The 144,179-nt window shown below is 40.0% G+C and overlaps 3 protein-coding genes across 6 annotated transcripts in view; 2 read left to right on the forward strand and 1 right to left on the reverse strand.

Annotated features, from left to right (window-relative positions):
• Positions 1 to 850: 850 nt before the first annotated feature.
• On the reverse strand, positions 851 to 67,291 carry GRK4 (G protein-coupled receptor kinase 4). Its single transcript, XM_067558892.1, has 16 exons — positions 67,115 to 67,291; positions 50,230 to 50,325; positions 48,692 to 48,804; positions 36,710 to 36,787; positions 32,867 to 32,967; positions 28,255 to 28,347; positions 27,055 to 27,118; positions 26,534 to 26,674; positions 17,593 to 17,783; positions 12,548 to 12,585; positions 8,376 to 8,465; positions 6,517 to 6,725; positions 5,361 to 5,498; positions 4,464 to 4,601; positions 2,974 to 3,105; positions 851 to 1,262 (listed from the first exon to the last, which is right to left on the reverse strand). Exons 1-16 carry the CDS (start codon positions 67,164 to 67,166, stop codon positions 1,209 to 1,211), a joined length of 1,728 nt encoding a protein of 575 aa, XP_067414993.1. The 5' UTR covers positions 67,167 to 67,291; the 3' UTR covers positions 851 to 1,208.
• A 406-nt stretch (positions 67,292 to 67,697) lies between these two features.
• NOP14 (NOP14 nucleolar protein) lies at positions 67,698 to 101,977 on the forward strand. Its single transcript, XM_067558893.1, has 18 exons — positions 67,698 to 68,159; positions 73,024 to 73,158; positions 74,387 to 74,528; positions 76,703 to 76,848; positions 77,391 to 77,528; positions 78,900 to 79,022; positions 80,315 to 80,446; positions 83,232 to 83,496; positions 86,261 to 86,391; positions 86,664 to 86,749; positions 88,073 to 88,208; positions 89,932 to 90,033; positions 93,886 to 94,039; positions 95,068 to 95,227; positions 97,992 to 98,139; positions 100,463 to 100,581; positions 101,028 to 101,183; positions 101,654 to 101,977. The coding sequence occupies exons 1-18, from the start codon at positions 67,962 to 67,964 to the stop codon at positions 101,751 to 101,753; spliced, it is 2,571 nt and encodes an 856-aa protein (XP_067414994.1). The 5' UTR covers positions 67,698 to 67,961; the 3' UTR covers positions 101,754 to 101,977.
• A 17,685-nt stretch (positions 101,978 to 119,662) lies between these two features.
• Positions 119,663 to 144,179, forward strand: part of MFSD10 (major facilitator superfamily domain containing 10) — a 37,116-nt gene continuing 12,599 nt past the window's right edge. Inside the window, exons 1-10 of one of the 4 annotated variants that reach the window (XM_067558894.1) lie at positions 119,663 to 119,972; positions 123,925 to 123,966; positions 124,768 to 124,960; positions 128,344 to 128,440; positions 130,469 to 130,572; positions 132,642 to 132,800; positions 134,366 to 134,554; positions 139,304 to 139,412; positions 140,548 to 140,659; positions 142,332 to 142,440. In XM_067558894.1, coding sequence (XP_067414995.1) covers positions 124,787 to 124,960; positions 128,344 to 128,440; positions 130,469 to 130,572; positions 132,642 to 132,800; positions 134,366 to 134,554; positions 139,304 to 139,412; positions 140,548 to 140,659; positions 142,332 to 142,440 — 1,053 coding nt within the window. In that variant the 5' untranslated portion in view covers positions 119,663 to 119,972; positions 123,925 to 123,966; positions 124,768 to 124,786. Of the gene's footprint in view, positions 119,973 to 123,905; positions 123,967 to 124,767; positions 124,961 to 128,343; positions 128,441 to 130,468; positions 130,573 to 132,641; positions 132,801 to 134,365; positions 134,555 to 139,303; positions 139,413 to 140,547; positions 140,660 to 142,331; positions 142,441 to 144,179 lie in introns of those variants that run through there. The other 3 variants (XM_067558895.1, XM_067558896.1, XM_067558897.1) reach the window with 3 other exon arrangements.

The raw sequence follows: 144,179 nt of genomic DNA on the forward strand, positions 1-144,179 counted from the left end.
TTAATATTAGTTACTTATGTGAACATTTTATTCTTACTTAGCAGTGATAATCACTGTCAATGCTGTAACCAAAATGTAAGACTCTACAATAGCAATTAGCAAGGAGATATTGTGTAGTAGATCATATCATACTACTTTCATGATTTCACGTTATTAACCGATGCTACAAATGAGAACCTATATCATGGAGTTGTTAATCTCAGGGGAAGACGTTCTGTCTGCAGTGGTAGGGAAACTCTGTAGCAATAACCATGAAATATTCAAAACACAGTCAAGTTGTATAGCTGGCATGGTTCTGATTCCAGTGTAGACAATGGCTTTACTCAGATAAGCTATAGCTATAGTAGGGAGGGAGAAAGCTATATACCAAAAGCATAAATTACCACTTCTAAAAAAAATCTGGAATTCCTGTTATGTTCACTCCTGCCTCAAATATATTAATAGAAAGGCAATCATTCTATAAAGCTACAGAGAAGCCATTTATCTTTGTGACAAATGGAGGGGAAATATATACTTAATCAGAAAGCTATTACTGTCTCCTGATATCAACACTTGGATAAATTAAGTCTGTTGCGAGAACAGGGCAAAACATATTATACACAATATACAAAACAAGAACAACTTGAGACAAACAAATATAGTCTTAAACTTGTATAAAGTATTTCACAAAAACTGGTCACAGTGCACTGAACTCACTCCTTTTCCTAGCAATTTCATTTTAAAATGACTGGGGAACTACATTAGAGTGCAAATGACAGCAAACAGTAATGAAGTGTTATTAACACCAGAAATATTAAAGCTAATCAGTATAACAAGTCTACTGTTGAGAACAAACCTAAATAATATTCTGAGGAATAAGAAACATAGTGCCTTTTGTAGAGTTGCTAAGAACAACAAAAAACCCAAAGCCAAGTAACATCCATACCACAGACAGCATAAATTTCTGTACCTTAAAACCCTTAAGTATTTCCAAACTTATTCCAGTTAAAATACATAATATATCACACACACAAGCTTACTCTTAAGTGGTATTCATGGCTTTTATACAATAAAGATTTAGTGAAAATATATATCTTAACACAAAATTAAGTACAAATATACATCTGTAAGCCCATACATAATTTTTTAAATTTATAATACACTTTACAGAGATAAAAAAACCTTCAGAGTTCATTCATCATTTTATTTTTTCACTATAATTCAGTGATTTAGAGTCTAGAGGACTCCTCTTCATCATCAATGTAACCAGATTTAAAACAGACCTGAGAAAGAGATGGGACAAAATGGCTGCATTTAGTCAATTAAGTAGTTAAATAAGAATCCATATAGTTTTTCTACTTAGTAAGTAGCTTTGTGGATATCAAAAGGAAGCAGCAAATATCCTCAAAGCAAAGCTCAGCCTTTTTCACTTCATCTAACTTTATTTTCATTCTTTCCTCGTGAAGTCAGTAATGGAAGACAAGATTTATAAACAGTATTTCACAGCCAACTGAAGGACCTCAAACCATAAAATATTTGCAAAGATTCTTCATCAATACAAAGCCCAATTTTTGACAACAGCTTAAGCAAAACAAAAATTATGATCAGCAAAGCAAAACTGTGGTCAAAAGATCAACATTTTGACTGCAGCCATGCTAGTTAAGAAACTATTGGTATATTTTCCAGTTATCTTGCAACTACCAGATGGGATAGCACAGTGCCTGCAGAAGCTGAAAACAGTATTTTGTTATGTAGTCTCCTGTACATCAGCCAGAGATAACTGTACTAGGTGAATCAGTAATAAATGTTATATTACTGTATAAATTAACCTACATATTTTGGCTCTATGTTTCAAGGCCTTAGTGAATTTTCTGATACTCCAACAGCATAGGGATTAAAATATTTCTTGTTTTATATTTTTCATATGAATAGCTGAATGTCCACAGTCAATGCAGACCGTTTAAAAATCAAAATAATGCAGATGTTTAGTCTTCCCTCAGTGTAGATATTCAGCTCCCAATAACTTGAATGGGAACCATGCACAGGCATACAAAGAAAACTAGATCCCTGAATAAAGCATAGGCTGGTAACACACCATTCCTATGTTATAAACAAACTGGCGACTTTCTTACAGGTACAAATCAAATACATTTTGTAAAAGTGGTACTCAGCTGTTTCTCCTTGTTTAAAGAGAGTCTTTTTATCATAACCAAAAGGTCAGTTCACACCAACATTCAAATGCCCAATTGATGACAGAAGTGTTCCATGTGCTACTATAATGTTCAATTTTATTGTGCGTGCTTCATGATTTGTTCCTACCAATTAAAAATAATTTAAATCTCTGTTGAAAGCTAATGTTATTTCGATGGTTCTTTACTGGAATGCGCTCATGCTTCCCAAAACAATTCTATTCTGAATTTGTATGTGCAGAGCAAACAGAATTGTATATGCAGGTCTGTGTGTGGAACACACTAAAAAACAGCCTATTTCTCTCAGATCTATATGCAAGTAGGCTATATTAAGACAAACTAGGTTTCTCGTGTCTTATGGTAAACACTTTGGGATGATATTTCTAAAGATTGCTCAATTTTAAGGTATTTTAAAATATTAAACATTAGGTCTTAGAAGTGGAGTCAATTTGTTCACTGGGGAACCCATGTACATCTACACCATCTCCCAACAACAATTTATCAGCTCAGTCTACATGAGCTCACAGATATACAAACACCCCTGCAATATCCTAATGTTTGTCTCCCACCATTTCTTTTTTTGGAGTCACTATTCATTCAGTGATTATATCAGACATCTACATTTAGTCCAATCTACTGTTACGATGAATTGTTTTTCCATTATAAGCCTTTTTTATAAACAGTGAGACTGTCTTTTGATAAACATTTTAAAGTAATTTAAAAAGCAAAGGCAAAAAAGTATTAAAAATGTGTATTATACAACAAAATAAAATAAAATAAATGAAAACATAGGCAGTACTCTTACCCCTCTGCTGAAGAGTCTGTGAAAGAAGCCTCTCTTTGGTCTAGGAGTATCTTTGCTCATATCTAGGTCTGGTGACAAGGTGCTATCAGTTTCATATATATTGATATCTTGAAAGCATTCCGTTTCAATCATCTACGTGGAAAGAAGAGATACAAATAAAAAACTCAGTCATATAAAGACCATGTTTAGTGTGGCCTGTGGACTAATGGCGAGCTGCCAAAGTAGCAATTGGATTTTTTGTTGAACCCTAACCAGGGCCACACAGGAAGACACAAAAGTAGCTTTAACCACCCTTGGGCAACTCGAAACCTAAAAAGGTATTTTACTTTTATAATTAGCTACCCTCAGCCCCCCAAAAGCCAACACAGCTGCCAAGGATCAGTAGGACACAGCTCCTTTTTTGCTGCACAGGCAGATCACTAGATCTTTATGGCTGCTTTGTAACAGTGATCAGGCAAAAAGCAGCCACACCATGGCCATAAATTTGGGCCCTTATGTAAAGAAATTAAGACCAGCTTTCTTCAATTCTTGCATGAACTGTAACATAAAAGCATGTGTGCCCTGTTCTCAGAACTTTATCAGCACTGCTATGAAATGGCAGTGAACTAACAGTCTGGATTGCCATGAAAATGAATAATGTACATCACCCACATCTCCTCTCCAACCCCCGCACACACTTTGCTGTTGAATTTCCATTACCCAAACTGCAACAAGTACATCTTTTAAAACTGGAATTGGATTTAATCCATGCCAGATACATAAACATGGATATCTGTTCCTCCCCTCATCTGTTGCAGGGCAGCCTAACCTGGAGTAGGTGAAGCTAGAGACACAATCTCATTAATTACAATAAATCCAGGGTGCCCACCACATTGGTAGGGGGAATGAACACTACACATGGACCTAAATGAGTTCATCATTAGTTAGTTTGCAATATTTATTTAGGAGGCACTATCAAGTAATGTTTGACTTAAGTAATAATTGCTTGTTCTTAAAACTTAGAGTAAGGAGGGTCCACAGAGTTCTTCAATGTGGCTGCTGGCTGCCCTCAATATGAATACACAGGTATGATCCATTGAGACCACCGTAACTATGGCTAACACTGAGTAAATTTATTTTTTGATGCTTTAAATAGCACTCTGAGATCCCACTGCTTTGAATGTTAATATTATAAATCTTTCAGAGACAAGGCAAAAATCAAGAAGTGTGTTCACTGTAACGGATACTACTATTTTCTGGGCAGCACCCACTAAAGCATAGGATGGTGCAGCTACCATCTGTTCAACTTTATGCAAGTTAAGTGTGCCTCTTGGGCTCCTGTCAAATCGTCAATGGGGCTGTTATTGTTGGGAACATTTTGGAGCAAATGCTTGAAGCAAAAAGGTGGTTTCATCACAAAGCCTTATTAAGGAAGTTAAAGTTTTGCAATTTTCAATATTCATTACTGTTACACAATAATACACAAACAGGACTTGTTTAAAGTACAGTACCTCATTTTGCCAAGGGATTGAGACACAACCTGTAACAAATTTGGAATAGAAGTCATCATCTGTAGTATCCAGGTTCACTCCTTTTACTGTGGAGAATTGCTCTATATCCAAGACATCCTTACAATACACCGCACGTGGCTGCAATGTGAAATGTTTGCTTCATTGAGATCATTTTTATTTTCAGAGAAAATTGGGCAATTTAAAAGAAATATTTCGGTTCACATTGTTGCCTATTCACTATTGACCTGACCACTGAAAGGATTCCACTGAACCCTCTACATTAATACTGCTTAATCAATCGTGTGAGACCTGAAGAGGGTTACGAAAGGACACCAGTGGATTGCATGCAACCAAGAGCAGCACGTTTCATGGTCACTAGGACCCAAAGGGAGCTCTGACAGAAAATGGAAGTTGCAGCTTGCTCCCTCTTACCTCGTGAGGGTGTTGCAGTTGACTCCTGCTCTGCTCTGCTCCGCTCCCTCCCTCCCAATCCCAGAGCAGTTTCTCGGTGCCCAACCTTTCTTTGTTCAGGGCAGGGGAAGGAGTGATTTAAAGAGCTGGGAAGCCAATTTCACAGCCCCTTGAAGCTGTACTTCATTCCATGGATCTCAAAACTCTTTACAAAAGGAAGTGCCATATAAGCAACTAAACATCATCATTAGACAACACTGAATTACATTTGAATTGTGTTGCCTATTTAACTCATTTTGTTAGGGCTCTCTGAAGTTTTTAAGTCTGTGCACAAAATTCAGGTCAATCACCTACAAATATTGCCACCTTTTGCAGATAATAGCTAGCTTCTGCGCCCTTCCTATTTTCCAGTGTGAACTGATTTAATTAGCAGAGAAGCATATTGTGTCTATTTAAGTACTAGACACATCTGTCTCATCTACTTACATCTGGTAAAAATGGAGGTTCCAACATGTTTGCTTCCAGTCTCTTGAAGTTAATATTCTTGAAAATGGGATTCTGCTTTACAGCAGCAGCTCCACCTCCAGTGCACCCCAATCGTTCCTTTGGATCTTTAGCAAGTAACTGCACAGAAACAGTAACTATATCATTTAATTAGTCTTTTATAAATGCCCATTTACAAATTATCTTTACAGCCTTTTTACAATAGAAAAAAATATATAGTTTTATTTGGCTCCTTTGCTTATTGAAATGTGCAACTGAATGCTCTACCAAAATGTTAACTTTTAAAGAACTGGAAATCTGAAATACTCTAGGTGGCTTAAGAGCATTCAAGTATTTTTTGTTAGACTAGTTTAATTTACAAATATTTTGCTTTTCAATTATTATAGGTTCTACCCATAGAGATAATTTAGCAGCTTATTAAACTATTTACTTATGTTTATATAATTGGTGATCACATATGCTTTGCCACATATCTTGCTTTTCCCAAATGCAGATCTAAAATTGTTTCAGTACCTTAGTAACTCTAGGCAAGATATTTTTGTAAATCAACCATAACAAATAGATAAATATTTTTCTAAAAAATTCTTCTGTGTAAATGTATGTTATCTACCATGCTTAACTGGATTTTGCTTCAGTCAATAAAGGTTAAAAAAAAAAAAAAAAAAAAAAAAATCAAGCTGCCAAATGATATGGTCTTTTTCTTTACGCAAGAGAAAGAATATGCTACTTTTCTGCCACATCTTCCGCATATTAAACCCCATTTTTTGTGTTTAGAAAGCTTAGCTTTGCCCTTGGTTTCCCTAAGTTCATACTGTGGCTTAGCTTGAGGATATGGACTACCACACTTATGAAGTACAACCATTTTGTAAGTTACAAAGCAATGAACATGATCTTCAAGCATGAAGAGAAGTCCTCAGTTCCTAAATCTAACACCACCAGCGTGGAACTGTTTATGGACTTCTATCATATCAATAGTTGAATCAAAAAAAGAGATGAGAGAGACCTATGCAGGTCACATAAGCCATGACACCCGAATTATGAAAATTTCCAACAAAATAAAGACACTAAAATTTAAAATTTCAGCTCTTTAAAAAGTGTTAGAAATTTAATTTCCAAACCTCTACATCTCTTCACCCACCATCCTGCAGATGGATTTTGCCTCCTCTGAGAACTTGTCTGAATACACTTCCTGGTCTTCCCTCACTCTTCGGTCTATCTCATCCAGTTTGACCTTCTCCTTACGCTTCCTGAATGGTGATTGTCCTTGAATCATTTCATAAATTAGGCAGCCAAGACCCCACCAGTCAGGACTGAATGTATAGCTTTCGTTGTTCAGGACTTCTGGAGCTATCAACAATAAAAAGATTCAGGTGTTTTAGGTTTTTTTCCCCCCATTATTTGGCCAGTAACACAAATCCACTAAGCTAACATTGCATTCTGCCTAAAAGCAGACTCTACAGTAACTAGTGGATGTCCAGAGTTACAGCATATTCCCATATTTTGCTCTGCCAATAGTAAGTCCTTACTTGCTTTTTTCTAGATCAATATGATCCTTAAATCATTTTTCAAATGAAGGTAAAATTTTCCGGAAGCTAAGCACCTAAGTGACTTAGAAATTTAAGCCATATTTTCAAAAGCGATTTGTACACTTAGGAGCCTAGAGTCTAACAATGTCAATGAGGTTTAGGTGTTTTTGAAAATTTTACTCAGAATGATTAATTTTTTGAGATAGCTATATATATTTAATTTTGAAATTTTACCAAACAATCACTTGTGACACTGGCAGATAAGGTGCCAGCTCATGCCAATGTCCCTATGCCTCACTTAACACTTACAAATGCACAGCTGGAAACCAGTCTTGCTTACTTGTGTATTAGCATTATCAAAATAGATTTTAGATTTGTAGCAATGTGTTTAGACTTTATGGAATGCTTGTAGGATGCTACATGTATTGATCCTACTTATAATATCTGTATCCCACGTTATAAGGTAATGTTTAAACGTTTGCTCTGTAACTATAAAAATGTTTGTTAAAATTGTAAATTCCCCACAGGGGAGAAGCATTACCATGTGTGAAATATTAGTTTACCCCAAAAGGTGATATCTCCTGCCTACCTGGAAGGATTACTGAATCCAAATGGCCCATTGTGGAACAAAGACTTGGTCAACTGCCCACCCCTGATGAGGTTACATGCAGGAGCGCTCATCCCATCAGCTTGGTTTCTGTGGTGAGGGGGCATAAAAATCCCTCAAAAGGAGAAATTGGATCTTTTATGCTGTCTGGACTCAGAAACAAAGATTCCTAAACATAAACAAGAGATCCCTATTCTGCTTAGAATGGGTCAGCCCTAAAGGACATATGCAGCTGCTTATTATTATAGAAGCTTATATTACTTCTTGAAATCTAAGACTGTAACTCATTTGTGTATGTATGTTTCCTGTTTTAACCTTGTAAAAAAAAAAAAAAACCAAACACCTCATTTCTTTTCTTCCTTAAAAAATATTTAGTTAGTTTATTACAGGATTAGCTACAGGCATTTTACTCAGATCTCAACCCAAAGACAATTGATCTGATGTAAATTACTAGTCCATTGGGACTGGGAGTAACCTGAATATTGTTTGTCACTTTATACCAAAAATAACATCTATCACACAATCCAGCTTTCCAGGATGGCAAGATAGACTGGAATACCCAAAGGGACTGTCTGTGACTGCATGGTAAGACTGGTATAGTGCTTTAGGAGTTCACACTTGTTACTGGGTAGTGAAATCTAATTATAGAATATACAACTAGTCTGGTGTTTCTGCCTTGCTTTTTGACAGTCTGTCCTGAGGTTGGCACTCACAATCAACAGCCACTCCAGACAGCATGACACTAATAATGTCCCAAAACCAAGTTAAACCCAATATGATTCTGTATTCTACTGTCACCCAAAGTTATGAAAGTGTAATAGATCTCATTAGTATGGTTTAGCTAGTTAAAAGCATTTTACATACCCATGTATCCAACTGTTCCAACCCGTCCTCGGACAGTTTCTCCTTCTGGGATTTGCACAGCTAATCCAAGATCTGAAATCCTGATGTGTCCTATTTACAGTTAAATTAATTACACAAATTCAACAAGGAATGAAGTACTAGCATTTTCAAAATACGGGATTTCCATAGTAACCTTCACCCTCCCCACATCACTCCCAAAAAAGTAATCACTTACTTAGGCCTAAAACATTACCTATGCCCATGGGCAGGCTTCTCCCAGAGGAGTAGGTAATCTGCCTCCTCAAGAGCCAGTAGCTAGGTCAACAGACGAATTCTTCAGTATGGATTTTTCACACCCCGAGAGATGTAGTCATATAGTCTTTAATCAAAAAACCTCCCTTGTGAGCTATTATCCTTCCATTTTACAAACTGAAAAAAGTGAGGCACAGAACTGATCTGCTCAAGCTCACACAAGAAGTCTGTGGCTAAGCCTGGAACAGAATACTTCACATGAAAGCATGACTGTAGCCTGAATGGGATTTAGGAGTGTCCATTTCAACTCCTGTGTTTATTCAGCAACCACAGGAACAGCAATATAGTAACAAGTTTAAGTCTATTATACTATATTAAGCTTCTTGACTTCTTAGCAGAACATTGGAGCTTGCTCCATTTATTCCTTACATCAGAAAATAGAAGGTTATTCAAAATTATCAGTTTCCTGTGAAAACATTGTAATAAGTAGAACAAAATGAAAACCAGAGTTTCTATCCCACAGGAGATTCTGATATTTCAACAATCAGTTTTCATGCTGAATCAGAACAAAAAAGTTAATATCAAAAATTTTCACAGAACAAGCTCCACATCAAAAAGATTTGGAAGGGTAAAATAAAATTAAATTAAATTTTAAAATGTCAAGTCAGTTTAACACTAAACTGCATCAGCCAATGGTTTTGCAATGCCTCAAGGAATTGTAATTCAGATACGTCATGCCCTTATTCCTCTACATAGGTCAGGCTCCCTGATCAAACTACTTCTCCTATGATTAAGGGTGCAAGTCTGTCACAGAGGTCGCAGAAATCACCAATTCTGTGGCTTCCACAGATATCCGTGAAATTATCCTCTTTAGCTTTCGCCTCGTGCCCTGGGGCAGCAGGGCTGAAGCTGTCAGCTTCTAAGAGTTGCAGTGGGCCCACAGCTCCGAGCTATTACCGGCAGAGACCCTTCAGCTCCCAGCACTGCAGATCCCGCTATGGGGAACCCTGCAGCCTAGACCTACCACCAATGGAGGGGGATCCCGCAGCCTCCAGCCTCAGCTGGTGGACCCCGGAGCCTCCAGCCATGAATAGGGGTGGACCCCAGAGCCCCGAGCCACCAAGGGGGAGCTCTGAGCTCCAGCACTGGGGGAACCAGGCTGGTGGCAATTGCTAGACCCTCCCACTCCCACAGTGGGGCTAAGGCTCTCATCCCCCCTTCCGACTTCAGTAATATCCTCAGCGCGTCCCCCTCTCCCTCTGCCATTATTTTTTTTTACTAAAAGTCATAGACAAGTCACAGGCTTCCATGCATTTTATGTGTTGCCTGTGACTTGTCCGGTTATTTTTAGTAAAAAAATGGGACGCAGGCAATACACAAAAATGCACGGAAGCCTATGACCGGTCTGTGAGGTTTACTAAAAACAACCATGACAAAATCTTAGCCTTACCTATGATGCACTATACTCATTTAACACCTATAATGCAGAATGTTGCTTGGTGGGAGGGGAGACCACTGTGTCCCAAGGGAGAGAGTCTAGCCAAGGGAGTCCATTCCATACAGAAAAATGGAAGCAAAATATTTTGATTTGGGTTGGATTGACTCCAAACAAACTCATAAATTTTCCTGCTGGGGGGGGGGGGAGGAGAGAGAAGGGGGGAGAAATCTAAAAAATTGGGCAAAAATCTAAATTATCCCACAAAAAATTTCAGTTTCGTAGGAACTGCATTTTCCATTGGAAAGTAATTTAAATGGAAAATTTCCCAACCAGTTTTTGTAATAAGAAAGAAAAACACATTTTGATAGCTTTTAGGACAAGAGAAGTGTCTTTCATACATGTTTGTATCTAAAACAGCAGGGCAATCTCATTAAGGGTCTCTAAGTTAACTATAGTACGAATATTACATAATTTTGCACAGAGCATTTAGAAGCAATTGATTAGATTTGATATTCTTTAATTTTAATTAGCACACAAGTGGAAGATGCCAGACAATCTAGATGCTCACAAAAAAATCCTTGTAAATTGGAAAACTGATAAAAATAGATTCTCCATCAGTGAAGATGCTCCATTTTTAGGTGTCTCAGACTAAGTCTCTATTCAACATCAAATGGCAAAAGGCAAAAAAGTTTTAGAAGCAACCTAATTAGACTGAGTTCACTACTAAGTCAAATAAGTCCAAGGAGCTATACTCATCATTGCTGATGCAATTTAATGAACTTTGGAAAGCAATTAGAATATATTTTTGTATCCGGAAGAGCTAAATCGGGGTGCACATTGTACTACACTTCCTCATTAATCAATTACTCTGAAAGAGACTCAGATACACAAAAATTATAATGGAATTAAAAGTCATAATTGCAGTGGATTCCAAATGCAAGGAAACAAAGTCATGTAGGTCAGAAGTTGCTGTCAGACTTATATCCTTTGACCATATTTACAAGTCAGAAAAATCCAGTTCTACATGCATGTATATAAAGTTGACAGTGTTTACCAAAGTCCATGAGGAATAACCAACTATTTAGAAGTATATTTCAAAAGATCACATCCTCCTATTCTTTCATTATTAACACATAAAATGGAAATACATCATGCCTAGATTTACTGCACACAGCTCTGATCTCTTTTAGATATAATAATTTAAGGTGTTATTTGACACACTAGTGGATAAAGGATTTTCAGACAAAGGCAATTAAGTCATTAGGGTCCTTTTAATGAGACATTTATTTTCTCTTTTTCAATGTAAAGCTAGATTTTTTTTTTACTCGTGATTGGTAAGTAATTTCTGAAGAAAGTCTAAAAAGTTGACTGCCTCTCAATACACAGAGAGAAATAACTTAAGCTCTTGGCCATTTCAGGAGTTATTTCAAATACATTAGGATGTCCTTTTACTCACTGACATCTGGTGAAGCCATCAAATGCAGGATCTGATCTTTCTAATTAGTCCCTTTTGCTCTCTGAAATAAGAATGCCTTCCCTCTGCCAGATATATTATTCTATAGAGAAGTCATGGGAGGCCATATACCTCCAGTTAGGTACTCACTTTTTGTAGGAGTTTACTAGAGGAAAAAGTTAATGATAAACTTGCTGTCTATCAAAGCATAAATCATCCCCATGCACCACTTTGGAAATCTACTTAGCACACCTTGAGGTTTGATTTTAAGATTTTGATTGACCTTGAGGTTTGATTTGATTTTGCCCAAGTGATGTAATGAAACCATTTGGCCTCAGACCTACAGTATTAACAGTTATAAGCTCAAACCAGGCTCATATTTGGTTGTACATAGCTGAGAACAAACGCAGCAATTACCACTTCCTGCAAAAGAGAGAGTCACAAGCTCCTTCTAATTTCAACATTATAAAGGGGATAGAAGAGAGGATGGCAGTTTGTATGAATTCTTATTTGCACAGAAACTTTTATTTCTGCTTGGTGCAGTCTGTTTCTTTGATTTATTTCCATTCAACCAGGATATCAGACTTTGTTTTAATTGAAGTGTTAAAATAAATCATTAAAAAGGCAAAGGGTTCAAATTGCTTCTGCTCATTCTTTTTTCTTATTGCCAAGAACTGTAACTAATGAGGTTTTACTGATGAATTTACTGAATAAGCAGTATTCTGCTTTTTAACTATAAGGCAGAAGACAGTGGAAGGTAAAATTCTCTTCCAGCCTATCCAGTGAAGACCTCAATTAGCTACATTAGATCCAGTGAAAAAACCTGTTTTAAAGAATCAAGGAATGAAAGCGAAGTGTTTTCTCTGTTACTCTCAGTAAAGGAAGAACAGCCAATCTATTTTCCACTCACATAAACACACTTGCATGCTAATATTTTGTGAATCAGGTCCTTGGTATTTTAGAGAAATTGCTAATTCCCCTTAAATTTCTTTGCATTGCACTAAGGAGTATACATTTAGTGTACATGCCAAGAAGTTTATGTTTACTTACCACAGTCATCAAGGAGAATATTTTCAGGCTTCAAGTCTCTAACAAAGCAAATGAAACAAAAAGCCAATTATAGCCACTATCAAGTGTAGTTTTTGCAGAAACTACAGAATTGCTTTCCTTAGAAAAGTGGGACTTAAGCAAGAAGAAACTATAAAATCTCAAGTTTTCAAATTTATCTTTTATAATACATACTTTAACAACTTGATGAATTATAGATTAAGAAGATTCACAGTGGAGATGGTCAGAAACAGTTCCTTCCCTGAAGAAGGCTGAGGAATCCAAATAAAAATTTCCTTGGAAAATGGTCTCTTCAAGTGCAGGGGAAATCAAAACCCATACACATCAAAAACAAAAAAAAGTTTTCAGGCAAAACCCAGGTGTTCAATGCTTTGACAAAAAAGGTGACTTCTTCTCAGAAAGCAGATATTTGTCATAAAAAAAATTAATGTAGCTGAAAACCCAATATTATATTGGAAAACAGTTTAGAAAGGAAGTTTTCAGCCAGCTCTAGTTAAGAGACCTCTCTACCTATACTGATATTGGATATTTGCCAGTTACTACCATTTTAAAATACATTTGTTGCAAATAGCATTCTAGAATAGCTTCCCTAACCTGCATGGACAGGAATTTTTCTCCTTAAACCTTGCTACCATCTCAGGGATTTAGGCTTCCCTACTTACATTTTTTAAGAAGAAACTACTGGTTCAGACAAAAGATTCCCAATCTATGCTGTTCGTGGAAACAGAGCTAGAATCTGGATAGCAACAATCATATATTCCCAAACAGTTCTTATGAAGTACCAAAAAATCCTTTTATAGTTTTATATAAGGAGCCACTTATCCCATGTGAAACTGAACACCTGTTCATATGTAATTACTAAAGATTACATCGCAAAAATCATGTAAGAGATTGTAATTATACACAAATTTTAATTTTGACTATGACATGTGGATTCACAATCTGACTACTCAAGGTATGTCTACACTGCAATTAGACACCCACAGCTGGCCGGTGCTAACTGACTCAGGCTCGTGGGGCTCGGGTTAAAGGGCTGTTTAACTGCATTGTAGACATTTGGATTCTAGCTGGAGCCTGGGCTTTAGGACCCTGCAAACCTGAGCCCAAAACATCAACAATGCAATTAAACAGCCCTTTAGCCAGAGCCTGAGTCAGTTGCTCTGGGCCAGCTGTGGCTGTCTAACTTCTGTGTAGACCCGCCCCTAAACTCCCCCTGCAGTTTCACCTGGATTAGCTGTGTTTGTCTTAATGCTGTCATGAAGTGTTGCTTTATAATGTTGAGTTGTTGCTATTCAAGGTGTCTGAATTTCATTAGTGGAGGAAGAGATTCCAGAGACTTTATGTCTAAGCACATGCTGATGGCAACCATCATCTGAACCCCACTTCCTGCCTATTATGTAGAATGAGGACAGAGAAAATACACTTCAAAAGCCTGCTCAGTGATTCCTGTTATGTTGAATTTAATCTGCATTCAGTTTCTACTCCACACACAAATATCTGAAGGATATTTTCTGCTGAAAGTATTAGCAAGTTTTTCATTAAATGTACCTCAATTTGTTTAATTGTTAAGACATATGTACACAGTATTCTAAAATAGCAGCAAGAATTTCTGTTGCACTTCTGTACTTAATCATAGTGTCTTGCACTTGCCTTAAATACCATTGTTAAACTGTATTTAAAGATCTTCCCAATTTAAAAAAGTTTATAAAAAGGGATAAAGTGTTACATTATATTTTAAATTGATTCCAGTTTTCACAGCACAAAGACAACATATAGACAAACAAAACAGGAAACAGGTATAATTCTCATTAAAAATAATATCAAACCATATTAATATCACAATTTTTGTTCTCTAAGAATAATTGTAATAAATAAGAACAATTCTGAATAAAAGCACAAAATGCACTGAACAATTTAGATCAAATTAAATCTAGTAACACTTCAGGATTCATATGCACCAATTAACCATTTCTTGGCAACTCATCTTCATTTTATTATCCGTAGAATAATGGTGATATGCATTTGTTTACATTTAAGTTTTACTGGGCATTTAACCAGTGAGATCAGCTAGATCAGAACTATTTAGGAGATCAACAAAACAGTATTTTTCTCCAAGCAAAAGAAGATTGTTTTTAATCACATGGAAAAGGATTTCTCACACTGCATCAAATGGTGTGCCAAGCACATGCAACATTTAGAGTTTAATTCTGTTCAGTCCGTTTTCTGTCTATATGGTAAGGGCCCACAGACCACAGGTTGAATTTCCAAAGGAGTCCACACCTCTATTCAAAATTTTTTAGGGGTCCACAAATGAAAAAAAAGGTTGAACACCACTGATTTACAAGACTACAAGGTAATGGTGGTCAGAGGACGATGGTAGAAAGGCATTTCTGTTTCAAATAGAGAAGCTAAGAATATTTTTAAAAGACTGCCTACATTTTAGGCTGAAAAAATCTACTCTACTTTAAGAATTTAAATAATCTGTTTGGGCAAACTATGGCATGTAAATTCTAAACACAACTGGGACAACATCCAGGGGACTGATTAAAATCTAACCATATTTAATAGCAAGGACTGTTGCTTAATGGGGACAGTACTCAACTTCTAACATGATTTTGACAGTCATTAGCTCAAGAGCTACAATCCCCGCTGTTGAATGGTGCCCAGGATTAGTTTCTAGGCCTGGTGGTTTGTGAGATATTGGACTTCGGAGCTGTCAGTGGTGCTTTTTCTTTCTGGGCTGCTGTTATATGAGGCAGCAGCCTTTTCTTTCTGCAGTGGCAACAGTCAGCATCATTGCTGGAAACACAAGGATCACAATGCAAGACTGTGGCCTAAGTATGCAACACTGCACTTGAATGGATCACAATACACAACCGGGGCCACAGTGTGCAACTTTAATCTTGGGAATGGAGGCACCACGGTAGGGCTTTTTCCTGGAGCCAGAAGATTGAAAGAAGCATAGAACTAAAACTGAATTTAAATATATATATTAGACAAAGGCTGGTTCCGTTTTACATGGAAGCATAGGTGTAAAAAACAAACCATCATAAGAATACACAGAAACCCAGCTGCACCTTAATGTCTGATAAGTGTATTACAATCCCTGAATAAAACATGCTATAAGTACAGAATATTGTTAATATTCCTGCTTGATGGGGGCACATTCCAGTGATTTAGTGATATGCAGAGGACAGACAGAACTAGCACGAGACACATGGTGAGAATATAAGCATCACTAAAAGCAGCTTCCCCACAAGCGGCAGGGAGGCATGGAGCCCAGCATGGGGGCGAGCTGCAGCTGGCCTCTGCTCCCCACGAGCAGGAGGGAGACATGGAGGCGGGGAGCTGCAGCTGGGCTTGGCTCAGCTCCCCACAAATGAGAGTGACCAGCTACCACAGCAGCTAGGCAGCTCTCACTTGGCAGTGAGGAGCTGAGCCCAACATGGCTTCCCCCCCCCCCCCAGTGTTTAACCTTTCTATATTTAGAATAATTAAAAATCCGTTTAATAGAACAAATTTTTACATCCCTAGTTTTAGCCTTATCTTTTAATCAGTTACTGATCTATGAGAGAACCGTTCCTCTTATCCATGATAACTTACTTTGCTTAAGAGGCTTTGGAATAGGACCTGGTCAAAGGCATTCTGAAAGTCCAAGTATGCTATATCAACTGGGTCACCTTTGTCCACTTGTTCATTGATACCTTCAAAGAATCCTAGTAAACTGGTGAGGTATGATTTATTTTTACCTGCCTCTTCCCCAACATATCGTGTTCATCTGTGTGTCTGATAATTCTGTTCTTTACCATCATTTCAACCAATTTGCCTGGCAATGAAGTTAGCAATAGCTTGCACTAGTTGCTGAGCTATTAGTCATCCATTCCATAAATGTTCATTTCACACAAACCATTTAAAAAACGGAAAAGGAATAAAATGGTGTTTATGTAGTATTGGCATATTGTTTCTTAATTAATTAACACTAGTACAGATAGACAGTAGAATAGGCTATTGGTTATTGCTATAATAAACTACTAACCTAGCATGGAAGAAACATCAGTAGTTATATACTATTAAAGAAAGTAAGTTGAAGTACTTTCAAATTAAAAGTGATATTAAGGGAAGAAGGATGATTTTGTAGTGAAGCCACAGGTCTGAAAGATCTGGATTTTATCCCCGACTCTGTCATTGACTTCCTGTAATACCCTGGGCAAGCCATTTGACCTCTGCATGTCTCAATGTCTTCCCCTTTCCTAATATTTTATCTATGGAGGAAAAAAGAACAAAGCCCCCTTTATTTTTAAATTTTATACACTCACGCACGTGCATGCACGTCCAGGCATGGTAGGTGCTTACACAAGTAAGATCCTTGACCCAAAAAACATTTACAACTGAGTTTATCCTCACTTATTGCAGCACATCTAATATACATTAGGGGTTAATGACAGACACAGAGAATAGAAAAAATGTCACATAGTTACTCAGTTATGGTATGATGGTTCAGTTAGTTTAAAACTTTTTTTGTGGGAGACAGAGGCTAGGTTAGGGAGGGTGTCATTGATTATGAGAGATATATTTTAGGTGGGTGCCATGGCCAGGACATTCCCTAGTTGTATGTCATACCCCACCACTGAATTTGTATCTGCAGGGACCTTCTCCCTCTACATCTGAATATTGCAATGTCCCTGATGCCCATCGTTTTCCTTCATTGGCACTGCATTAGCTCAGCTTAGTGAGAATTCTTCTATTTTAGAATAGTCAACCATGAACTGATTCTAATTTTAAGCGTATACACATTTTTTGGATAAGAATTTTTAACAGACGAGGGACTGGGAAACAGCATTTCCAATTTACACAAGTCGGGGGGGAAAAACAATCACAATTCAATGGGACTAATCGATCATTAACACACAGAAATAGGTATACAAAATAACCTAGTATCATGGAAGCATGAAAAGTCCATTTAATCCTATATGCAACATGCAGAGTTGACAAGTTTCAAGGTATGTGTTATTGCCGTTAACACTTACCTGTAAACAATTCTCTCTTTTTGCAAGTCCTCCAAGCCGCAGCAGAGCTCTGCAGCATAGAAGACAGCCCTTTCTTCATCAAAGCCAGGATTTCCCATGTTGTAAATGTGAAACTTCAAATCCCCTCCATTCATAATGGTTAATACTAAACATAGGGCATCTTTAGTCTCATAGGTGTAGGATAAATTAACCTAAAGACAAAAAATACTTGCTGGTTCATTCATGACCCCCAATTTCATCCCTTCTTCTTTCTAATTCAGTCAGTAGATACTACTTTTATCATCAGCCAGATAGGCAATGGGTAAACTGCTGTTATATTTTTGACAACCAACCATTTTCATTTTCCAGAGAGTTCAGGGGGAACCCACAAACAATCACCATTGTTAACTTTGGGGCAAAAGAGTCCAAGCTGATCATCAGCCAGGATACCACAGTATGATGAAAACTTGTACAGGAGAATGACTTATGCACCCTGAAACACCATCCAGACTTTGGATCTCTTATTGGCTGTGCCCTTCAGTTGTCAGTCTACATGGATGAAGATAGTAACTTGCACACAGAGCATCTTTTCATTAAACACTTAGAAATGAGTAATCACTGTTTCTAAAAAGTGAGCCTTAGAGAAGCAGAGAGAGGCTGTAAGTTGCCCAATGTCAGAAAGAGTCAATGGCAGACCAAGTTATATAACCCAGAATACACAACTTCTAGTCCCTTCCTCTAGCCACTAGAGTAGTCATTTCCTTTCTTGATAACAGCACCTGCTAACAGTGAAGTGAAGAGCTGCATTAAACCAAACTTAGTATCTAATTTCATCGGTTGGCTGGATGCACTGTATCCAGAATGAGGCATCAGCAGGGCAGGCAGAGAGATGAAAAAGCCATAGGAGAGAGAGGAGACAAAATAAAAATACAAAGTGGAAAATACCTACAGCAGAACAGCCGCAGGAATCTTTATAACATCCTGCATACAAGATACATGGCAAAATGTTTTACTAAATTCAATTCAAACAGAAACAAAGATCATATATTGTCCAAGAAGAGAAGTAAGGACAGGATGGTGAATAAAAGTGAAACACTCAGTACCCAATCCCCAGACACTTAGGGTATTTCTGCACTGCAATGAAAACCCTGCGGCTAGCCTGTGCCAGCTTACTGAGGCTCATGGGGTTCGGGCTGCAGGACTGTCTCATTGAAAGCCGGGAGATTCCTAGAGCTCAGGATCCAGCCTGAACCCAGAAATCTACACTGCAATGAAACAGCCCCATAGTCTGTGCCCTGCAAGCCTGAGTTAGCTAGCACAGGCCAGCTGCAGATGTCTAACTGCCACTTATACACACCCTAAGAACCACAAACAAGAAGAGAATGTACTTTAAGAGATCTTTCAAGAGATAAAAATTTGATGAGATGAAGAAATACAGGGATGCTGTTCCAGGACACAGAACTGAAGGAAGTCTAGTACCAGTGGCAAGATCGTGTGAAAAGAGGTAAGACTAGAGAGATACCCTGTAGCTATTTCTTGACTAGAATTCTTGCGGAGGCGTTACTCAAGTTAATTAACTGGCAATTAAATTAACACCTTGGCAAATGCTCCACAAACAATTGTTTCAATAAACAGAACATTGTGGCTTACAGTAGAACTCAGCAGATCTTGATTAGCATTTATAAAGGTGTTAAGCAATTCAAATTTCCTGGCAGTTGATTAATTTGCATTATTAGGCTAAGGCCTGGTCTACCCTAGATTTTTGTAGACCAAAGTCAGCTTTTTGCGCCAAAACAGTGGTGTACACACTGCAATCCCTCCCGCCAACCCAACACCCCTGATTTTGCGACAAAATAAAACCACCTCAGACGAAAGGCATAGAGCTTTTTGCACCAAACTTTTAACAATGCATGAGTGTAGACACTGCACTTAGTTATGTCGTGGTAAATGGCCTTCAGGAAGTGTCCTACCATGCCCATCCTGACCGCTCTGGCCATCAGTTTGAACTCCACTGACCTGCAGCCATCCACGCTTACCCCTTTAAAGTCCCAGGAATTTTTGAAAGTCCACTTCCTGCTTGGTCAGTGTGGAACACTCACATAGCATCTTCCCAGCTGACGATGGCAGCTCCACGCACCAAACACTCCCCCACTTGGAGCACACTGGAGCTTTCTGGATCTCACTGGCATTTGGGGAGAATCGCCTGTGCAGTCTCAGCTCCACTCCAGCCGAAGGAGCTTGGATAAGTACAGTCAAATTTCTCATTTAATGGTGGAGAAAGGCTATGAACTGGACACGCTGCAGTGCTGTGTGAAAAATCAAGGCGCTGCAACGGGGTACCAAAAGGCTAGGGAGTCAAACCGTCACTGTTGCAGAGCCAAAAACCTGCCACTTCTATAAAGGAGCTGGAAGCCATCCTTAGCAGTGATCCTCACCTCCACCACCAAGAGATCCATGGATACCTCCACAGGCCCAGAGGCAGCAGACTCCGGACTCAATCCCAACGAAGTAGTCGCAGTCAAGGAGGTCAAGTTGAAAGACAACGTGGAACAGGGCACCATGCTGTTTGCTGACCTGGGTAGCCAGGACCTCTTCTAAACTGCAGAGGGTTCAAGCCTGTCCCAGCCCTCTAGCTCTGGCATGCAGGATGCAGGAGAGGGGAGCTCAGGTGATTTTTTTTGTGCTGATGCTGTTTGTTACGTGAGGTACAGCTGTCCCTTGCTTTGTTGCATTATACAGCTGGTTGAAGGGATAGAAATGCACAAGGGTAGCTGTATTTATATGTGCTTCCCATTCCCTTGTTCAGCTAAGCAGTGCAGTGGAAAAGTGTGTTAATGCACACTGAGATTTCATGGGAATCCTCCAGAGAGATATCTAGGAAACTTTCCTGGAGGTACTTGCCAAACCTTTGCTGGAGATTCCTTGGCAAAGCTGCTTTGTTTCTTTCCCCATTTTAGGAGACTTTCCTGCACCAATTGGCAATCACTTGTGCAAGGACCAAAGCAGCACCCAGGCAAGCAGCACAGGGACCTGTTTTGAAGCTGTTTACATGGAGGCGATGCACCCTAGCATTCCTGCTTACTCTCAGAAGCAAGAAATCAGCTTCCATGGCCTCCACATGTGGAAAATGGTGGCACAATTTTAAATTTTGTCCTTATCTACCTGAATCAATACCCCAAACAGCCACCCAGAACCTTTTCCCCAGCTTGAATGCCCTCTCCCCAGAGGCACAACTCACCATGCTCTGGTTGATCATTGCGCTGTGCGCTTGCCAGGGGACAGTGAGAAAGAGGTATATTTTACAGAAATGCATCAATGCTATTATTGCATTCACATTCGTGCTTCTGTTTATTGTGCTACTACAGATGTGCCCTTAAGGGAAAACCCCTCCACACCTGCAGAGCGCCCGCAATTGATAAGAAAATGACCATGGAAAAGTGAAGAGGAGATGTTCCAAGAACTCCTCCAGTCCTCTGAGGTGGAAGAAAAAAAGTGTCCAAAAAGTCAGAAAACTGATGGACAGGAGAGAAGGGAAAACCAGGAGTAAGTGATAGCAGGTCATGAGCGTGTGATAAAAAGCTTTGGAGGAGCAAATGGAGCTGCTAAAGTCACTCATAACGCTGCAGACTGAATTCATGCATGCTCACCTCCCCCTCCCCCGTGCAGCAATACAGAACTGCTTTCCATGCCCTCCCCAAACTCCACCCATACATTCCACATACCAAACTCTCAGCCCATCTCGGTACCCCGTTTGCTCCACCCTTTCAGACAGCTTCCAGAACGATAGCCGAACTCACAACCAGCTGTCATAGCTCACATTGCCCCTCACTTTTTTTCTCCCCTCCAGCCCACCTTTTCATGTGTGTTGTGAATAATTGTTATTTAATAAAGACATACTCTGTGAAGAATAAGCAATCTTTATTTATCTCTTGCACACAATGGTTGCACCTCACACTGATATACAGTGCAAGCTGGATAGCAGTCATAGCATGGCACAGCGCTGTTTACAAAGACACCTTATTGGTGCTCATTGTCAAAATAGTTCCTTAAGGCCTCCCTGATTCGAATGCCGTCCCCCAACCCCCACCATTGTGCCCCTCTAAAAGCTCTGACATCTGGCTGTTCATATTCAGCCACAAGGCAATCTGCCTCTGTGCTCCACCTAGGGGGAAATTTTTCACTTTTAGCTTCACAAATATTGTGGAGCACACAGCAGACAGCTGTAACCATGGAAATATTTTCCTCGTTTAGGTCTAACTTGCCATAAAGGCATCACCAGCAAGCTTTTAATCTGCCAAATGCAGATTCAACCATCATTTGGCACCTGCTTAACATGTTACTGAAGCACTCCCTGCTGCTTGGTTCCTGAATAAGGCTTCAAGAGCCATAGCAGGAGGGAGTCAGCCTACCCCTAAGATCACTACGGGGATCTCAACATCCCCCCTTGGATCTTTTGGTCTGAAAAGAAAGTCCCTGCTTGCAGCTTTCTGCACAGGCCAGTATTCCTGAAGATGCGTGTGTCATGCACCTTCCCCAACCAACCCATGTTGATGTCAGTGAAATATCCATGGTGATTCACAAGCAGCTGAAGTACCATTTCTATTGATGTACTCCATAGCAAAATGGTCCATGGTCAAAATTGGGATATGCATGCCATCTCTCGCCCCACAACGTTAGGGAATCCCATTGCTGCAAAGCCATCCACTATTTCACGCACATTTCCAAGACTCACAGTCCTTTGTAGCGGAATGCAATTAATGGCCCTGCACACTTGCAATAACACAGCTCCAAAGGAGGACTTCCCGACTTCAAACTGATTAGCGACCAACAGGTAGCAATCTTGAGTTGCCAGTTTCCACATGGCAATCTCCATGTACTTATCACAGAGAGGGCATCTCTCATTCCAGTGTCCTTGCACTGCAGGGCAAGGGTGAGCTCCGCACAGTTTCCATGAAGGAGGCTTTGCACATTTGAAAGTTCTGAAGCCACTGCTCATCCTCCCAGACCTGCATAATGATACAATCCCACCACTCAGTGCTTGTCTCACGCACACAAAAGCAGTGGTGCATCGTATGCAGATGCTCCATGAATGCAAATAGTGATTCAGCATTGTTTGTTTGCATTGAACACAGCAGATCAGGCGCCTCAGATTCCAGTACCAATTGGGAGCTGATGATATACTGCAGGAGCAGCTGCAATGTGTTCAGAATGCTGACAACAACAGTGGAGAGCACTGCATGATCCATCCTTTCAGAAAAAGATGGTGGGTGCTCAGGAAACTAGGGGCTGTTGAAAAATGCTGCAGAACACTGTCAGAAACCCATGGAATGATGGGATAGAAATCACTGCATCATAGGACATTGAGCACATACCTATGATGCACTGTGATCCTCTCCGTTTCCCCACAACTCCTCGCAGCACATGGTGGCAAGTTGCACAGTGGGATAGCTGCCCACAGTGCATTGCTCTCACTGTCAATGCTAGAGCACAAACTGTGGATGCCTTCAGCAACACAATGAGTTCTCTGCGGACAGGCACAAGTGTTGTAATTGCAGCACTTTTTGATCATCACTGTAACTTGCATCGACAAAACTTTCTAGTGTAGACAAGGCCTACGTCTATACTACCACTTAGGTTAGCAAAATGTGTGTCACTCAGGAGTGTGAATATCCACCTCCCCCAGGCAACATAAATTACACAGACATAAGCACCAGTGTGGACAGCACTATGTCGTCAGGAGAGCCTCTCCCACTAACATAGCTACCAATGCTCTTTGGGGGTGGATTAATTATGTCAACAGGAGAGTTCTTTCCCGTTGGCTCAAAGTGGCTACACTGGAGATCTTACGACAGCGCACCTACATCAGTACAGCTGTAGCCTTAGAGTAAAATCTCTAGCCCAGACATATGCTGTGTGATGTATGCTGAAACAAGTCTGTGGAAATATTTTAAAATACAGAAGGCAGTTTTAAACCAGATCCTATTCAGTGTACCTGTGAAGTGGCAATTTTCTTACCAAAACTGTGTCTCATTCATATTGTCTAGTCCATAGAATCATAGAAAATTAGGGTTGGAAGGGACTTCAGGAGGTCATCTAATCCAACCCCCTGCTCAAAGCAGGGCCAACCCCAACTAAATCTTCCAGCCAGTGCTTTGTCAAGCTGCACCTTAAAAACCTCTAAGGATGGAGATTACACCACCTCCCTAGGTAACCCATTCCAGTGCATCCCCACCCTCCCAGTGAAAAAGTTTTTCCTAATATCCAACCTAAAACTCCCACACTGCAACTTGAGACCACTGCTCTTAGTTTGTCTTCTACTACCACTGAGAACAGACTAGCTCCATCCTTCCTATAGCCCCCTTTCAGGTAGCTAAAGGCTGCTATCAAACCCCCCTCATTCTTTTCTTCTGAAGACTAAACAAGCCTAGTTCCCTCAGCTTCTCCTCATAAGTCATGTGCCCCATCCCCCTAATAATTTTTGTTGTCCTCCGCTGGACTCTCTCCAACTTCTCCACATCCTATGGGCATACTATGCTAATAACGTTTTTTCTTTCTGGGGCTGGGAAGGAATTTTTCCTCTCACTGCCAGATTGGCCCAGGTGGGTTGGGTTTTTTTCACCTTCTCCACAGCTGATTAGGGACCCAGTGGGATAGGTAATGAGATTAGGTCAAGATGTCACAGTTTATTAGGTAGCAGGTGTCCAGTGCAGGTAGTCATGCCATAGGGGATTCAATTAGCTGATAAACTAGAGATGGAAGGGGATTTAAGGGACAGTCTCCCCTAAGGAAATCTGGGAATAGGGATTGGAGCTCCTTAAAGTCTGATATAGTGGGGAAACAACCCCCCTTTTTCCCAGCCTCTCTTAACCTTCACATGAGGGGCAGGAAGCAGGGTCCCAGCAATAGCCTGGGACCAGGCTGGGAAAGGGGATGGCCAGCAGGAGAGAATGAAGACCTGAACTGCATGATTTATTGCTTGATAATCCCAGATAAATTAAAGTTGCCACCTAATTAAGCTACATCCATTGCATCCTCATCCTGAGTGGCCAGGATAATAAGAAAGTTATTTTCCTAAAGAAAAGTTCAAAGTAGTACACCAGCACAACAGGATTTAAATCAATTAATTAAATCAAGATTTCTTGCTTGCTAATTAAAATTATGATTATAATTGGAGATTTAAAATCAAAGTGATTTAAAAAAATCCACCCTGCCAGTAATAGTCTCATTCATGCCACAAAACATGATAATATTGCTTCCCTATTTCAACTTGATATATCCCTAACTAGAGATCCAAGGATTACATCTGCTCTTTTAGCAACCACATCACACAGGGAAGCTAGAGGAAGATTACATTTATTCCTTTGAAGTGATGTTGCATAATTAATAAAGATTCAGTTTTAATATCCAGTGCATCCCTATAACCTATACTTGTGGCAGAATAATTGTGGATCATGAGCCTTGTCTTCACAGGCAGAAAAGTGTTATCCTTTATACAAGAATCTATTTATTCATAGCTTAAGATGCTAATGAGATTTCTCTGGCCAGCACAGTCATTCTTTAGCTACCTGAATTCTATGTTTGTTTAAAATAAATTTTGCTTAAGCAGAATCTATAAAAGCAAAAACTCAGATGCTTAAATGCTTTAGAACTCTCTGAAACATAAAAGAGAATACATCTATTGATGGATTTTAACTAGGCATTTACCTATAGCTAATCTTTAAATAACAGTATTTCAATTATAAAGATCGATGATACTAGCAGGGAAAACAGTTTTCTTAACATATATATTCCTAGAGTACTTTAGGCCACCGCATAATTATTTAGTGATTAGGGCTGTGAGTTGCTCATAATTTATTGGGAAATGTCATGGTTAAAGAGTTGAGACATGGAAATGCTGTTGAGTTAAAAACTATCAGAACTCATACTTTTGATTTTATACCCAACAAAGCTTTTCAATCCACCACCCTTTCAACTTCATTGCATAGGCAAATGAGAACTTTCTGACATAGAAATTGCTATACAGCAGCTACTTTTCATGTTTCTTTTAGCATGTATATGGCATCATGATGCGTGTGATTGAAATATCTACAGAGATAAGAAACAAATGTATACATTTAAAAACCTATCAGAGAAAAGAAGGCTCTTTTAGCTAGTCAGGGAATTATAGTTCTCACTAGTTTAGTATATTGTACCACTACTGCGTTGTCACTGACCTCCTGGTTCCCACTTAGTCTGTGGTTGAACTCTTAAACTCTCCATGATAGCATGATGACTTCTCAGTATTCACCTATGTACCATACTATTCACCCACAGCATTCAAGAGAGTCTCAAGAAGTTAAAAGTTGTGTATTTTTGTTGGGAAAAAGATGGTATCACAGAATCCATGATTCCCATGAAAGTCAAAATAAAGGTCCAACCTTCCTAGTGGCTGATATGCATTGAAGTTAGCTCTACTGTAAATATACTTGAATTCAAGAGAATATTTCCCCTCAAGAAGTAGGGCTCAGAATAAACAAGTATAAATTTGGGGAGAGGCGTAGGGCAATAAGACTAAGAAGAATATTACTAAAATTGAGTGACTATATTAACAACCATTGACTGAAATAAAACTAGGATCACATTCATCATTCAGATCAAAGTCTGGCCCTCTTTTAAACAGAGGGCAATTTACCAGAATTACATATGTTAAAGTAAGAAAGCACCTTGGCCGTAGATTAGACAAAACGGATAGGCTAGAGATAGATATATAGATATATATAGAGCTCTCTCTCTCTCTCTCTCTCTCTCTAATGTACAGGGTAACATTGCAAAGATAATTGTATAACTGAACTGTTAAGCACAGTTGAGCTGATTTTAATTATGAAAGAGTACTGCTGCCCAGCTGCCACTGGAAGACAGGAATATAGAAAGGCCTACGAGAGACAAACTTGTATATTTCAGAAGGCCAGAAATAGATACTTACTACAAATCTACTATTCACTTTTTCTAAAATTCTTTTTTCATTTAATGCCATCGATTCTCCTTTTCTCTTCTTTATTCTCTTTTTTTCTAGCTTTTTACAAGCATACAATTTTCCTGTTGCCCGTACTTGGCAAGCACATACCTAATGGAAAGAGGAAAGATGCGTCAGATGTATCAGGTTTTACACTGGAACAAAGTCAGTTCTCTCATTTCTAACCCTTTGGGTGCCCTGGGGACAAGTAAAACACGGGAAAGCCAATTAAACTGTTTCGTGGTGAACACAGTGGAGGGTTGTTCCTTATTTTGGAAACAACAATGGAAAAGAATTGTTACAGGAACAGTCTCGTTAGGTGCAAATGTTTAAAAGTAAAAAATTCTGCCTTTTCAGTTCGGTAAATTGGTGAATTACAATTGATCCAGTCAAATCTGCTATTTATTCACGAAATGAAGAATGTAAGTTACCTTTTCCCCATATTCCCTTCAAAAAGTTGCAAACACAAATAGAGGTTTCACAGTACTCACCTCTCCAAATCCTCCTTTGCCTAATACTCGATAATGTCTAAATGTGTTCTTGGTTACTGGTTGCCTAATTGACAGAATGAAATAATTACTGGTCTCATTTCCAATTGTGTACACACACGCACTTTGTTTTTCTTTCAGAGCCTTAACAACAAGAGATCTGTGGCACTTTAAAGACTAACAAATTTATTATTGTTAGTCTTTAAAGTGCCACAGATCTCTTGTTGTTTTTGCTGTATACAGACTAATACGGCTACCCCTCTGGAACTTTTCAGAGCCTTGTTTGTCTGTATTTCTTCTCTCATCCCAACTAACTTCCATGACCACCAGACTCCCCAATGCCTTTCCTTCAGCTGAGTGGGTAAAAGGATTAGAATACAAACTGAATACCAAAGGGAAGGGTGCTTTTGCTCATGGACACTGGCTCCCCCTTATGGGCAACAGGCATTCACTACAAGGAGAATGAACAAAAATTTAGGGTCTATGCCACCACCTTGCACATCGTTGGTTCTCCTCATGCATGGTTTGTGAACAGACACTATTTCAAGGTGGAATTTTCAAGTTTTCACCATTGACTCAACTCTGTTCCCACTTAAGCCAATACAAATTTTACCACCTTGTTTGTTCTTATTTCAGAGGTATTTAGTCTAGTGGTCTGAATAAGTTTCCTAGTTTTCCTTCTGCATCTACCTCTACCTTGCTTAAATGAAGATTTTCCAATAATAGAAGCCTAAAGTGAAAGTCATATAGAGGCGTGTAGGAGCCAAAAGGAGCAGGCTTGGTTGTCAAAAGTACTGAACACCCAGCAACTGCCACCAACCTCCATGGAGCTTCTAGGTGGCAGCAATTCTGAAAAATCAGGCCATTTATTTAATGGTTTAAAATATGGATTTAGGACCCTATACATAAGCTCCTATTTTAAAATTCTTGGTTGCGATGGTTGGGCAAGTCACCTAACTTTTGACTCAATTAACCCACTGGTAAGACCAGTTAATTACCTTATCATACAATGGGCTGTAAAGATGGATTAATATAATTGCATCATGATATCACGCAAATCAAGATCAGGACCCCAAAGGGGGCTAGGCACTATACAAACACAGAATGATTTTTAAAAGTTTAGAGTTGTTAAATGTAAAATGCTTTGAGGTCATTAAACAGATGCTACTGCAATAAGTGTTATTAAATACAAAAATATCTTACCTTTCCAACCATTTCCACTGTAAAAAACGGGAGAAATAGATGCTTTGTTGATAAGTCTCAAATGGTCCTCCACTTAAATAATCATGGACAACCCTGCAAAAACAATCCAGAGTTTATGTTGGTAGACTGGCACTCACAGGGATGAGAAGCTAACCATTTCATTAGACATCAAATTAGATACATCAATTTACCTGTAGGGAGGTGGAGGGAACATATTACTGCACAACACCATGGTAAACTCATTGTATTACTGTGCTTGCCTCAGATAGAGAAAGCAGCTAGTAGAATACCATTGAGGACTACGCCTGTAGGGTCACTAGTGAGTGCAGAAATAACAGAGCTTGTTTATTTTAACAGGTTGGAAGATTGAAAATAATTCTTGAGGAATTAGAGATCAAAATGACTGACCCACCAGCTGAGCTAATTTTAAGGTGGTGTCGGAGGTGAGATGTCCCCCCATAAGCATGGCCTGTTTGGGGAGTGTGTGTAGAGGCCTGCACTCCATTCCCTGTCAACCATAAGAGTCAATTTTGGGAAAAGAGGAGAGAGCGTCAGGTGTGGAGACAAAAACAGAAGCACTTCTCAGCAGCTTTCCAAGGCAAGCCTGATCAGAGGATGAGGCTCACCTTGGGAGCTGGTATCACTGTCCTATCATGACTATAAAGGCAGCCATTTTAAAAGGTGTCTGTACATCAACAGCATGATACTATTGAAAGAGGGATGAGATTGCATTTTGGCTAGATCACTAGCTTCTTATGACCCAGGGTTTCCAAAAAAAGCCTTGAAGTGCTCCCACTGTGTTTCTATTTTTTACCCATACACATTCATTTCTCAGAAAGTCTCATCACCTATAACTTACCCAGAGACTGCAGTTTGGCTCCAGTTGCTAACCTCTGCCCATAAATTGCTTTTAGAAGCATCACTTAACAGTGCAATAGCTGGCTTCCCACCTACTCCGAAAATCTAGGTATTTGTGCAGTCGGTAGAATGAGTTATCTGACCTAGCTCAGCAAGATATTATGTATCAGCTATTATTTTACAACTGCTATAATTGATTGTTACAGTTTCACTTACATCCAAACATCCCAACCAACTGGGACACAGTCTATCAAGTTACATTACAACCGCCAAAAAATTTCATACCTAAGTTAAACCTATGAAGACAACTGACAAACACATTTTAAAATTAGAGCTATAAGCATCACAGTTCACGAGGCAACTGAATTCCCAGATGCAGGTGAATGATACAAATAGAACAGAAGTATTTTTTGCATGGAGATGAAAAACTCTTAAAGCACAAACTCTGATTTGACACAGTTAACCTGTTCAATACAAGTACACAGACTAATTTTTAAAAATTTAAACATGGATTTAGGGCATAATTCTGCTTTCAAGATCAGTTTGGCATATCACAGACAGGAAATGTCTTTAAAATGTGAGAGTACTCAATGATCTTTCCTGAATTCTTTTAAGCATAATCCCGCTAGGCAGTGGGTATATTGAGAATGTTACTTATACCTAGACAATCATTTCAGATGGGTTTTTTCAAAAGTGTTTAAGTGACTTCAGAGCACAAATTCCATTGCTAAAGAGGACACGGTGCAATGCACAATTTTGCATCCACAGCTTTCGTTTACAGAATTATGTAAATTGTACCCACCCAAATAGATATGGAGGAAAAAATAAAAGCCTCTCAGTATCTATGCAGAGCAGACAAGACCTCTGCTTTTAAAGACCAATACAAAGTAATTGCCTGGCATACAAATTATCTGCCTCAGAAGAATATAAAACTGAGTGAACCATGACCCTTTTTCTGGGATTTGAACTTGAATCACTAAAACCACCCTTCCAAACTTGATGGTTAAGCCTCTACATCATTTCTCTCAAACTAAGCAACAAGATGCATAAAGAGACAAAAGGTGGGAAAGCTTCATCTTTTTTGCTGAACACAGACATTCACTGGAAGCTCAAAAAAAAAAAAAAAAGACATTAGATATTTAACTTCTTAGTAGTGTGCAATTTGTTTGACTTTTGATCTTTTATTCTCATATTATGCAATGTATTAAGTTTTTATTTGTTGGGAGGTGATCCAACCTGTGACACACATGTTGCAGGCTTTCAGGCAGACATGATCAAGCATGTCTAGAAGAACCAGTAATATTAGAAGTGTAAAGACTCTTAACATTTTTAAATATGTAAAAATCCTTTAAAGAAGAGTCCTTTGCCTGCTGTAGGTATCGGAAGTATCCTTGCATTATTTGAGAACAAAGCAAGTTGTGATCATGATTAACATTACTGACTATTTAGCACTTCTTTAAAACTAATTTTCAACCACAATGATGAAATACTGTTGTTGGCCACAGTCACATGGATTCTAAAGAGGTATCCCTTTGTTTATCCCTGGACACTGCCAACCTGATGTCTAGACAGTTTCAAAAAAAAAAAAAATTAATTAATAGAAGTTTGGGGCATTACAACAGCCTTGATTTATGATTTTATCCTCTCCTTAAAACTTAATCCTTTCCTTAAAGAAAAATAGTTTCTCTTTACTGAAGTTTAAAAAAAAAGTTCTCTACAAATAAGACTGGAAAAACAACAATACTGACTGTATACAAAGTAAAACTGGAATAAAGAGGAGCTATAAAATCTTAGTTGTTACCACTAATAATGCGTAGAAACCTTTCAGACACTAGTGAAATTTTTTCTTAATCTGATGCTCTCCTTTAAATGTAGTAAATCAGGACATTTTCCTCTCAACCTGATTGGTTCACAAGAACAAAAGTAGTAAGAAAAATAGAAAGGCTATCTGTGTACAGTGTGATAAAGTCAGGCCAGAGAGCCACAAAAGGCATACAAGGGCCAGTATGTAAGCCCAAGAATGCCAAAAGCCCTTTTTCCTATAAGCAAAGGGGAGATGATTGCAGGGCAATTAGAGACACCTGGACCCAATGAAGGGCTAGTCCAGGTGTACTTAAACCCTGCCTTCCCTAGCAGGGGGTGGGGGAGTACAGGAGAAGGAAGCTGCCAGAAGGCTTGTGGCAGTTGGAGCAGAAGCTTCCCCTGGGCTAGGAGATGGTGCTTCTCTGCCGCCTGAGGAGCAGAGAGGGAGAAACCCTTGGCCCTAGCTGGCAGAAGAAGCCCCAGCAAGGTACATCCCTGGGGAGACGGGGTGACCGGTGACTCCCTGGCCCACTACAAGGGGCAGAAGTGTGGGACCCACTAGGGGGAAGCTGGCTGTTTGCCACAACAGCATGTTAACAAAATCATGCAGGCAGACTCTGCTGCCCATGAACAGCCCCAAAGACTTCAGTTGGACATCGTGCAATCAGAAGGATCTGCTTGCATAGATCACTTTGAAGGACAGGTGCCCTTATCCCTTCCCACTTTTTACACAAACCAGCTAAATTCCAGAAAGTTAGCGATTCCTCCTCTGAAGTTCAAAGAAATTTGTCCTAAACCACATTTAGATGGTTAAGGTTTTTTTATTTTAAATGATAAACTCTCCATCCTCTCCAGACTCCCCTTCCACCAGCAACCCAGAGATTCCCCAGTCAGGATGCACAGTGAGGAGGCCCTCAACCCTCCTCATCTAGGCAAATGTTCATTCTGCAGACACAGCTGAAGGTCTTCTAGCTTCCACCAACCAATTTATTCTGACATGCTGCTTTGTTTCAGTAGAGGGGCAAGTTGCCATCATCACCCAGAGCCAGCCACCAGTAGGTTCTTAAGCAGCAATAGTTTTTGCTGACCTTGAAGTGACAGTCTCAGCTTTCAGTAATTCATACCTTGTCCTATTTGTCAGTTGACTTAAGATGAGAAAGCTTCAAGGACAACCTAATGGCTCTTAAGCTAGCAATGTAATTAGCATTGCCATCTGTCCTGAAAACTGTATGACCGTCCTGCTGTGTAAGCATTGGGCCTGCATTCCTTTTATAAACAAGCTACTACAATAAACAATTTCCTACCACATTCTAAAAACAAGACAAGGAAACTGCCTTCAACACATCTCTGTACATCTAAAATCCTGACTTGTAAGAGGAAAAATATACGGCTCTCTCATACTCAGTTTTTTGAGCACACAGAAAATTCTTTCCTGGTAGTGTAGTGTGCTATCCACCAAGTCATTATGGAAGCTCCAAAAAAGGCATTTAAAATGAAAGAGGGGTTTAACTCTGTTTTTAAGTACAAATCTCATCAGTTTTAAAAGTGGAATCATTACTGAATCCTCAATAAATATCATAAGGGGAATGCAAACGATAACAGTTGCAGAACTTTCAGAAGTCAAAAAAAATTGTTAGTCTGATAAGCATGTTTTTGGTCTATATGTATTCTGCTCTTGCATTATATTAGTGTTTCAGATTCTGTCCTTAGTGGAAGTTGTGCAAATATGTCTAAAGTCAAAGACACAATAATATCTCATCTGTTACAGCACAGAAGCAACTCTAAAACCCATGAGTGCTGAACACACTACACAGGAAAACAAAGCACTGGATTCCTGGCTGTATCCACACCAGGGACTGAATTTCATCTGATAGTAAACTTTAAAATTTCCCCGTGGCCTCCTTGAAAACACAAATTTGCAGTATACTTTTAGCCAACATTCATCACGTACCTCGTGCAGTCATTAAAAAGATCTTTGCAAGGGTTCTGCTCCAGTCTTCTTTTACATTCATTCACTGTATCCTGAGGTATTTCTGGTAAGTGGGCTGCAGACTTTACAGGATACAAACCAAAATCAATAAGTAATCTAACAAAAGATAAAGAACCATAGAAATGTAGGGCTGGAAGGGACATAAGAGGTCATCTAGTCCATCCCCCTAAGTTAGGAAGGATCAAGTATACATAGACGATCCCCCGACAGATGTTTGTCCAACCTGTTCTTGAAGGTTTTTAAATGATGGGGATTCCACAACCTCACTTGGTATTACAGTACTTACTTAGCCTTAATAGTTAGAACGCTTTTCCTAATATCTAACCAAATATCTCACTTGCTGCAGATTAAGCCCATTACTTCTTGGCCTACCTCCAGTGGACATGGAGAACAACTGATCACCACCCTCTTTATGACAGGCCTTAACATACTTGGAAGATTTATCAGGGCCCATGCCCCGCACACCCTTCAGTCTTTTTCCTCAAGACTAAAACATGCCCAGTTTTTTTTGTTTTTTGTTTTTTTGTTTTTTGTTTTTGTTTTTTTTTAAAAACCTTTCCTGATAAGTCCGCTTTTTTTTAGAGACCAATTGTTTTTGTTGTTCTGGACTCCCCAATTTGTCCACATCTTTCCTAAAGTGTGTGACCCAAAACTGGACACAGTACTCCAGCTAAGGTCTCACTAGCACAGAGGACAGCAGGACAGTTACCTCCCATATCTTACATATGACATTCCCATTAATACATGGTATTAGCCTTTTTTGCAGCTGCATCACATTGTTGGCTCATCCACTATATCCCCCAGATCTTTTTCAGTAGTACTACCACCTAGCTAGTTATTCTCATTTTCTATTCGTGCATTTGTTTTCTGTTTCCTAAGGATATGTCTCCATTTACAGCAGCCTGTAGAGTACACACACTGCATGCCTCCTAGCACAGCTACAAATACCAACGTAGACAGCAAGGCACTGCTTAGATGAGTTGAATACAGACAGTCAGACATTAGGGTACATGCCCTATATTGCTCTCCACATGCCTGAGCAGTGCCTTCTTTGACCATACTGCTATTTTTAGCTGAATTGTGTCCCAGTGCTGGAGCCTTTCACTTCAGCAGCAGAGAGGCACTGGGGAAAGGCTCAGGCACCTCCCCGCTGCTGGAGCCTTTCACTGCCACACGTAGCACCACAGTGTGAACACAAACTGCTTTTCACTGAAGTTTGCAGCTAAACATACTCTACATGCCACAGCCAATGTCGACAAGGCCACAGTGTAGTATCTTGCACTTACCTTTATTGAATTTCATCTTCTTGATTTCAGAACAATTTTCCAATGTATCAAGGTAATTTTGAATGCTAATCCTATTCTCCAAAGAGCTAGCAATCTCTTCCAGTCCGGTGTCAGCCCAAAATTTTATAAGCACACTTTCCACTCCATTATCCAATCATTAATGAAAATATTGACCAATATCAGACACAGGGCTGACCCCAGTGGGACCCCACTTGATATATTCTCACTGTCTGACAGCGAAATCATTGATAACTACTTTTTTAGTATGGTCTTTCAAGCAGTTTTTCACTCACCTTAAAGTGATTTAATCTAGACCTCATTTCCCTCATTTGCTTATGAATAGGTCATGTTGTACTGTGTTAAAGTCCTTCCTAAAAAATTATATATATCTCATGTCTGCTGCTCCCCCCCTCTACCCCCATCAACTAGGCCAGTCACCCTGTCGGGCTGCTTTGGCATGATTTGTTCTTGATAAATTCATGTTGGCTATTACTTATTACCCTCTAGGTGCCTACAAAATGATCATTTAATAATTTGTTCCACTATCTTTCCCGGAATTGAAGTTAAGCTGACTGGCCTAGAATTCCCCGAGTTCTCTTGTTCCCCTTTTTAAAGATATGTACTACATTTGCCTTTCTCCAGTCCTTAGGACCTCAACCATCCTCCAGGAGTTCTCAAAGATAATCACTAACAGTTACAAGACTGCTGCAGCTAGTTCCCTAAGTACTCTGGGGTGAATTTCATCAGGCCCTGCCAATTTGAATAACTCTAACTTATCTAAATATTCTTTAACCTTATCTTTCCCTAATCTAGCTGTGTTTCTTCCCCTTTGTTGTCAATATTAATATTGTTATGCATTTGGTCACAATTAACTTTTTAGTGAAGACTGAAGCAAAACAGGCATTAAACACCTCCGCCTTCTTGATGTCATCTGTAACTCTCCTTTCCTACTAAGGAGAGGATCTACAGTTTCCTGCATACTTCTCTCACTCCTAATGTATTTAAATAACCTCTTCTTATTGCCTTTTATGTCCCTTGCTAAGCACAACTCATTTTGTGCTTTAGCTTTTCTAATTTTGTTCCTTCATACTTGTGCTATTTTTTCTGTACTCCTTAGCAATTCACCAATGTTTCTACTTTTGTAGGATTCATTTTTCACTTTCAGATCATTAAAAAGCTCCTGATGAAGCCATATTGGCTTCTTACTAGTCTTCCTATCTTTGCTTCACATCAAGATAGACAATATTAAAGGTACAACTGAAAACTGAGAAACTGACATTCTCCTGATCTCCTTTATCCCTTAGATTTTCTTTCCATGGGACCTTACCAACCAATGCTGAGTTTATTACAGTACGGGGTTGTTGTTTTTTTAAGTCCATTGTCCTTATTCTGCTGCTCTAACTCTTTCCTCTCCTTGGAATTGATGAAATCTATCATTTCATGATCACTTTCACCCAAGTTGTCTTCCACCTTCAGATTTGCAACCAATTACTCTCTTGGTCAGAAGAAGATTTTCTAATTGGTCTTTAAAAAAATCACTTCAACTAAACAGATTTTAAAACCAGTTAGGGGCATGGCATTAGGTGGCTTATGAGGCCTGAACTAGTTTCACTGATCTGGTTTAAAGACTGTGCCATCTGTGAAATAAGCTTCCAGAGAAGATGAGACTAATCCAGAGCCTAACCATTTTTAGGACACCTGCAAGGTCCATCTCTCAAAATAAAGGTTCCTCAACATAACCAAAATAATTGGAGGGAATGGGGAGAAAAGAGGACGGAAGTTATATTCCCTGCAGAGCTTCCAATAGCCAGAAAAGGGAGAAGAACAAAGACTCTTTGAATTTCACCAGCGACATCTCTAGGCAGATGTAATTGACCAGTGCAATGATCAGATATTAATGAACTCAGTGCGAGCTCTGGATGCCCAGAATCTTCTGGAAAAAAAAAAATCAACCACTATGTTTCTCAAGCTGGGCTGCCAAAACCTGAAACTCTTGAAATTTTAGACCTAATTTCTCAAGACCACCCAACAAGTCAGCTGCAAAGCCAGATCTAGAACTCAAGAGCTCCTTATATTCAGATGATTCTCATATCTCTAGACCACACTATTTTGAAGCAATATGCTGAAACAGCAATTTAGCTTTTTGACATTTAGATGTCAGCAGGTTTTAGTCCAGTCTCACAAAATTCTGCTTTTAAATTAAATTTAAATTCTGCTTTTAAAAAGATTACCATACATAGAGAAAAGTCAAATACTAGAGTGATAATGAAAAAATGCTGGAGGGCAGTCATGCTTTGTGCTTGAATTAATGAAGTTTCACAATATCTTGAACAGAAGGGCTAGTCCACATTCCAGCATGACTTGCAAAGTTTTATTAGAGTTTCTCATTTTGAGAACGATTTATTTCTCAGTGTACTGAAAACTAAAAAAAATCTGAATTTGTTGAAGTTTTTAGCTCGAATTTGGTCAGCTCTTACACTGCAGTTTGACAAAGTATTTTGCAAAAGGATATATTTACCCCATTAGTGAAGTATGTGTCTAAAACTTTCAGACCACAGTCTTTACGCTTTTCATCTGAAGACACTTCATACTTGGCCTAAGGAAAAGGAATGAAAATTAAGTTAGATCCATAGTTATCTAGTACTGCAATAGTAACTGTGATGCCATGTGATTTCTATCGCAAATATTGGGAGGCATCTCAGCTATGGATTATAGACTCTTCTCATCTATGGAGTTCAAGAATTTAGGCATTTTTAGGAAGCATAATGAAACAGATAAATTATCCAACTTTTTTTTTTTAAATGATAAAACTGAACCCTTCCTAACACATATTGAAATTGGAGATTGATTCGTAAAATCCTAGAAAATATACCTTAGAAGTATGCATAATTATACTGAGATTATATTTCACATGATAGGAAGCCTTATACGGCAGGATGATCTAGATAATCTTGGGCGGGTTAGCCTGACATCACTTCTGAGCAAAATAATTGAAAAGCTGATATGGGATTCAATTAAGAAAGAATTAGAGGATGGGACTATAATCAACACCAGTCAACATTGTTTTATGGATAATAGGTTTTCAACCTGATTTCACTTTTTGAGATTACAAATTTGGTTGATAAAAGGTAACTGCATGCAAATGATAGACTATGTAAGGCATTTGACATAATACTGCACAAAACATTCTGATTAAAAATGAGCACAATATCAACTAAGCATACATTAAATGGAATAAAAGCTGGCTAAATGATACCTCTGAAAAGGTAGTTGTCAATGGGGAAATCATTATGGAATGGAGCTGTGTCTAGTGCAGGCATGGCCAAACCATAGCTCTTTTTACAGTTGAAATGAAATTCGGAGCTCCCCCACCCCCTCAAGCCTCCCCCCATTCTCCACCTACCAGACTGGGGGGGGATGGGAGCTCAGGGCTTCTGCCCTGCACTGGGGTGGTGAGGCTAAGTGTTTCTGCCCTGTTGGGAGGTTGATCTTGGGACTTCAGCCTCGCGGGAGGTGTCAAAGCCCCAAGCCCCGATACCACCACCACCTGTGGGGTGGGAACCCCGAGCCCAAAGACCACCCTCCCAGCTAAAGCCCCGAGATCCCACTCCCCACAGGGCACAAGCCCCTAGCCACACCACCCCGCTGCAGGGCAGAAGCCCCGAGCTCCCCCCCAAACCCACAGAATGGTAGGCGGAGAATGCGGGGTGGGGAGGGTGGCTCCATGAAATACTTCATGAGAAATTTAAGCCCTGGTGAACCCATTACTGTGAGAGTGAGACCAAGAGAAGTTCGCACATGCGCATTATATATCAGGAAATTGCATCATTCTGTATTCTGATGTGCTCTGTGTGGACTTGAGATCTCCCTGCATTCCACAGAATACAGGCTGTGTTTACTGTTCATAAGTCGCATTTGAATAATTTTAGATTTAAGAGTTAACCCTACATTAACTTCATGGAAGATAATGACATCTCCAAATCATAAGAAACTTAAGTATGAAGAAGAAAACCAAAGTTTTAAGCCAGAATGGGAGGAAGATTTTGCATTCACTGTTAAAGGTGGCAAATTCCTGTGCCTTATCTACAATGCATCGCTTACTCACTACAAAGTGAGTAACTTGAAATATCACTATGAAACGAATCACAACTTTTCATCTACATACCATCCTGAATCAGAAATAAAGAAAAACCAGCTAACTGCATTAAAATTATGCCTAAAACAGACACTACTTTTAGCGTTCAGTAAGGAAGCTGAAACAATGACCGAAGCTAGTTATGCTATGTCATGAATTATTGTTCATGCTAAAATGTTCATATTGTTATGGAAAATTTGTTAAGAAGAATACTGCAGAAGTGGTTGCAATTTTAGTTCCAAGTAACACAAAACAATTAATCAAGCAAATTCCAATTTCACGCCCCACTATGGAGAAGTACATCTCCTAGATCAGTACTGATGTTGCAAGCAACATGCAAAACAATCTATAGAATTCTCTAGCATTCAGCCTAGATGTCGATGAATCTAGAGATATACAAGATAAACCATAACTAGCAATATTTGTTCGCTATGTTTCCACAGCTGTAATTGTGAAAGAAGAAATGTTGGACTTAGTGGCACTAAAAAAAAAAACCAACCGTGGTGTTGATTTAAAGAACGCACTTGACAAAGCATTGACAAATGCTGATGTACCAGTGGATAAACTTGTTGGTGTTGCAAAGGATGGAGCACCTGGTAGGGGGAAAAATAGGCTTTAACGGATTATTGAAAAGCGATTCCAAATTTCAGGGGTTCCTCCTTGTTCATCATTGCATCCTGAACATCTCACAGGCAGATATTTAAAGTACAAAAATGTTATGAAAACAGTCCTAGAAATTGTCAATTTTATCTGCTCGAATGGAAAGACTCATCGACAGTTCAAAAATTTCATCAAAGAGCTGGATCTTGAAGACAAACCGCACGACGGAGGTCTACTGTATTGTGAGGTGGTTATCAATCAGTAATGTCTTAAATAGTTTTGTAGAACTGTTGGAGCCTATCAATGCTTTCCTTGAAGAAAAGGAAAAAGTCCTATCCACAAATGGAAGATGATCAATGGATGCAGGACCTGATATTTTTCACTGACATTATGCAGCATCTTCAAACTCTCAACTTGGCACTCTGAGGGAATTATAAGATTATTTCTGATCTTCCTCAGACAGTCTTCAGCTTTCAGAAGTTAAAGCTTCGGCAAGGAGACAGTGTCAAGAGACTTCAAGCACTTTCCCCATCTCAAGAGTAGGGTAAACACATTCCCTGAAATCAAAGTAGAAGATCACAAGCTCAAGGATTATAGAAGTAAATTACAAGGACTGCTTGATGACTTTTGGGCCAGGTTTAAAGACTTACAGAAATTGAGATCCTGCTTCGCCTTTCTTGTAAGCCCATTCATGATTGATGTGATCAATGACGGCTGTCCAATTCCCAAAACCATGATTACAGAAACATCAACTGTAGAAATGGAACTACTGGAACTACAGGAGGACCAAGCTCTGAAGATGATGTATAAATCACAGTCTACAATCGAGTTCTGGAAAATAGTGCCAGGAATGAAGTATACTCAACTCAAGAAGACTAGTGTGTGACTTATTTCAATTTTTGGCACAACACACTGCTATGAATCACATGATGAAGTTGGTAAAATCGAAACATCATGCAGTCCTTAAAAATCATCATTTGACTGAGCTCCTCCATACCGCCTTGACAATGTATTAACAGGATTTCCAAAGATTTATGATCCAGATAGAGACTCACAAGGCCTCTAGCTTTAGCAGTAATTAGCCGTAATACAGTAAGTATGATAATTTTTAAAAAATGCATGTTTAAATGTCTGTTTAAAAATGCAAGTTGTGCATGTCTTACACCTCTCGAACTTCTGAAGATTGTTGAATGAGACTCAGAGGATCAGTAAGTTTGGCCATCCCTGGCTAGTGAGATTCTGCCAGATTGGTCCTAGGTCCACAATTTTTATCAGCAATCAAGAAGTAAACATAAGAATCACTGCTGATAAAATTGGTGTCTGACACAAAGATTGGCAGAGTTGTAAGTATTAGCTAAGACAGGGCAGTCATACAGAGTGATTTGGATTGCATGGAAAACTAGGTCCATTCAAACAAAGTGTGTTTTAATATAAACAAATGCAAGATCACATGTAGGAACAAAAAATATAGGCCATATCTACAGAATGGTTGACTATTCTGGAAAACAGTAACTCTGAAAAAAATTTAGGGGTCACAGTGGACAAGCAACTGAACATGAACTCCCAGAGTGATGCTGCAGCAAAAAAAGGGCTAAGGCAATCCTTGGATGTATAAACAGGAGAGTAATGAGTAGGTGTAGAGAGGTGACTTTACCTCTGTATATAGCACTGAGGACACATACTGGAATAATGCATGCAGTTCTTGTGTCCACATTTTTAAAAGGATGTGGAAAAATTGGAGAGACTGCAAAAAAGAGCCACAAAATTGATTCAAGGGCTAAAAAAAGAATCCTACGCAGTTAGAGATTTAAAAGCTCTCAATCTGTTTATCAAAAAAATGGAGAGGTGACTTCATTACAGTACCTTCAGGAGGTGAAAATATTAAAGGAGTCTTTAATCTAGCAGAGAAAGGCCTAACAAGAACCAATAGCTTAAAGTTGATGCCAGATACAATTTTTTAAACAATGAGAATAATTAATCATTGGAGTCAACTACCAAGGGAAGTTTTAGATTCTCCTTCTTTTGAATATTCAAATTTAGACTGGATATCTTTTTGGAAGGTATGCTTTAGTCAAACAAGTTACTGAAGTAATTTGGTGAAATGTAATGACGTGATATACAGGAGATCAGATTAGAGGAGCCAATAGTTCCTTTTGGTCTTTAAAAAAAACAAACAAACCAAAACACACCCTATGAATACAGAGCTTCATCAGTTCAAAATACTGTACAAACATAATTATCACTCCCTTGTGAGATGAGAAGATATTATCAGTCTATATATAGAGACAGACTAATCAAGATAAAAATTAAAGGGACACAACAGGAATCCTGTTAAACTAACCAATGATAGAGAAGTAACGTGGATGAGGTAATATCTTATTAGACGCAAAAGCTAATAAATATTTGACTCGAAAGCTTGTCTCTCTCACCATCAAAAGGTGGTCTAATAAAAGATGTTACCTCACCCACCTTGTCTCTAATATCCTGGGACCAACACAGCTACAACAATACAGAATTCAGATTTTTGATACAGCACTCACTAAATAGCAGATCTTGAATTTAAAAACAAAAATTAATATTTAAATGAATGGTTTTTTAAAATACATTTTCTATAGTTAAAAGCACAAGGTAAATATGGAAAGAACCAAATTGCTATCAATATGGTTACTGAAAACTTAGGTGTTAACTATAGTAGGTACATTTTCAAATAACTTATTTCATGTTCAGTAGTATCTCTAAGTATCTCACATCTTCAAAGGGCGTTTGAATTGTGTGCACTTAACCTGAAATATCTACGGGGCTCGTTTTCAGAAGTGCTGATACTTATAACTTCAAATGAAGTCAGATGTTCAGGTGCTACACTTCTCTGGAATGAATAACAGGGTCTTAAGTGTCTCAAGCTGAGCACCCCAATATAAAGACACCCAAAATTAGAAACCATTTTTTTAAATTTGGCTCTAAATGACTTGTCTAAAGTCACAGTTAGTGGCACAGCTGGGAATGAAAATCCAGACTCCCTGGAATCCAGTCCCATGATCAGTCTACTAATCCACACTATTTCACTAGTAAGTTATCCTCAAGACATACCTTTTCTGCTTGAACATTTTGATCTTGACCACTTCTGACAAAATTCAAGCCATTAAACAATTAAGTCATTACTTTTGCTGTCATGAAATTAAAGCAATACCTACAGTGGAAATACAAATCCTGTAGCCATGATTGATCAACTGCAGCAGTACAATGCGTGTCTTAACATTTTTAAATTATGCCAAAGAAGTCAGTTGCCTAATATAAACATTTAGGCTTATGGTTTTATTTCCACTAATCAGCACCAAGCATTTAATCTGATTCAGAGGAAGTTAAATAAAGCTTGCATCAGTGTCATCTAATTTCAAATATTCAGCATAACTAAAGTTGAGAAGAAAGTTTGAGTCACTATCCCAAAGTGCAATTTCTTCACACTTTAGAAATCCCCATTCCCAATAATGGAACAGATTATGGTAAGGGGAGGACTACTTTTGAGGTGACTAAAGCCTATTTGATCATTTTCTCAACTCTTCTTTTTGTAATGCCACACAACTGCCTGAAGATTTTTCAGACTTCATCTTCATGTGAGTGTAAGATTATCCAACTTAAAACTAACAGTACATAAACTATGTGGCATGGCTCAACACTACCTTGTACTTGCCATTTTAGCCTCCCAAAACATTTAATGTTATAGAAGTCAATTTGTCCATAGGATAACAGAAAATGCATCTCACGATTTAGTGTATTACGCTCTTAGATTTTATGTGTTTTTTGTTTTAAAAACACTGATCCACCTTCTCTGGCTCTGAACTGTATTTCAATGTCTGAAATGCAGTTTCTGCTTGAATGAGGAAAAATTAAAATCCCATGCTGGAGAGCATATGCTGAACAACTTTGAAACAGCTTGTTTTCTCAGGACTCTGTGTAATTATGTTATGCCAAAAGAGAACATTTATAGAAAATTAGGTCATTATTTGATTACAAGAAAACTGGCTTGTCTACTTCACACCATTAAGTTCTTAAAACAGATAAAAGTGAGTTAGCTGGCTGAAGCTCAGTCCAGAAGAGAGAGAGGGGATTCTGGTTAGCTGAGAACCCATTTGGAAGAGATGACAGATATTATACCTGACACCTTTTGACTGAGAGGGTATGCCAGCTTTTAAAATAGTAAGAGTCACAACTGGGGGTTGTGTTAGATCCTGAGATGCTTCTGGTTTCATCTGGCAACAGCGATTCTCAAGAATGTTTCTGTTCCTTTCCACCACTGTTCAGTTGGAAAAAAAATCTCCCGTCAGATCTGGGCCTCATGAGCTATCCATGACATTGTGAGATCCAGACTAGGTTAATAGGAACAATATACACAAAGCTATACAAATATACTTGGAGGCCATTCAGAAGATCTAGCTAGTGCTGAATGTGGCTGGTGCTTAGTCAGTACCTTGGGTCTCTCATGAAGGATTACATTGGTGGGCCAAAGACAGCATTACCTTATTGTTAGTTTGTTAGGAATTGGTTTTGTTCCTGTTATCTTAGGCCTGGTCTACACTACAAAGTTAAATCAACATACGCTACCTTGCATCGACCTAGCTGGGCATGTGTCTACACTTAAATTATCTCCCATCAACGTAAGCTCTCTATTACACTGACATAATAAACACCACCTCCCCAAACAGCAGTGAGCCATGGTCAAGCTACTGAGTCAATACAGCCCAAATGTAGACACTGTATTACCTATCAACCCTAACAGTCCTCCAGTAGCTGTTCTAAAACGCCCAACACTGACCGCTCTAGTCACAGTTGTGAATGTGACGCTGGCTGGATTGGGGGGTGGAGGGGTGGCATTTATTATATTGTTTAACATCAATATATCAAAATCATAATAATTCATATGAGATATGCAGTGTCAGGTACTGTTAGAAAGGCTATAATCTGCTAAGATGATGTTTACATTCATGTGTTATATGTGTAATGGAAGTTATGGATGTTTGATATATCTGTATTTCAAATTGTGCTGTGTCTGGACGACATTCCAGACAGGATGGCTGCAGCACTAGCCTGCTTAATGGCCCATTAAGAAATTCACAGGTACAAGGGGCCCAGGGAGAAAAGCCAGGGATATAGCTGATGAGTCACCAGGACTTATTCATATGAATCTGGACTCCATCTTATTCCTGTAAATTTCCACAAGCAGCATGGCAAAGGCCAAAGGACAAAAAAGGCAGCTGCACCACATCCATTTTGTCTTCAGTCTTCACCTACCTCTGGATCAACTCATCTACAACTGAACTGAACTGAAGCTGTGAAACAAAAGGACTGATACCCATCCAGGTACTGGATGCATACCAGAGGGACTATACAAGCCTGTAAACGCCACAATTCTATTAGAAACCTGATATATATGGACTTTCAAATCATGTGTATGTATCTGATTGCTTTAATTCTTTAACATTTCTCTTATAGTTTCTTTCCTTTTATAATAAATCTTTAGTTTTAGTTACTAAAGGATTGGCTGGCAGCGGGTATTTTGGGTAAGCCCCAAACCTATATTGATCTGGTACTGTGGCTGACCCTTTGGGGTCATGAGAAACCTTTCTGGTAAAGAACATAGAGTTTTAAACGACTGGTCTCTTTACTGGACCTAGTGGCTGACTGGGAGCCAGAGACTGAAATGCAGTAAAGGAGGCTGTGTATATTTTTGTTTTGGCTTCTTGATAACCAGTGTGGGGAATCAGAAGCACTGTTTGTGGCTGGTTGGGAAGTCTGACTTCAGTGTCACCCACCAGGGCTGGGGGAATCTGCTCTCTTTTTGCAGCCTGCCCTGATCTTGGCATTTTCAGGTGGCTACCCTAGGCACGGACGGGTCACAGTGAACTCCATCACCCATGGGGCATGGAGACTGGAAGCCTGCCCTCCCTTAAAAGCTTGCAAAATTTTGTAAATGCTTCTTCCTGATTGTTCATCTTAGTGAGCCCCTCTCTCCACAGCTCTCCATTGTTCTATGTAACCACCCAGTTGACTATACCAGCTACGTGCTCCAGCATGGAGTAGACAGGAGATATTGAATTTCAGCCTGTGGGGAGAAGAGACTGTTGCAAGCACAACTAGCCATAAAAACAGATATCTATGAGCAGATTGCACAAGAAATGTAGGAGAAGAGGTATGACAGTGATCAGCGGTAGTGCCATGTGAAAGCAAAGGAACCGTGGCAGGTATTTCAGAATGCCAGGGAGGCCAACAGTCGATCTGGTGCCAAGCTGCAGACCTGTCACTTTTACAAAGAGCTGCATGCCACACTTAGCAGAGACCTCACCGCCACCCCACACACTGGGGATACCTTCAAGGAGTCTGAGTCACAGGCCTCTGGCATGAACAGCAAGGAGGAGGTAGAGAAGGAGGATGGGAGAAATGCAACTAAGGGTCCAGCTGTGCCGGGACCTGTTTGAGACTCCACCACAGTCCAGTCAGTCGAGCATGGGTGAACCCAATGCAGGGAAAGAAATCTCAGGGAAACATTGGAAATAAATTTACATGATGGTAGTGGTGCCCCCAACTTAGCAGGACACAGCTACTGATTTTTTGTTAATTTACTCATACTAGAAGATGTAGCAGTACAACAAAGAGGTAGAGTAGCTATCTGCTTTTCACTCCCTTGTAGAGAGTAGTTTATGTACAGTGGGGTGGCCATTGAATCTTTGAGATATCTTGATGAAATTTTCATGGAGGTTCCCTGCAATTCTCTCCCGAAGGTTTTTAGGGGTAGCAGCCTGTCTTCTCTTCTCCTCGGTAGGACACTTTCCCACGCAAGTCAGATAACTGTGGAAGGCACCATTGCAGTAAGCAGGTAGCACCATATAGGTCCAGAAGGTTCCAGGATGTGAGCAGCAGCTGTGCTTTCTCTGCCATTGTTACCCTCAAGAGTGAGATATCAGCTAAAATCACCACTGCCTATGGAAAATGGTGCCAGTTTTCAATGCCATTGCCCTATACTCATGGTTTCATGCAACTGAGCAATTCCATCTCATTTTCCCTCATCCCTGGCAGGAATACTCACCATAGCTGATGCTATGAGTGGTACCGTGCACAAGCACTCCAAAGCAAAAAAGTGTCAAGCATGTCTTGTTTAAAACTTTGGGGGAGCAAGGGAAAGGAGTTGAAAAATTAAGATTCACATTTCCATTGTGACTATACTGACAGTGATACTTCTGTGTATTTTACCTACAGGTATTATTGCCAATAAGGTCTTGAGGAGTTTCTCCTCTGCACTTACTTGCTGTTGTACAATGTGACAACTCATAATATCAGGTGACAAAGTGTCAATCATAAATGTACACCAAGCACCACAAAATAGGTGCATTGTCAGTGCTACATTCTTAGATGTAATCCAAGCACCACACAATTCATAACAGGCCCCCAAACTGTAGGGCCATGTAGAGTACAGTACACCACAACACATTACCGTGGCTCTCTGTTAAAGTACTCTTACAAAGCCTCCCTGAGGCATATTGCTCTGCGTTGGGCTTGTCTGACAGCCCTTCATATCTGGCTGTTCAAACTCAGCAGACAGCTACTCCAACTCCATCCTGGCGGCAAATTTTCCCCTCTTTGCTTCACAGATATTATACAGGACACAACAGGCAGCTATACCATTGGGATATTTTTTTTACTCTAAGCCAATCTTGTGAGTAAATAACGCCAATGCTCCTTCAATCTACCAAAAGCATGTATATCTGTCATTCTGCATCTGCTAAGCCAGCAATTGATTCTTTCCTTGGTGCTGTCGAGGTGCTGGTATACAGCTTCATGAGCCAAAGGAATAAGGGTTAGGTTGGGTCTCCCAGGATCACTACTGGCATTTCAACATTGTAAGTGGTAATCCACTGGTTGGGAAAGAAAGTCCCTGCTTGTAGCTTTCTGAACTGTCCTTTCTTAAAGATATGAGCATCATGCACTTTCTCTGACCAGCCAACTTTGATGTTGGTGAAGCATCCCTGGTGAGCCACCAGTGCTTGCATAACCATAGAAAAGTAGCCCTTTTTGTTGATGTACTTTGTGGCCAGGAGGTCTGGTGCCAAAATAGGAATATGCATACCATCTATTGCTTCCCTGTAGTTCAGGAATCCCATTGCTGCAAATCCATCCATTACATCCCACATATTGCCAAGCGTCACAGTCTTACATAGCAGGAGATGATTTCTTGCATGACAATGTCCCCCACAGTGGATTTTCCAGTTCCAAAATGACTTCCTATTGACTAGTGGCAATCCAGCATTGCAAGTTTCCATAGTGGTGAAGTGAGTGGCAATAGCTCCATCAGTGCAGCACTTTTTCTGGCATTCCAGCTCTGGAGCACACGCAACATACAGATCCAGGAATGTGGCCTTGCACATCTGAAAGTTCTGCAGCCACTGCTCATCATCACAAACTCACATTACAATACAATCTCATCAGTCAGTGCTTGTTTCTCGGGCCCAGAAGTGGCACTCCACCATTTGCAGCTGCTCCATGAATGCCTCCAACAATCTTGAGTTGATTCTTGCTATGTCTCACAGCAATCTGCTCTTCAGGAAATCGTCATGTTCCCTTGGCTCTTCTTGCAGTTCTGCAAATACCACAGGATTGCATGTCCTGTGCTTGCAATGCTCATGGCAATAGTACAGAGCTCTGCAGGTTCCATGCTTCTATCAGAGATGGTGGAAGGTGACAAGTCCCACACAGGTTCAAGGGATTTTCAAAATAGGTGTGAAAATTACAGGATAGAGATGGCATTATGGGATGCAGAAAGTTGCCTGATAGAACTTGACCCCATAGTCCCAGTCACTCCTGCGTGACTCATTTCTGCCCCACCATGCATCGCCAAAACTTCCTGAAAGACAGGATCCTGGAGAGTGGTGAGATGGACACTGGATTACTTAACCATCATGCACTGCACTGTGCATCGACATAATCACTTCTGCTCCGATGCAAGAAGCCAAGCACACATGCACAAGCGATATACTAACTGCAGAAGCTTTATGTCAAAGTAACCTGTGTCGGCAAAAGTTTGTAATATGCACTTAGGCTATGTCTACACTGAAAATGCTACAGCAGCTCAGCTGCAGCAGTGCCATTGTAGTACTTCACTGTAGACATGACAGCGATGAGAAGGGTTCTCCCATCATGGTCGTTAATCCACCTCCCTAAGAGGAAGGAGCTAGGTCACCAGAAAAATTCTTCCGTCTACCTAGTGCTGCTCATGCCAGGAGGTAGGTCAGCAAACTTATGTTTCTCAGGGGTGTGGATTTTTCACACCCCTGAGAGACACATAGCTATGCCAATGTAAGTTTTCAGTGTAGACCAGCTTTTAGAGAGCACCTACCTTAACTGAGATCAAGGGAGATACTGAAACCTAGATCTGTATCTAAGCAGGAAGAGCATTTTAAGTGACCTTAAGGTTTCCTCCAATAGAACCCAAATTTATTGGCCTCTACAGCACACCGCAAGATGCAAAAATTTACTCCAGCTTTTGTCAGAAGTTGTAGTCCTTAATAGCATTGAGTTTCTTTTGCTGAGCTCTCTTTAGTTGACACAATCAGTTTTGCTACATGTTAATGGCTGTGGTATTGGTATACATTTGGATCTAGAAAGAATGTGACAGGCACGTTTTATAAACTTAAAAATAGGCTATTCTCTACTTCCTTTAGCTCCTAACTCCTCAGAAAAACAAGGCTAGGAACCTTGTAAGCAGACTCTATTGCTTACCACAGCATCCAGGAATTCAATGCATGTCTTCAAATCTGGCCTGGTGTCACAGAATTGTCTGAAGAGAAGTCTCCCTATTGGCTGCTTGTCACAGAGCTGGTTATAGTTTTTTTCTGGGTAAAAGAAGAGATTAAACAAATCACATCACTACAAGCCTAAGTGCTCTTCTTCACACCCGATACTTATCCCGATTTGAGACTGCAAGAGAAAAAGCACAATTTAGAGAATTTATATTGCAGATTCCCATTCAGATAGGATCACCAAGATTTAATGCAATCATTAACATGTCAAATGAGATGGGCTAAACCAGCTGTAAAGGTCAAAGGAAAGTGACAGATTTGTTTATGAGCACACCGCCTCCAACATCCCATCTCTCTCTCTCTCTCTCTCTCTCTCTCTCTCTCACACACACACACACACACACACACACACACGTTTAACACTTTTAGATTAAGTTAGCTGCTAATTGCCAATATAAGGAAAAATACCTATAAAGGTCCTGCATATTACATAGTGGAGTGCCACCCCCAATGCAAACAAAAGCAACCTGACTCTGTAGACCTCGCTCACATGAAGAGTCATTACAATGAACAGGACCTCTGCCCTTCCTTCAGGTACACATTAAGGAAAAAAAGTGTGTGTTTTTTTTTAAAATAGGCTTGTCCAAGATATGGATTTTAAAATTTAGGAGCCTGTCAAGGTGAGTTGGGATGTTTTGGTGGTGGACGAGGGAATAAAGGCCAAAAAGAGGGGGAAGGGGAAGGGCAGAGAGAGAGAGAGAGAGAGAGAGAGAGAAAACAAAAAAACAAAAAACACAAAAGCAGAACAAGAGAAAAAAAAAATTATGGATTAAGATATTAAACAACACAATCAAATGTTGGGGGTGGGGAAAGAAAGCTGATTGTTCCTGTTTGTCTTACAGATGTCAAAGCTGATTAAGAAGTTTCATCTTAGTAGTTTTATTTGCAACATCTTTGTCCCAAGTAAAAATTAATGCACTTTCATGCTAGCTTGGTGCTTATGCAGAAGCTTTCCAGTTCAAAAGATTTCTGACTGAATGGGTTTATATTTTGGGTTTCAGTTCTCCAGAGGTAATTTAAAGAGGCTTTAAAAACTAAGAAAAGAACTATCCAATTTGAGGCAATTATACGTCGTTGCGTCAGAAAGGCATGTTGTCATATTCACAGCAGTATACCCGGATTTCCTTGAACAGGCCACTAACAGTGTTAGTAGTAACTCATTAGCATCTGCAATTTTAACATTCTGGTGAAGATGCTTCGTTATGGAGACTCCAACCAGAACATAAATTACATCTTTAAATCACAAGTTAATGAGTTTTCAGGAGCAGTTTTCTTAGGCACAATCAGCAGTAGCTCTGACTTTTGCTTTCCCCTGAGGAATTCTCAATTAAATTAGAGGACTTGTCTGATTACAAACTAGCAAACTAGCTTTTCAGAAGCAAAAAGAAACACCTTCACTGGATAATGGCATACTCCCACAAGAAATTAGACTTGCATATTACACAAACACACCCCTACCAATTGAACGTCGAAGATCTTCACAATAACTGAGGTGTGGTAACTTTAGCATCTCCTTCCATTTCCTACTGCGTCCATTCCGTTTGCCGCACCCTCCTAAAAGGAGAACAGAGCCTTATGTAAACAAGAGTAGTCTACAAATCTACCCAATGCTCCAATATGCTCTCTCCTCTGCAGAGCGGAGTCTTGGGTCATTTCTACAGAGAAGTGCTAGATATTTTGCAAGTGGACTGGACTATTTTTTCCCTGCAAGCAAGAGTATCTAAACAAGCAAATGTGAGTCTCATAACAATTCCCCCATTGTCTTTAATATCTATTGTATATTCCAATTTTCTGCCATGTGCAAAATGTCAAATTAACTCTTAAAATTAAACATAGTATTGTGACCCATCAACAAGAAACAAAACTTCCACTTGTCTAGATGCACATATTTAATAAGAAAATTCACAGCTTTGGAGAATCTCAAAATATGTAGGTATATCCAGCAGGTTTAGGACAGGTCAGAAATCTATAGTGAATTTCCTTCCTTTATTACATCACAATTTCAATATCAAATTAACAAGTGTGTTTCTATCATTACTTTTTACAGAAAGTAAATACAATCCCATAAGTATATTGTGATGCCATACAGAGTTCAAACATCTTGAAAGTGCAATTTCAAAGGATTCTCAAATGCAACTGGCTCCCTTTACCTCCCAAATGGTTTTTCTTTTAAAAAGGAAGCAAAAAAGTGACAGAACAAGGAAACAATGCAAGACTGAAGTCAAGAAATTATTACCATTAAAGTTAAGGAATTAAACACTCAAAACCCAGGTTTTACTGCATTAAAAAAAAAACAAGTTGCACATAAATAGCCTTTTCTATTCCATTTTCCTTGTAAGAGTAAGCATTAATTCTACCACTATTATGGCACACCTAAGGACTTAAGTCATGGACCAGGGCCTTGTACAGGGCTGGGCACTGTACAAATACATACTATATAGTATGGACCATAAAACATACAACATACAGAGTAACCAACGTGACAGAATTAAACCCTGTAGAAACAACCTTCTGAAGGCTCTCTCTCAATGATGTTATATCAAAAGTAGTTTTCCCCATTTCATAAATACAAACAGGATTTCTTTATTAATATAATCTCATAAAGGTATAGTTAAGCCACCTATTGTAAGATGAAGGTAAGAAAACAAGAGATTTTGAACTCTCTACACTTATTAGACCTTAATATCGCTCTACTTTCTTAACACAATGAAGACGTTTATGCACATATTTTGTGGAGAGGCTAAGTGATCAAAAGATATGATCATTTTTAAAAAAGATTATTATGAAACGTATCAGTTTAGGCATATCAAAAATATTTCAGTGTTATATAAACGTCATGCTTCACATAAGTTTTTTAAAAACATTTTATTTTACACACTGAACCAATACAAACGTGTATCTGCATGACAAAGCAGATATAGCCAGGGAGAAATTTTCAAAGCCATACCCTGTGGGGATGAAATGACCACAAGATACTGTTAACCACACTTGGGAGGGGACAGGAAGGGTAGCTGTGCACAACACACAGTTACAGGATGCATTAAATTTACTTCAGTTTTCTGTTTTTTCTCTAGCACTACCCAGCCTCAAAATTAATCAAAGATGCAGTATTACAAATCTCTTCACAATCAACCATCCAAGTTTAGGAGGATATTTTCAATGCTCCAGTAAAAAAATTTAACATTTATCTCCCCTGTGTAGTCTGATCTTTCAAAAGAGACCATCTATGATGGGAGAAGTGGGAGGCCTGTGAATCCAGGGGATGTCAACTTCAAAGAAAAGAATGCCAAGTAGGGGCAAGACTATGGGTATGGGAACATCTCTAAGAACGTTAACAGGCATGCACTAGGTTCCCAAATGCCCAGTTGGTCTTGGATCATGCTGAACTAGTTCTCTGTATGCATTCTCTTGCTTTTCTAAAGTGGGGCTGATGAGACAAAGACACTGCAATTACAGCTTTGAATAGAAAATGTTGTATAAGGTGTCAAACAACTCAGTGTGTTTGATGGCGCACTGTCCAATTATAGCAGATGGGAAGGAGACATGCTTTGTGACTGCAACATTTTGTCACAGAAAACTTCTGATCTATGATGTAAACTAAATAAACGAGCTTCTAAAAGGCACAGAAAAAGAAACACCAATAAGATCACTGCACCAATCACCATAGTTCAGGCCTCAATATTGGTACATACTCAAGAATGCCTGTTGGTACTTGCCCCCAAATATTGTGAGAAGTTTACAAGTAGAAACTCCTTTGTTCCTCAGTTTACAAAAAAAGTGCATTTTTAAAAGATCATAAATCAGTCACATTCATCCTCTTATATAAATTGAACTCTTGCTCATCTTCTTGTTGATGATATACTTCAGTCAACAGCTTTTTTAATCCACTGCCACCAGCCTGGTTCCTTCTATGTGCTCTGGTTCCTATTATAATTAGGAATATAGCTACAATAACGTGCAAAGAACAGGTCAGGCTATCCAATATTGTGAAGACTGAATGCATTAGAAGATAGAGGAAGGCTTTTTGGGTTTTATTCTTTTAAAACCACACTCTTAAATATGCTATTTCTGTTAAAAATTGTGCGGGAGGGCAATTTGCTTTTCAGCTAATGACTCATCTTATTGAGCATTTTGTTACATTTCTGTAGCAATTCAAAACAAGCCATAACTGAAGCTGTAATTATTATGGTTTGTGACAATATCTTTGTATTGATTCCAGAGCTCCTGCCCTGAAATCTCTCTGAGAGGTGCTTCAGATAAATTCTTATAGAAAGGCCAATGCTGTGCTTTGCCAAACAGCAATGATGAAACTGACAGGTTCTGAACTCTCTGCTTTATGGCTGAGCAACATGCTTCAAATGTGAGAGTCCTAGTTAAATATAATACATGAAGGCAAGCAACTGAATATTGACAAAATGTACGAGTGCTTATCTGCAAAGTCTAAATACTAAGATGGGAGAACTAGAGTGCCTGGCATTAAATGAGAATATGGATATAAAACTAGGTGGAATGAGGATAATCAAAAAGGCACAATAATACCAGGATACAAAATATACAGGAATGACAGAGTGGGGAGTAGCACCATATGTGAAAGAAAGCAGAGTCAAATAAGTAAAAAAATCTTTAATGAATCCAACAGTACCATAGAATATCTGTGGATAGAAATTTCATGCTTGAACATAAGAGTATAGCAGTAAGAATACCTATTGAACACCTGACCAGGATGGTGACAGTGACTGGAAATGCTCAAGATTATTGCATTTTCTGCCTTTGTAGCCACTTTAACAGAGGATTTCAAAATATCCCCATATTGACTGGATGTGTCATCTCAGGATGGAATGTAGAAATAAAGTTTCTAGACACCATAAATGACTGCTTCTTGGAGCAGCTACGTCTGCAATCCACCAGGGAAAAGCCCGTTCTTGATCTAACCCCTAGTGTGGCACAGGATCTGATCCAAGCGGTGACTATGATCGCTATTACCGAGCAGTTTGCCTGTAATGTAATTAAATTTAACATCTTTGTAGGGGCAAAAACTGCTGAAGAAACCCACCACAGAAGCATTTAACTTCAAAAAGGGGAACTATGCACATATGAAGAAGCTAGTTAGATGGAAATTAAAAAGGAAGAGTCACAAGGGTGAAAATCTCCATACAGTTTGCAGGCAATTTAAAAATACCATAGAGACTCAAACTAAATGTATGCCCCAACAAAACAAAAAACAAACACCATAAAAAACCCCAAATCACACACACATGGAGAACCAAAAAAAATGTAAAAGCCATCATGGCAAAACAGAGTAAAGAGGTGATTAGAGGAAAAAAGGCATCCTCAAAAAACTGGAATTCAGATCCTACTGAGGAAAACAGAGATCATACTTTTTACACTTGACTTGCCAGAGTTTAGTATGGCAGGCAAAAAAGAATTTTAAGACCAACTAGCTGAGGACACAAAAGATAACAACAAATTTTTTTAAAGTACATCAGAAGTAGGAAGCCTGCCAAATAGCCAGTAGGGCCACTGGACAGTTGAGATGCTAACACAGCATTCAAGGAAGAAAAGACCATTTCAGAGAAACTAAATCAATTTTTTCCATTGTTCTTCACTGCAGAGGATATGGGGAAAAAGATCACACTTGTGGCATCCTTTTAGGAGACAATTTTGAGGAACTTCCCCAGATTGAGGCATCAATAGAGGTGTTGGAACAAATTAATGAATGAAACATTAATAAGCCACCAGGATTACATAGTATTCACCTAAGAGTTCTGAAGCAATTCAAATATGAGATTGCAGAATTACTAACTGTGGGATATAATCTATCATTTAAATCACCTTCTGTATGAGATGACTAGAGGCTAGCTATTGTAATGCTGCGACGTTCCCCTCTGCAATCTACACTGGTATATATACCTGTGTCACCCAAATCTCTCACTTCTGGAGCCCGTCTTGCACTTGCTCCGTCGTATGAGCCCCCACTCCTGGGTCAGCCCACGTATAGCCTTCTGTAAGCAAACAACCCTTAGTTGCTTTTGGCCAGCCACTCATGGGATTATGCAAACACCCCCCAGTCCCAGATGCAACCCTAGGAACTTCCATCTTGCAATGTTCAGTGCTGTCCACTGAACAATGCAAGCTCATGATTAGTTCATCAATTTATCAAAGCAATTGATATGCACCAGCTCTGTCACTTTAAATGAAATCTCTAACACATACTAAGCCACATGCCCTGCTTTAGACAAAAACAAACAGATGTATTAAGTACAGAAAGATTTTAAGTGATTATAAATCAGAGGAATATAAATCAGATTTGACCACGATAAAATAATAGCAAATAATATTCTAAACTAAGCTTAACAATTTCAGTAACTCTACAAAGTCAGATAATGCTTACCACGGGCTGGCTGACTCCTTCAGCCAGGCCCTCACCCTGTGGACAGTCTTTTAGTTGCTTGATATTGTTTTGTAGATGGAAGTGGAAGAGAGCACTAAAATCTCTCTTCTTTCAACACGCTCCTTCGCTCACTTCTGTGCTCAGGTGACAGACAATGTCCAGCATGGCTTCCTCCACTTGAGTCAATGAGCATCCCCTTATCGATGCTTTGGCTAGTCCATTGTTCTCAGAAGAGCTGGTTAGTTTTATGAATGCCTTAGTGAGGCGTCAACGACCTCCCTGCTTTTAGTGTTTGCCTAGACCTGCCTCCAACCATGAGAAATATTTGGGAATATTACATAGCAGAGCTTCATAATCATACATATGACATTACAAAAACCATACTACTATAATAATAATGTTCAGTATGTCATGAGCATTCCAGAAATACCTCACGACATGCTTTGCATTAAACAATACATAATTACACTATAATGGTGAACATGAATGATACACAATCACAACGCAAGGGAGTACATGGGGTGCAGTGTGACAGAAATGCTGATTTTTAAAAAGGCTCTAAAGGCAATCCTGGCAATTACAAGCCGGTAACCCTAACTTCAGTATCAGGCAAATTGGCTGAAATTATAGTAAAGAACAGAATTATAAAGGGAAGCCATGCCTCACCAATGTATTAGAGCTTGTTGACACCTTCAAAGAACATCAAGACAAGGGTGATCCAGTCGATAGAGTGTACTTGGACTTTAAAAAGACTGTGATAAGGTCCTTCATCAAAGGCTCTTAAGCAAAGTAAGCAGTCATGGGATAAGAGGGAAGATCCTTTCATAGATCAGTAACTAGTTAAAAGATAGGAAACAAACAGGTAGGAATAAATGGTCAGTTTTCACAATGGCAAAGTAAATAGAGGGGTCCCTCAAGGATCTGTACTGAGACCTGTGCTATTCAACATATTCAAAAATGAGCTGGAAAAAGGAGTAAACAGTGAGGTGGCAATGTTTGCAGACAATACACAATTACTGAAGATCACAATCAGCTTTGGACTTAACTAAGAGTTACAAAGGGATCTCAGAAAATTGGGTGACTGGGCAACCAAATGGCTAATGAAATTCAATGTTGATAAATGCAAAGCAATGCACATTGGAAAACAATCCCAACAATACATACAAAATGATTGGGTCTAAATTAGCTGCGTCCCTCAAGAAAGATCTTGCAGTCATTATGGGTAGTTTTCTGAAAAACATCTGCTCAATGTATACCAGTAGTCAAAAAGCTAACAGTGTTAGTAACTGTTAGGAAAGGAATAGATATTAAGATAGCAAATATCATAATGCCACTATATGAATCCATAATACACCCACACCTTGAAAATTGCATGGAGTTCTGGCCTATTTGAAAAAGTACAGAGAAGGGTAGTGACAATTATTAGGGGTATGGAACAGCTTTCAGACAAGGAGAGATTAAAGAGACTGAGTCAGCTCAGTTTAGAAAAGAGACAACTAAGGGGGGATATGATAGAGGCGTATGAAATCATGAATAGTGTGGTGAAAGTGTTATTAAGGAATATTAACAACAACAAAACGTTATTCACCCCTTCACACAAACCAGGGGCCACCCAATGAAATAGATAGGCAGCAAATTTAACACATAAGGAAGTATTTCACACATTACACCACCAACCTGTGGAACTCATTGACAGGGATGTTGTGAAGGCCAAGAGTATAACTAGTTTCAAGGAAGAATGAGATATTGATTGACCTATTCTCCATGAACTTGACTATTAACCAAGATTGTCAGGGACACAACCCCACACTCTGAGCGTCCTTAAACCTCTGACTGCTAAAAGCTGGGATTGGATGACATGGGAATCATTCACTCAATAGTTTCCCTGTTCTTTTCATTCTCTCTGAAGCATCTGGCATTTGCACTGTCAGAAGACAGGACACTGGGCTAGATGGATCACTGGTTTGACCCAGGATATCCATTCTTATGTGCTGACAAGCCACTAATTTAGCCTCCTTCAGATGTTTCTTTGGGCTAGATAGGTCTCCAACAGCAAGTGACACATCTTCACATGAAGGGGGGAAAAAACTGTTGTGATAATTACATTATGGTTATGATTGAGGAGGCACTTTAATAAAAACATGTTTTCAAACACTCACAAAGACTTTCCCAACAAATATTAACCTTTGGGATGAAATTTCTCATGTTTACTTTCATTGTAAAAAGGCAGATTTTTTCCTTATAGGAAAGTTCAGTGAGATTCCATTAGATCATTTTTGAGTTATCAGGGCATGATACATGAATGTTTGTTTAAAAAAGCAGCTGGAAACATTTAAACTAATAATTTTTTGAAAAAACAAAAAACAAACTAAACAGCTTACCTTACGTGAGACCTCACTGAAGACAAAGATGTTTGTTACAAAAGTCTTACATTGTGGCAATGAGGAAATTTTGTTTGAAAATAAAGTTTAGGAATCTGAGAATATTTTTCAAAGCAGCAGATTACTTTCCACATAATCAGCCAGCAAGTGGTCATTGTTATTCAGATTAATGTGCATTTATTTCAGTGATTACACGACGCCTGGTCTTTCTGGCAATAGGCAGTAGTAGAGAAATTGGACTCCATCCTATGTTATCAAAGTCTTTATTAGCAAAGTAATGGTAAGATGCTCTTAAGCAGATCCATAAGCTCTATGCCAGGGGTGTCAAACTCGCTGATGGTGACGAGCCAAATTCACAAACTGCACTTCACAGGGGTCATGCAATACCCTCAGCCGAAAACTTCGGGCCATCTTCCCCTTTTCGGCAGCGTGGCATCAGCCTTTTTCGGTGGCGGGATTTCGTGGGGGACCCTGTTGCCAGACTGACTGCATTGCCGCTTTAAGGGATTTCTAGGAGCAATACCCTCCGCCGAAAAATTCAGGACGTCTTCCGCTTTTCGGCGGCTGGGTTCTGCGGAGGAAGGTATTACCGCTTTAAGACTCTCTTAAAGTGGCAATGCCCTCTGCCGACAAATCTCTTAAATCTCATACGCAGAGAAATGTATTAAAGCGGCACTTTCGGCGGCAGCACAACTCACTTAAACTGGCTGAACGCGGGCCGGATCAAAAAGGTTCGCGGGCTGGATGTTTGACACCCCTGCTCTATGCAATAAGATCCAGTGGCTAGAGCAAGTGGTTCTCAATCTTTTCAGACTATTATACCCCTTTTCAAGCATCTGATTTATCTTGCGTACCCCAAATTTCACCTCACTTAAAAACTACTTACTTACAAAATTGGACACAAAAATGCCGCAGCACACTATTGCTGAAAAATTGCTTACTTTCTCATTTTTACCATACAGTTATAAAATAAATTGATTAGAATATAAATACTGTACTTGCGTTTCAGTGAATTATATAGAGCAGTATAAACAAGACATTTTGTTTGTATGAAATTTTAGTTTGTACCGACTTTACTAGTGCTTTTTATATAGCCTGTTGTAAAACTAGGCAAATATCTAAATGAGCTGATGTACCCGCAGAAGACTTCTGCATAGTATGCGTACCCCTGGTTGAGAACCAGTGCCCTAGATGACTTTGGGGAAAGTCACAACATCTTTTTGTGCCTTAGTTTATCCACCTGCAAATTGCTGATAAAAGGTCTTTTCTAAAATGCTTTGAACTCTATGGTTGAAGAACACTCAGGAAGTACAAGTAATACTGTGGGTTCGTGTTTGCTTCCAAACAAACACTTGCACAACTAATAAAAGGCAAACAATCAGATAACATTAGATGAGAAAGCTAAATCAGCCCCACCCAGCAGAACTCTGTAAGCACACAGCTGTATCAAAGAGACATAAATGCACTGCATGCCTTTATCTGAATATGAGATCAAAGGGTTGGTCTTCATTTTGGTTTTACTTTTGGGGAAAAAAAAGTGCAGTGACAAGATACATGGAGAACACAGATACAGAGTTACAAATCCTCTCCATCAGCCATAACCTTGCATAGTACATGATGTACAGGCACAAACCCAACAGTATACAGTAATATACCAATTTATGCACAAGGGGGTCTAAATAAAGCTGAAGAGGGAATCACACATTTTAACTTTTTTTCAATTGTGTTTACATTTTTAACCATAACATATCAATATAAGTGGACTTCTTCCTTTATTATTTCTATTGTTTAATTGAGTTGGTGCAAAGAATCAGATTATGTTAGAGGAGCATGTACAATAACTCAATAGTCTTAAAATTGTTAGACATTTTCTGCAGAAGCAGAATACAATATACAGGGCTTAGTTTAAATATTTTGAGTCCAAAGCTGGGTGAGGGGGGAGACAAACAGCTATTTCTTACCCTGGCCCCACAATTCTTTGCAGCCCAGCTTGCCCCAATTATATCATGTTGCTTGGAAGCAAAAGCAACCAGGATTTCTACCAGGATCCTGTTGCTGCACCCTTCTTGGAGGCTTTTATAGTAACCTTTGGTTTGTAGGCATCTAATAAATTTGAAGCTCTACAGCCCTGCTAGTTGCTAAATGAAAGATTTTCCTTACTATATCACATCACACAAGCCTCCTCCTAACAGGCTGTATGGAATAGTAGAGTAGGGAAGACATCGCTCTAGAAGCTCCTTAGAAGTTCTAAATAAAAGGGGGAGAAAGAACAAGAAGAGACAGAAAATTCCTTCTCGCTTCCAATAGCTGGGGAACGGGTGGAACTTCACATTGATCAGACACCCATAAACTAGCAGCTGAAAGGGAAGGATACCCCAAAAGAGTCTGGGGCAGTATCCTCACAGAAATAACAGCAACTCTCCTCATCTTTCATGTCCACACTGGTTAGTAGGATTGGTCTTCTGACCAGATGGTATCTTGTAAATTTTTCCATTCCTGTATATTTATTTTTTCAAGCACTTTGTCTTTCAGAATTAAGTGATCTGAATACATTTACAAAATATAAGATCCAGGGGACAAGTTTTAGGGGTTATGCAGACCTATAAGCATCCACCACTTCCAACTTACTATCAAATGTTCTGCTGCATCCAGCATTGTGCTACCTTAGATAATCACCTGCCCTGCCTGTGATACAACTGCTCATCTAGATTAACATTAGTTTACTAATCTCACACACGTCACTTCCCTATTATACCCTCAGAATGGAGAAATAGCTACTTCTAACAATCCCTCACAAGGACAGAAAGAAAAAGAGTGAAATTGCTTTTTCAAACTGACAGACTGATCTTTCAACTTAGAATATTCAGCAGATATTCACCTGCCTTGATCAGAACATTTTTCTAGGCTGTGAAGTTACAGAGATAATCCACCAAGTGGTCTGACCAAGACCACGGTTCAAGATAGACAAACTAGTCACAGTAGAATAATTCTGTTTGTAGATGTCAAGTTAGAGACTAATTGAACATTAAGAACAGCAAGAAACTGGCAGATGTACCTTATTTTATAAGCAGAATGCATGCTAGACGCAGAATATATTAAAAACAATAATAAGCAATACCGAAGAAACAGATACATCAGAGAAGGCAAATTAATTTCTCTCTTCCTATTTCACATTACACAGTTCTAATATGGTCCTTTACTGAACCCACAGGATGGAATAGTTGTGTGAATTGGATACTTCCTTACAAAAGCCAGAAGGAAAATCAAGTGAGCCTTTTAGGCTCAAACTATTTGGGACAGCCTTTAGAAAAGCTGCTGTATTTGATTTCTTTTTTTAAAAAAAAAAAAGAACCAAAGAAGATCTAGAAAGAATTTGTCCCATCTTAGATCTGGATTTTAGAGACGTAGCGCATTAAATTTTACATGAATTTTTTTGAAAACCATGTGCACATTTGCGCAGCTATTTTGTATCCACAATCATTCTCAGCACCCATGGAGGCCACTAGAGCAAGTAAGTGGATGTGCAATTGATGTAAAGAATCAATTTCAGTAATCCTGTGAACAGTTAGGAATGCTAATGCATAAACATTTTAGTTTGTGCACCCAATGTCCATAACCTATGACTCTCCCATATTCCTTCAAACTTGCTCACCCAGTAAATTTACCTAGGCTGAAACTAGATTTAACTAATCTGATCTAGAATTTAGTATTGTTATTTTACAATAAGAATGTGGTCCACAGCTACATTCATTTATATCTATTTTAACTAAGTCTCTCTACTGGATGCATTAACAGGATGAAGTGGAGCAAAATAGAGATAACTTCACGTAGATAATATCTCACCCTCCCAATTATTCTTTGAAAAGTGCTTTAAAATCCAACATCCCCTTCTATATGCTCTCAGGCATTTATAAGAATTTATATTATGGTAGCATTGCAGGCCCCAAGCAGGTTCACAGACACGAATACACAGAATAAGGCAGTGTCTCTTTAAATAGATTAGGAGACCTCTAGCGGTGCTCACTGTGCTATAGGTTTCAGAAAACAGCCAGAGCATCAATATGCATAGGTCTTGCATATTGTGTATATTTAGTAAACACGTTTATTTGGACCCCACTGTGCCCACGTCATTCTTCTTGTTCTTTTTGTCACGTAAAGGGCAAAAGTCAAGACAGCTCCATTGTGCATAGTGCTGTACAAATACAGAAAGACATTCTCTACAAAGAGCTTACAGTCTATTTTAAAATAAGATGCAATAAGTGAGTGTAACAAGCTATTATTATTAGATGCTCTTATGCCGTGTGACACACGGCAACCCAGTCTTTCCACCTCCATCTGTCTAATGCCGAGTTTCTGACTCAGTTATAGTCGGTTTCCATGACAGCTGCATCTTTCTCAATGGTTTTCTTATAAGTGATCTATTGTCCTCTTCCTCCTCCCAACCTCACCATCTTCCACCAGGTGATGGTCAATCAAGTGCTTGTCTAGGAATACAGTTTTCTGACATCCATACATAACCAAACCACTTCAGCTTTCTTTCTTGAATCATTGTCTCTGCAGTGTGCTGGCCAGTCCTTTATAACATATCAGCATTGTTTACTTCATCCCACCAGTTGACACCAAGTTTTATTCACAAGCAGCTCTGATGGAACGAATTAAGTTTTCTTTTATGGGTTTCCTAGCATTTGACAAGTTTCAGAAAGATAACACAATTTGGGTATCATAATATCTTATTCTTATAAGTTTGAGTCAACTCATTTCTAATCTTGTAGAGCTTGTGTTGCCTTTTTGTTGAGGAGTACAAGTGTGTGTCTATGCTTCAGTCTCACTTGCCCATATGCTCTCTAGCAATAATTTAAAAGGTTTTGTTCATTTTCCTGTCAGTTACTGGGGCTCAGGAGTATTTTTATATTGGATTGCTTTAAGCAATGAATAAAGGAAGGCTCTTAAGCAAGATAAAGATATACATTAGTGTTATGAAGGAAAGCAATTTATCACAAGCTACACTACATATTTCTTCTTATTTGCCTTAAAGAAGAAGACTGAAATGAATGAGGCCTACATATTCATAGTAAAAGATTTAGCAAGCTAGTGAATGACACATAAAACTAACAAATTATTGATACAAAAGCAGTAACAGAACAAGAACTAGATGGCTTTTCTGAATTTTTACATAATTCTTTCAGAAAAATCAGTTTATATTTGATGAATGATTTTTCCCCCCCATGTATTCCCTCTTCATGTCTTCCAGAAAACCTAATATTACATTAAATATTTTTGCTAGAAAAAGGAAGTTAGTGTAAGTATTCATTTCCCCCACTTTATTGTAAAAATAGAAGTAATCCAACTATTTTTCTTTTAAATATAAAAATCCCTGCACAGGAAAGTTATGTATAAAAATGTACAGATCTCATGAAATTACAAGTATTCTAGTTTTACTCTCACAGCTCCTGTCACCATAATTGCTTTAATATTTGTATAGCTTTTTACCTCAGTAGCTTATATATTACATAATGTAGTGCTTCACTATACTCAGTATTGTTTTCCAGCTTTCTTTATAATCCTTGTCTTTTCAACAGCTCATCAATTCCAGAAAACAAGAGGTTTTTTCATCTGAAATTTTCTATACCTAGGCTATCCTGAATTCTTCTCTCCCTACCCCCATCTACCTTTAAAAAAAAAACAAAAAACCCAAACCCTAAAATAGCTTAAGTGTTATTTCTATTTCTTCTGATGATCATTTGAGTATTCTTAAGGTAATTTTAGGAGGAAAACATATCTCCTTACCTCCCACATGTGTATAAAACCATGCCACCCAGTCTGATTTTTAAAATAAATAAATAGAAGTATCACTGACCCAGATGTAAGCCAGGCAGATTTATATAAGAATGTGATGTAGGACCAAGGAGTAATAGGAAGTCCTTTTTTTGGACATAATGGCCAGGCATACAAAGATGAGCTATTGACTAATTGCTAAATTATGTTAAAAGAAGTTAAAAACTACAGTTAATATTTCCCTAGTATTACTTCCCCATGCAAGGAATTGATGTAGTTGCCATAGGGATGTTATGTGATCATGAATGCAGAAGAGGTGGGCCACATGACCATATTTTATTAAAATGTGGTTCATGCTGCTCCATGGTAGCAGTCCTCAAAGGGGACAAACATACAGGACAAATTTGGAGTTTCTGGATTCAGCTGGTTTTGGACATAATATGAAAACATGAAGATACTAGAGGAAAAATTGGACAAATGGGTTGATAAAGACTGGCATCATTGTCAAGCAGATTGAATAAGTTTAACACCACAAGTAAAGCATATTATGCAAAAATACTGGTAGACATTCAAAGTCTTCAGACATTCAGGGACTGGAATAATTGAGAATTTAATTAAAATTCAATTAATTGGATTTTATATTTTAAATTATTTTAATTAATTAAAACAAACCATATTTTAGCCAGCAAGTATTTCCATACCCACACATCTCTTCTAGATTGTCAGCATAATAGCAGAAACACTTTACACTTCTTTTGGCAAATGGGTGGTCCATAGAAACAACTGGCAGTACTTTTTGTACTATCAACTGCCAACATCATTAGAATCAGCCCTACAAAAGAGGAAAGAATTTGGAAGTTATTTTGCTTGAAGTCATTCCTAAAAGTCACAAGGCCTAATAGTTTCAAGCCAGCATTTCCTAATCAAATGCCAAGACCTTAGCTACCATTCTATTAATGGCACAAGACATCACCCAAAACTAAAGGGATCTCATCATTGTTAAGACACCTTCCAAAACCATCAAGGTTCTCCCCACACATTCTTAGAGGCATGGTCTATTAATCTGATTTTGAGTCTAGGAGCCAGGAATTCCTGAATTCTAACCAAGGCTTTGAAGTAGACCTTTTCTATGGATGTGAGCAAGGCATGCAACACCTCTGCTTCAATTTCCTTATCTGTGAAATGCAGATAATAACCATCTACCTCACAGGATTAGTGAAGGATTGATGTTCGTAAAGTGATTTCAAGATTAATATTTTGCCTACCCCATCCGTGTCATGAGAAAGCGTCAAGTTAGACAGCTATGTACTACATAGCTAAGAACATAGTCCTTTTTCCTCTAGCCTGGCTTTGAGAAATGGAAATGGATTTAACTTTTTACAGGAACATAGTAGAGTCGGAAAAATAATTAGCAAATTCAAGTGAAATATTTATGCTATAATAAAAGTATGTAACTTGCTCCCATCCAACCTTATGCAATTTCCCCATTTCATAAGATGAATTATTGATGTAGTCCAACATTAACTGCAAGATCCTCGGAGCTATGCTGCTTTAGACCTGCTGAGGATATGACCTTTATGTAAGAAGCAGCAACTATGCACTTTCCTAGTCTCTTCTGCCCCTGCACACTACGCAATGAGAGATGAAAAAACGACAGCTGGAAAGGAAGAGATGCCTCAGAGAACTGGGTGGTTTTTGACCCACCCGTCCAGCTCTCTCTAAGTGAACATTTACTCTATTTCTTATGCATCCATCACCACAGTATTTGAGTCAGTTTCATGCACCCACAGCCCTCACACCAGCTCAGGATAGAGGGGACAGCAACTAAGCTGATGTGGGGTGTTCCTGTTGAAAGTAGGGAAGCAAACCTTCCCAGGACCAGTAAGTGCACTCCATATATGGCAAATACATTTTTCAAAGTGTTACTCAAACAGTAATGTAAGACACATCAAGATGCCCCCAAGACAGAAACCTAAAAGACCGAAGACAGGACATTCACTACTGATAAAGTGATTAGGATTCAAAGCCAAAATCTATTGTACTTGCTCATAACTATATAAAGGGAAAAGGGAGAAAGAATAGAAACATAATGTTTACTCACTGTCATTACTCCTCACAATAAATTTAATCTTGGGTAGGATTGGTCACATTCAAACCAGCTGCTCTCAAACTACACATCTGAGAGTACAGTAAAAACTCTCATTTTGGTCAGTCATGCAATCATAATTTATTCTATATATAGTGGAACCTAAATTAAGGAGGGAACCCTATGTTAAGCAGCCACTTGAAAGCACACCCAGTTACCAGTCTACCCTTAGTGGGATCTGGCTCCAAGCTCTACTGTGCCCATGCTCCGTCCACACGCTCCCTATTTCTTAGATCATTCCAATGCAAACTCCAACCCCAGGCTGCAACCCCACAGATGTGTATTGTCAGTGGAACAAACCACTTATCAAAGCTGAGGCGGTCTTTTTAACTAACAAAACTATATGGGAAATATATCAAAATTGTGATCTTTATTCTATTTTCTAAGCCCAATTTCAAAAATTAGAAGACTGATTTATTTATTTTTTTATTCAGGCTACTTAAGGCAGTTTTCACTGGATACATGTATAGTATATGTGCCAAACCCATTTAGAGTGGGAGTGACTTGCAAAACATATAGGGCCAGATTTTTCTACCCTTACACACTTGAGTCATCCCACTGAAATCAGCAGGACTCTCAAAAAGCTACTCAATGCAATTAGGAGTAACAGGATCAGGTCCAAAGAGAACAAGAACAGTGGAGTTCAGGGGCAGAATCTACTATGGTAGAGTGGAAGTCTGGAGAGGCTTTCATGCAGCCATTTATGCAACTGTGCATTAAAAAAAACATTTAAGAAACAAGATTTCATGTATTTAAAATATGGTTGCTCATTGGAGAAGCCATCTTAAAGTTAGATGACTCTCAGCAGTTATACACATTTATAGTCAGACACTTTAATACCAAGCAGTGAAAGACGCTCAACCTGAAACTGCAGGCAGCATTTATCAGTTACTTTTTACATTGTCAGGGAATTTGAGGACAAGACAAAAGTTTCTTAAAGTTTTAGATAAAGTTAGAGCCTATTTAAATTGAATAGGTAGCTTCTCCCTGATAGTTGGGGCTGCAGCCACATAACCTACCCTCCCATCCCATAACCACTTTTTGAATTAAAGTGAAAGATTAAATCTCTCTCTGAAACAGCCGGCAAAGTCATTTGCACCCAAGGAAGTGAGAGAGTGAAGAAACATTAACAACTATTTACATTTAATACCCAAACAAGAGAAATTTGGCAGGAGTATTTATCATCACACTATTGGATGTTTACATCCTACCTTGGTGAAGCTGAGGAACAAGCTCCACGCTCCTTAGCGCTGATAAAGACTCCCCCACATCTTACCTTCAGCCTCGCATCCAGGCGCTGGATCCTTTCCCCTTCATTCTCCCAGCCCACGTCTCTTTCCCCACCCTCATTTCAGTGCCTTCCCTCCTCATCCAGCCTCTGCCTCTCGTTGCAACCATCCGCTCCCCTGCACCCTTCGAGTCGCCCCTTCCCCAAACACTCCCTCCACATTGCCCATCTCCCCTCCTCCCCTGGCAGCCGGGCTCCTCTCCCCTCCCCTCCGCCGCCTCCCTCTCGCGCCCTCCCATCCCCCTTCGCCCCCACTTCTCCTCTCACCCTCAAGCCTCGCCTCTTGCCCCCGTCCTTTCCCAGCACCCCGTCCCCTCCGCCGCGCGCGCACGCACCCCTTCTTCGCCCCCTGCGCCGCTCACCTTCCCTGGCTTTCAGCAGCACCGTGTTGGCCACGATGTTCTCGATCTCCATGATAAAGGCTCCGACCCCTCTATCCCCTCAGAGCCGCCGCCACCTCCTTCGCCCCCGCCTCCTGCCCCGCCACCGCCGGGACACCCGGGCTCTACTCATCCGGCCCCGAAGTCTAGTGCTGGGCGCTGCTCTCACCCATCATCATCATCATCACCCGCTCCTCACCGCCCCCCCCCCCGCTTAAAGGGGCGGGGAAAGGGGCCGGGCGGGGGCAGCCCACAGGGGGCGGGACTATGCCGCGCTCCTCCTCCTCCTCCTCCCTCGCTCGCTCCTGACGGCTCCGCCCCGCAGACTACAGCTTCCAGCAGGCGACGCGCTCCGCCCGCCCCGCGCCCCTTGCGTCCAAGCAGGCTCATTGGTAGCTAGGAGTAATGAGCGCGCGCACTCGCTGGAGCGTTGCATGCTGGGAGGGTAGAGCCGCTCCGATCTCTTCTCTTGTTTGAGCCTCGCCGCTGCTGCCGCCCACAAGTATCGCGGGATTTTGCGACAAACTCTCGCGAGAAGTGTGGGGTGCGGCTCTAGAGTGGTCGGGGGTGTGTGAGTGGTCGGTAGCGAAGCTGGGCTAGGTCTTACGATACTGAGACGTTCTCGCGCGAGGTGCGTGCAGCAGCCGCCAGCTGGGAGGGAACCAGCCCCTCGGGGTAGGTTAAGGTCGGGGTCGTTGGGTGCCATTTTCTTTAGCGTGGCTCCCTTCCCTCCCCCCCATCCCCTCTGCCTCAGGAACCTGTCTGTCCGAGACCGTGGTCCCCGGTTCTTCATGCTGCTGAGCGAATATTAACACACACACACTCTAGGATGGGAAAAGCAGCTAAGCAGAGGAGAAAGGGCCTGGTGGCTGCCAGAGCCAAGGACCCAAGCGGGGCCGTGACGGCGATGGTCAAGAACAACCCCTTCGAGGTGAAGGTCAACAAGCAGAAGTTTCATATCTTGGGGAGGAGAACCAAACACGATGTGGGGCTGCCGGGCGTCTCGCGGTCCAAGGCTGTCAAGAAGGTAAGAAAACGCCGGACTGGGGGGAAGGCCCCTCACCAGACGAGGACTGGACTGAACTGGAGTAAACCCCTGTTGCCAGATGGCAGCAGCTGTGGTGCACATCCTCAGATTATGCAAATGATCAAGGAAGTCTATAGTGTGGCCCAGAGGGTTTGATGGCGCAAATCTCACCCAGACTGCCCTTATGTTATGTGGGGGTACAGCCCCATTCTCAAACAACAGCCACAGAATAGAGTAGAGGCCGATCAGTAGGGATTTTTTCCTGCCTTTTGTTATTTACTTGCTCTGTAACTTTTGGTAAGTCAATTTATTCTTCTACTTATTGATGGTGGTGATGTGTGTGTGTTGCAGTGGCATCTAAGGGCCCCAATGAGGAGTGAGTACTGTATAAATATGGATAAATAAACTGTACCTTCTCTGGAAAATTGTCAGGCAAAAAGATTGCTCTGTGTCTTGAGTTCTCTGACTAGAAAGTAAGGATGACATTTACCTTACTATAGAACTATACATCCTATACATTCACATCTTGAATGTTGCGTGCAGATCTGGTCCCCCACCCAATCTCAAAAAATGATGTACTGGAATTGGAAAAGGTACAGAGAAGGGTGACATAAGGAAGCTGTTCCATGTCTTTTCTGACGTGAGATTAAAAAGACTGGGATTTTTCAGCTTGGAAAAGAGACAACTAAGAGGGGGAGATGATAGAGGTCTATACAATCTTGACTGGTGTAGAGAAAGTGAATAAGGAATATTTTACTCCTTCACATAACACTAGAAATAGGGGTCACTCATTGAAATTAATAGGCAGCAGGTTTAAAACAAACAAAAGTTTGTTCTTCACACAATGCACAATAAACCTGTGGAACTCCTTGCCAAGGGGTGTTGTAAGGCCAAAACTATAACAGGGTTTGAAAAAGAACTAGATAAGTTCCTGGAGGATAGCCATTGATGGACCTATTAGCCAGGATGGGTAGGTAGTGTCGCTAGCCTCTGTTTGCCAGAAGCTGGGAGTGGACAACAAGGGATGAATCACTTGATTGCCTTTTCTGTTCATTCTCTCTGAAGCACTTGGCATTGACCACTGTCAGAAGACAGGATAATGGGCTAGGTGGATCATTGGTCTGACTCAGTATGGCCGTTCTTATGATCATAACTACAAAGTCCTTTATTGTTATTATTTATTGTTGTTATTATGATGTTGATCCAAGCTACACTGGTCGAACTGGCATTATGACGTAGACATGTCAGGATGCAATGCGATGATGATGCCTCAAAATGATGATGCCACTTTAAAGATGTCCATGTGTTCATGAAACTCAGAATGTCTCAATGAGTTCCTTATGTCCCATACCCTGAGACCATCTCTAAAACTGGCCCCTACAATGTTATATACTGTTCCTGTTGTGACATTAAGGTCAGAGCTCTGTCTTCAGGATGAAATGACTTATTAGCCACATTAGGTGAATGGTGAAAATACATGAGCCTTCACTTCCTTTCATCCTGTTAAGAATCATAATCAACATCTAACTTCCCAATTTTCCCCTTAATCAGATTGACAGAGGGGTTTTCACCTTCCTCTGCAGCATGGGACATGGCTCACTTGCAGGTTTAAACTAGTGTCAGTCGTGAATTCTCTGTAATTTGAAGTCCTAAACCATGATTTGAGAATTTCAGTAATTCAGCCAGAGGTTAAGGGTCTATTTCAGGAGTGGGTGAGTGAGGTTTTTTGCCTACAATGTGCAGGAGGTCAGACTAGATCACTGGCTCTCAACCTTTTAAGATTATTATTATACCTCTTTCAGGAGTCTGATTTGTCTTGTGTACCCTCAAATTTCACCTCACTTAAAAACTACTTGCTTACAAAATCAGACATAAAAATACAAAAGTGTCATAGCACACTATTACTGAACAATTGCTTACTTTCTCATTTTACCGTATAATTATGAAATAAATCAATTGGAATATAAATATTGTACTTACATTTCAGTATATAGAGCAATATAAAGTTGTCTCTATGAAATTTTAGTTTGTACTGACTTTGCTAGTGCTTTTTATGTAGCCTGTTGTAAAACTAGGCAAATATCTAAATGAGTTGATGTACCCTCTGGAAGACCTCTCCGTACCCCTAAGGGTACATGTACCCCTGATTTGAGAACCACTGGATTAGATGATCGCAATGGTTCCTTCTGACCTTAAAGTATAAGTCTAATAAGTATGGGAAATCTAACATAATGCCCACAAACTGCTTCATACATTATTCTGATTTACTGTTCAAGAAAAGTAATATTCTAGCTTGCTGAAATCACAGATTGAGAGTATGCCTACGCTATAGTGGCACAGCTTCAGCCATGCTGCTGTAGTGTAGACACTACAGGAGGGGTTTTTCTGTTGCTATGGTAAGTGGGCCTCCTTGAGAGGCAGTGGGTTGATGGAGGAATTCTTCTGTTGACCTAACTGCGTCTACAGTGTGGATTAGTTCACCCTAACTGTGTCGCACACGGCATGACATTTTTTACAGCCCTTAGCAATATAGATAGGTTGATCTAAGTTTCAGGTGTAGACCAGAATTCAAACAAATTTGGACTTCTCCCAGTGGTCTATACCAGTGTTTCTCAATGGCTAGTCTGTGGCGGACTCCTTGCTGACCCCTGAGATTTCCCTGACAGTTTAAGAAGGCAGTAAGCGTGTCTCTGGTATAAAAAAAAATGAGAAACGCTGGTCTATACCACAGTGCAAATTTAGGTCCAAGCCTGTAAAATGTTAACTTCATTAACATAGTCTCTTTGATTTCAGTTTAAGGCTTAAGTCTTTACAGAATTGGGGCCTTAGTCATTTTACTTTATGGGAAACACTGTTATTTGAGAAGACCAAGAGTAAGAAGCCTGGATTACAAAGGACCTGTACCCAAGTGAACATCTTTTTTAAATATTATTTTAAAGTTTCCCCTTATTAGAAGGGAAATGGTTAGGCAAGTGCTAAGATAAGACTTCTGCTTTTCTTTTAAACTGAGTGTTGTTACTTCATCTTATCAAACTACCCTTACCCGGTTTGTCTATTTCATCTGCCAGTTGCATCCTCTACTCTTTGTATTTTAGATTGTGAGCTCTGGGTGAAGGGACTGTCTCCATTGTTACTTCTTTCTACAGCACCTACCTGTTCGTTATTATGATTCCTTGGTGCTACTGTAATATAAATAATAGGCCACGGACTGCAGCATCGGAGTGGTACTCTGACTTGTCACTGAGTCCATAGCCAAAAACACCACCACATTAGTACATTACATTAACTACATACATACTTTATGCCTGAGAGCCTAGCAACCTATGGCATCCCTTACTGAAGGCACCAGAACTACTTCCCAATCTGTCTCTGCAAATGCAGCACGAGTGATGTAAATCCAGTACTGGATTATATTAAATCTGTGTTTAAAAAAAAAAAAATTAATTTCCTTCACATTCTCACTGCCATGTATATGCCGTCCATCAGTAAACAGAATTTAGAGATCTCCTTCAAAAGAAAAACAAATGTATCTGTGAAATAATACAATACAAGGGAAACTGTGTTTTAATTTTTCATTGTGCATATTTTGAAAACCCTTGAGAAGCCCTGTATGCGATAAAGTTACTGTGAATAAAGGCAATTAATGATGGTCTGCCTAATAAGTGTCAAGATGGAGAAGGGTTTTCTTTGCTAAAAGTATTAAAAAGAGAAACTGGATCATGTTAAAAATTCCTTGAAAATTATATACATGTATGTTAAATAAACAGATGGAAGGGAAACATAAATTTTACAGTGTCTCAGATGAAGTAGGACTTCACTTATTTAGTGTTTCTGCATCTGTGACATGGGTGCAGAAGGCAATAGCTAGAAACTTCAGCCATTTTGCTGTCCACAGTAGTTTGAGATAATAATAATAATAATAATAATAGAATTTATCCTCAAGAATCAGCTAAACATTTTTTTTAATGCTTTGTATTGCTACTGGCCTTTTTGAACCTAATACTGAAGGTAGCCAGCTTGCTGAAAATATATTGGTTGTGATGTGGCAGTGTGAGAGGAAGAGATTGTAAATTAGTTTCCAGATTGTTTTAACATTGGCCTTGGTGTTACAAAATTTTAATTGATTAATACTGGAAAATTAAATGTCTTGTTACTAAGTGTTTGGGTTTTTTTTTTTTCCTTTTAAAAAAAAAATGCCAAGTAAATCAAGTGCTAGTAAAATATACTGTATTAACAGTACTAGGAAGTGGTGAAACTCTCTTTATCTGCAAAACAGATACAATACAGACATCCCCATCCTAACCTGCCAAATTTCCCTGCTCTGACCTCCTAAATATGCCTCACTGCTGATTTAGGGGGTCTGCTTTCAGGGTGAAATAGGTAGCTCAGTATCCATACCCACTTGATTATTGACCTTCCACTCAGGCTGCCAACATTGGTTTCTGATAGATTCTTTCTTGTACACTAGGAGCTGGACTGAGATGACAATTCTTCATTGGCATTGTTTACATTTGTTACAGGAGTATAATAAAATATACTAATCATCCTTTAATGAAATAAGGGGTGAAGAAAATTAAATGTACAGTACTGATCATAATCAGTCTTTTTTTATAGTCCCCACTAGTGTTCTCCTAAGACTCTTTAATTGCTCTGCATACATTTTCACATAGGCTGCCCATCTCTTACTCAGCTGTGTGTGTGTGTGTGTGTGTGTGTGTGTGTGTGTGTGTGTGTGTGCGCGCGCGCGCACATGAATGAGTGAAAATAAATTAGACCTTAATGCAGGATCCTGCAAAGTCATTTGATTTGTAAATGCCTTGGCTTCAGATGTGCTGTTAATTTTATGCTTTGATCTGTTTTTCAGCGTACACAAACTTTGCTGAAAGAATACAAAGAACGGGAAAAGTCCAATGTATTTAAAGATAAGCGTTTTGGTGAATATAATACCAAAATAAGCCCAGAGGAGAAGATGATGAAGAGGTTTGCTTTGGAACGACAGGTAAAGTATAGGAATGAAAAATAATTTTTAAAATATAGAAGTAGAAATATTTGAATTGCCAAATAAAGCTTTCCATAAATAATACTTTGCTTGGCCCAAAGGGTTCTACCAAAACCCTGCAGTGTGGCAACCATACCTCACTTCTATTTTTTACTCCCACACATTTCGTTTTCTGAAAACCTGTCTGCACCTTTTATTCAATCTAAATGAATTCCAGAATTAGAGCTCAAATAAAAAAAATGATTGAAAATTTCAGAATTCTTGGTAGAAATAAGAAAACCAAAAAATCTAGGTCAAAACCTGAAATAGTTTGGTTGTTGGGCATTTGGGGATTTTTATGAAAAATCAAAATTTTCTATGCAAAGGAGACATATTTCATGAACAGTTTTGTCAAAAACCAATTTTTCTATTGAAAAACAGTATTTGCCCAGAAAATTTTTGACCAGCTTTATCCAAAATAAACATTTTAAAGCTGAATTATTTTAATATTTACAGAATTGTTGTGATTTTGGGAGTTAAACTAGACAAACCTCAATTTCATTCCCACAAAATGTAAATCCTTCTGTGGTCATTAAACACAATTTCACGTTCTGAAAAAGGCCGTTTCTCTTGATGGCCCATGAAGCTCATTTTAGGGTCTTATCATTCTAAGAAGTGGAATTGGTTTGGAATACTACTTCCATCTACATCATATTTGGACTCCTGAACTAAGCAGCATGATAGTATAGACAGCTAATTTTAGGAATAAAACTAAGTTACTGGAAAAGTTAACTAATTTTTTAGTGATTATTAAGCCTGAAACATTTTATTTTTTTTTAAAAAACTTCTATTTGACTTTTTACACACACAAAATGCAAGGTTGCTTTTGATTTACTTTTATCAGTCATTTTTTAACTGATAAAGAAAGCTGTTTCCCCAGACTATTGTGCCTGATACGTCACTTACTTAACACTGGTTTAATTCTGTAGTGTCAATGATGGAGTTGATGGAGTGTAAAAACTGGTGTGAGAGGCTCACTGTTTCTAGCTTTAATGTATCTGAATGAAATTGTAGGCTTGTTAATGCAGTTAAAATAATAGAGAAATGAAATAGGGTTCTCCTGGGCTAAACTGAAAAAATGAGCTTTTTGGGGGGAAAAATCTTCGATCAGTCATTGTTAACTTATTAACTGGTAATAAACTGAAAAATGTTTCATTTCTAAATTGGTTGGTTTGTTTATTTTTCACAGCAAAACCATGAAAAGAAAAGTATCTATAATCTCAATGAAGATGAAGAATTGACCCATTATGGCCAATCTTTGGCAGATATTGAAAAACTTAATGACATTATTGATAGCGACAGTGATACTGAAGAAAGAGGAATATTGTCAGGTAAGAAGAGTCAAGCTGATACCTTAATAAATTTTTATCCAGTGTAATTTTCATTGTTAACATATCTATGAATTGCTGTTTACCCAGTTTTCATTGAAAAAGAATGTAAAGAAAAGGTTCAGAGTTAAATCAGCCTTCTGTTCTCCTCTTTTAGTCTTATAGGAAATGGTGATTAGAACTAGATAACTGCCAATATTATGTTGGCATTTTTAACCATTCACAATTTTAAGCAATATATATAATCCACATCATAATTGACTTTTCACATATGGATTATCCCTAAAGTAAGTGCACTTAAAGTAAACTCTGGTTTAAAATCAACGATAATAGAGTTGTCAGGATGTCTGCAAGTATGGTACATTATAGGTGGCACCAGTAGTAACACCTATAGTTGAGGCTGCCTAACACATTTCATTATAAGACCCTATTTTCAGTTGCTTTATAATTTTACCATACTTCAACTATATGGGCTAAAACTTTCCATGCTGGGTATGTACTTTAGGCTGAATTGTTTTTTTGGGGGAAAATTTCAGCACAAATAGATGAGCCATTTTTCAGAATACAGCTAGGGGATAATACTTGTTTTGTCCATGTTAAAACAAATAAAACAAATACTTTTTTTTTTTTTTAATTTCTTTGGACCAGATTATGAATCCCCTGGTTACAATAGTGAGCAGTTATTCACGCAAATTGTCCCATTGAAGTCAATGGGATTTCTTATGTCAATAAGTGCTTACTAACATGAGTAAGGGGTTTGCAGTCTGGCCATTTGGGTATAGCTGTTCATAGGAGATGTAAATTAACATTCTTTCCATACTGATTTTTATCTTCTCTATTTGGCAAATCTGGAGCTAGTTTCTGCAACCCTTTGTCATGTGAGTAATCCATATTTATACAAGTATCTCCCTTGACTTGGAGAGGACTTGTGTGCATGTGTTGGGGAGTGAGGTTGAACTAAATGACTTCCTGAGGTCCCTTCCATCTCTAATCTTCTATGATATAAATAAATCTTTCTCGTCTGAATAAAGGTTGTTTGAAGCTGTGTTTAGATGGATAGATAGGTAAAAACCAACCTGGCAGCTTTTCGTTTTCTTCCTTTACTTTACTTATGTCTTTAATGTCAATAGAAACACTCACACCTCTTCCAACAGTGAATATTCTGTAATGAATAAATTGTAGGAGTTCATGAATTGTAAACTCTAATGGACTACTGCATCTGAGCAAAGCAAATTGCAGAATCATGGCCTTCATTTATTAAAACAGAGGCTGATTTAACTCAATAAGAGGAAAGGTAGCTTTAAAGAAAAAATAGATATTTAATTCTGTATCCTGCTAAATTATAAACATTTCACGTAAAATTTTTATTTTAAACAGGTTTTCAGGTTATTTAGTTTTGGGGCACTACTTCAGTAAAACTACTGAATACAAATTGTATCTGACATGAAAGTTAGGACAGTGAGGACAAGAAAAAAAATCCATTGTTGGGGCTAACATATTATCCTGGGTTCCTTTCATGGGGCATATGTCCTTCTTGTGATGTCTGACGTCCTGATCCTGCAAACCCTTCTGCGTGTTTGTAGTCCAGTGGAACTGCCCATGTTCTTTAAATTAATGGTTTCTAAGTGTCTGCAGGATCGAGGTCTAGATTTATGTGCTCTTACAAATCAAACGCAGTCAGTGTCTGGTGATTAAAGCGCATTCTATTCCTGGCTTTCTCATAGACCTTTTCTGGAACTCTGGTCAACTCACTTGACTTCTCTATGCTCTATCTGTAAAATAGGAATAATAATGCTTATTTTCATACTAGTGTTGTGAGGCTTAATTAATATGTTAAAGTGCTTTGATATCATCAGATAAGAAGAGCTACATTTCTATGTTAACTCAAAAAGTATCTTTTGCTTAGGTGTATTTGAAGGGAAACTTAACAAAATTTGGAAATCCAAGATGAGGATGGGAATCTTTTCAGAAAAATCTCATCTTAACTTAGGCCAGGCATCAATCTTTGCCTGCAGAAATGGGGGTTTAAAACTTGGTTAACTAGATACTTTACTCTTACATGGAATCCATCGGTTGCTCCTGTGCATTAATAATAGGGAAAAGCAGCCCAACAGCTTAATGACAGCACAAATCTATAGAGTTGTAATTAATTAATCCTTTCAATTTTCTTTTTCCAGCTGAGCTAACTGCTGCTCACTTTGGTGGGGGTGGAGGTCTCCTTCGTAAGAAAGCACTCACTGGGGAACAAGATGAAGAGGAGGAAAAACCTAAATCTCGCAAGGAGCTCATTGAAGAGCTAATTGCCAAATCCAAACAAGAGAAGGTAAGCTTATAGCCTTTGAATAAAAAAACCACATCATTTTCTATGTGAAAACTTACAGAAGGCAGAAAATGTTCCATAAAATCCTTTTCAGCTTTAGGACATGAAAACCACCACATCTTCCCTCTTCACAGGTGAAAAGTACTGATGGCACAGTAAGCAAAGGGAGTATGGCTTTCTAAACATGGAGCTGAAAGATCCCAAAAGATACCTGACCCTGTTTACTTTGGGAAAACTGGATAGAGTGTTTGCATCTCTGTAGGTTCCCAAATCCTCCACCTATGAACTCTGTTAGCATGGCTAACTTGTTTGCCGTGCTCTGCCCTTGTGTCACCCTTTGCAGCTTTGTGCTACTTCCTCTGCCAAGGCTGCTTACTGCTGCAAAATAGGAGTTGATATGAACTCATTTTTATTATATATTTGGTTTTGGCTACCTATGGACCTTATCTGCTCTTGATGCTGCAAATGATCTTCCTTGTTTGGTTACATAAATTACTGGTCAATTGAACAATAATAGTGTTATATGCATATTTTTATTTTTCTAGAGAGAGAGACAAACTCAGAGAGAAAATGCCTTGGAACTTACAGAAAAACTTGATACTGACTGGAAAGAAATCCAAACCCTTCTTTCCCATAAAACCCCAAAGTCAGAGAGGAAAGATAAAGAAGAGGAGAAACCCAAGGTAAGGTTTTGGCAATACAGCTTTGTTTTGTTGCAACCTTTACTGATTTGACTCTGTTACTAGAACCAAACCAGTAATTGAGAGTTAAGGCAGAATTTGATCACTAGTTATTTGTAGATCATAATTTCTAATTAAAGTATTGAAAAGCCCTGTGTTTTAGTTAAATTGAAAGAATTATACAACCTTTCAGGGGAATTTCATGTCAAAATTATGAGGTTGGAAAGATATTAAGTATGCTAATTTTAAAGAAATAAAAGGATTCATATTAAGTATTTTAAATCCTGTGCCCCAAGTAACTCCATCATGGTTATGGCTACCTTTTATTCTTTTTCATTTGATGTTGAATTTGAGAGATTCCTTGCTGGATAAAAATGTGAACAATATTTTGGTTTAATTTTAAGACACAAACATTTTCTTGAAGAGTTAGCATTCTGCTTGATAAGGAAATTGACTAAGTTTGTAAATGCCTTTGAAATGCCTCTTGTACACAAATTCTTTAACTTATCAATAGCTTTCTGTGGCAGTAACTTCACTACTGCTTCAACTGGCCTAGTAAATCTCTCAAGACTTACAAAAAAGGGTGAAAATACTAGTGATTTGGGTAGATTCATTGTGAAAGTGAACTCAGAAGTTCTAACAGGTAGATAAATATATTATGACATGAGTAACTGATCAGGTTTTTAGGAATAGGCCTAATGGATGTTAAATTGAGATGAGACCCTTGTGGATTTTGTTTTGAGATCTGTTGGATACAGAAAAAGTGGGAATTACTGATGTTCTGTTGCATTCATATGCTGTTTGGGAGGGAATTCATTATCTGGTTTAGTGTAAGAGATTTATTATCTCTGTAATTTTTTAGATAAGTGGCATGGTCTAATGAATTACCCGTGTGACTGGGAACTAGGAATTCCTGAGTTCCAGTTTCATCTCTAGCACTGATTTGCAGTGTGGCTTTGGGCATGTTGATTAATTGTACCTCAGTTTCCTTGTCTGTTAAATGAGGATAATGCCTGTCTAACAGGGATGTAACTCACGTTTGTATAATAGTTTTGAAGATATAAAGTGCTATGTAAGTTAAATTTATTTATAAATATTTTATTGTCTGTATTTTTGAGAGGATATATTTTCTTATGACTTCATATTTATATCTGTATGCATGTTTTGTAATGTGAGAATTTTCCTGGAAAGGGAAGTCTTCATGGATTTCAGTTAGTCCCATTAGTCTCTCCTTTGACCTTGTATTGTGTTGGCCATCCTTCACGCCTTCTCCAGAGCCAATCATAGTAATTCTTGAATGAGCCAGAAGGTTTCTGATGGAGGAGCATAGAAAATAGATATTTTTATTAATTATGGAATTGTATATTTCTTTAGCCTGATGAGTATGATATGATTGTTCGAGAACTTGGGTTTGAGATGAAGGCACAACCCTCTGACAGGATGAAGACTGAGGAAGAGTTGGCAAAAGAGGAGCAAGAACGACTCCAGAAATTAGAGGTACCAGGATGTTTCAAATTGTATTGTAGCCCTCTCTCTTACAATTTTTTGCCATTGCTTGACCTCAGTTTGAAAGTAGTCGTATTAAAAACTGCAGTAGATGAATTTGAGAATAAGTCCCCTGTCCTATTCTAATGACACTATTTGCATCACTACATTGGTCTTGTGATTTACACTTTGTTTTCTCTCCTGGATTTTTAATTTGACCATTAAAAACAAATATGGGCTGAATACTTGGCTTGTGAGGTTACATAGCAAGAGTGCCAATATTTTTTTCTAGTTAAAAACAAGTATCACCTTGACTGTCTTTTTATATATCATTCAGACCTAAGATGTGCTTAAACTTTGATAGATGAGCCTGTTTAGTGCACAGGAGCTGAGTTAACATCTGAGCAAATTCTGCACCGTTTCCCTCCTGTAGCGTCAAAGGGTCCCCTAGCAATTGCACTGATGCAGTTCTGTTCTTTGGAGGGGTAGGACTTGCCTGTGAAGGTTTGCATGTTCCTTACACAACATGGAGCTAAGTGCTCCCTGTGCATCAGTGCACAAAGAGTGGGTCAAAAGACTTCTGGTACATTGATCTTCCCCACATAGAAGGGGCAAATTAGGTCTACAGGACTACTGCAGCTTCAAGCCTTTCATAGTGACAACAGAGCTGCTCATTGGCCACTCAGCAGAGTGCGGGAAGGATTCTTTTCTGTGCTGTGCATCTCTCTAGTCCCAGTCCAACTAGTGGCTGGGGGAAAAATGCCCCACAATAAGTAATGACTCAGTTACAGCCTGATGAGTCAGTTGACTGATTCCCATAGAATTAAAATTCCTTTCAAAGTCCTATTAGGTATATTTTGTCCAAACCCATATCAAATACAAGAAATATACATGCACATTGCAGAACCATAAAACTCCAAAGAAGCTACTACTTTCTGGTAAATAATACATTTATACAAATATGTATTTGAGTGTGAATAAATATTTCATTACTAAAGGTACACAAGGCTTTTGATAAATAAGATATATTTCAAGACCTTCTAAATAAAATTTACAATATATACAGTCAGAATAATTTACCAGTCCCACCCACCAAAACAAGGAAACTCAGAGTTTCTGCTAATACGTTATCATATCTCTACTTTTTGTTGTTCCTTCCTCCCCTCTGGTAAGTGAATAATGCTAGTTAAGAATTGGTTTCTCTTTGATTTTTCTTTTCTTAATTTTCTGTATTCTCTCCAATTTTCATACAAAGTAATCTGTGTACTATATAGGCCCTCTCCTAAATTTATTTTAAATCACAGGCTGATAGACTGCTTCGAATGCATGGAAAAAATGAACATGGGAACAAAAAGAAACCCAAGCATATGTCAGCTGATGATTTAGCCGATGGCTTCATCCTGGATAAAGATGACAGACGTTTACTTTCTTATAAAGTAAGAATTTTTGTTTTATAGTGACTTCCAAAGTTGCTGAAATGAAGAGAAAATCATTTCAAGTGAAACATAGCTCTTTTGTGTTCACTTTATTGCTTTTATCTAAGTGCTGCACTTTCCACCTGAACTTCATTCCCTGTATAGCTTCACTCCTGTGTTAGGGTTGCTTTGGCCTTGCTGGCAATGTAACGCAGCCCTAAAGCCAGCATAGAGAACTACCCCAGTGTAGGCAAATCACCTGGTGGTGTAGTCAGCATTGTAGCTCCTACATCCACTTCAATGCAACCAGCATAGGGGATGTATCCATGGTTTCCCTTCATCCAAAAGGTCCTGACTGGTACACAGCAGTCCCAAACCGGGGGAATCATAACAGTGACTTAAAGCAAACTTTATTAAATACCTCCTCCTTCCCCTGGGTTGTGCTGTGTGCCTCTCAGCTGAAGCAGAGTATCAGAGTCCTCATCACGTCACCTTTGTCTTTCAAATGGAGGTATTATTGTGTTTTGAATGCATTGGCTTAGCTGAATGATTACACTCTCTGAAAAGTGACCCTGTAAAAACAGCATAGTGGGGTTTCATGTTTGTCTTTCATTTTCTCCATGTCAAATATACTCAGGGTATGTCTACACTGCAGAGTAAGGTCGATTTAAATTAAATCAACCTTCACCGGCTGAGCTGCAGAATTCAGAGGAGCGTGATCACACCACGCTCATTGCGTCGGGGGATTGAGTCCCCACCATCTGCGCTTATGTCAACAATCAAAGCAGTGCACTATGGGTTGCTATCTCACAGTGCAACTGCCTGCAGGGGCATTTGGGAAGGTTGTCATCCTCCCATGATGCAACATATTCTCTTCCTCCCTCTCTTCTTGACCCAGTTCAAATCTCCCCCTCTCCCTTTTTGTCCCAGTCCAAACAAACAAACAATTGCCTTTTTGTGCCATTTTTTCAAACCCTTCCCTCTCTGCCACGCGCACGCCATTGCCTGAGAGGAATGGAGCCCACTCAGCTCTGCACTATTATTGTGAGCATCACAAACACCTCATGACTTATCCTGCAGTATTTTCAGGGGGGAGACAGAAGCCGCAGTGCTGAAAATTACGATGTTGCAGAGGCCGCTTTACTACAAGCCATAGAACGAAACAATTCCCGTTTGCTGCAGACTGTCACGCACCATCTGCATTCGGTGGAGTGCCGCTTCTGGTCCCAGTAAACAAGCACAGATTGGTGGGATCGCATCGTTATGAAGGTGTGGGATGATGGGCAGTGGCTGCAGAGCTTTTGAATGCGAAAGGCCACTCTCTTTGAACTTTGTGGAGAGCTCTCCCCAGCCCTGAAACACATGAATACTCGCTTGAGACCAGCTCTGACAGTGGAGAAGAGAGTGGCTATTGCTCTATGGAAGCTAGCAACACCAGACTGCTACCGGTCAGTTGGGGACCAATTCGGAGTTGGTAAATCCACTGTGGGAGCAGCTGTGATACAAGTGTGCCAGGCCATTAATAGACTTCTGCTAAGAAGGGTAGTGACTTTGGGAAACATGGAAGACATAGTGGAAGACTTTCCCCTTGTTCCCCTAGCTAATGAAGCCCTACACTAGGCACCTAGACAGCGACAAGGAGTGTTTTAATAATAGGCTGAGCAAGTCCTGAATGGTGGTGGAATGTGAATTTGGACGTTTAAAGGCGCACTGGCGCAATCTATTCACTAGGTTAGACCTTAGTGAAAAAAAATCACAGTAGTTATCTTTGTCTGCTGTGTGCTCCAAATGTCTGTGAGACAAAGGGGGAGAAGTTTCCATTGGGTTGTGGAGGCAGATAGGCTGGCCGCAGGTTTTGGGCAGCCAGATGCTACTGCAATGCTGAGAGCCAATCGCGGAGCGCTGCACCTCAGGGAAGTATCGAAAAAATGCTTTTGCAACAGGACGCAACACTAATGTGCATCGCTTATCTGTGCTGTGCTTTCACTTCGCATCCCCTACCCATCACCCACCGATCCAGTTCCCCCCTTCTCCGTCATCTACCGTTCCAGTCCCCCCTGCCCCACTTTCTCCTCCCTTTATTCCCTTGTTATCAATAAATAAACAGTAATGAATTGTAAAGCAGTACTTTTTATATTGGTGATCCTTTGCAGGGGGGGAAAGGAAGATAATTGAACGTTCTGCATGCATTGTGTGGGGCCTGAGAGGGGATACAGAGCCTGTTTTGGCTGTGCACACGCAAAAGAATTACACATTCTCACTCCGTAAAGGGGCTGTCGCCTCTTTCTGCTCCCCTCAATTGGCAAGGAGTGCAGCACTTGCTGCACCCTGCCTAACCTCCTTCTAGACCACTTGAGGGTGGAAGCCAGGAAATAGTGCGTTAGCTCAGTTTTGCAGGGGCTGCAGAGGGAGTCTGTCTTGCTGAGCTTCCAACATGTCTGACTGATCGTGCATTATACGCAGCATCTCATCTTGTGTGATCCCCAGCATTGCATTTCCTGTATGTCACCTGACTGCTTCTCGCTCTTTTTTTCCCTCTTGGTTTCTACTTCTCCATCTTCCCTCTCCAGATAATATCCTGTCATTTATGTACTATCCGAGCCAAACTTTCATTTACAACCAACTGATCCATCCACCTGATATCCCACTAGATTTTAAATGAGATTCAATTTGTATCAAATTCAGGGGTGAGAGAGTTTAATAATCTGATGTGTTTCTAGTAACACAAGTGAAGATGTTGTTTTAAATTATAATTTTAAACCCAACAGTGTTCCTGTAAGCTATTTTATGTTTTCTCTATTAATAGGATGGAAAACTAAATGTTGGAAATGAAGAGGAAGATGATAAAGAGGAAGAAGGTGAGGGAGACCCTGCTAGTGAAGATGAGGAAGAAGCAATTGATGAGGAAGATAGTCCCTCAGACCTTGAATCTGACATGGAGAGTGAGGAAGAGGTCCCTGCAAATGAAGAACAGAAGAAGAAAAACAAAAGAAATGAAAAGAAATTGCTAAGTGAAGAACAAAATGCTAAGATAGAGGTTGCCAGATATGAGCTTCCATATACATTTGCTGGTAAGATTTCTATTGACTTGAATCAGTAGAGGGGTTGTTGGAGCCCTTTGTATCTCCCGCTCATCCTTGAGGCTCCACATCATAATTGCACTCCTTCTGGCCAAGGAGTACTGTACATGACTCTTCCAAGCTTGAAAACGCCACTCTTTGTCAGCAAGCGGAATTTCTCTGAATAGTACAAGAAAATCCATTTCTGTCCAGGAGCGGAGTAGGCTAGTTCCATAGTCCTTTTCAGTCCTAGAAGTGAAAGACAAAAAGCTTTTATTTCAATCAAGTTTCACATAAGACTGTGCCCAGACCAAAAGTACAGCCTGCACAGAATAGTATTATCTTGCAGAAAAGAATCCACAATAATTTTCTACTATGTACTGAAAACTAGGAACAGCATTGTGTCTGGAATAAAGTCAGCTTGTCTGAGAAGAAGCTCACAGAAGTGCTATCCTGTCCGTTCTCAACATAGTCCCTGTAATAGAACAATGTGGGGTTTAGTATCCCTAGAATAGATCTGTGGTTGTGGAGAAAGAAACTATTCTGCATGTTGTATGGGATATTCATTGTTGTGAACTGAATATTGCGCCAAACTAGTGTGCCAGTAGGGAATACTAAAGAATTCTGAGAACCTCAGAGTTACGAACACATCGGGAATGGAGTTTGTTTGTAACTCTGAAATGTTCATAACTCTAAACAAAATGTTATGGTAGTTGTTTCAAAAGTTTACAACTGAACATTAACTTAATACAGCTTTAAAACTTTACTGTGCAGAAGAAAAATGCTGCGTTTAACCATCTTAATTTAAATGAAATAAGTACAGAAACAGTTTCCTTACCTTATCAAATATTTTTTTAAACATTCCCTTTATTTTTGTATTAGTTTACATTTTAACACAGTACTGTACTGTATTTGCTTTTTTTTTTTTTTTTTTTTTTTTTTTTGGGGGGGGGGGTGTTTGTCTCTGCTAGTGCCTGATTGCGTTCTTCCAGTTCCAAATGAGGTGTGTGGTTAACTGGTCAGTTCGTGACTCTCATGTTTGTAACTCTGAGGTTCTACTGTACAGTATTTAAATGAGCTGTGCTGAAATTAGACAACCATTCAAACCATTTGTCAAAGTGTTTGCAGTTTCCATATGGTGGCAGGTGAAACAATAACACACATTGAATAAAGTAGTTTAAATTGAATTCAGCATTTTGTAAGTAGGAAGTTATTAAATTAAAAAAGAACTCTAAGGAAATACAGTGGTTAAAGTTTTATAAAACACTATAACTGGCACGTGTATTTTTTTCCATTGGTGGCTAGTTTTTTATAATTTTTACTATGTTCCATACAAAAAACTAGGTTAGTGTGACTTTAAAATTACACAGTTAATACTACTATTAACACACAAGTCAGAAAATACAGAATTATAGGTAAATGCACACTGAACTTTAGCTCTGCACCTTTGTGTGTATGTGCAGTGCAATCCAGATTTTACCTATATGATTGCATAATATGTCTCAAATAAGTGTTAATATGGTTTTATTGATGTTTAAAGTATGTTAACTTAAAAGTGTTTCCAGCAGTTTTATTGCTTTGTTCTGATTTTACATAGAGCTATTCTTCAGAAGTTTATTAACACTGTGACTTATCCGTGCCTAAGGTAGCCCACCTGAAAATGCCAAAGTTAGGGCAGGCTCCAAAAGGAGAGCAGATTCTCCCAGAACTGGTGGGTAACACTGAAGTTAGATTTCCTGACTAGTCACAAACAGTGCTCCTGATTTTCCACACTGGTTATCAAAAAGCTACAACAAGAAATACACAGCTCTCTTTATTGCATTTGTCTTTGTCTCCCAATAAGCAACTAAGTCCAGTAAAGAGATAAGTTATTTAAAACTCTATTCCCTTTACCAAAATGTTCTCCTGATCCCACATTATCAGATCAATATAAGTTTGGATATTACCCAAAATACTACACTGTCAGCCAATCCTTTAGTAACTAAAACTAAAGGTTTATTATAAAAGGAAAGAAACAAACAAGAAGAGAAATGTTAAATGGTCAAAGCAATCAGATGATGTTGTCCACATATATCAGATTCTCAGCAGAATTGTGGAGTTTGCAGGCTTGTACAGTTGCTCTGGTGTACATCCAGTACCTGGATGGGTCTCAATCCTTTATTTCACAGCTTCAGATGTAAAGTAGTTGATCCACAGATAGATAGGAAGCAGGAATGAAGACAAGATGGAGATGATGCAGCTGCATTTTATAGTTTCTCCCATGAGGCTTGTTCTTCCTTTGTTCCAAATACAGTCACACAACACATGGCATGGAAAAGTTTCAGAGTCCCTTGTCCATAGGCATGTTCTTACATGTCCTGGTGACTCATAAGGTGTAGCCCCCGAGTTCTTTCGCTGGATTCATTTTACCTTTGAGTTCCCTTGATGGGCCCATTAAGTAGGCTTAGTGCTGCTGCCATCCTGTCTGGGGATGTCACTCAGAAACACAGCACAAGTTTGAAATACAAATGTACCATACATATTTAGAGCTCATAATAGAATACTGATACATACATATAAATGTGCTTATCAATCTTAGCGAATCATGACTTTTTCAACTATACCTTTTGTGGCATATTCTATACGGTATCTATTGCAATTCTGTAATACTGGTATCAGTAATACTATAAATGGTCACTGCTAATTCAGACAGCATCACAAACATAATAAAATATTTTCTAACTTATATTTAAGTTTAAATAGGTATGCTTGATTTTTGTTTTTATTTTTATAATAGTTCCGGAATCTTATGAGAAACTTAAATCTTTACTGTTTGGAAGAATAATTGAAGAACAGCTAGTTATCCTAGAGAGGATTCAGAAGTGCAATCATCCAAGCCTTGCAGTGGGAAACAAAGCTAAGTTAGAAGTAAGTTTGAGTTTTTAAATGAACTTTAAATGCTAAAGTGAGTTTGGTATAAGTATTCAAGGAGCAATTTGAAATAGATGGTTTTTGTACTAACATTATTTGAAGAAAACTTTATCCAAAATGTACATATGGGAGAACCTAGGCAATGTTCATTTGCTATAATCTGTCTCATTTTTCTATGCTTTTTTAAAAATATATATATTTAAATACATTTATACACACACACAAAGAAAAAGAACTGTAATGGTTTTAACATGGTATTCTTCTTGCAGAAACTGTTTGGCTTCTTTCTGGAGTACATTGGGGAGTTAGCAACTGTGGAGCCACCAGAGCTCAGAACAATTGACAAATTAGTCCTGTAAGTAATAAAACGCATTGACTATGGCCCCTTCATGATTGGAAGGGAAAAAATTGTTGCCTGGTAAAAAAACACATAGTGTGTTACTTAATTTAAATTTTCCTAGTAACATTAAAAGCTACTGGTTTCCTATTGCATTATTATGTTTTAACATTGTTTCTTTTAGTGACTTAGTCATTAATTGTATTTAAAAGCTTGCAACATTCCAGAAGGAAATTAATAGAATTCTCAGTATAAAAGTGCCCTTCTGTAAATATTAGAGCTATAGAAATATATAATCTCACACAAAAAATATGGTAACGGAAAATTATTTAGATTACTAAATCAAGCATTTGAAAGTTAGACAATGCCAGATTTATGATTGCCCATGCAACATTAATTCTGTCCGGTGTACATCCTGTGCACTGAATGAGGCAGGTGTTCAAGGGCAACATGTGACCAGGTAATTAGAGACTGTATCATAATGCATACATGGAAGTCTGGTATTTCTTAACTTTTGAGAGGTTGGCTTTGCAACCTAAATAACTTTCTCTCAACATGGAGGGGTTTTTTTGTATATGTAATTTCATAGTATGTGCTTTTATTTTATTTTTAAGGAAAGAGAGTAAAAAGTCTGTTACAGTTGCATATAATAATCTCCCCATCATTCATCATTAACAAGTTTGAACCTTGAACTGTCAGTAATGCAGTACAGCCTTGAGCTACAGGACTATCTACGTTAACTTGTAGCAGGAAAATGTTGCTATCCCAGAAGGGAGTAATCTTCTTTAATGGAAGGTGTAAGGCAGCCTAAATATAAGGGTTGCTACCACTGTCTCCTTTAAAACAACATGACCTTATAAAAGGCCACACCTGGGAAAACATGAATAGATGATGAAACTATGTTCCATTGCCTGTTGAGCAGAATCGAAGCATCAGAACAATATGAACACACATTCCATATACTTCAATACCTAGACACAATAACTAAGGGTCATAAAATTCAGAAAGAAGTCTTTAGATCATGCTGCCTTAACATAGTTTTTGAGTACAATAGTATATTTTAAGCATTAGAAATTCATAATTAAAAAGCCACAAACCTGTAAGTGAGGGTACGTTTCGCAAGCCCTAATGAAAAATATCAAATAGCAAACCAAAAACATAACAGCAATATTTGTGCACCAGTTAATTGTCTTCTGCAGAAATAATTTTATTCAGGGTATTAATTTGCACTTCATTGATTAACCTAGCACAAATAACATTTCCAAAGATGCTTAAAAATCATAGTTCTTTTTATTTATTAATTGTTGTAACTTTATGGTGACTTACGTTTCTTGTTAACAGGCCGTTGTACAGTCTATGCCAGATGTTTCCTGAAGCTGCAAGTAACAGTGTTAAATTTGTCCTCCAAGATGCTGCCCATGACATGGAAGAAATGATTGAAGTCAAAGGCCGTGCAACATTTCCAGGGCTAGACATGGTAATTAACACATTTTGTTTTAAAAAGTCTGTTGCCTTTTCCGCTGGTGCACAACACCAGGGTGACAGTAAATCTTCTTTTGCATTTCACAGCTTATCATTCAAAATATGACACATTGTTGCTTCTGTGGGTTTCCTGTACACTGAATCTCCTGTCTAGAATAAATTAAAGAATATTATAGAACAGAAGAATGGCTGCAGAAATGTTTGAGAGGAGAAAACCCTGTTTGATTCTAAATTAATGGATTTGCAGGTTTTTTATTCAATCTTAAAATAACTAAACATTGTTTTGCCTGAGACTTGTGTGTAGGATTCTGTGTGTTCCCTGCAACACTTAATAACTTTGCTAAAATTATTACCACATAAAGCAAAGCAAGGTTGTCCTCAAAACCTTTGATCAAATGAAAATATTTTAATTACTTTAAATAAATTGTTTAAAATATCAAAGATTTGGTATCCCACAGTGCATCAGCTTTTTTGCATCAATAACAAACAGAATTATGGATGTAATACAATATTCTTTGAGCTGTAGATATGATAAACAGTAAATTAAGGGACCTTGAAATGAAATGGTTGAGCTTCCCTCTTTACATTACTAGTGCTCCACAGTTCTATTGGCTAGCCTAAATCTGTGAATAGACTCTTCTTCCAAACTACAGGCAATTGAATATTTGGGAATTCAGAATGGGATGCATTTAACTCTTTGAAAAATAGTGACAGCTTATGGTTTGTTTGGTAACATACTTAAAGGACAAGCCATAAGTCAGTGTTTGATTCCAAGTCAATGCTTGCATCATCTCTCCAGGCTTAATGGAGCAGTACAAGAGTGAAGACTGTAGTTAGTGTTTTGAGGTAATACAGAGTAATACAGAGGAGACATCTAGCAGGCTTGCAGCATTTTTAAGGTTGGGTAGGTTGATTTTTCTTTAGGAGTCATTATTTCAGTGTGGTTTGGGTAGTGCTTGTCAATGCATCATGGAAGACTGTGTCCACTTCTAGCTTCTACATTTACTATGTCACTATCATGGTCACCAGGTTAACTGAACCTCTGACCCCTTCTGATCTCTTGGGATGGAATTCTTAGACCTGGACATAGGCTGAAGTCTTCTGTGATCAACCATGATTGCCTCAGCAGGCCTGACTTATCTTCAGTGCCTGCAGTTTGTTTCCCTCTGAGATCCAGTAACCAAACAGCCTTAAAGCAAAGTATTATTTATTTAGAACAAAAGCAATATAGAAAAAACTATCCGTCTTCCACATAGGGATCCTGGTAGGTTTAAGCTTCCTGTAGAACCCTCCAAGACCAACAGGCTCTGGGTGACAGTCTCTTCTCTTAACTCACCAATCAGTTCTTGCCCCAGCTTCAAGGAGAGCGTTTTTTAAAAGCTGCTTAGTCCTTTTGATCACCCACATCGTCTTTCAAATTTATGCCAAGATGTCCTTATCTGGGGAGCCTTTGTATTGCCTGTTTGTTCTTCCAACAGCCCCTATTGAATTAAAGCAATATAGACACATAATTAATATTCCACTACATCAATATGTTGTATAGTCTATCTCAGTAACTAGGTTACATATCAGTGTTCATAAAATTATTTCTCAGTTTTCTTGAGATGACTACATAGCAGTTCCACATCCATCAGTCACATTACAAGTAAAACCAATTAAGAGGCTCAGAAAGTTATGTATTGTATTCTAATTTTTTAATCTGTTTTATCCTTTTTCAGCTCATTTATTTGAAAATTACTGCAATATTATTTCCAACCTCTGACTTCTGGCACCCAGTAGTAACACCTGCATTGGTATATATGAGTCAGTTACTTACCAAGGTATGTCTGTAATATTTTACTTCAGTATAAAACTTCAGTCTTTCCATTTCTTACTTATACTTCAATTTAAAATTCAATGAGATTAAAATGTGTATTTAGAGCTTTTTTGAAAGAATAGCTAGGGATATGTTTTGGTAGTATGTTACATCAGTAACTGTCAGGAAAATATTTTTGGTTGAGAAGTAAAGTTCCACTCAGAGTAAAGTCTTACTCTCACAAGATCACATCCATTGAGTTGTCATACGGAAATTCCCCATTTGAACATGAGTCGCTGGTATTAAATGAGGATATTGCTATAACAGGTATCAGAGAAACTTGGTGGAACTATGATAATCAATGGGACACAGTAATGCCAGGGTACAAAATATATAGAAATAACAGAGTAGGTTGTGCTATTGGGAGAGTGGCACTATGTGTGAAAAGAAGTATAGAGTCAAATATAGTAAAAATTGTAATGAATCAAACTGTACCATAGAATCTCTATGGCAAGAAATTCCATGCTTGAATAATAAGAGCATAGCTGTAGGAATATACTACCAACCACCTGACCAGGATGGTGATGGTGATTGTGAAATGCTCAGGAAGATTAGAGAGGCTACAAAAACGGAAAACACAGTAATAATGAGGAGTTCAGCTATCCCCATGTTGTCTGGTATGTGTCACCTCAAGATGGATGCAGAGATAAAATTTCTAGACAGCATTAATGACTATTTCTTGGAGCAGCTTTCCCTGCAACCCACAAGGGTAGAGGCAATTCTTGATTTAGTCCTAAATGTAGCACACGATCAGGTCCAAGAGATCAGTATAGCTGAAACACTTGGTAATAGTGACCATAATGTAATTCAATTTAACGTTTTTTGGGGGGGCAAATGCCAAAGAAACCCACCACAATAGCATTTAACTCCAAAAAGGGGAACTACACAAAAATGAGGAAGCTAGTTAAATGGAAATTAGAAGGAACAATCACAAGAGTGAAATACCGGAATGGCTGAATGGAAACCGTTTAAAAACATCATAATAGAGACTCAAAATAAACGTATACCCCATGACATTTCAGGGTACAATCCAGACCAATGAGAGTTTGTCACCATCTGCCCTGCAACTGGGGTACCTCACATTGATTTGCTGCTGTAGCTTGCAACCTGGGCCCCTCACAAACAACCAAACAGCAAGTAGGTCACATCCTGAGTATTTGTGTATAGCTGCAGCTTTCCAGCAGACTCCAGAAACACTGTGGCTTCCACCAGCTGTGGTTACCACTTGCAGAGTGATTGTAACACACTCCCACTCCCAAATTTTCCCAAAAGATACATGTTCTGCACTGTCCTGCCCTTTCCTGAGGGAACTGTCCAAGATTGAGGTGTCATAAAAGAGGTATTGGAACAAATAGATAAATTAAACAGTCAGTCATCAGGATCAGATGCATTCACTCAAGAGTTCTATGAAATTGCAGAACTGCTAACTGTGGTATGTAACCTATCATTTAAATCAGGCTCTGTACCAGATGACTGAAGAATAGCTAATGTAACACTGATATTTTTTTAAGAAAGGCTCCAAAGGTGATCCTGGGAATTACAGGCCAGTAAGCCTAACTTCAGTACTGAGCAAATTGGTAAATATCATAGCAAGAACAGAATTATCAAACACATAGATGAACATGATATGTTGTGAAAGAGTCAACACTGTTTTTGTAAAGGGAAATCGTGCCTCACCAAACTATTAGAATTCTTTTAGGGTTTCAACAAGTATGTGGACCAGGGTGATCCAGTTAATATAGTGTACTTGGACTTCCAGAAAGATTTTGACATGGTCCAATACAAAAGGCTCTTAAGCAAAGTAAGCAGCCACGTGCTAAGAGTGAAGGTTCTCACATGGGTCGGTAACTGGTAAAAGATAGAAAACAAAGAGTAGGAATAAATGGTCAGTTTTCACAATGGAAAGTGATAAACAGAGGGGGTCCCCCCAAGGATCTGTACTGGGATTTGTACTGTTCAACATAGTCATAAATGATCTGGAAAAAGGGGTATACAATGAAGTGGCAAAGTTTGCAGACAATAACTATCTTGAGTTATTTTGTAAGTCCAAAGCAGAATGCAGAGAGTTACAAAGGGATCTCTTAAAATTGGATGACTGGGCAACAAAATGACACATGAAATTCATTGTTGATAAATGCAAAGTAGTGTATATTGGAAATTATAATCCCAACTCTACATACAAAATGATTGGATCTAAATTAGCTGTAACCACTCAAGAAAGAGATCTTGAAGTCCTGGATAGTTCTCTGAAAACATCTGCTTAATGTGCAGCAGCAGTCAAAAAAGCTAACAATGTTGGGAACCTTAGGAATGGTATAGATAATAAGACAGAAAATATCATAAGGTCACTATGTAAATCCCTGTTATGCCCACATCTTGAATATTTTATGCAGTTCTGGTTGCCCCATCCTCAAAAAAATATATTAGAATTAGAAAGGGTACAGAGAAAGACAACAAAAATGTAATGGAACACTTGTAATGACGCAAGATTAAAAAGACTGTCTCTTTAGAAAAGAGACAACTAACAGCAGATATGATAGAGGTCTATAAAATCATGAATGGTATAGAGAAAATGAATAGGAAAATGTTATTTACCCCTTCAGATAACAAAAGAATCAGGAACAAAAATGAAATTAATAGGCAGCAGGTGTAAAACAAACATAGGGAAGTATTTCACAAAATGTACAGTCAACCTGTGGAATTTGTTGCCAGGGGTTGTTATGAAGGCCAAAAGTATAACTGGGTTCAAAGAAGAATTTGATAAGTTCATGGAGGATAGCTGTTAGCAAAGATGGTCAGGGACGGAACCCCATATTCTGGGTGTTCCTAAACATCTGGTTTTCAGAAGATGGGACGGGACAATGGAAGACAGATCACTTGATAATTGCTCTGTTCATTCCCGTTGAAGCATCTGGCATTGGCTGCTGGCAGAAGACAGTATACTGGGCTAGATGGACCATTGGTCTGATCTAATATAGCCATTTTTATGTTCTTATTTAAGTCCATGGTAGTTATGGAATAGCGTGGATACATGATCCTATTCATTAGTGATGATATCTTCCATATATGCTATGGGTTCTTATTTAAGAGGGACAGTCGATTTTATTTATAAAATATCTATTCTGTCTCTCCAGAACTTGCCTAACTTCACTGAAATACATTGAACGAAAGTGTCTCCTTATTTTTCAATCCTAGTGCCCTATTTATATAATTGAAATGTCCAGATTCCATTGCTCCTATCTCATCTGAGGTGCAGTGTCACTTTGAAATCCGGTGTTGTTTTGGTTCCTTTCTAACATTGGATATCATACATTGCGATGTAAACTGTAGGACCTAAATTTAACAAGAGACCAGGGAGCAAAGAATGGAATAAATATCACAGAAACAAGGCAAGATATAAAAAGGAAGTAATTCTTCTTGTGCTTTAGTGCCCTCTAGTGGTTAAAGTAGGTTTGGCAAGGTTGAAATGATCTCCATTCTGAACCTTCAAGGCTTAAAAATATGGCAATTTCCCAGGAAGAACAGGTTTAGGACAGGGTGCCGGTAAGTATTGGCTTTATGCCATTTTAAACCAAGAAACTGGAAAAAATTATTGCATCAGAGTTCAGCAAGCAAAGAACGAATTTTTTCAAACTTTCTACTGACTGAATGTATTAGCTTATTTTTAAAAAGCTGATAAAAATGACCTGTTGTATAGATCGTAAATTTTTGTGAAACTTATTAAAATCTCTTTAATTATTAGAGGTATCTTTGCTCATGGCATAAAGCTTTAATTTTATACTAATATGTTAATGCAGTTTTTTTAAATTTTTGTTAGTGCCAAGTCATGACACTACAAGATGTTGTTAAAGGATTGTTTGTGTGCTGTTTGTTCCTGGAATATGTATCATTATCTCAAAGATTCATACCAGAACTTATCAATTTCCTCCTTGGAATACTTCACATAGCTATACCCCAAAAACGAGTACAGGGTAAGTTTGTTTGGAGTAATAAATATGAATGTGCATTTGTTTTTATACCTCAAGCTCAGTGCAACTAAAAATTCCACTTTGAGAGCTTTATGTTTCAAATGAAAGGCCAAGTCATCCCCTCTAGATAGATCTGAGCAGACCAGGAAACCAAGCTCTCAAATGCTGCAGTTCCCAGGAGATCCACTAGGCACAAGTGCATTCTGCATGGAAGCCCTCTTCTTCCACACTGCTTGCCAGCCACATAGCAAAACAGCTCCTTCCCCTTTGATACCATGGTACAGTGAGGAAACCAGTGTGAGTTAATGGTGGTAAAGTTAATCTCTCTGGAGTTGCGGGGTAGAGATTGATGCTGCAGACAGCAGCTGATGCTATACCCTCCTCAGCTGATAACCATTCCAGCCTTTCTCTTTTTGGGGACTCTCCTGCTCACTACCCCATTTCTAGGTGCAAAGATGACATTTTTTCTTTGTCAGGGAATTTAGTGACAGTAATTCACCTATAAGGAGAAGAGGGGAGTTGTTGCCAAATCGTGGAAATCAAATGCTCTGCTTGCAATACTTTCTCCATTATTCAAAGTTTTATATAATGTTTGGTCTGTAAGCTGGGACGCATGTGAAACTTCTTTTGTACAGTTTTATTTCAAATTTATCCCTTTTGGATTTAAAAAAATCAAACTCAAAGTTTTTTTTAAAGGTTTTGCATTATTTAACTACAAGTAGTGCTGGTTTCTAATTGTGTGTGTGTTTTGTGATGAAGAAAAGTTAAATAAAATGTCTGTTAGTGGTACAGCTGATGATAGTTGATATCTTATTCTAGCCCCCAGTGGTGCCACCGCCTTTCTCCCCTATCCCCATTGACTTTACTACAGGCCCAATGTTTCTGTAACATTGTATATATTTGAAATAGCCTAAATCTAGTAAAGGATCTTTATAAAACTAAATTTTCTTTAATCAACCTTTTCCTGTCTTAAGTCTAAGTTTTAATTTTGAGAACTAACCTGTATATTAATGTTGTAATTTTGTTTTTAGGCTACACTCTAGTGCATCCTTTCAGACTAGCAGGAAAAAATTCAGAATTACTCTTGGTCTGTGATGAGAAGGATATGGAGACCTGGCAAAAGCAGAATCTTCCACTCAGCATTATGACTAGATTAAAGGGAAGCAGCAAAACAGAAATGAATCATTTCAGGTATGTGAGAAAAGTGAGCTGAAGAAAATGTAGGGGAAAACTTTCAAGTTACTTCTTGTGTAATTTCAGTGACAACGTTCTGTCGGACATGTTACCTTCTAGGACTAAAACTGAGTGTAGACAACTGTAATAAATTATTTTCATGGTATGGTTCTTGTAACATATGAAATATACCATTCTTGGGGCCTAATGCTGCAAAGTGCAGAGCACTTTCTGTGGGGGCTAGGCACTGGAAGCCCAGGCTGCTGCCGATGAGCTGGGCAGCTGGAAACTAGACAGGGTTCTGTCAGACACCTGCCTGGTTTTCAGCAGTTTCAACAAAATTGATACAGTCCTATGGAATGTTTCAGTTATGACAGATTGAGAAAATGTTTCATCAAATATTTTTGAACAGCTCTAGGTTTATGGGACTTGGCTAGTATCACCTAGGCAGGCGCAGGGATAGAATCCAGTTCTCTGGGACAGCATGTAACTGCCTTAACCATGAAACCATTCTTTCTCCACCTGCAATCCCCTGCCTCATTCACTATACTCTTTCCAATTTCAGCAAAAAATAAAGCAGGAGTCCTACAGATAACATCCCCTTTACTACATAACCTTGAAACACAGTTTTCCAGCTGGTTTCACAGATATTTGCTGTTCAGATGAATGATGAGCCTTTGAATCTTGGGCTCAATCCCAGGCTCTGGAAGGAAATGTGCTCAAGTAAACAGAGACTCTTTTGCCTGTTCCCCCAAATTTGGCTACTTCTGCCCCATCTCTTCCAACCTGTCCCTGTCTCTTTATCCCAGTCTCCTCTCCTCAGGCTTCTCATCTGATCTCAGTCTTTCTTTCCCATGGAGCTAGGCTGTTCTCAGTGGTGGCAGATTACAGAACAAGGAGCAATGGCCTCAAGGTGCCATGGTGGAGGTCTAGGTTGGATAGTAAGAAAAACTTTTTCACTAGGAGGATGGTGAAGCACTGGAATGGGTTACCTAGGGAGGCGGTGGAATCTCCATTCTTAGAGGTTTTTATGATCTGGCTTGACAAAGCCCCAGCTTGGATGATTTAGTTGCGGTTGGTCCTGTTTTGAGCAGGGAGTTGGACTAGATGACTTCCTGAGGTCCCTTCTATCCCTAATCTTCTATGATTCTATCCCTTCGCAGTCTTCTTGACTCATAGACATTAAGGTCAAAAGGGACCATCGTGATTATCTAGTCTGACTTCTTGCACATTGCAAGCCACAGAACCACACCCACTCACTCCTGAAATAGGCCCCTAACCTCTGGCTGAGTTACTGAAGTCCTCAAATCATGGTTTAAAGACTTCATTACAGAGAATTCACCATTTACACAAGTTTAAACCTGCAAGTGATCTCTCAGGGATCTTTCCCAATCTGACCGAGGCAAAATTCCAGACCCCAAATATGGTAATCAGTTAGACTCTGAGCATGTGGGCAAGACCCACCAGGCAGATACCTGGAAATAGAATTTTCAGTGCCCTCCCAATCTAGTGTCCCATCATACCTTGCCCTAGTTTATTCCCTCACTGTCTCCCTGTCACAGTCACTTTGTACAGCTAGTTTTAGTTCTTCCCTTGCACCGTAGCTCCTGATTGGATCTGTCTCCCTTTCTCCATCCTTCTCCCTTTTGCCCATATATATGCTCTGATTCCTAGTCTCAAACACACATACACACACATACCCTGTCTCCTCCCCACCCCAGCCAATTGTCTCCCTTTTCCCTCCCCCATTTCCTTCGCTGTCTTCCAGTTCCAGTTTTCTTGCCTAACTAGTTCCAGCCTCCCCATTCCATCATCTCTCCAGTCCTTGTCTCATCTTGTCCCATTCAATTCCTTTCCTTCCCCCGGGTCCTTCTTTTGTCCCCTCTACATTCAAATTAGACAACTTTCTCTTCCATGCTGCTTGGGTGCCAGGGGTCATTGAGAGTTCAAGTGAGATTCACTTCCTGCTCTCATTTCCAGTCCTTGGCATCACCTTGGTTGGGGAGCAGTCATTGTAGGGAAAGTTGGGCTTTGCCACATATAGCCCCAGGCTGGATCATGCTCTGTTCACTCTGTGAGGATGGTGCATGTGGAGTTCTGTCAGCATTAGAAGATGTGAGAGGATGGAGCCTGCTCATTTGCTCTCTGTGGCAATGACACATGCATAGTCTGATCAGCACTAGGAGTTCTGGGAAACTTGAGCATGCTTAGTCAAGATGGAATCTTCAGAAATTTTACCTACTATAATTAAACTCTCTACTGAGTATATGCAAATTGCAATTTTTCAAAGGTTTATAACTTCGCCAGATTTGGGTAGATTTTCACAAAGATGGCAAAAGAGACATCCCTGACACAAAAGCCAACCCATCCCAAATTTTAATTGTCTGCTTCAAAGCATGAGAACACTAGAGTTTTTCAAAAAAAAGGTTGCCAGAATTTTTTGCTATGGGCAAAAAAACAAGATATTTTTTCTAGCCTTGTTTATGAAAATGACTGACTGGTTTTGGCTGAAATTTAACAAAAAAACCCAGCCTGAGGCAGACAGAAATGAGAATAGGAAATTTTAGCCCAAACATTTTAAAGTTTGACGAAGTTATAAGCAACAGAAAACAGGATCTTATTAAGGTTGCCTGGCGCTTCCCATTATAATAGATGGCACAGTCAACCCTGCCTATAATTAGTTTAGTATGAAGCTCTTGAAACTTTTATCTGCATATTCTAATTATGCACTAAAATTATTGCAGATAACATTTTAACATGAATGTGTACACCTCTCTAACAGGTTATCATGTCTAGCCCTGTGTTTGGATCTCATTAAGAAATGTGCAGCTCTCTATGGATCTTTGTCATCTTTTCATGAAATAATGCAGCCCATCAGAGTACTCCTTACAGAACATATGCCAGTGAGTGAATACCCTAAACAACTCCAGGTAAAAACCTAATTGCTGATTTAGATGTTGTTAAATTCTGGTCTCAATATGTGCTAACAAAAAATATAAAGCTAATTAAAAATAGAAACAACGTGAAATATTTTTTCAAAGGCCAAGCTTCTAGGGTTTGATGTGCAGAAAGCTAGGGTATGAATCTACGACACACTAGCCTGCCACACAGTAAGTGCCCATTTAGTCCCTGCTGCTACACACTAAAAATTCTGTAATGCACATTGAAATACTGCTGTTATGCTGTAGATTCACATACCAGCTTGCTGTGTACTAAGTTGCTGTATAGACCAGCCCTTAGATAATTTGAAGACTAGATCAGTGTTTCTGTGGAAGAGTTGGAGTGTGTACATAATGTTTTGGATGGACATTTTTCATGGTGCATCCAAACCCGCCTTTGTATCTGTAGAGGATAACATTTGGTAAGTGGTAAGTCTTTAAGTGGCTCCTGTGGCGGGTTCCTCCAGGGTACAAACTAGAACCAGGGTACCGCTGTGCCCCCTTAACTCTCCAAACAGGGTTGTCTTCCACATTACTTTGCTAGTGACAAGCAGCAAACCCCTCCAGATGCTGTTATCACTTAGCCCAGTATTAGTTGGAGCCCTATGCCAGCTACATTGTATGAATGCTCCCAGAGCCACTTATGAATCGCTCAGAGAAAGGCAGCCCTGCATCCTGAAGTTGCCGTGTTCTGCCCTGGTCAAAAGTGTGACCAGTAAGTTTATCACCTAGTTCTCCCCTCCCTCAGTGTAGAGAAGATATACATCAACTTTTGTTAACTGAGCAGGGGTTTTTCCAAACAATTCACAGAAGCACACTGTTTTAGTTAAGAATATAAAATGTTTATTAATTACAGCAAGGTGGACTTTAAGTGAGTTAAGTGGCAGGCTTAAGAAATCAGAGATAGGTATCAAAGAAAATAACAATAAACATGCAATCTAAATCTTAAACCTCTAACATTAGGCACTATCTAGATTAGGCAGTTTTCTCACTCCACTTGGATGTTCCAGTTCTCAGTATACAGGCTTCTCTGAAGCCTGGGTCCAGTCCCTTATTGTTCCAGCATTCCTGTTGCTTTCAGCATGGATGGGAGAGGAGAAAGGACAAGGCATGCAGCCTCTGTTCCTTATTTTATCTCTCTTGACCATGTGGCCATAGACCTTATTCCAGGAGTCCAGGCATGTCCAGGTGGGCTCTGCTGAGCCACGAGGTTGCTCAATCCCTCCTGTGCGAATGAGTCTTAGAGTTGAGCAGTCTCTATTGTATAGTCTTATGCAATTGTTGTGTTGTAAATCCTATGCAACTCCTTAGTTGGCTGATGGCTGCTGAGCCTCTCATGGGTGGGGATGCCTCCTCTACTGTTACTAGCAAGCCTATAACATTTTCCAACAGCAGCAAACTCTCAATAACTTGTGATACTATCCTAGTGATACACATAGTTTGATAGAACAAGGGGTTGTGGCAGATTATGACCTTCCATTAGATATCTTACTGTGGCATGCTTAATATGAAGTACTACAGCTGTACAGAAATGATGAATATGGGGTTTACAGTGTGCTGCTTTGGGATAGAGTGTGTCCCAACTCTATTTATAGGAATAGCATTCTGACAGTGCTACTGTTCCTGAGGATCTTGTATGAATCTGTTAAGTCAAACAAATGTATCAAATAAAGTAACAGATGCCACAAGCTTGGGTGCCTTAATAAAACCAATATAAATATGTATTGTCATGTTAGTTAATGTTAGTTAATTATTTCTTTTCCAGAGATTGAAGGATAAGGTGACTTGAGTGTAGCCTGACTCTCTTCTGCATTCAGTGAGGATGGACCCTCTAACTTAGCAGTAGCATCCTGTCTAGCAAAAGAGGCAGCATGGAATATGTTAGAGAATAAGATGTAATGTATGGAAAGGCCATGTTTGAGTCACAAAATGTAACCCTTAGAGCAATGGATATTCCATCTTAGAGTTTTAAATTGAGAGATAGGAGCTGAGTTAAATTAGGTTTAGTCTATCACTTCCTCAGTTATGCCACCCTGGCCTCTCTTCTGTTTGGCCACAGACCCTTCCTGCTGTCCATCACAGCATCCCCTATAAACCTCGGAAAGCCTTTTTAAACTAGCTAGTCCTGAAGGCTTAAAACACTTAAGGACTAGCAAATGTTCTAAAGGTCAGTTGTGATTTTACTAAGAGAGGAAAAGAATGTTGAGGATGCCTTAGCCAGGAAAACATTATTCCTGAGACAGCTGATAATTGGTTTATAAAATGTGCTATCATTAATTAGCTTTTAAAATCCTAACCTCATTTGCATTTTCAGGAGTTGCATCAAAATGCTCTGAAAGAGATGGAGGACAAAGGAAAACACTATACCCCGTTGGTGTGTGAGAAAAAGAAGCCCGTGCCATTGAAACTGTACACACCCAAAATAGTGAAAGTGTAAGTACAGTAATCCTCATAGAAGTAAAGAAAGCAAAACTGCAGGTTAGAACACATTGTGAGACTCCATTTTTGTTCAGGCTTTCTACTAACTGCAGGTGCTGACATCCTAGATTTAGCCAGCTAGTATGGTTTTCTCAGTCTCTGCACTTCAGAATGTTGTGCTAACATGTGGAAGGTTGCTGTGTATTGGCTCTCTGGAAAATGTTACTTGCTCGTAATCTAAATTATGTAACCTAGTCAGATGCTCTTATTGTGATATCCTAAAATATATAATTATAAGTGAGACTGTTAAACCCATAGTGTTGAGAATTGCCACAGGAGTGCGCAAAGAGGTAGAATATTAAGAAATACCATCTATATAAAAGCTAGTTCCTGTGAAGTATAAAAGAGGTGTATACTTGACTTATTTTATGTTTGTTCATACATGCACATTCTAATTTCAGTCTGGAGTTTGGGAGAAAACAGGGAGGCAGCAAGGAGGAGCAGGAAAGAAAGAGGCTGATTCACAAACACAAACGCGAATTTAAAGGAGCTGTTCGTGAGATCCGCAAAGATAATCAGTTCCTGGCTAGAATGCAGCTTTCAGAAATTATAGAAAGGTAATATATGGTTGTTTTAACAGCAGTGGGGTTACTCTGTGTACTGGCCAATGTTCACTTTTGGTCCCTGTCAGAACTGGCATGTTGGTCAGCCATATGCTGCAGTCAAAACAGTTGTCTGACAACTTGGGAGCAATCAATACAAGATCTGCAATTAGAGTTTCCTAATGTTCATTATCTCATCAACCCCTATGTATTTTAAATGTGTTGCAATTTTTCTGTTTCATTCGTATAGTCACATGATCATAGAATCATAGAAGATATGGGTTGGAAGGGACCTCAGGAGGTCATCTAGTCCAATCCCCTGCTCAAATATTAGTATTTAAGTATCAAACCAATAATATTTTTAATTTAAACTGCACCAGAGGTGGTGTTTCAGAAATGTAGCTTTTTATAAACATTTAAATACATATTGTTATGCCTATTTTATGATGTTGTCAGAATAAAGATTTGAACGTTTGTTTTTATAGGGATTCTGACAGAAAAAGAAAAGTGAAACAGCTTTTTAGTAGCCTTGCTACACAGGAAGGTGAATGGAAAGCAATGAAGCGGAAGAAGTTTAAAAATTAGACATTGACATTCTGAAACAGGAAACCCTGGGACATTTTGTTTTTTATGTGTAAGTAAAAATATTCTGATGGGTTTTAAGGAGACTATATCTGGATGCATTCCTTTTGTGGAAAACAAATGCCTTCAAGAACAGTCTAAAAAAGGATTTTGATAACTTGGTTAGCTGTCTTGTAAAGAATTATCCAAGTTTTTTTCATGTGAAAAATAAAGATAACATGCTTTTTTGTATTTGGTGTATTTGTGTCTTCTTAGTGTTATATTTGGGTGAATAGGTGTTCAGAATACTGTATAGTGTGTGCCTTCTTAATAGGAACTTCTGACTAATTCTGTGATTCCATATTATGGTTCATTGTATGGGTATTCTAAAAATAATCATGTAAAAGGCAGAAACTTCTTTGTGTATTTTTGATATTGCAAAATTGATGACATTGAATTAGCATCACAACTATAGAATACTTGGAGTTCAAGTTAAGTAATTACATAAAATTTAGACTCATTTGCCTCATATGGCCACAGGGTTTATTTCTTACCTTGCCAAATGAGATTTAGAATGAAAGCATTCTGAAATATGAGGGTACAAATGAAAAAAAAAATTGTGCTGCTATTTAAATTTTCCTCTTAACTCCAAGAAACCAAGCTTCATTTTTTCAAGATGAGGCTTTTTGTATCTCAAGATTTTATACAAAAAAAAAGTGACAACTTATTTAGGAAAATTAATTTTGTACTAAATCTCAAAATTAATGTAGTAATGTAACTGATAAGTAGCATAATGATTCATCCATTTTTTAAAAATGGGTTTATTAATGTTAAAATCCAGTGCATAATATGTACATGTACTTATGCTGAGTAAGAGGAAGATTTCCTGTTCTGAAATAGTTTTGCACTTTTTCAAATGACAGGTCTTCAGTTAGCCATTCCAAGAATCAATTTTGATACCTTTTGATAGTTGCTTGCTATTAGAATTAGGGAGGAGGCACAGAGGGCAAGGCATGTGGTCTGCTCAGTAAACGGTGGGGGCACAGATAGAGCAGCTGCCATCAGCAGAGATGTTCAGAAAACTAATGTGTGCTGAAGAAGGGATGAGAGGGATGGACTGAGGGTGGATTGTGCCAATTGGCATGGAATGGGTTGTGAAACTGGAGTAGAAGGTAATAGAGGAAGTGCATATATAAATGGATTGAGATCATGGTGTTTGAGAGAGAGAGCATAACTTACTGGAGCTGGGGAATGAATATGGAGAGATTGGGGAGCTTGGGTAAGGACAGTCAAGCAGACCTTTGCCTCCATTTGAGACTATACTGGGTAAAATTCACTTATTTGCTTTTTTAAATTGTGCCTGCTGTCAGTATTTAAGACAAATATAATTCTAATATAAACCTGGCACTAATAATAATACATAACATATATATGGTACTTTTACATGTACAGAGCACTGTACAGACATTAAACAATTAATCCTTAGGACACCTTGTGAGAGAGGCTAGTAAGTATTATCCTCATTTAATAGATGATGAAACACAGTGTAGAAATGACTTGCCCAGTGCCACTCAGCAAGCAAGTAGCACACTAGGGATTAGAATTCATGTCCTCTTTATTACCATGACTAGGGCAGGCTATACATATATTGTCACATTAGGGTTGACTATACACATGCTTAGAAAAGCAGTTTGTAATGTCAGCATATTCACACAACATTCTTAGGCTGTCACCTTTCATGGAACCAGCATGTCCGATTCAGGAAGTTCTTCGAGTGATGTCTTTGTGCGTGCTCCACTTTAGGTGTCATCGCGTCTCGCGTCCTTGATCGGAGATCTTTTTGCAGTACTCGTCCAGGTTACGCGTGTGCGGCTCCCATCTTGCAGCGCCATTGGCGCATCTTCTGGTACCCGCATGACCCGACCCCCTCAGTTCCTTCTCAACCATCCATGGTCTGAGACGGAACACCTACAGCAGTGAAGTTTTCTCATCCTACCTACAATAATAGTAGAAAAATTAGTTAGTTTAGTCATAGTTTACTTAGTTTTAGTTAGTTTTTTGCACATTAAAAAAAAAAGTTTACCCTTTTTTCCTCTTTTAATAGTATAAGATAAGGTATTTGAAATACGGGTTCTCCAGGCTTCAAAAGATGCACTTCATATAGGGATGCAATGCCAGCCTTGGATGACCACTCAAAATGTGTACACTGCATAGGGGAAACCCAGGTGCCACAGAAGTGTACTCACTGCAGGAATTTGAAAGCCAGAGTGAGGAGAGAGAGGAACCTGAGGCTAAAGCTTATTCTGATGGAAAAATCTTCAGATCCTTCTCTGACTCGGGACCAGACAAGCCTCCCAGTGAGAGCTCTGAGCGCACTCTGAGAAGAGAGCCTCATCGTCTCAAGAAACAACTGCGTCAAAGAAAAGATGCTCACCAAAAAGCTGTCTCCTGCACAAAGTACCAAAGACGCAACAGGTCCCTCAGGTACAACCTGGTCCGTACCACTGAAGGACTCGAAACATCTGGATGAGGAGTAAACAAAAACATTACTCCTCTGACATGGCACCGAGAAAGGACTCTGTGCAGAGACTGTCTGACCAATGGTCAACGGTACCAACTGTGGCACCGTCAGAGTCTGCGGCGCCGAGTGTGGCACCTAGAAAAGATGGGGTACCGAGACAGGACACAGAACCGATGTCGGCACCGGAATCAATAACAGCACCAACAATTGCCAAAGTGTCGAAGTCGGCACCGACCACCACCATGGAACTGATGACAAATCCAGCACTGACAATGGCACCGTCCTTGAAAAAACACACAAACAACTTCACCAAACAATAACATCCTCTCCACAATCAACTACAGGGCAATCTCCAATACACTTTGCCCATGACTAAACTTTTTCCCCAGCACATTCCTTCAGTACAGATGACAGTGATTTGGAGGAAGCACACTTTTACTCAGAATACTCCTCCCCCATCCCCACCAGACCATCAGTAGACACACCTGGATATACACCTAGAAAGTGCTCCAGGCCATATCCATGGTATGGGCCCCCATGGTTCGGACCTCATATGCCATACCACATGCGATGGCATGAGTGGGATGCCTGGTGTGCCAACTCCAATGCATACAGCAGACTGAATAGCTCTCATATGAGTAGGCCTAAGTCGTCCAGACAACCACCTCCAACCACATCAACCACAAATAACGGAGACAAATGCGGAACAAGAAACATCTCTTCCAACGCATGACTCCTATTCCTTACCAGATGAAGCCGTCATTCCACCCACGCCTACACTGGTGGATGACCCAAAACAATTTAATGACCTATTTAAAAGGGTCGCACAAGAGCTTGAAATTCCCCTGGAAAAGGTCCCAGAATCTCACCATAAATTACTAAAAATTCTACACACTGCAACTTCATAAAAAATTGTATTCCCTATGGACAAGTCATTGGAACCAGTTAACAACACTATATGGCAGACTCCAGCCACCATTCCCCCTACCAATAAAAGGAATGATAGAAAATACTACATCCCAGCCAAGAGGATGGAGTTCCTATTTACTCATCCACCTCCAAATTCACTAGTTACAGATGCGGCAAACCAAAGGGGAAAACAAACAAATTACAAATCAACACCACAAGACAAGGACTGAAAGAGGCTTGATCTGCTAGGAAGAAAGATCTATTCATCATCTACTACTGAAAGAATCAAACTACTCAGCCCTGCTTTCCAATTATGACCACAGCATTTACAAAAAGCTAGCCCAGTTTACAAGCGATTTCCGAGAATAAAAGAGAGCAATTGAAATCTTTACTTACCAAAGTATAATTTGTAATGAGGACTTCACTACAGGTTTCTCTGGATGTAGCAGGTACAGTAGCCAGAACTATAACCATGACCACTGTGATGCACAGAGCCTCTTGGCTTCTTGTGGCTGCTCTTCCCAGATAGCTACAAAGAAAAATAGATCTCCCATTTGATAAAGCTCAACTTTTCTTGGAAAAGACAGATGAGATTTTATGCTCATTGAAAGATTTTAGAGCCACATTGAGAACATTAGGAATTTATACACCTGCAACAATGAGAGCAGTATAGATTCCAACCATATACATGTAGATACTCGTCTCTTCAACAGTATAGAGAATAGACCATATGACTTACAGAGAGGAAAGCAGAGACCACAGAGACACAGACAACCTCAGCAAACACCTTCAGGGCCTCAATCTGCATCATCCAAGCAGCAGTTTTGTGGTTTTGATTGAGGGTCTGAGAATCCCCAATCAACAAACAGTGCCAAAGACATCCATGACAAATTTCACCTCCGACAATTCCATCTCAATTGGTCACGTATTACATCAGACAAATGGGTAATAGAAATTATCAATTTGGGATACACTATCCCATTTATATCCATCTGTCCCTCCCACCCACAGACCTTCCCCATCCTTCTACAGGGATCCAACTCACGTGCAAGTACTGCACCAAAAAATAGATCATCTCATGCAAATAGGGGTAATAGAATATGCACCTCCACAAAACAGAGGGAAAGGGTTTTATTCCCATTACTTCATAGTATAGAAAAAGAATGGAGGATGGTGACCCATTCTAGACCTAAGAAATCTAAACAAATTGGTGAGGTGACAAAAATTCAAGATGATCATGCTATCCATCATAATACCAGTGCTGCAGCAAGGGGACTAGTTCTCAGTCCTCAACCTCCAAGATGCTTATTTTCATATTACAATCCATCATACTCACAGAAGCTTCCTAAGATTCACTGTGTCCGGCAACCATTACCAATACAAGGTGTTGCCATTTGGCTTTTCTACAGCACCTAGAGTTTTCTCCAAAGTGATCGTGGTTGTCACAGCAAATCTAATTTTCCCATATCTAGAAGACTGTTTAATAAAAGCAACCAGCAAAACCCTAGCAAGACAAGCCACTGTCCAAACTATAACAGTATTCTGACAACTAGGACTCAAGATAAACAATGAAAAGTCCACTTTGAACCCAACACAACTACTAGAGTTCATAGGAGCAGATCTGAATGCAGTAACAGCCAGGGCATCATTACCAAGACTTAGATACAAAGCTATCACAGACCTAATATTATTAGTGAAGATCAGCCCAACAATAACAGCGTGAGTCACTCCACAACTTCTGGGTCATATGGCAGCCACTACTTTTGTGGTTCAACATGCCAGATTGCGTATGCAAGCTCTCCAGGCATGGCTCGCCTTGGTCTACAGACCAAACAGGCATGGATTCAACAAACTGCTCACAATGCTGAACAAAGTCAAAGATTACCTATCATGGTGGACCCACAAAAACAACATGATGTCCGGAATCCAGTGTTCACAACCTCAACCATCACTTATGATTACAACAGATGCATCTCTCCTAGGCTGGGGAGCACATTTGCACAATCATACAAATTGCCATCACATTAGCCAAGTGCATAGGGGAGATTAGCACACTCATGGCCCACCCACCATACACGATAATCCATAAAGATAAGGTCACTCTTAGACCACACCCAAAATTTTTACCAAAAATTGTCTCAGAATTCCATATTAACCAACCCATTCATTTACCTCCCTTTTATCAGAAACCACGTACAAACCCACAGGAAGCTGCACTCCACACGCTGGATGTCAGATAAGCGAAAGCATTTTACCTAGAGAGAACAAAAACATTTAAAAAATCAGATAAGTTGTTCATTTCTGTGTTTGAACAGACAAAAGGCAAAGCCATATATAACCAAAGACTATCTAAATGGATAACAGGGTCTACCCAGATATGTTACAAACAGAAAGAATAACAGACTTCCTCAGGAGCCAGAGCTCACTCCACAAGAGGAATATCCACTTTCACAGCATTCCTGAACACGGACATATGTAAGGCAGCAACTTGGGCCTTGGCCCAAACATTCACAAACACTGCGCATTTGATAAGGCATCTACTAGAGATGCAGCAATAGGTCTATCTCTACTCTCATCTGTACAGAACAACTAATACCGAAGTCCCTCCACCAGATAAGGGACACTGCTACATAGTCACCTAAAGTGGAGTACCCACAGGGACATCATTCGAAGAAGAAGAAATGGTTACTCACCTGGTGCAGTAACTGATGTTCTTTGAGATCTGTGCCCCTGTGGATGCTCCACTATCCACACTCCTCCCCTCTACTTCAGAGTTCTAGTACAGGACTCTGCGGTAGAGAAAGAACTGAGGGGTCGGATCACACGTGCGCCAGAAGATGCGCAGATGGCGCACAAGACAGGAGCTGCGCACACGCAACCCAGATGAGTACTGCTAAAAGATCTCTGATCAAGGATGCGGGATGTGACGACACCTAAAGTGGAGCACCCACAGGGACATACATCTTGAAGAACATCAGCACTAAGTGAGTAACCATTTCTTCAATCTATTGCTTGTTGTACATGTGTTATAATATCAGTGTAACATCTGACAATTGTGATATAGCTAGGGCAGAGGACAGTAGGAGAGTGGTGGAAGGGAAGTATGTGAGCACCAGAATGCTCAGGGCTCTGTTCCCTAACTAAGAGCCATTAGGGGGCAATTAGGAGCAGCTGGGACCAATGAAGGACCAGCCAAGTGCTCCATAAAAGTCCTCTGGCCCAAACAGTCAGCGCGTGAGCTGGAGGAGTAGGAGTAGGAGCGCTGAGTGGAGGGGGAGGGGGAGGGGAGTGATCCCGTATCCGGCTCGAGGAGCCAGAAGAAGGGGGAAAAGTAGCCCAGGGGAAGACAGTGCAGCTGGGAACACGGTGCCAGCAGCACATAGCTGCCTCTCATAGGGCCCCTGGGCTGGGACCCGGAGGAGCGGGTGGGCCCAGGTCCCTACCCCACTCCTTAGGGAAGACGGGGTGACTGGAGACGCCCTGGCCCACTACAGACAGTAAAAGCGTGGGACCCACTAGAGGGGAGCCGACGGCTTGTCACACAATATACTGTCTTCAGGGGTCAGCAACCTTTAGCAAGGGCCATGCCGTATCGCCCCTCCACCCCTCTCCCAATGCCCTGGTGGGGGGGATCTGCAGGCCTGTTCCTGGTGACAGGTGGCAGCGAGGGGAGGGTTGCGGCCCGCGGCCCGTTCCTGGCAGCAGTGGCGGCGGCAGGTCTGGGCCTATTCCTTCAGGGGCTGCACCACTCCTGGACAGGGGCGCCCCTCAGCCCACATGGAGAAGGGGTGGGGCTGCATTGGTGATGAGGTGGGGTGCGGAGCAACATGGCTCTGGCCAGGGCGCTGCGTGTCGCTCAAACCACACATGCTGCAGGTTACCAAGCCCTGCTGTATTATGTCTGCTGTCTGTCTCTGAGACTCTTGAGGTGGAGTTTGTTTGGATACTTTGGTCATTAAACTATTAAAAAGTAGTGTTTCCTGCAAAATTATGTCCTGCCTTGTCATATCCTTTGCACAGGGCATCTGTACAGTAGAATACAATGTAAAAGAATTAATCAGAAATTGTATCTGTCTGATGCCTACTTGCCAAAGAGGTCCAGACACCATACAAAATATTCTATGAAAACAATGGTTTAAAAACACTGTTCTGTCACTGAGGACAGATATAAAGTTGGGGTGTGTTCTTTGGTGCACTCAGTTTTGAGCAGTTGAGTTGTAGAAAGTGTCTTCCATGTCTGTGTATCTAAGGCAAACTGTACACCACAATAGTGTTATTTTTAGGCTGCAGACCTTGTTGATGTGAATAGTCCTAGTGTAAGAAATGAGTACCTAATTTCTTGTGTTTCTCTCATTAGAGAATACATTGATTACATGCCAGGATCGTATCCATAGCTATCTTATTTCTAATGGGATCTATCAGCACTCTCAACAGGAATACCCAGTCTCTGTTGATCCTCCTCCCCTGGGAATTTCCTGTAGACTGCAATCTCTGCATCCAACTTCAGATTGATATTCATTAGGCTCTGATAGTCTTAGAGATACCTGGACAAATCAGTACTGATGTCTAGTAGCTCACATTCTAGCTGAAAAATGATTTCCTGGAGTCCAGCCATTTTCTTCAGGTGATGAGCTCTTTCTCTTGGAGTTGTTTCTCCAGGGCGTCATTCTAGGCCTTCAGAGAATCAGTTTGGCTTTCCAGGTCAGATACCTGAAATGAATACTTGTTGATCTCTTTTCTCATGAGCTCAATATCCTCTTCATAGTTGGAAACTTGGCTCTTCAGAGTGTCATACTTTGATTTATGCCATTTCTCTGTTTCAGGGATTGTTTTGGCAGCCAACTGCTTGACCTGGGCTCTGATATCATGCAGGGCAGCAGCAAGGTCAAGGCAGCTGAACTTCAGGTCTACAGAGAGTTTAGATCTCTGGATTAGTTTCTGAAGGTCATCAACCTCTCCCTCATGAAGTTACTTAAGAAATGCAGGCTCATCCATCAACAGCTGCACCCTTTTCTCCAGGTCAAGCTTCTGCACTATGGTATGCATCCTGACAGAACTCTTCTCAGGGTCTTCTCAGCCTTTATCTGTTATGGAAGATATTACCTGTAAAATGTAAATTATAGCCTGGTTTAAGTGACAGATTATTATTCACGTAACACAAGGCCAACTCACTTTTGTTTTCTAAATTAGTCAGAGACACTCCAGGAATGAAAATAACACAGTTCAACTAATTTTTCCCTTTGTTCAAATGAATGTTCATCCCTCAAGATCAACCCATCCCAGAAAATAAATATATGTTTTGTTACATGCTTAGCTTTGAGTTCATAAGGTGTGTTCCATTCATTAGAAGTACTTTTCTAGTCTGCTATTAGCCACCGCTCATATGGAGGCCTTAGAGAACAGCAACAGATCAAATCACTTTGAGCTGGAGATAATGCTTGAAATTAGTTTTGATTCTATGCACCATATTGTTATTTATCACAGCACCTAAAAGTTTGCTGCCTTAGATCCCAGGCAGCCTCATTGAAAGAGTGAGAAGGTGAAAGTTGATGCAAAGTTTGGCCAGTTATACTCCCAGTGCATATTATGATCTGTGTAATATCCTTAATAGAGAGTATAAATTGTCTTTTTACTATGTTTGCACAGTGCCTACCTTGAGGAGGCCAGGCTCCCTGGTTGGGGCCTTTGTGCATTACTATTATACAAACAATAATATGATCCCAAATTAAATGTTTCAATCCTTCCTGTGAATTTAGGGAAAGTTCTTATCTGCATTTTGCAGTGCTAACCCTAAAGACACTGAATTGCCTGAACATTTTTCTTACCTTTCAGTGCCAGTTCTTCTTCACATCTCGCCCTCCAGATGTCAGTCTCTTTCTCCAGATTCCCCCATTCTGTCAACCACTACATTCTCCTGCGTCACCTTTTCAATCAGCTCCTTCATCTCTTTGAATCTGTGCTTATACTCCTCTCTAACGGCAGCAGCTCCTGCTTGGAATCACTCATTCTGTTCCTGCAGCTCAGCCTGCAGGGCTGGTTTCTTCTGTTCCAGTGACTTGACCTTTTCAATGTAACCAGCGAAGCACACCCTGAGCTCCTGCAGTTCTCCTTCGCATTGGAGTATGAGGATGGCAAATCTCAGGCTCAGTCACCACCACAGTTCCTCGAAATCCTGTTTGGCCATGGGAGCTGCTACAACACACTTTCTGGGCATTGCAAGAAACTGAGTGAAAGCCACAATGAGAAGGAGGTCTTTGAACCCTCATCCTGCTGGTGCCACTCACAATCAGTCTTCTGAGAGTATGAGGTGCTATTCGGCATTGGAGCAAACCCTTCCCAAAAGCCTTGGTGATTGTGTTGGTCTTTTATTTGGATTGCAGCACTTATGCCAAATGAGCATAATGAAGCTTTCTAAGAGGTTTTTATAAGAAGCAAAGGAATGTGGCAATTGCAACATCTTTAAGAAGGTTTAAATTAAGATGTCTGCTTGTCCAGCATTGACACTACCCATTTTATTAGCTGATGTTCCATTATATTGTAATGAAGGGCACAAAGTCAAGTTCCATACTCCAAGATCTGCACTCCCATGCTGCATACCTTTGTTATGTATGCATTCAGCTGTGACTTCTCGCCTGTTCAAGATAACCAATGAGAAGGTTTATTATGTGCATATTGAAGAGATTCCCTTATGGAAAATGTGGATAATTGTACTTGTACTTCTCCATGGCATCTGAATACAGAATTGATATAAAATGTAGAAAGAGATGAAATCTTGTTGAAATTCTTGTTCTGTTTTTCACAGAAGAATAACTCCTGCATCTAGTTCCACCTTTTGGTTCAATTTTAAATGATGAATGTTTAATAACAGGACCCACAGGATTTCTTTGGAAGGCCAAAATAACATTCGGCTTGTAACCTAGCTACAATTGTTGGAATAGCCCACTATCAGGAGCTGTGCAGGAGGTGCTGTTTCAGCAGCATGCAAACAATGGTAAGAGACCCCTGATGATACACATTCGACTGATCCTTTCCAGGAAACCTGCAAATCATAACTTTTCCATTGACACCTTACATGACATACTTTGCATAAGTTTTGTTACAATTGTATAACAGCAATGTTATACATGGTTCTGTTTCAATCAGACCATGTCACATCTTAGGTTGCTCAAAGTGTTCAGGATTTAGCTAAAACTGGTGGAGGTAGTGGTGTCATCTGATTCCCTCTCTCTGGCCTGGTCTGGTCAAGACTTCTCTTGGTATTAGGATGAAGAAGGTCAGATGTTATCATGCTGGATCCCAGGGTTCCAGGAGGCAATGGGGGTGGCAGCCATGATGATGAAGCTTACTCCTTCCCCTTCTCTTGTCTTTGTCAGTCAGCATTGCTCTAGCCAGTCTTTTTTTGAGGACCCTAAAAGGGGAGTGATGGGTGGAATAGCCCATCCCTTCATTATTTTGTCCACCAATTAGGCCTAATTTTCCACCCACCCATTTTGGTTCATTTACTTCCAGTCCCACATGTTTACCAAGCATGATCTTAACACAGTCCTTGCATTATATATGTAGGCTTTTTTATTTGGACTAATTCAGTCTGTCTCTCTTTTGCATCCCTTATCATCAACATTTATTGTTACAGGCTATGGAGACACTTTATAAACTTTTTTATAGTTAAGCTCCTACTTAGGGCAAATTTGTAGGACCTATTATCACATCACTGGTTATTTTACAGACCATGAAAGACATCAGTGAATCTGATTACCCAGTTTTCATTCAAACCTATTTAACCAGGAACATAAGTGCAATTTATTCATACAGAAATGATATAGTTCTTAAGTGCAATACAAAATGATATAACTATCCATTACAGATACATGTTAGCAAGTACATTCTGTTCCCTCTTTCCTACTCCCATCCTTATATGGCCCTATTTATAGTTGCCTCCCACTCAGTTCACTGCCTGCCACAGACTATCAACTTTTAGCAAACTTTGCTTTATTTCAGCTCAGTTCCAAGCAAGCTGGCATGTTGAAGTCTCAGATGCCCTCCCAGAAGCACCCTTTGCACCAGTAGCCTATGGTGAAAAACATTCTGAGATTCAGTGTAGTGGGCTGCCCACAACGAACCGACCAGAATACAGTAGAACTTCTTTCAGAAGAGGAAATGGCACTGGTAAGGAACTGTCAGGATGTGAGGAAAGAAGGCAGAAATATAGAAAGTAAGTGTGGGAGAGAGAGAAGTGGTTGCTAAAGAGAAGCTGGAGAAGTTGCTGAGAGACAGTGAGAGGAGAAAAGGTTGCTGAGAAAAAGCAGGAGGGGCTGTTGATAGAGTTGGAGGGACCAGTAGGGGAAGACTTTTTTTTACGAGTCAGAGCTTGGCAGTCTCATTGGATTCCATTGAGAAGCATGTAAATATTCATTCAGCATGGACTACGTTTTGATTAGGTTAGCCCTGTTGCAGAAAGCAATTCCATCACAGTATTAACAGTGCTGAGAACTGCAGATCAAACCACGGGTTAAGGTCAAGGCAGCAAACAATAGAAGGAAGGAAGTTTGCAGTTAATGAAGGGACAAACTTGCAGAACCAGAACATTTCTATGGAGAGCAGTTTATTGGGACAGATATTTTGTGTGATGCCTTTGATAGGACAATAAATCTGGGTGAATAAGAGATTTCTCCTCTCCCATCCAGTTTCTCCTTTTGTCTGATTCTACAGAAAACTCCTAAGGTTTTGTGACATCATCTTGTCATCATGCAAATGATCAAAGTTTCTGGCCAAATTCAGAATTTGAGTGCACTGGTTTCATTGGCAGCCCCACGCAGAAAGGAAAGAATAAAATTTGGTGATGTGATTTGATTGCAGGATCAAAGAGCAAGCAAAAATGGGATGCACGGCTCAAGTCCTTTTTAAAAATCAAATATATTTGATGATTGGGGAAAAAAGAACACAGGACAGCTATGAAACGTGTAAGTAGAATATATTTTAAAGAGCTCCATGCCGTGAAACCTGCCCCCTGTTGCATAAAGCAATTTTTGTGCTTTATGCTTAGCAGAGGTTAAACAGGAACAAAATATTCCCCTCCCACTCACCTCATAGGCAGAGTTGTTCTGTGGTCATTATTACAAATTGAGAGTACAGCAAGACTCACAGACCCTGCACTCCTTTGCCAACATCTGAACAGAGCTAGATGAGACCATGGTCAAAATGCCTACTCCTGATCTACACTAGCGCTTACACTATTGGTAGCACTGCCAAGTACTCTTTTGTTAAAAACCGGGAAAGGGATTACCTCGTACACATCAACCCTTTGCCCTTTACACTCTTGATCTGGGAGGATTGTGGTGCTGCAGCCAATGCAGAGAGTTGTGTAGTCAGCTGTGAATTGCCTTGTTTTTATTATTTTCTGATGCAAGATTAATGCTCCCCTAGTGTAGTGCACGTTGAGTGATTATTTGGATACATATCAGTGAAGTCCTTCAGTGAAATTCCTGTGCTGGCTGCCAGAATCTGACTCACCACTATCACACTTCATTCTCCATGAAAGTCCTCAGTTAAGGTCTCAGAGCTTTATTAACTAAAAAGTTAACTCCTAGAGCAGCCTCTTGCTGCCAAGTGTTTGCAGTGTTGCTAGGTTTGGTTCTAAGCAAAGATATTTATTTAAACATTTTGTATAAAAATAAATTTGTGTTTAAAATTGAACATTTGAGTTGTTGGAGAAGATGGTTCTGCTCATGAAAAAATTCTCATGCACTTGTTCTGGAGTTACTCTGAACTAATTAAGTATTCAAGGAAAGTGTTGAATGGAGTGGTCAGGGTCTAAGAAAAAGCCACTGTAGGATATAGGGTGTGTTGGTACTGAATTAGGTCAGGAGTTCTAGACTGTAGGAACAAAGGCAGTGGTGAACTCAGCGGAACAGGACTGTGGATTGGATTGGTTTGGAGGTTTATGAAGCCAATAGCAAATGGAGTCAAATATAGGATCATGTCTCCTTATCTTGCTACCGCAGGCAACACACTTGCAATGATACAGAATTCAAATCCTACTGAACCATTTGGATTCTGACTAGATTTCTGCAAAGAGGGTAATTGAACTGGTTTAGCTTCAAACTGAACACCTCATTGAAATGAACAAGGGAAATTCATGTCTTCTTTGGGCTTGGTCTTGAAATCAGCTGTAAGGCTCCTATTCGATATGAATGGTACAAGATCAAGCCCTTGGTCATCTGTTTATATTGTCAAGGTTCATTGCAGCTAGAAATGCTATAAATATATTTTTAATTAAAGTTTTTTTTATTCTATAGAATTATTCTACACAATAGCCCTAATTCTCTAATGACCTAGAAGGACTTTGTTTCCTTGTGCTCCCCATCTACATGGCTGTATCCATTTGTCTATTGTCTTATAAGTGTCAGTTCTTTGGGGCAGGGACCATCTTTTTGTTCTGCATCCGTACAATGCCTAGTACATGGGGTCAATGACTGGGGTTCTTAGGAGCTACCGCAATACAAATAATAAATAACAAGAAGGAATCATATCCATGATCAATAATTGGTGTACAGGTCCACTACCTCTTTTTCTCACACACACGACTGGGTAACGAACCACTCATCTAAACAACTGAATCTCAAGATGCTGTGTGAGACAGTGATATCCTGACAGATTAATCCTGATGTTTAGACCAACTCCTCCAAAGCTAGTCTTCTGAGGAATAAATGCCAGGCACACAGTTGTTAGGAGAATGTAAAGTACTTGCCAGAGTTCTGATGGGCATAAATCCAGACCACTGATGGTATTGTATTGCCTTTGAAGAGAACAAAAATCCTTTCAAAATCTATATTGCTGGATTAGATGTAGATTTAGACTTCCACTTTGTTTGTGCCTGAGTCCCTTCTTATTTAAATCAGCCACGCTATGAGAAAGCATTATAAGCCTATTCGTAACTGCACACTCAGAATTTGACTTTAGCAAGCCAAATACTGTATATAGCTGGATTTTGTCAAAGATTAAACAAACTGGTACAAATATCAGCCTATTAAAATCCTCTCACTCTGAAGTGGAGCAATAACAATGTTTTCAAAGAAGGAATCATATTATGAAAGGTGCTTACTGATCTCCACAAGGACCTTTTTATGTTTCTATCGGGTCTATCAGGCTCTCAGAGATTTTGGTTTATCAAAGCCACAACTAACTGCTGCTATGTAGCAAACTCATAGCACAGCGAGTTGTGTAGCAATCAGTCATTTACAGTTCCTTTCTTCTCAAAGGAAACTGTCAATCATAAACATTTCTGTTAGTTTCCTTTATTACTACTTCAAGCAGGGACTGCTGCATTGCGGGTATGGGGTAAAATGGGGCCCAGCTGGGGCTGTCCTCTGCTCAAGCACTCTTCAGACCCAGAACTGTGTAGGAGAGAGCCCCTCTGGGGATATTAGGAACCATGTGATATACCTTCTTCTCCTCTGCCATGTGGCCTTTGGGAAAGTAACTGCAGGGAAGAGCCAGACAGCGACTGAAGCTGGCACAGCAGGTGAAGAAAGCATTGCAAGCAGGGTCCAATGGATACTGGTGATATCCTCAGAGTGTTTTCTCAGAACATTCTCTCACATCTGTGCTATTTGGCTGTTTACTCCAATCCTTCCTGTCTCCTCCTTTATAGTCTCTAGTCCCCTCCTTTCTTGCTAATCCCTTCCTGACATAACCCCACTAAAAGAATTTAAATATCTAAACCAACCAACATGACATTTGGGGCTTAGTCCTGAACTCCTGAGCCCATTAAGCCATCACATTATTCATATTGCTTGTATTGTCTATTTCCCCTACCTTGTGTCTGTCTGATAATATAGAAGATAAGATTTTTTGGGCAGGGACTGTCTATTATTCTGTGTTTGTACAGTGCCTAGCACAATGAGGCTCTATTCTTGGCTGATCCCTAAGCACTACTAAGCTTCATAAATCTTATGTTTAAAATATAATTTCTTCTTATTGTTTACCTTACAGGCCACAACTTCCGTTCTTTTGTTGAGGATTTTGGCAAACTTTGAAGAAGCAGGATGGTAACTTGAGGCTGAAACCTGAGCTACGGCTCTCCAAGTGCCCAGTTGATGGGCAGAGGTGATGCTGTGTGGGGAAGGTGTTTGTCTAAAACTTAGTATTCTCTTCACATCATTTAGGGCAGTGATACTCAGACCTCAGTGGTTCAGGAGCCAAATTAGCAATCAACATTACTCAAAAGAACCATAGTAATGTGAATTCATTGTTTCATTTACTATAGTACTATTCATATTTAAACAGTATGACATGAGAAATATCTAATTTATATTATTCTCACAGCAAATAAGTTAATAACTTAGTGCAAGTTGATAACTTAATTGGTTAATAACATAGTAAAAGCATCTGGATTGGTTAATAACTTTAATATCATGCACTGCAAAAAGCTGCAGGAGACACATTAAAGAGCCACTTGTCCTCAGTTTGAGTATCACTGATTTAGGGGCTAGGAAATATGTAGTTTAGGTGTCAATTGCAAGTTATGATGTCTCCATACAAATACAGTTAAGCAGAATGCAACTCAGGATCTACTTCATTGTGCTGCTGTTAATGCTGGTTTCTTTAAAATAAATCGTGTTAAAACTTGTCAGCCAATAAATAATAATATAAGATCTTCCTTAAGAACATGTTAAATTTATATTGTTACTATAAAATCAAAATTTCTTGCTGCTGGTTTTTAGCATGTTGCTAACTTACACTTATTTCCTTTCTTCTTATTTAAACAAGGTGTATTTCTGCAAGACTTGTGCTGTGTAACTTTCCTGTGTACTATAGGCTGAGTGATGGAGCAGTACTACTTTCATTTGCTCATGAGACACTCAGTTTGACATGGAGATATAAAAGTGCTTCTGAAAAGAAAATGGGGAATTCTGAACAGGGAGGTGTGAAATATCTGCTGAGAAAGAAAAGTGGAAACTAATCTGGGGTGTGGCAGAAAGCCCAATTTTTCTTGGTGTGAGGATCACAAAGTGTTTTACAAATAGTAATGAATTAAATCTTACAACATCCTCGGGTAGGTATTATCCTCATTTTACAAATGGGAGATCCTGAGACACACAGAGAGTAAGTGACTTGCCAAAGGTCACAAAGAAGTCTGAGGCAAAACTGAAAATAGAATCCAGTACTCCTGACTCTCAGTCCCATGCTTTAACCATATGACCATCCATAACCTAATTTTATAAGCCACTATTCATACAAATACCAAATGACACACAGCATTTATACGAATAGGCAAAGGGGTAAAACTTTATATCAGAAGATGGACTGATGAGAATGGACCAACAAAGGTGCAAAAGATTGGTAACAACAGGCTCTGATGTGAACTGGCTGAGGCAATATAGATATGAAAAACTGTGTTCCAAAATTCCCTCACTTTCCTGGACATTAAATATAAAAATTAAAAATGTAATCCTGAAACAGACACTAGGCCAGTTCTGTGTAAATCAGCACAGCTTCAGTGAAATCAATTCAGCTATGCTGAATTACACCACCTGAGGATTTGCCCTTACTCAGCAACCTTCATTTTATTTCTTTTTCATTGTGGTTTTCTGTCACAAGAATCCATACATTTAAATATCAGAGCTTATTTGTAAGAGATTAAACTTTTTTTTACTCAAAACATACATGCATTCACACGCACGCACATACACTGGTGATAGCAACAGAAGGGCTTGTGTATACAGGCACTGCTATTTTAAGCACTGTATGGACTAGGTTGTGTTGGACCATATGGTGTGTAAAACACCAATATCAGCACCAGCCAGTGACCCATTTATACCAGGGTTTCCAAGATTGCTAATAGAGCTGAACTGGTGGGCAACAAAGGGAAATGTTTGCAAACTTTCCCTAAGGTAGACAAGGCTACTGCAAGATAAAAATATGTCTGAGCACAGAATTAGGAGTCAGAAACTTCTGTGTTTGTATTCCAGGTCTAATACTAACTCTGTGGCCTGCTAACTGCTGTGAAAAGGAGGACAAATAATTATTTCACATGGATTTTATATTATTATTGGTTTTCATATGAACTGTAGTACATTTGGCATCTATAACTCAGATGTTTGTTCAATTGATGTTTTGTATGACAATCCTAATACCCTCAGTGAATCATAGGTGATAAATCAAAACATTTCCTTTTAGATACTGACTTTATCTTCACGTTTTAAACCAAGACCTTTTATAAGTTGTTCTTTGCTGGATGTTGAAATGTTTGGACATTAACCTTACACTGAAGCTGAAGTCAGTCTCAAGCTTAAGGTAGGGCAATTTATGGAGGTGATCTCAGGTATGGGGAGGGGCAGTTTGTAGGGCTGTCTCAGGTTTGTGGGCCCGTTTGTGGGTTGGCTGGGGGGAGTCAGGTTTTGGGGGGATTAACTGAACGAGGGGCTCTCGAAGGGCTACGGAGGGGGACTTTACATACCACAAACTCCTCCCTCAGTAGAGTGGGCAACTCTCCCGCTAACTAAATTCTCCTCCGAGGGCGTTTCCCTCCCCTGCCTGGCGAGTGAGGCTTGGGGCCGAGTGGCACCCTTGGAAGATGTTCTCTTCCCCCTTAGCTGGACTCGCTCGGCCCCTGGACGAGCAGCAGCAGCCCGGAAGAGGAAGCGCCGTGGCCGGGTAGACTGGCGTTGGAGAGCTCTCTTCAGCTATCGGAAAGCAGAGGTGGAGCGGAGCTGGTCCCTGTGCCCTGGGCAGCGTGCGGCGCCGCCTCCCTTCCCCTGGGCGGCAGCATCCCGCGGGGCCGGCCTGGCGACGGGGGAGGAAGGAAGCCGCAGGTAGGAGAGCGCCGGGGCAGGGGGCAGAGGGTGTAGGCGGACCCGGGCAGGTGAGGGCGGGCTGTGGGCCTGGAGCTCGCACGCCCGGCCTGGGGGGCGGGGGGGTCTGTGCTGGGCACAGTGCGCAGGATGTGGGGCTGTCTCAGACGGGGCGGGGGGCCCTGCTGGGGGGTGGCTGCAGCTCCCAGCTGGGGATCGGGGACCGCAGTCCTAGGACCTCAGCCACCCCCCCACAGACGCCAGGCTGCGCTCTCCGGCTCGTTCAAACCCCCGCCCCCCGGAGTCTCCGCTCCCTTGGCTCGGCTGCCCTCCTTCCCTCTGGGCTCGCAGGCTGTGAAACCGGCCCTGCTGCTCGCTCCGGCTTGCCTGCCTGCCAGCTGTAAACCAGCCTCAAACCCTTCTCGGCATGAGTCAGAGAAGCCTTCGCAGGAAAACCCCAGATGGGGAAATATGGGGTTTCCTCCAGCAGGTTCCCACCAAGGCCAGGAGCTGGGGGATTTGGGGCTGGGGCGGCTAACAAATGACTAAGGCGCTAAGTGTGAATTATGGACCGGCTCAGCCGCCAACTCTGGATCTTTTACTGGAACTTGGAGGTTGGCGAACATCCCACAGGGACTGAATAGGTGCAGTCAGGACGGGAAAGGGAAGGAGGAAGCAGGCGAGGAATAAGGGAAACCTGAGGGGATTTGTGGAGTAAACTCAAAGAGGGAGAGGTTACAGGTGTGTCTGGACAGAAACAGGTTCCAGTAAGTGAAAAGATTTCCGTCACAGTTCTTGAGGGAATGGCACCTCTAATCCCGTCGTGGCCTCCTTGGAGGCTGGCCTCTGAAGTCTCAGGCCTGTAGCCATCGCCTTTCTTGGGGTAGCATCCTGCCACTGCTCCCTCAGGCTGGGGACTCAGCCTGCAATTCGCTGTGATTATCTCAGCAGGTCTGACTTCAGTTCAGCACTGGCACTGCTGTTCTCTCCGAGGACAGTAAAAGGGTTAACCAGCGACCAGTCTACTCTCAGAAAGCAAAGTATGGTTTATTTAGAACAAAGGCATTAAGGAAGTGTATCTTAAAGGAGAAAACTTTGTACGCCTGCCTAGCTTACCAGGTGTCACCCATCTTCCACATGGAGAGCCTGGCAGGTTCCAAAGTACTTCAGGTCCTGCACAGGTTCTCTGCCTCTTGGTCGCAGTCTCATCTCCATTTGTGGAGTGAGGGTGAGTGACCTCTCTCCCAGGTCAGAGCTGTTGCTGTATACAGTTTCCAGTTCTTTTGTATATGCCGTTGCTCTCTATGTAGCATGTGTGACAGAAATCAGAGTCTTCTGCTTCAAAAGCACATATTTGTTTGCCATGCCTCTTGAACCATGTCAACCCACAGACTTCTTTCCTGCATAAGGGATTTGCATTAATTACCCACAGAGCTGTAACTAGGCATTGTAGTGCCTGGGGTGAGCAAGCATATTTACACCCCCTACTATTTTTCGTCATTTTCTACCCAGAGGCAACAGTGGGGGGGGAGGATGGGGGAGCAAGGCAGGGTCACATGCTCCCCCTCCCCCGATTTTTTGGTTGCACCCTCTCAACCCAGACAGGCTGGGTGGTCTGCAGAGGTGAATCGGGGAGTTCCCTCCCCAATTCCTGCTGTGCAGGGCTGGCCCAATTGAGCCTTGCCATACGAGGCTTTACGTGTCACCTCTGTTTCCATCCCATTTTTCTGCCCCCACAGCTTTGCACCTGGGCAGCTGCCCCACTCACCCTGCCCTAGTTATGACCCTGATTACCCCTCAGTGATTTGAGTTCCTTCATTGAGCCAGAAATGCAATCACTATCTAGCCCACAAAGATACACTTAACATTTATAAAGTTGATACAAAGTCTTTGACTATTCAATGTGGCCATAGCATCTGTCACATCTCAACATAATAGTCTTTGATAATAGTCTTCCAAAGCATTGCATCTGTCACTATTTCCTTGAACCAAAATATCGCCTACTATTGAATGGCTATTCCAAGAAGCAAGGTGGGCTGCCATGGCAGAGATGCAATGTTGCTTGTGTTGAATGAAGGCCAGAATTGCTATGTATTATGAAGCGTAATCTGGTTTGCTGGCTGGAGAAGAAGGTGAAGGCTTGAACGACAGATGCTGCTGATGTGAAATCTAAACTGATGGAACACAAGAGAAGGAATCTGTAGTACCTGTGGCTCCATCTCTGTCAGTAGTAAATGATGAAGGTTATGACATAATAGCTAAAACTAAAATTGAATGGGTTGAGTCTCATAATTACTATGTCAGCATACATAGGTACAACGTATACATGGGTAGGAGAGAGAATGAAAGAAGAAAGTGTGATGGGTATCATTATGTGTGTGTATGTGTATAAAATATATATGAGAGAAAGAGTATAATGGTCATGAAATAAAATTTGAAAGTTCTGTGTGGTGGTGAAATTCTTTAAGTATGCAAGTCATGAAAAAAACAAAGTAGAAGTTACAATGGACCTCTCCTGATCATTAACCAGAGAAGAATGAGAATGAAAAATTCCTGGCCCAAGTGTCAAGGCCTAAATTAATGCTAACAATTGATTTCAACTCCCTTGATATCTTTTGGATAAACAAATAATCAGGGCTCCTGATTTTGGGTTTTATGTGGTAAAACATCCACGATTAAAAAAAAATTTGAAACTGGCATTTATCCAATAAATATCAGAAATGGTTACTTGTATCAAAGGGCTTGTCTACACAGGGTAGTAATGTGGACTACCGGGGTGTGATTTCTAAAGTGCACTAATGTGGCACATTAATTGGTCCATGTAAACCCTGCTGATGTGCACTAAAGTGTAATGGTGTTTGAAACAATACTTCATTAAAGCGCACTAGAGAATATTACAAAGAGGTTACTCATTATTATAATATATACATTACTATTACAATATATTCAAAGAGCACCCAAGTCCTATGATTTTAACATCTACATACAGCTCAAAAATTGCTAATAAAAATCCCGGAAAAATAGATGTCCTACAAATAATACTAAATGTTTATAATTAGAGTGACTTGCAATTTTTTAAAAAAAGTGTCATATACTCTTATACATAAAGAAATAAACTGTTAAATGCAACAGAAGAGTCAGCTGCATTATGCCAATAAGTGTTAATAAATGGACTGCAAATGTCCTCCTCTTGTGTTTACCTGAGAATGTTCATTCTTTAATAGTTTAGCTGCAATAATCAAAAACCCAGTAATAAAGAAATGTAGTGAAAATTTCTCTCTGTGAACATATTTAGTTTTAAGATCTCCGATGAGTGTTACTTGATTTAGTACAATTTTATATTTCCAGTGGTTTGTACCTGGAATGCAGAGTCTCTCTTTTAATATAGAATTTATGCCAGAAATTATTCAGTGGAACTGATCCTGAATAATGGAAGTCAATGGTAGTTTGGCTATTAACTTACAGAGGATAAAAAGGATAGTTTTTCCTATTTTTATTGTTTGATCCAGTAAACACAGAATCAGCATTTAAATTTGTTTTGTGTTTTTGGGTTGCTGGGACCATCGGAGGAATGGTGGTTATGTGAGTTGAAAGAAATTGTACTGCAGGGTTTTGACAACGGCATGGATAAAAAATAGATGTTTTAAAAGGATTGCTAAATTTAAATATTATTTTTTATTTAAATTAATACATTTTTCTTTTTTAAAAAATAAACCAGTTTTAAAATTAAATTTGAAATTATGGCAGCCTATATTAAGGCCTAAACATACTATAATCTATTAAACTCACTAAAATAAAAATAATAAAATGCTGCATCAGTGAGGCCTCCTAATATTTTAAAGACATTAAAAAGGACGGCGTTTTTCATGATGTACAGAATCAAGGGGCGCATCTTTAATTTTTTAGGTCAACTCAAGCTTTAGAAATATGTCATGACATCATGAACTGTATTAAGTATCTATGTTATTTTCAGCCTTTGAAGTTGAGTGAATGAAATATTTACATGGTCCCAAAGGTGAGTACTTTCAATTTCTGTTGTGCAGGAAAGCTGTTGCCTTAATTGTATTTGATTTCAGTTTAGCTAGCAGGTGCAGAGAGAATATGTTCTTCATTTTGACCTGTTCAGTCAAAGTTGAGAAACTGACTGGGAGATGAAAAAGCTGGAAAGCTGCTTTTTCTCTTCTAACCTATGGAAAAAAAAAAACAGGTGGGAGAGGATGAGATCTATTAATTCTAATACAATGGTGGTCAGCCCGTGGGCCACTTGTGGCCCAGTCAGCACACAGCTGCAGCCCATGTGACATCATCAGGGCCATACAGGTAGTATATATATTGTGTGGCTGCAGTCCACATTACACACACAGTTGCATATGCAGCTCACAATGGTAAATAGGTTTAGAACCACTATTCTAATATTTTTAAGGACATGTGGCCAAATTTTCAAAGGTATTTAGGGGTCTAAAGATGCAAATAGGAATCTAGTGCTTTGGTACTCTTGAAAATTCTACTCGGGGCGTATCTGCATCTTTAGGCATCTAAATACCTTTTAAAAATTCAGTGGTTCTTGCCATTATGCCCCACTTTTACCAGAACAGATGAACTGAGTGATTAAGGACCAGGAATTGGGAGGCTGGGGGCCTGTTCTGTTTTGCAAAACAGCCACCCAACTGGTTGAACCACGATTCTAATCTAATAATTGCTATAAAGTTGGACTAGGGGAAATTAAGTAAGAATGATTCAGCAAGTTCTTCTACTTTGTGTGAAATAACCTCAATGCCTGAAATGCTTCAGAGTGAGTGCTGTTGTGCTGTTTCAGGAGTGCAACGCCTGACAACATGGCCATGAGAACCGGGGAAAGTAGCTGCCCCACCAAAGGCAAGTCAGAGGCTGAAGATGGCTCTGATCGGGTGATCACCATTGTCTTCCTGGCACTCCTTATCGACCTGCTGGGATTCACTCTTATTTTGCCACTCCTTCCTTCAATCCTTGAGTATTACACCAAGAATGATGTAAGTAAGAACTAAGCTCTACCTGCTGAAAATATAGTCTGGGCACAAAGTGTTCTGAAGAATGGGATCCAGAAAGAGGGGATATGTGCGGGGTGCCTGTTCCCCTAACATAGCTCAAATAGCTACATGCAGAATAAATCCCACCCCAAATCTGGAGTATATTTAGACTGTTCTGATGGATTTGATTGATTTATTTTGCTCTGTCTAGTAAGGCTTTTCTCACCTTTGCCACTGAGTCAAGGTAAAATGTCTGTTTTTGGGGAAATCCAGAGATTACTAAGTGGCTAGGTCTTGTAATTTTCCTGAATTTGCCGCCCTCCTTGCCATTCATTTACTCACCTGTGGGCCCTGGTCTCCAGCAATGAGTGGTCAGATGAGAGGTTTCCTCTAATGCTAGGCTTCTTGCTGCGGTGTGGTGCCAGCTGAGATGAAGCTTTATGAGGCATGAAGCCTATGTCTCCTGGTAACAGAGTCTGTAGTCTCTATTCTGTCTCTCTTGGCTGAGTGAGTGAGGGGCCAGAACTGGCTCTCAAGCTCTGCGGATTGGAAGAAACTGTCTTTGGCTTCTTAACCCAATCCTAGGTGTCCCCTACAGCAGAAGCCAATTGAGGTGTGGTGCTGTGAATCCACTGTTCCTCATCCATTTCTTGTGAGCTTTGTGGCTGACTTGCCATTTATCTCTCGGCTATATTCTCTTCTCTTCCCGAATGTTTAAATCCATTTGCATGACTACTTAATTACCAGTGCCAGCAATTAGGTTTTAATGGAAAATATTGACTTCTTTATTGGCAGTAGGTTTTATGGGTAAGTAGATGCCTCTGATTAAAGCAATACACAAGATCTGGGGATCTTTTCCAGAGATAGCCCCACCCCCCCCACCTCATTCTCTCATTGCTTTAAGCCCTCTTGTTCTATCTATTACCACCACTCTAATTCCCTTTCCTGTGGCTGCCTTCTTCCCCTGCACTGCTTGGGTGGAGATGGGCCATATCCCCCCTCCAGGGACAGATTTAGGGGCTGACAACCCAGGCGACTGCCTGGGGTGCTGGGCTTGGGGGTGCCAGACTCGGGGTGCTGCTTTTATTGTTCACAACAAAAGGAAAATAGAATGTTTGAAATTCTGAGTGGTGAGCGCAGCTTTTCACAGCTCAGGCTCATTAAAACATATCTTTGAGTGACAATGGCCAGACGAGAGACTGACATTGCTTGCTGTTTTATCGTTTGAAAGTGCCATTGGCCCGTCTTTGGATCGCTCTGATGCTGTGCTTCAGTTCTTAAGGGCAAAGACGAGAAAAGTGACCTTTTGAACGAAAGGACGAGGGTTAACATTCGAAGGCTGTCACCTGCTGTAACACTGTTTAATACTGGCCCACCCAATGTTGGTGCACATTTCAATTTCTTGATGTTAGTACATTTCAGTTATTCTTAAAATTAAAAAGTTTCTATAAGCTTAAAGGAAACAGGGCTTTTTTATTTGCTTTTATATGGCATGAATAAATACAGATTTGCAGATCTTAACGTGCAAATTTATCGTCTTATATGACATGGATAAATCATGCCTGCAAATCATGCATCTGGGGCTGGCCCCACTCTCTGGTCCCCAAGCACTCACACACTTATGATCAGCAGAAGGGAGAAGTCCCAGCTTCTGGCTCTTCTTCAGAGCAGATCAGCAGAAAGCACATGGATGGAGCAATGAGCATCTGGATATGACTAGCAAAATGCCAGTCAGCATGCTGCTGAGATAGCACCGAATCCCACAATTCTATGTCACATTTGGTACTGTTCATGTAAACTGGGGACCCTCTTGAAGCTTTGCTTCCTCCCACCCTCACTCCAAAGGCAAGATTTATGAGCCCTATCAAGCCACCTATGGCTAAACAGTTTGTACAGGTCAAAAACCAATACCCTGATTGACAGAGTCATGAAGAAATGTGTCACAGATCTGTGCTGCCCCAGGTTTTAAACAGTCTCCTGGAAGAACTCCATCAGCGTGGCGGACCCCCAGGGACAGAGCTGTCCTTAGTGTATAGCGAATCATGGCAACCGCCCCAGGCCCCATGCTTCGACATCAGTGTCATGTTACATCTCTTCGCATGCACCCATTAGCGACCCCCCCATCCCCACCCCGTGGGAGAGGGTGGGGGAGGGTCTGTGCTGCAGTGTGCCTGCTCTGTTCCCCCCGCATATGTCACTGATGGTTCAACAACAACCAGCCACCGCGTGCTTCCCTCGCTCGCCCAGACCCAGGGGCAGGAGTAGCCCGACTTGGCCATGGTTTGCAGCCCGCATGGATCGGGGCCATGGGTGTGCGGCTGCCAGTCAGTCATCCCCTGCGGGGGTGGGTGAGGAAGAATGTGGTTTGCCCCGGGCCCCGCATCCCCCTAGGGACAGCCCTGCTCAAGGAGTCCCACTTTTCCTTCAGGGAAAGTCCTGCAGCCTTACTAAACTGTAGCCTTTGGGCTACAGCACTCCTGCTTTATGCTGTGAGCTATGCCCAGCAAGTTCAGTTTAAATAGACTCCTGGTAGAGCCTTGTACACTCTTCAGGGACTAAGGCACCCTTGCAAGTATTTGCGGTGACACCTAAGCAGCATTTTCAAAACAGGGTAGGGGTTATTAGCCAACTGGAGCATAGCATAGGAAGTCCTTAGGTTAGCATGGAGAAATAAAGGCTAAAGCATAGTCCATTTCTGATCAAGTCAGAGTAATTCACGTTATGGTGAACTCCATTTTACGGGTCTCTCTCTCTCTCTCTCTCTCTCTCTCTGACTTCCTTAGTCAGTTCCAGTAGAGAACCCACATCTTCCAGAACCAGAAGTCCACACTTATCCTCTCTCTCTGTCCTTTGTTCTCAAACTGAGGTCTGTGCTCAGCTTCCCTGCGGAGAATGTCCCTGGAGCTTGCATTGTCTGTATGGACCCTCTGTAGCATCTATTCACCATTGTCTGCTCTGGGTCCCAGTCATGTGTTCCTGTATGGCATGGTGAGGCAAATTCTACCCCTGATGTATGGTTGCTGAGGACTCTACCTGCAATAGAACCAGCCTGGCTCTGCTGTGTAAGGAGGGGCAGGATGCTGAGAGCCAGCTCATGGACTTTGCATCCCATTCATGCTTCAGAACCAAGCACTGGCCTGTGGAAGTCTCTCTGTGCCATCATGGAAGAGATTTTGAGAGAGAAAGGAAAGGGTAAGATCCGGGTCAATATAGCATGACTACACTGATCCATCAGGCATATCCCCCATATGCACCCATGGGGAAGGAAGTTTCCTAAAGAGGCCTTTGGGATACAAAGCAATGCTACATTTTTGCAAATAAAGTCAGAGCCTGCAAGAGAGTTCATTCCCTTAGTGCCATTAACTGCATGACTCTCTCTTTTGTAGGATGGTTTCTATCTATCATTGCAGTGCGGTGTGGACTGGTTTGCTGCAGTGGTTGGGGTGCCTCTGGAGAGGAAGTACAATACTGTCTTGTTTGGAGGTATGAATGAAACTACGATGTAGTGTTTTCAGGATGTCTTCTATGTTAATGTTTTTATTTATGAAAAACTTGTAAATATATGTCACCATTATTAGATTGGGGCTTAGATACCACAGTAAAAGAGGCCCTAGAAGTACCCAAGAGAAGGAGATTATAAATATTTGGTGAATGATACTGACAGCTCTGACTAGTCAGGCAAGCTGTCCAATCTATTCCGCAGTAATGCTTCCTAAGCCAAGTCTGCGGAGCCTGTATCACTTTAGCATTGAGCTTCCCAGGAATGGAAGCAAATCAGCAGGAGGTGTCAACTGACTAGAGGCTGGTAAGATTAAGCCTCACCATTTATACCTCAGTAGGCAGCCACACTGCTAGGGCAGCTGTTCCGCAGAGTGCAGTACTATTTGTTGCCACCAGGGCACTTGTGATTGAGTCTTCTCCAGTTCCTCTATGAGTCATTGCAGACGGCAAAGCGTGAATTGAGGCCTTTGAAAGGCTAATTCAGATTTGTTAAGTAAGCTGGCAAAGGTAAGACTGAGGCCTATGTGTTGGATCAAGTGTGTAAACAACCAAGTTCGTGCTCTTGGCATAGACTGTGGTTTAAATTGTACCATCTGCAATACACTACCCTTCACTAGTGCTTCACACTTCTTACATCCAAGAGATGTTGGGAGTGAAAATTTCAGGATTCTGGCCGAGAATGGGGAGTAACTGTTCTCTCCTGCCTCCTTCCTCTCTTCCTTCTCTGAGGATCAGGTAGCGAGGGAGAGGCACCTGTAGGCCCACCAATCCTTTTGGGTATCAGCTGTTAGTAGCTACAGCAAACAAGTATCTGATGTTGGCAGCCATCTGTGGTGACCACTGCTAGTCACTGCAAACATACTTCGTACTTCCATCCCGCATCTACCTGTACCTACCTGCTGTTTCATGTCTCATACTTGGATTGTAACCTTTTCATGACAGGAGCCATCTTTTTGTTATACAAATGTACAGCGCCTAGCACAATGGGATTGAACCTTATAGGTGCTACTTCAATGCTAATAATAATAATAATAACAACAATAATGTCCACCCAGATAAGAAAGAACCTTGCTCCCTTCACTTTGACCTAGAGCCATAAGTGTGTGTATGGCTTTTGTTTCACTTTTTACTTTTTTGTTGTTGAGCAACCACAAAGCAATTATTTTCCCCAGATGTTCCATATTAAATACTTGAGGTGAAATCCTGATCCCCTTGAAGTCAATGGGAGTTTTACCATTGACTTCAGTGGGTGCAGAATTTCACCCTTGATCTGTGTGCATTTTCAGCCTTGATAGGTGGTCTAAGACATATAACCCAGCTCTCTCCTTTAAAGGAGAAAACTGTGACAACAAAGTATTTTCTTGGCAGTTTGTCACAAAGGTATTGCAAATTAATAAAGACTGAGTTAGAGATGGCAAGAGAAGAGAGGAAATGAAGATCACAGAGATAGAATGTAGGTTTCAAGGAACCTCTTCAGATATGTAGACTCACTGCCATTTATGTGTGGGCCTCTCATATACCAATGTGTCTTACTGCTACCTTTGATACGGAGGGGAGAAAAGATAAGCTAATTAAATGTGACAGATCCAAGTTCAGTTAATAAAAAGAACTGTGTTACGTTGACTGACTGTTAAATCCTATATTACCTTCTCTCCATGAAGAGTTTGCAGTCAGAGAAAGAAAATATCAGAGTATTTGCATGTTATTGACATACCGCTCCTCCCCTCAGAAGTCTCTTATAAGCTTTTCCCAGCTTGTTCTGGTTTGTCTATGTTTCCCTAAATAATTCAGTTAAATAACAACCAAGGCCCAATGTTTTGGGGGTGTTTGATTCCAGAGAGATAACTGCTGTTCACGGCCACAATATGACATTATAATTGTGTACCTTTTATCTGTGTTTGAGTTGTTGTTTTTTTAAGGACCGCAGTGAAGTGATAGTTTTAAACACAAAGTGTTTAAGGCCGAAGGCAGCGAGTTTAATGAGTAAGTCTAATGATCAATCTTTTCTAGGTCTGATTGGCTCCATCTTTTCCATCCTGCAGTTTTTCTCTTCTCCGCTCACGGGTGCTGCATCTGACTGCTTGGGGAGAAGGCCGATCATGTTGTTGACAGTGGTACGTCTGTCAGCCTGACTAGAATCAGCATAAATCAAATGTACAGAGGGGGCCCAGTGTGGTTAGGGCACAGCACTAATCCTGACTGTTACTGCCTCTTCTTGAGAAAACTTGGGTGTCTAACGTTAGTTACTTAGGGCCAGATTTTAAAAGCAATTTAGGTGCCCAAAGGTGCAGGATAGGCACCCAGTGAGATTTTCAAAAGCACTTATTTGTATCTTTTAGGCACCTAAATACCATTGAAATTCTAACATGTGAAATCACACTATCTGTATAGCTGTTTGGCTTTAGGCACCCAGATGGAAAATGTTGGACTTAATCTTTTTCTCCTTGAGTTGTTCATCTGTATAGTAGGGATGATAATATTGTGGACGAGCCCTTGGAAGAAGGGGGCAGCGTCCAGGTCCCTCCCTCTGGGTCCTTCTCAGAGGGGGACCACCCCTCCTGGCTCTCTCCTGCCGGGAGCTGTCTCAAGCCCCTTTTCCGGGCAAGCAATCTATCGCCTGGCCCGTAGGCAGGGTGGGCCAATGAAAAGTCTAGCGCCAGGCCCTGAGGCAGGGCTGGCAAGGTAAGCAGGCTGCTCTCTGGAGCGGTATGGAGGGTGAGGCTCTCTCAGGGCTGTTAGGGAAGGGGGATGCAGGCCCACCCGTCTCCACTGCATCCCAGCCCAAAGCCCTTGCAGTGGCAAAAGGCCTTTGCCACGGGGTTGGCGGGGCTCCTGCCGTAACACGCCACCCAGGTTGCCCCTGACTCAGCCACAAACTTGAGGCTACCCCTGGGCTTCTTCCTCCCCAAAACCCCCAGTACCTGCCTCCTTCAGGTCACTGGGGCGTGGTAGTCTGATGAGGCCCTCCTCATCCACGGGTGGCAGCTCTGGCAGCTCCATGGGTTCATCCTTGGAGGGCAGCTCTTCCAGGTCCTCCGGCCCCCAGGCAGGGCCAGTAGGTTCTCCAGCTCCCAGGCCGCGGGTGGCTCAGGTGGGGCCTCCCCCTTTCAGCATGGCTCTCTAGCCTGGCCCTAGCTAGGAGCCCAGGAGAAGAGGCATTCTTCTCCCTCAGCCATCTCTCTTGACTGGGCTTGCAGGCCTGGGCTTTAAAGGCCTGTCTCCGCCTCCCTGCGTCCGGTCAGGTGGTGTCCCTGGGGCTTTTAAAGGCCTGGACCCGCCCACCTGCTTCTGGTCAGGGTTTTTCCATTGGGGCTCTATCAGCCAGGGTGGGTCTAGCTCCCCCTTTGGGTCCTTCTCAGAGGGGGACCACCTCTCCCAGCTACAAATATGTAACCTCTAGCCCCTTGTAAAGAGCCTTGGGATCTTTGATTGGAAAGCACTTGACAGAAGTGCAATGTATCATTTATTTATTATATTAATGAAAATACACCAAACAGTTTCTCTCTGTGGTAGCTGTTACGAGTTTAAATATAGGGCTCTGATTATAGGTATAGTACTGTGCAAGTATAAACATGCATAAGGGATCTCAGCAGCAAGTGACACACACAACCCATCATCCAATAAGGTCCTTGCAGATTAATGCAATAAGTACTTTGCAGATTAATGCATTAAGTAGGTGTGAGTTCAATTATTATTCACCAAAATTAAGGGCTAAAATTAACTTTTAGATCAGTGGATTTTTTTTTCTCTTTTTGTCTTAAAATTTGCAACCCGATACATTCTATTTAAATCATTTTAATTATGTTGGGAACCATTTTCGTTGTTGTCTTGTAAACACAATGGTGCAAGCTGTACAAAGGTATTCTAAAGACCATCAGTGGGTTAGCTACCAATGCATAAAAAGAATAGATTTTGTATCAGACAAATTTCCTCCTAACCTAATGTACAATAGTGGATTATGTGAAATGATTATAAATGGGTTCCCCTTATTAGACTTCTACTGTCTGACATTTGGTGTAGTACATCTGGTGAAATGCCAGTTTATTCAAGAAAGCATTTGCCGTTTCATGACTAATGGAGCAGATGTTGATTTTGCTTTTCAAACATAAGTCTAGTTAGAAAATAATCCTAAAATGATACTGATTTTATTGTAGTATGTAAGAGAAATATCTTCTCTCTGCAGGTGGGTTTGATATCATCATATGCACTATGGGCTATCTCTAGGAGTTTTGGTATTTTTCTTCTCTCCAGAGTCCTAGGCGGAATAAGTAAAGGGAATGTCAGTCTCTCCACTGCTATAATTGCTGACCTGCACTCTCCAAAAGCTAGGAGCAAGGGCATGGTGAGTTACAAATGTTGGCTATATATATGTGAGATTTCTTGTTATTTTTTCATCAATTTGAATTGCATGTTTTTTTTGCTGTGATGTATTTTCACTGATCAGGTGATAATTATGCATGTAGAATGCCTTTCTTCCAGAAGGATGCCAAAGCACTTTACAAATTGCTTTACAATTTTATTTAGGAGTCATTTCATCTGCCTGTGAAATGCAGCCACATCTGGAGTGGAAAGCAATACTTGTATAGCATTGTAGCAACTGTTAGACATTATAGTACAGGAAGTGTACCAATAGTTTATCTAACTGAAACTATGGAGTGAATTTTTGATAGGGAGAAAGTTATAATCTCTGTATCCTGGCTAAATTGCACTTGGGGAATAAATCAGGAGCTCTTTAAACTCTACAGTAGTACCGAGTGCCGATGCGATGCTGTTCATTTTCAAAGCACTTTCCACACAATAATCTTCACTAAATTCCTGTGTGGTAGGTAAGCCAGCAGGACTATTCATATTTTGCAGATGTGAATTTGAGGCAAAAATGCTAAGAGCCTTTTCTTGGGCCCAAGGGGGATTCAGTTGCAAATATGGTTAGAACTTTGGTGTTCTTGTCTCAGTCCTATGCTCAGACAAACATTTTAAAATATCTCCTCTTAAAGATGCTGGACTAAATTATGTGCTGTCTAAGTCCCATTGAAGCCAGAGGGCTCGCACAGGGTATAAATCGACACCATATTTAGTCTCCTTCCTCCACTGAACTGGGGGGAAGACAGCTATCTAACGAGCCACCTTAACTATTTCCTGCATAATCATGGGTTTTTCTTAGAACCCTCCAATCCTAATTCTACCCTGGCCCAAACTTGCTCACCTTTTATCTAACTTGTGTCTGTAGGGCAGGAGCTGGGAATTGCAAAAGAACCATGGGGGATGAGAAACAACACCATTGCCACTACGGTGGTATACATGATGCACTGACACCATCCTATTCTGAGCAACTTTACAGTTTAAAAGCATATCCCAGGGCTAAATGGTCTTAGACACGCTTTGGGTGAATAATTCCTGAACTGAATGAGCAAGTGGTTAACTTCCCTCCTATTTTTTTCCTCCTGTTTATTTCAAAGGAGCCTTAGTAGTGGAAATGGTCCCGGGACAACCCTTTACCATGCTGAAAACTGGCATGGCCACTTATTGAATGATAGCTCATTTTATTTTCTGTCCAGTCATGAAAGCTTCAGTTTTGTTGCTGTTATCTCTGCCTTGCCATACATTGCTGTTTGCCACACATTTGCCCCTTCCCTCAAGGTGATTGCATAGTTTTTTTGCATTTGCTTCATGGATTAGCAAGAGACAAAATAGCTTTAGAACTGACTCCATGAATTGGAATCAAAAGGTACTTAATTCCATTACCTGCATAACTGGTCACTCTTGATGTTGTGTTACCATTTGGCACAGCAACTTGGTTTCTATCAGAGTATGGCAGACCTAACGGATATCAAGTTTCACCAACAAAAATTACTGGTTGGTCATGAATAAACCTATGTCTAAAACTGCAGGTTTACTGTATCTCAACAGGCAATGATTGGTGTTGCTTTCTCACTGGGATTTACCATGGGTCCTATGATTGGAGCATACCTTGCCATGGAAACAGGGAAAGAAGAAGTCTTCTATCATCGGTCAGCTTTACTTGCTCTCATGTTTGCTGTTGCTGATTTCATTTTCATCTTCTTCCTGCTTCCGGAGACACTCCCCAAAGAAAAACGGGTAAAATATGCTCAGAATGAAAATCCATATTTTTTACAGGCAAGGGCAGGAGAATTTGAGAATTATTAAAATATTAGAAGTGTCTGGGGAGGGGCAGAAACTCTCTGGAACTTGATGGCTCAGGGATTTGGTTCAGTGCTTAGACCAGAGGTTAAACCCACCTAAGTTGATGTTGACAGAAAGTAGCAATTTTGATTAGCAGTCATGTCCTAGGTACTGCAGTAAGTCAGAAATGCTTACAGATAGTACCACTTAATTTCTGTTTGTATGTTAAACTTTAAATTTTGTAGAAACTGATGGGGCCATTAAACAAGCCCTGGAATACTTTGTCTTTCTGACCTGGCCCAGTCTGACTGGAGAATTTCAGATAACTGCATTCCAACTGAGTCATGAAAATGGAGTGAAATTTATATAAGAACATTATTTCTCTAACTAGCCAAAGCATGCCATAAATTGCCATAAACTAAGCAGGATATGACTATCAATAATCATCTGGGGAATCTCTAATTGTCTGTCGGTATTAGTAATGTGCACATCACTGTAGTGCCTAAGCACTGTATAAGACTAAAAATACCACGAATGCTCTACATGGGAGGGGAAGGATGTAGAGTTCTATGTGTCTCACTTGAAATATGAACAAAAACTCCAACTTTGAGCGCATTGTTAGTTCTCCCTTATTGCTGCACCAGCATCTGATAGACGCTGGGTAAAATTTTCAAAAGCACCTAAATCCCATTTTCAGAAGTGACTTAGGAGCCTGAGTTCTGTTAAATCTTATTGCAAGTTAGGAGTTTAAAGGCCCAGTTTTTGTTTAAAGGTATTTAGGTGTCTACAGATGCAGATAGACACCTCGTAGGATTTTCAAAAAGCATTTTAGATACCTAACCCAAGGGGAGTTAAGCATCTAGATGTTTTTGAAAATCCCACGAGGTGTCTGTCTGTGTCTTTATATCAAAATACCTTCTGAAAATCTAGTCCCAAGTGCCTTACCCACTTCTGAAAATGGGTCTTAGGCTGTCAGAAATAAAACTTTATTCTGTGGTATAAGTACCTTTGAAAATTTTACCCAGAATGATTAATTCCTGCCTCATTTTTCTGACCCAGAAAAGGATTGCTATAAGTGAGCATCAACAAAGAATCAGCAATTCCTGCTTCTGAAAAGAAAATCCCCATCTTTTTGCCTGACACTTTGTTTTCGATAAAGGACTCTAGCAGCAGCAGGGGGCCATTATCCTGAGGCTATGCTATGGTCCATGATGCATCTAGAACTCAGAAGAGGCTGTTTGGATTTGTGGTGCGAGTATTGAACAGTATTAATCAGAAATCCTTCAAATGGCTTCTGATCATTAAAATGTTTCAAAACAGGGGTTCCTCTGTAAGTCCCTGGAGCAGTGGCATACGGTGGGTATCTGGGAGACTCCGATGCCTGGGGGCCAACACTTACATTTGCACCCCCAACACTTACATGCAGGATATTTCATGTGTAATGGCTGTTCATTTATTCCCCCACTGTGATTTTTTATGGCTCTTTCCTGCATCATGTGGTTTTGAAATCCCAGCTAAGGACTTAGACACTCTTTTCTTGTCCATGTACTTTTAAAAATTCAAACTCTTCCTTTTGCATTTTTATGGCAGTCTGTTAGGGATATGGACTCTCTTTATGGTTCCAGTGACTGGAAAATGTTGTGCTAGGGAATTGCTGTGAAATGGATTATGTTCTGGAGCGCCTCTTTTTTTCCTAACACCTGCACAACAGTACATTATATTAGCGTGGGGGCAAAATAGGTCTATGTGTGGTGTGTTTTTTCCTTTTTGACCCTTTTGGGAAATTTTCTGATTAAACTAGTCTGTGTTAGCTAGATGTGCAGTGGAATTTTGTTATAATTGGGGGAGGCCCACTTTGATCAGTAGTTGCGATCAGATAAAACTTCGGAGAGAGAATTCCCATTGTTCTTGGTACCTGTCACTTGTAATGATCAGTAGAATATTCAACAGTCTCTTGTTCCCTCAGACTGTTTAGCTGCTAATTAACAAAATATTACTATTATAACATTATGGCATCAGCTACAAAATAGAGAATTTATTGTGCAAGATGCTGTACAAACACATAAAAAGAGACCCTCCCTGTCTTAGAGAATGTAGAGGTTTGGCTTAAAATACACAGGTCTTGAAGTCAAACATGACAACTTTCTTCCTTTTTCTAGTTTGTCTGAGAACCTAGGTGTATAAATAAAATGTTTTAAAGTGGTTCTACAGTAAGATTCGTTCTCTCTCCTCCCAAGCCCCATCCAAACTGGAGGGATCATACATACATATGCATCCAATCAAGATACTGTGAGAAGTCTGAGGCTGGCAGAACAGAATTTTCCAGGTGGTATATAAATTGTGCTAGTTGTCATGAAACTTAAAGGTGATCCCACAGCATTTTGTGTTCAGCTGGTCATATAGGCCATCATACATACAGGATGTAGAATTAATTCTTCAGCAAACTTCTGAAGAAGTGAAACTTTTAGTCTCACAGTGCAGTGTATTAAGTAGACCCTAGTTTGTACAACAAAGACAGAGGGTGATGAGAAAAAAAAATAGCAGGATTCCCTGTTCTGTTTTGTTTTTTTAAATTGGACTGGAAACCAGCCCTGTAATGCACAGCAACCTGCCACCCAGAAATGTCTCAGCTGATCTATAACACCTTTATAGATGTGGAACTATCCTGGAGAGATACTTGATGCAATATGTTGAATATGGTGGCAACACATGTACAGCTTGTCATGTTAACAGACATACAGAAATTGAGAATTGTTATCAGTCATGTACAGTAGACCTTGTTGGGGGATACTTTAAGCAGGAGGAAATTTCTACTGCCTCAAAATGACTGTAGCCTCTCGTGTGCCTGGAGTGGAAGAGGAACTACCTTTCTTCTGTGTCCTAATCTGTTCTAAGTGTGCCAGCAGCTTTAGGACTCTGTACAGAAGCAGCATAGTCTCCTGCACTGATCACAAGTCTGGGAGCGAGGGACTTCAAGAGTTCTGCTAAAGAGAAGAGTGAGGGGGGCTCCAGGAAGGATGGAACTAGGCTGTTCTCAATGGTAGTAGATGACAGAACAAGGAGCAATGGTCTCAAGTTGCAGTGGGGGAGGTCTAGGTTGGACATTAGGAAATACTTTTTCACTAGGAGGGTGGTGAAGCACTGGAATGGGTTCCCTATGGAGGTGGTGGAATCTCCATCTTTAGAGGCTTTTAAGCTGCGGCTTGACAAAGCCCTGGCTGGGATGATTTAGCTGAGGTTAGTCCTGCTTTGAGCAGGGGGTTGGACTAGATGACCTCTTGAGGTCCCTTCCAACTCTAACATTCTATGATTCTGGTATCAGCACTGCCACTGCCTTGCTCTGAGCTGTTGAGCACCCTGCATCATTTGGAGTTAGTGTGGGTGTCCAGCTCTTAAAAACCCGTGCACTCAAGATGAAATGCTACTTCTGAAAAAGTGGCCTTTATTCTATGGGTTTTTTTTTAATATCTCAAAATGGAGATGATAACTCCTGTCTCTGTGAAAGGGATGGTGTGAGAGTTCATTAGCTGAGGCCTGTACAGTGCTTTGAAGGTATAAAGTGTATCAGTATTATTATGCAGGGCTTCCATCTTGTGGCTTCCCTTGCCTCCCTTATGAAATTATGACTTTTCCACTTTAATGCCTTAAAGAAACCATTCTACTTAGAGATGTGATTTTGTATATTTAATAGTTTCTCTAATTCTCCCCACCTTGATTTTTTAAATCTAAATCCAGTTGACTCCAGAGCAATCTATTCTGGGATCACAGAAGGCTGTAACTAAGGTGAGGTATAAGCAACAAGAGCAGATGGAGCCTTAAAAAGCAAAGATTCCCCTCAGTGAAAAATTAGCAGATAAGAAATATAGACCATATTAAAGGAATGCCTCTAGAAAGGGTGTCCCTCCCCCCATGCTTTCCCGGTAGGTGCCAGTGGCTGGTTAAAAGGGCTGCAAATGCAAACAACAAAGCAGTCACTAATATGCAACACATTGGGTTGTTTGTGTGATACAGATCATGTATCTGATGGACATGTTTGTATTTCAGAAGCCTAGTGGACCTGATCTTTGCTGGGGCCTCTAGATGCTACTGTAATACAAACTAATAATAATAATAATAATAATTAATATGTGAGGCCAGTGGAGCCCCTCTGGACAACAGGGAAGTGATGATTGGAGAATGGAACAGAGGAGAGCTTGTCCTGTCCATTTTTAATCACAAAACTAACAGAGGTGAAGAAAAAGAAGAGAAATGCTCTTGTTTGCTAATTATTTTTATTTGGCCCCTGACACGTATCCTGACTTCAGGGTGAAATGGGTATAAATTAACCAATAGCCAAAATCACAGTCTATAGGTGCTTGAGGTAAAATTGTGCACACAAACCCCTTGTTTGCATAAGTGTGTGTCTGGTAGACCTGCCACTAGCTGATTGCAGAATTTGCATATGCACCTGTGTATAGAGGACATTTGTTCATGTGGCTTATGGTGTCAAGTCTGCTTAGAGGTAAAAACCTAGCCTTATGCCATCTGTGAAAGTTTTTTTTTGTTAGAAATATTCCATCTTTTGGCTACAAGGGCCAGTTTTGCAGCACACTTATGTGCATTCAAGATAGTTGGATTGTTGGCAGTGGGTTGTGCAAACCCTCGATCCCAATTCATCCTGCTCCAATTCATACAAGCTAACCACAGTTGTTTCTTTCTTCTTAGGTACCCTCCATGATGTCTGGATTTCAGGCAGGGATTGACTTGCTCAGTCCACTAGCTTTGTTTCAGTTCTCTGCAGTCACCAGAGGAAAGGACTCACCTTCGAGAGAGAGTAAGAGCTGTTTGTTTTTTCACATTATACCGTACATGTTCCTTTGACGTGGGAATGATTTCTAAATACACATTTTCTCCCTTTATTTTTACATTTCAGAAGCCCTCCTCCCCACTCCCCATTTTTCCCCCATCAGCCTTTCAGACCCACAGTAACGATTTACAAAATGGGAGTTGCAAGCTCCATTGGGTGTTGACGAGAACATTGTCATCTCCAGGGGTTGGTTTTAAAGCTTGTGGTTGAGCTATGTCAGGGTTCTGGAGCCACTCTCTTTTCCACCATTCCTTCTCCCTTCTGTCTGGGCATTGGCTGCAGCTGTAGGTACATCACAGCAAATTAAATGACCTAAAAAGACAGATCAAGCCATGAGTTGGGGAACCTTGATTCCACAATGCCAGGCTGGAAACCAAGAATGCCAGATCCTGAGGCACTTTTCTCTAACTTCAGATTGAAATTTTGATTTCAAACTTCCCCTCTCAAAGTTTGGGGATGTTCAGACCCAGGGCTTTGTCTAAGTCCTTCTCTGAGTAAAGGTGTTTGGAATTTGCCTATCATACCACTGAGTTAATCTGTCCTTCTTGCTCGTGTAATGGTGGAAAGAAATAACATGTTAGCCACATGAAAACCATCTTATTCTTAGCAGTGTAGCATAAAACAATATAAAAACATCTCTATCTACTTCTGTAAAGCCTAGGACACCTCCTTTTTCCAGGCCAGTTACAAAACACCTACTCTCTATAATTGACCACTTCCACTAATGCCCAAGAGACAGGCCAACAGCATCTGCATCCATACTCCACCTGTAAAACAGGTATTAAATAAAAGAAAACATTGAGGGCTAAATATTGGGGGTAGTGGAGGAGAAGTCTTTACCCACTGGCTTCCTTCCAATAGGAAGAGATCCTTAATAATGTGACTATGTGTTCACTTCCTTGGATGTATATTGCTCTTATTTTTCATTTTAATCCCTTATATGATAGTCACAGAAATGGGGCCAGAGTCTAATCTGTGGTGTGCGGCATGTAGGTATTTAAAATGAGCATCAGAAACAAGTCCTGGCCCATTTAATTTAAGTGGTACTGAATGTTATCTTTTTTATAATGATTCTTAAGGTGTAATGTCTTCTTCTCTCTAGACCTTCAGAATCTCAAGGTCCTGGGCCTAATTTATTTCCTTTATCTCTTCCTGTTTTCCGGTCTTGAATACACATTGAGTTTTCTCACCCATCAGCGATTCCAATTCAGCAGGTACAGTGTGCTTAGAAGAGATGTGCTGTGTACTCTCTAGCATTTCTTTGTTCATTGTTTTCCCAAAAGACCCTCTTAAGATCTTTGCTCATTTTCAAGGCAGCTTTTTAGTGATAAGCATTAACATGTTACAAAACTACATTCTGTTATAAATTGATTTCTAATGCTCTAAGTTTTCTCTTTACAAGCCAGGAAGAATAGTTGAAATACAAACACATCTATCAGGAAAGCAAATACTCTGAAATTTTAATTAAAAATTTAAAGAAAAAATTGATGTGCAGAGATGGAATCAAAATAAATGGAAAATGTACAATGAATTTGTGCTTAACTGGCCTGGCTGTTTTGATTCATGTAAAGCTACCCAAAGAGCTTTACTGTGTCAGCATATATCTTGTGGCTTAAATAAGGCAGAATGGATATAGGATTTAACTATGTGATTATATTTGCTCAGAGAGTTCTGTATTATATAGTGTGTGCAATCTCTTATGTAATATAGCTTCTGGTTCTCTGAATTCCTGTAGTCAAACCCTGTTGAACTCTATTATATTATTATTCTCTTCTCTAAAGCAGTTTAATTGCTGGCTTGTAGAAAGAGTCCCAACTTGGGACCTAATCTTGCAGCATTTACTCCTGTGAGTAGTCCTTTTACCTGTTTGGTTTTGTTTCTGTCTGTTATTTCTATTCCTGTCTTTCCTTTCCCATAATATGATTTACAAAGATCTTTGCATGTCACTGGAAACCTTTTCCTTTGTAATAATCCTGCTTCTTCTGTGCAATTCATTCAGTGATGTAATAACTGTCCAGTGTTTGGATATATCACTCTTATGACCATGGTCATGACTGTGTTATGACATCCTTGAATGAACTGGCCAAGTGGACTAGCTAGTTATGTAGATAAGAGCTTCTAGTTGATACAGTCCATATACTTTGGCAGTCAATAGTGATGAGAAAGGACTTGAAGAAGTAGCTCAGGAATTACGTTTTGTCCAAACTTATATCTTTTTAATTTAAAATTTGTAAGTGGTTTATTAAAGATGCTGGATTTTCTACAGAGGAGGAACAGCATGGGCAATGGGAGTGCAAGATTCTACACCAATGCACCTTAACCCTCACCTCAAGGGGCCACTGCTTGGGTTAAGTGTTCAGTTTCCTTGCCCACTCTGCTCAGACTGCCATGGTTGGTGTTGGCTTCTAGGATTTGAAACACCTTCTCCACTGGAAACCAACAACTCATTTCACATAGGTCACCAGAAAGCCATCATACTGTAAGCTATATTGGTCAGTAATGTCCTGGAATGCCTAGCCTTGGGCTGCCTTAGGAATGCCTTAGATAGCAGCAAGCTCTATATCTTTGAGCCATCCAATCTACCTTTATTCTTTTACTTTGGCTGTGGTGGTGACTAATTTTGTCTGAATGTTAAGACCCCTCTATTGCTATGTGGGTACCTAAAATATCCACCTCTTTCATGTAGGAAATAGTAATATAGATCCCAGGGGAAGACTCTCTCTCTCTCTCTCTCTCTCTCTCTCTGTGTGTGTGTGTGTGTGTGTGTGTGTGTGTGTGTGTGTGTGTGTGTGTGTGTGTGTGTGTGTGTGTGTGTGTGTGTGTGTGTGTGTGTGTGTGTTAGCCATGTGTAATCTGTGCTTTCCTCTCCTCCCCAACACCTTCTAGTATGCAGCAGGGCAAGATGTTTTTCTTTATTGGGATGACAATGGCTGTGATCCAGGGAGGCTACACTCGCCGAATCAGACCAGGACATGAAATCAAAGCTGTAAAAAGGGTATATTTCTCTTTTAAACACATATTGTATTTATTCCATTTCCTCTTGACTCTGACATGCTACTTTTTAAATAATAAGGCAACCAAAGGGCATTTTATGGATGTAACTGTATTGGGGATTAAAATCAGAGGGATCATGGAGTGAGCTTTGTTTTGACTTCATCAGTACATCTAAGTGACTTCTCTAGGCCTTTTCCTAACGCTTCTAATTGAATGGGCATATTTTGTCTATTAACATTGTAGTTATATTTTTCAAGTAGACAAAACATTAAAACATACAAACCATCTCTCATAATACTGTAGGTTCCTTCTCTCTAATATATTATTGAAATTCTCTCTAAGTTCTTCATAGCTGCTAACATTTCTGAGAATTAGCCCAATTCACGCACAGGCTTAAGTGTATATGATGAGGAGTATATTTTCCAGGGATTTCTGGTGTGCTTTAGTGGTGCAAACACAGGACTAGGAGGCAAGAACTCCTGAATTATAATACCATCTCTGACTGCCTTTCTGGCACTGGGTAAATCAATTGAAGGGACACTATCAGTTTTGAAATCTAGTCAGTTTTAAAAAGAATGAGTGTTTTGTACATCATCTAGTGCAATATAAATACTAATAATTAGTGTCAGGTACTAAAACAGCTCATGAGTCCCCTTGCCAACATTGGTGGTTTTATAATCACATCAATTTTTTTCAAAGGCGCTTTCCTCTATATGAAAATAAAAAGAAATGGGAAAACAGTGAAACTTACTATACAGCAAGTGCTGTCAAATGCATAAATTGAACAATGTGGGGAAAAATAGAGAATCTTTTTCACTAATCTCATTCAATTATCATGATCTTCAATGTTACTTGGAAAAATTCAGACAAAGGTGTGTTATATTTTTAAAGCTGATAGCATCCCATATATCTCTTTACCTTTCTTTCCCCATCTATAGAAGGGGGATGATAATAGTTGTAATTCCATGCTGTGGGATTGGAGAATGTTACCTAATGTTTATGAAGTAATTGGACCAGGAAAAGTGCTGCATCATATACAGTCTAATGTGTAAAACTAAACCAAACAGCTTTTCGGTGTTTCTGGAATCCTTGCTTTTCCCTGTTTATATTCTCTCTGTTCTGCTTCTCAGCATGGTTGTTCAGTGACATTCTGAACACTTGCATTGTTAAATCGCTATCAATTTATTGTATGTAATTTCCTGGCCAGCACAGTGTAGAATCATGACAGAGCAGACACACTAACAAGCTCTACTTCACACTAGCTAAGTTTAACTCAGTTTTTCTGAAATGGTATTTCTGTTGGTGAAACCAACTCCATCATGTTCCCTAGCAAGAGAAGTGACAGCAGTGTAAGGAATCAATTTTAAATGTTTTTGAGTTGTAGTGCTCTCTATTTGCACTACTCTGTCCTCTATACTGACCTCCTTCTCCTCCCATTCTTTCCCTGCCTTATCTGCTGTAACTAAGTTCAGCTCACTGTAATACATCTGCCGTTAGAATCATAGAAGATTAGGGTTGGAAGGAACCTCAGGAGGTCATCTAGTCCAACCCCCTGCTCCAAGTGGGACCAACCCCAACTAAATCATCCCAGACAGGGCTTTGTCAAACTGGGCCTTAAAATCCTCTAAGGATGGAGATGCCACCACCTCCCCAGGTAACCCATTCCAGTGCTTCACCACCCTCCTCGTGAAAAAGTTTTTCCTAATAGCCAACCTACACCTCCCCCACTACAACTTGAGA

The sequence above is a fragment of the Emydura macquarii genome, unplaced genomic scaffold, assembly GCF_026122565.2.
Source record: "Emydura macquarii macquarii isolate MOO-44397 ecotype Brisbane River unplaced genomic scaffold, CSIRO-AGI_Emac_v2 contig_2199, whole genome shotgun sequence".
NCBI lineage: Eukaryota > Metazoa > Chordata > Testudines > Chelidae > Emydura > Emydura macquarii.

Coding starts and splice junctions, on each gene's coding strand:
- GRK4 (XM_067558892.1), bottom strand. CDS start 67,166: ATGGAGATCGAGAACATCGTGGCCAACACGGTGCTGCTGAAAGCCAGG. Junction 36,788..48,691: donor TTGAATTCCTGGATGCTGTG/GTAAGCAATAGA, acceptor CCTTTTCCTTAG/GCCAAGTATGAAGTGTCTTC. Junction 3,106..4,463: donor CAATCCCTTGGCAAAATGAG/GTACTGTACTTT, acceptor CTTTCCACGTAG/ATGATTGAAACGGAATGCTT.
- NOP14 (XM_067558893.1), top strand. CDS start 67,962: ATGGGAAAAGCAGCTAAGCAGAGGAGAAAGGGCCTGGTGGCTGCCAGA. Junction 100,582..101,027: donor ACACCCAAAATAGTGAAAGT/GTAAGTACAGTA, acceptor TTCTAATTTCAG/TCTGGAGTTTGGGAGAAAAC. Junction 101,184..101,653: donor CTTTCAGAAATTATAGAAAG/GTAATATATGGT, acceptor TTGTTTTTATAG/GGATTCTGACAGAAAAAGAA.